Raw genomic sequence first — 144,179 nt, 5'->3', positions numbered from 1 at the left:
TTGCGTTTAATCGAAAAATGTTTGCGTATAAACGCAATATTAGCTTTGCGTTTATACGCAATAATTTTTTTGCGTTTTAACGCAAACCTTTTGCGTTAGAACGCAATGTTCTTTGCGTTTAATCGCAATACTGTTTGCGTTTTATCGCAAAATACATTGCGAATAAACGCAAAAGATTGCATTAAAACACGATTTAACGCAATATATTTACATTCTACTGTGTTTTCCCATTAAATTCTGTGATTTTCAAATGCCTCTAAATGCAACAAGTAGTCAAAGGTCAAATTGACGAGTTTAATTATGACGTCACAAACGCTGAACGCTGCAAACTGCAACGTCACAAGCGAAAATCAAAGTTCACGCTTGTGGCTGTTACTGTGGCTCTTCCATTAATATTAACTTACCCTTAGAATAAGATAGGAATTTTAAGGCATGAATCACATTTGCAGACAAGGCAAGAAGTTGAAAAAATGTAAATATAAGCATTAAATCATGATTTTTTGAAGTATACACTCTCATAACTGCCGCTGTGTGTGCATACAAATTTTCATAACGCGCTAACGCGCGTTACTCAATTTGTATGCACACACAGCGGCAGTTATGAGAGTGTATACTTCAAAAAATCATGATTCAATGCTATAATGAATTAATTTAATTAATCAACTGGTCTCAATAAGCTTCCGTGCATACTGCATGCTACATATATAACACTTCGGTTTTTTCTTCATATACTACATTATTGCTTGTCCTTGTCGTTCACTTTTTACAACATTTTGTTCTATACAGGAAAATTGGGCTGCTGGTTTTAAACAGGTTGGGACCAATTGCCCAAATGGGATATAACATCCCAAGTGGGATATAAACTTAAAGTGAAAAAAAAATTGATTTTGAAAATTTTGATATTATAAATCCGCATTTGAATAGATGAAATGTAACAACTTTTGGTAAACAACTTTTTCTGTAACCGTACTATTATGGAGATTGATCCCTTCAGTATATCTAAAACTTGTTGTGGGTCAATCTTACAAACTGTAGACATATAAAACAACTTCTAAACAAAATGTTATTGCAATTGATACACATTAATGCGGATTGATATAATACATGTGAATTTCAATATCAAAACCTTTTATTTTTGGCACTTAAAATTTATATCTCATTTGAGCTATTATATCCTGAATGTACTATCATATCTCACTTGGGCGATTGGTCCCAACCTGTTAAATACAAAAAACAACTTTTCATGCCAATGGTCCAGAGCCTCTAGAGCAAAGCATGGATAATTATAACTCGATTTTAAATGCTATCTGTGATGTCATTATTAAATACTCAGCAGGGATCTTAAAGATATCACCATGGCCTTGTACCCAGAAACTTGATTCAATGCTTAAGTCATTGACTATTCTTTATATCACCTTGACACACATACAGAGCAACTTGATTCAAAGCTTAAGTCATTGACTACTAGTATTCTTTGATAACAAAAATCTCTTTCAAATTGTAAGAAGTTTTAAGTACATGTATGTGCCAGCTCGGGCCAAAGTGAGAATTGATGTCAGAAGGACAGACAGGTGACTATGGGGAGTGTCAAACGCAATGCCCTAATAAAATTATACTTTAACAATAATAGGATGATAAGATTTATGGTCTAGGATGATAAGATTTATGGTCTACCTAAAATTTGCTTAACTGCACTCATCACTGTGTTAATCCACAATGTAACACTTATTTCATCAAACAGCCAATGCAAGATGGAAGAGAGGCAGTGATGATCACAATTACATAGTTTTGTTTTACTTTTTTAATAAATTGAACATACATAGAAAAATTTACATATAACAATTATTCCAAACACATCATTTTTTTTCACTTGTTAATAAGTCTAATGCATACTTATGCATGCTTTAAACAAATATTACGAATTAAAACATATCATTATAATAAAAAGTTCTGGCTATTTCAAACATCAGACATTGTTCATCTTTTACCGTGCTATGAGAACAATTTTAGAATGTAAAACATTTCATTTGAAAATAAAATATTTTTTCTCATTACTGACACAGAACTCGACTGTTCAGCAACATTAAAACTAGTGTTCTGAGCTTCTACTCTTGATAAGTTGATATGGATTCTTCCTCAAATGTAACAGAAAATGTCCTTGTAATTGATGAACATTGCACACAACTGCTGCACCACGACACTGATCCGGAAACTGTCCTTGTCCTTAACATTGTTCTTTGTGAAGTCTCCAATGTTATGTCACCTCATGAAAATGTCTGTGTTTCTGAAGCTTGAATTATCCCTGTAAAAGAAAGGAAGTTTTATGCATGTTACACATACATGTACACACTTAAAATCTTTTTCACTAAGAATTTCAAAATGATGCTGCAAACATTTTGTACGAGAAACAAACCTCAATGTTCTTTCTCAATAGCATCGATTTGATTAAAACTTTAAGCTTTTGTGATCATGAATTGTGACTAATTTATACCTTTGTTGTAAGTCCCCTCCCCACCCTCATTGTGATATCTGATACCATCACTGCGAGTGTCTAGTGGATCTAACATATAATTTTCATTTACATTAACTTACTCTAAGCACTATTAACATTGCATCTTTCTAACTCCATCTCCATCTTGCCAATTTCAGCTCTAATCTTTTGGTCTCAGCACCATAGGGTTTGCTTTTATTCTACATAAACACTCTTTAAATATTCTCCTACGATTCTTAATGTACCCCCCCCCCCCAAAAAAAAAAAATCCTACGTACTTGATACTGTCATTGTGTGTCTTGTATTCCATGATGGTGTTGGGTGGGAGATTAAGGACCCTCTTCAATGTGTCCCTGATTCTTGATGTGGTCTGTTGATCACTAGCTGTTCTGTTCCACAGAGACAAAATGTCCTCCTACAGGATAAAGTAATCACTAAGCAGACCCCCTTTATACAATGTCATACATAGTACATGTTACATTATAATCCGGTCCTGTTTATGTCATGTATGACAAAAAATCATCAATATGTTTACAATACACATTCAAAGTCTAATTTTAAAGTAGCTAAATTTACTAATTGATTTTAGATAGCTAAATTAGCTATCTAATTAAAATCAAATAGTAAAGCCAACAAAATAAATAAACTTCAAACCAAGTGCCAAAACTTTTCAAACAATAATGCAGCATTCATTTCAAGATTTGGAAAGGTGAATGGCCGACAGAACATGTAAAATTGAAAATTTAGTGATTCCCCCTGTTACCAATATTACAGGTATGTATGCCTCACCAGGTAGCGGATGGAGATTTAAATATACAATTACAAGTAAGTAAGACTAACCTTGTAGTGTATGGAAATTACAATATACCTGTGTTTCCTATTTTACAGGTAATTAAGGTCTCACCTGGTAGCGGATGGAGATGACCGCCCCACAGATCTCCTCCCCCACCATGAACTGTTCCCCCAGCATGGCCAGAATCAAGTTCTCCCAGCACCGCGAGGCCAGGCCCTTCTTCAGCCGCACTATCCATTTACCTCCCTTGTTGTTGGCTGAATCCTGACAGGAAATTTTATGCAAGTTATGATATAGTTTTACAATTTACTAACAGCAAACAGTGTCCTTCTGACATCAATTTTGTATATTAACTTTCTGTAGCTGTGATTTCTGTTAATCATTGTTTAAAAAGACATTTCATCTACATGCCTTTACATATCTTAATACTCCTACATGAAAACAATTGCCCTTTTTTAAACTAAATTTGGACTGCTACATGTAATAATAGTTAAGTCTTCTTAAAAAATGTCAGTCATTGGTAATTGACTAAGGACTTCTAAAGAGAACTGATCAGCGTACATTTGTAATAATTCAAATTTTTAGACTGTAATTCATACAATACAGCAAGTTTTGATATTTAATATCATTTTCATATGATGTATTGATGCATGTACCTGCACTAACTAGGAAGCTTACCTCCCACATGGGTCGAATTCCCTCCTTAAACAGATGATAATCACTGTGTCCAGTTAAATCACTCGGTCGTACTATGTGAGCATAATATTTCCAGAATTGTTCTACCTGGTCAATAGAAAATCAAACGTTATTTTTTTACAAACCATTTTTTTTAATTCAATGTCTTCTTTAATTAGTTTAAAATTTTTATGCATGTTTTACTAATTCTGTTTCATATTAGAAGGCCTTGAATGAAAGCCATTGAAACAAAATTTATTTTTACAATGACTGAAATTAGACATCATTTGTCACTTGTGCTCTCATTTAATGAGTTCATGCCCATGATGATAACCAAATTTAATTTACAAAGGTCTAGTGTTTATCTTTTTAACGGAAGATTTTCAAATTCTCCCATATTCACATGCAAAAATACAACCTCTGACTGAGTAACTAGTAACCCAGATGATTTGTCTATTTCAGCTAGTCTTCACTTTATGTGACTCTGGTCCAACCCGTTTGAGATTACTTACAGATCATGATGTGAATGTTCCGACCATTTTAGGATTACTTGTACTTACTGATGCAAATGTTCCAACCAGTTTAAGATTTTGATCGTAGCTGGTTGCTGTGGAGTGTTTCCCGGGGGATTTCCTGGAGAACCACAGAGAGTAGTTAAACTGTAGGGGGTGTTCCCCCGGACCAGGCTTCTGAAGTAGAAATTACTACATTATACACTGAAACTTTTCTAGAAAACTATTTTTTTGTGATGTACACTTTTCAGTTTAGTTTAAAAAATATGGTAGTGATAACATGTTGCAAAAGAGATAAATGCATGAAAATAATGAAAACAACTCTTATATTTTTAACCTTTCTTAGCACTGGCAACCACTAAGTCTAATTATGTTAAGCTTGATCATGTTAATAAAGAGTAATACCAAAAACCTAATTTCATTTAAACAATGTTTCATTAAGAAAAAAAAATCAACATAAATAGATGGGATGGCAGGCAATATGTAAAAGCTAGTCCTTTCCATAACTTGACTTGAATGACAAATCCCTTATCTAGGTTTGCTTCAACATAAGCAGCGAGTCCTGAGCAGTTGTTTACACTGACGTACCGGTGAAGGTCGCGGAGGGTCGTCAATTTCATTCCTTTGATCATTGTCCTCTTCTCCGCTGTCTTCTGTTTTTAACCTAAGTTAAAGTTTGGTTCATTCAATAATTTAAATCATACAATCATTATAATATAATACAATGAAGTTGTGTCAGTTTGATAAGTAATGCATGGTCATTAAAATGTTCTAAAAACTACGTCTGTTGATAGCCAACTATAAACATAAACACACCAGTTAATACTGGGTTTAGGTGAGGTCTTATCATATCAAATAAAACCATAATTATCTTGTTATATATGATAATCAATACTGATAACAAAATTGATATACAATCATGTAACATTGATATATATCGTGTACATATATTTATCTTATATTTACTAATCAAACTCCCGTAATATTTCTGGTTAGAATTGATGAGTCATCAAATACAATACCCCTAAAGAGCCAATTAAACGTCACACTGGCCTATGAAAAATTTCACATTTAGACATGGCATATGGAAATGAACGTATGCCTATGGTGAAAAACACACAATATTTGTCTCCCTCAACACAACAAATTCTTGCGAAACTAATTCTATAAGTAACACTTCGTACCCGTTTTCGTTTTCTTCATTCGTTGTTCTTAATACATCAAAAGATTTTATCTTTTGTGGCATAATTGTAATTATATCACACGTGTCTGTACTGGCGTAAACACTCGGACAATTCGGAATTCTGACGTCACAGACCTCAAAGCCTTGGGCTATATTTGACGATAAATCAGTGGCAAGCAATTGGTTGATTATTTCGCTATTTTGATGGAAAGAGCCAATAATAAATTCAATGCAAGTGTTCGATGGGGGTGATTGCATCGAATAAAAGTTAGAAACAAGAAAATACTTACGCATCAAATTTGTTGTTCATGGTTTCTATATTTATTCTTATACTTCCGGTTTCACTTTCACTTTTTTGTAAACTAATTTTTGATTCGTTGCATTGTGAAAGGCTTCTTTTTATTGGATGAAGATTGTAAATAGATGAAACATGGCCGATATTAGTACAAAGCAGAAACTATATTCACTCATAGAAGATGTTGAGCTCATATCCAAGTAATGACAATACAGATTTCTTCACAGAATGAATTTAACAGTTATGTTTCAACTCATCTTTTTTTTCTCTTCTCAAATCTGACTGAAATTTTTTTCTAATGTAATTTCCCCCAGAGAACTTTTTGAGGTGGCTGCTACACCTAAGAGTCAACAGAAGCCAGATGCTATGGATTCCATTACATTGGTTGAATTGGTGACAATGAAGGACAAAGAAATCAAAGAAACCTTAAAGTTAGGTATGCACATTTATGTATCTGTATGTAGGTCGGTGTCCGAAGAAATTTTTGTATCTGTATCTGGTACATCGCAGAACACAAGATTAGTTTTGATGCAACGGGGAGAGAGTCGTTCAGGTACTGGTACCGATAGTCAGCTAGAGCTACCTTTTGTTAGGATGGGTGAACGCGGGTCCTATTAGTACTGTATGATAGAAGAATATTTTTGTCACTGTAGCTCTCATGGTCATCCATCCATTTTTTTTCCAGATCAGCGAGCTTCATATATAATGCGCAGGTCTGCAGCTTTTATTGTAGATTCCTAATTAAACATGAGGAATTAATATCTGCATAAAATCACGAGAATCACATCTCCCAAATTTGAAGTATTAATTGCTTTTATTTTTCAGACAGATGCAAACTAAATGAAACTATGATGAAAATTTGGCATTCACGATTTTATGTTCTTGTTATTTGAGGCAAAACAGTTCAAACATGGAATTAAGTGATCACGTAGAACATGTTGTACATGTACATGTAGTACATGTATATATAAAGCTATATTTTATCTCATCACAAATAACCGTTCTCCCTGGGACATGTTCATTATGTATTTGAAAAGATTTTGTCTGTTGCAATTCTTTGATAATCAAATTGTCTAATTAAGGTTTAATATTTACTTTTCATGCAAGAACAAGTTAATGATGTAAGATTTTATTTATCTGGGTAAATTATTCACTCTACACATTAACAATTTTAAAATGTGTTTAAACCCAAGCTCTACAAATCCCATCGAATAAGATCAGGTACATACATGTATATAGAGCAGAGCAGTGTTTCTTTTTTTTACTACATGTATAAGACTGTTGCATGTCAGTAATGCTACATTAACTTTTATATTTGTAGCTGCCGAGCAAGCAGAAATACAGAAGACAATCGATGAATTAAGGACAGAAGTGGACAAAAGGGACGCAGAAATTAAACATTTACAGAAGAATCTCAAGGAGGCAGAAACAATACTGGTACGTTCAGCTCCTTCAGAGATTTAAAATTCACAATTTCTATATGTGTACGATAAATATAGACTAGAAGCCAAACACATTGTAACTTTTCAGATTGATCAAATTACGTAAAAACTAAATCAATTTCATTTGAATTACTTTGGACCATGTATTTGTAGTTTTATACCAAAGTATTAATGTTTTAACTTAAAGCATTGAAATTTTCAATGTTTTCAATGTTTTAGTCCACAGCAATGTTTCAAGCCAAAGCTTAAGAAATTTAAAATTGACAACTATTATACATGTACAATAAATATAGACTAGAAGGTAATGCCAAACACATTGTAACTTTTTAGATAGATCAAATTACATAAAAACTAAATTAAATTCATTTGAATTATTTACCATTATTTTGGATCATATATTTGCTGTTTTATACCAAAGTATTAATGTTTTAACTTAAAGTATTGAAATTTTAAAATTTTCAATGTTTTACATGTTTTAGTCTACAGCAATTTATCAAGCCAAACAAAAACTGACAGCTATCAATCAAGCCAACAACAGAAAGATCTCCTCAGAAGAACTCATTAAGTTTGCACACAGAATCAGCGCCAGTAACGCTGTGGCCTCACCCCCCACCTGGATGCCGGGTATTCCATCATGCATCTTATTTCTGTATCCCTTTTCTTATTTATTTACGGGTTGACAATCAATACTATTACTAGCTTTCTGTGAATAGAGTTATCACATTTTAATACCACTTACAACAGAACATTCTGCTTACTGTGAACCTTGGAATAGCAGAACCTTTACAGCAGTCGGATGAATGACATATGTTTAGTGAAAATGTTAACACAAATCAAAAAATCAATGCTTTATCACTTTTCAACAGAAAAGTATGTGTCTATGTCGAGCATGTAGAGGAAAAATAATTGTTTTCTATATTTTTTTTGTCTTAAAATTCATATTTCAACAGTTAGCATACAGATTTGATATCGGTACACTCATAGATAATATTTCTTTGAATGACTTATCTAACGTACATAATAGTTCATTGTACTACAACTTTTTGACATTCACATTTGGATGTGTTGTTTGTACGTGATCCTTTCATAGTTTTGATGAGATACCTGTTTGTCATTTTGCAGGTGATCCACGGAGACCGTACCCAACAGATTTTGAGATGAGGCTTGGATTCCTGGGTAAAGTCGGGGATCTTCCTTTGAACACCCCAGTATTACAATCACAAGGTTCATACGGGGAGCCCATGTCTAGTAACAGAAACACCGCTCAGACAGGTCAGTCCTTATTGTAATCACTTAAAACAGCAATGTAATCTTGTTATAGAGTATTGTAATCATGTTATAAAGCATTGTAATCCTGTTATAAAGCATTGTAATCATTTTATCATGTAATGTATCATGCAATATATCATGTTAAAGAGTAATGTAATAATGTTACAAAGCATTACAATTATTTTACAAAGCAATGTAATCATGTAACAGGAATTGTAAACATGTTCTTAAGCAATGTAATCATGTTACAAAATTAATCATTCTTACAGAAATTTATAGAAAAGACATTATAGCTCTTTTTTTTTGCTTTCAAATAAATAACCTTTGCAAGGAAAACTGATTTAAACTGTTCACCTCTGTTTCAGAAGGCACCCCAACTTCTTCTTCAGCGGGTTGGCACTCAGAATTAGGTCTCGGGGCTAGTGGTGGAAATAGTCAGATCCTGGCAGACTTCAAGGGACCCAAAACGGAAAGTGAGGATGTGGGATTCATGTCCAGTGACTCTTCTAGCAGCAGTTTATCTAGTGACGAATGATAATAAAATGTTCTACATGTATTCTCTCTCTTTCTTGTCTTTTCAGTTACATTGTACATTGTAAGCTATTTACAAATCCTAGCCATGCTATCATCTTTTTTTCACAAAAATGAGGTAATATGGGTCATTAGTGGTGCATGTGTTTTACCTAATGAATAAAATTTTAATCCTGGAATATTTTCCAATGTTGGATCTGCTGGAAATAATAGAATATAATTTATTGTGCCCTCGCTGTGCTGTGAATAAAATGTATGAGCTGGTCCTATGATATCGTGGTTAAATCATTTTGTCAAAAAATCTATGATCAATTCGGAAATATTTCCAGAAACTAATGTTATTGTGAGTTTTCTCTATTATATACCTCAGTGATGTTCAGCGTGTCTTTCTTTTCTATGTCTAAAAATATACCGACGTCAAATGTAAGAAAATTCAGAATAATGAACAGTAACATTGATTTTATTAAGAAGTAAACATAATATGTGAGTCATTAATTGCTTCAATCTAATTAAGATTAGAACATTGTACTGCTCTAGGGTTTTCTATACATCTTGGCAGATGGAAATTACATGTAGATTGTAATAGAGTGTATTGCAAATAAAATCCAGTATTGAAAACCCCTTAGATTTATGATACTAACTAAAATGAATAACTTGTAAATTAGAAATACATCGAGGAGTTCGTTTATTAGTAATGATTTAAATGCAAATACATGCGTTGCACCATCCGGAATCTTTAGTTCCGTTAATATTGTTTTATCTTTTATAACTTTCCGGAAATTTGCCTCATATAGGTTTGATTCCTAGAATCTCAAGGCCACTGACTGCTCAAGGTCAAGTCAATTCTACCGGTAAGGAAGCAAACGTTTGCAGACAGTTGTAGAATGGCTAAGTACACCTTAGTCTGTGTGCGTCACGGAGAGAGTGAATGGAACCAGAAAAATCTTTTCTGTGGCTGGCATGACGCCGATTTATCGACCACGGGAGTTGAAGAAGCCAAAAATGCCGGAAAGGTTCGAAGTTGACGTTTTTCACCAATCACGTAGATCCCATTATTCCAATTTTTCAAGAGATCTAGTGTCACTTGCCTCATGTAATGTATGGTTTGGTCAATACGTGAAAAACTTACTGTATTTACATGTATAACTTAGTAATATTTACCATTTGTAAAGCAAAGAATTAAGATCAGTTTTCATGTGTAATACACAATTTAATAAACATTTTCTCTGCTCAATATTTCAGATGTTGAAAGAAAAGGGTTACCAGTTTGATATTGCATACACCAGTTTGCTGAAGCGAGCCATCAAGACTCTGTACATGGTGCAAGAGGAACTAGACCTGCATTGGATTCCGGTCATTCGGCACTGGCGACTTAATGAGAGACATTACGGAGCCCTCCAGGGTTTAAACAAATCAGAGACCGCTGCTAAATATGGGGAGGCACAAGTCAAGGTATGGTCATTTTAACTACCTTTTCCTTTCTTAGACACTTAATTGATAACGATTCACATTTCAAGAAATTCTGGTATTATTTTGAATAGTGAGGATCATTTTAACTTGGTTCAAATAATAGATAAGCCAAATCATGTCCAAATGTGACCAGAATTATTTCCATGCATTTTTGTGTCATCGTATTGTAGATCTGGCGTCGATCCTATGACACGCCCCCACCAGCTCTGGAGCCCACAGATCCAAGATGGTCAGCAAACGACAGACGTTACGGTGTAAGTGAATATAACTGTGAAATCTTCAGATTTTTCAAATCTTACAATGTATTCATTCAACATGTTCAACTTTTATGAAATTAGAATTAGCATAACGACAACTGATGATTTGATAATATAATTTTAAAAAAATTGGATGACAAATTTAATTGCAATTGCTCTGATCATACTACATGTATAAAAACATTTAATGTCTTTGGGGGGGGGGGGGGGCTTTCCACTAATTTTTACTTGTTAGCTAATTTAATGTGCGTTTAGAATTCCATGTGTATTTGAAGATATCACAATTTTAGAACTATAACCCTCAGACTGATGTCAGTGTTTTCTGAACTTTATAGCAATTTGATGCCAGTGTGGTGCCAGCCTGTGAATGTTTGAAGGATACAGTAGCAAGGGTACTGCCATATTGGCATGACATCATTGTCCCAACAATCAAAGTAAGTCTTTATGTAATTCAAAGTCAATCTGATCAGTCTTCTTATCAAGTCAATCAATGAAATAAGATATCAGTGACTGTAGTTTTACAAGTTCATGGTTCAAAATATATGGAAATTTTTTGTAAAATATGCAGTCATTTACACTTTGTGGTAGTTATACCCTATTGATGTAAAATCGTGATATTGTAATATTTTTAAGTCCATACTTCATTAAATTTACTTCTTTCTTTGGTCTTTTTAGTTACTAATATACAAGTTAAATTGACTTAATTAACCTAATGATATTTTCAGCTAAGTTGAAGGTTAAATTCAAATCTTGGACAAGTGTTAATGTTATTCATTGAGTTCAAGGTTCAACAAATACACTGTTCTATTGTTATTTTATATTTCAGATTTTATTGATGAGAAATATTGCAGATTTTATTGATGAGAAATATTTCAGATTTTATCAATTAGAAATATTTCAGATTTTATTGATGAGAAATATTGCAGATTTTATTGATGAGAAATATTGCAGGTTTTATTGATGAGAAATATTGCAGATTTTATTGATGAGAAATATTGCAGGTTTTATTGATGAGAAATATTGCAGATTTTATTGATGAGAAATATTGCATGTACACGTAGCTGTGTGGTTTTGACAGCATTGTTTACTCTGTTATAGTCTGGCCAGAGAGTGCTGATTTCCGCCCACGGTAACAGTCTGAGGGCGCTCGTCAAGTACCTAAAGAACATCCCAGACGCTGAAATTCCCGAGCTTAATATTCCAACAGGTCAGTAGTGTCGAATAATCTATAACTTATTTATTCCCATTTACTGACAAATGTTTGATTTTGAGTTTCCGATGAGCCGAACAGGCCTTAGTAATGAGTGCAACATCTTTTATTTCATGTGAAACAATGCATCACAAAATATATTGGTTAGATATTTTTTTTGTTAGGTCAAGCTAAAAAAAATTTTCTCCAAAAAAATCAGGATAAAAAAATACATGTACTTGAAAATAAGAGTAACAAATTGAGAATAATGTAGAATATTAATGGGTCTAAAGTATTTAACCAGAGTTATTTAACCTTATCTAGAGAGCCTTGATTTGATTTTGTTTGGTTAGTTTTTCTTCTCCAATCATACGCACCACTTACAAAAAAGAAAGAAAGAAAAATAAGAAGTCTTCATATAGATTTTTTGGTATTCCTTTTCTTCTATTTTTGGGTATTCCTTTTCAGGCATCCCCTTGGTGATTGAAATGGATGAGAACATGAAGTACGTGAAAGACTATTACCTTGCCGATGAAGCAGAGGTCAAGGCTGCTATGGAGAGAGTAGCCAATCAGGGAAAAGCTAAATAAATACACAACACTCATCTCTGATAGCCCTACAGACACATGAGTGCTTGACTGACAGTGTAGATAATAGAATCCTGCTTGTTTTTTGGTTTTTTTTAATGTGCTATTTCACAAACTTTCAATTGCTGAAATAACATATTTATTATTAGAAAGTGCATAATGTTGTTATATTTATACCACATTTACCATCTGATTTTAATTCTTGTGTATGTGTCAACAGAATTTTAGTTATTTTTGAAAGTTCCCTGTGCCATAGTGCATACTAAAAGTTTACACGTATATTCAAGGTTCTGTTTGATGTACAGCCATTACAATTTCAGAAGTACTAACTACATGACTTGTAATAGATACAAAATGATATAAACTCGTTGTTAATGACTTGTTAGGTTTGTTTTTCCTGTGAGATGTTGAAGCTTATATTGAATAAACCTGAACAAAATGATGATGCTAATTTGTCTCTCAAAAGGCAAAGATCGACCCAAAACAATTAATCTTTCAATTTTGGTGACCAGAGACAACATCATTTAGAAACCAAGATAAAAAAGTCTAAAAAAAAAAACAAAAAAAAAAAAACAGGGTTCTAATGACATTTACTTCATATCAAAATTCTTATAGCGAGCCATACAGTGTGAACGGAATGTGTAATAACTGTGCAGCCGTGATACGGTTAAATTCACGTAACTAATGTATATAGCGCAACCTGAAAAATTGTAATGGGAAAGTCCACTACTGAGATTGATTTTCAACCACATTTTGTAGGTACGTGTTTAGAGACGGACTTATTATGAATAGTGGAATATTCAAGAAATTTTGAATGTTTCATTGCGATTAGGTAAACGTCTGCTGATGGTAGAAGTTCTCCCAAATAAGGCATTTATACGGTGAGTGTTTTTGCTGAAGACCTGTGTAGGCGGGAGAATACTAGTAGTAGTATATACTAGTAGATGAGTGTTTGCCCATGCAAGGGAATTCGGTTTACTGACCGATCATAAGTTGTGACATTTCCTGAAATAAGGGAATGGCAATGTCCGTAAATATTTGCGCGTAATTATTTGCGTGGGAAATAATTTACCTTAAAATACACCAAAACTTCTAATTAACTGGGTACATACCTCACTCAGTGTAAATAAATTATCAACTATATCTCACTGCATTTTGCTATTTTTCAGAATATTGCAGGGGTTATGCACTTGGTTTACAGTGTGCAGCAAAAGTACAAAAACAGTATTTTTTTACGGCTATGATTTTTTTTGCATCAAAGTGTAATAAAACTTTTAGTTGAAATTGTTTTCACTTAAGTAGAGTGCAGGAAACTGGTTAAAAAATCCCAGTTTAAGTTGACAGAGGCGCAACTTTGACATTTTCCAATCGGACGTTTAACGCGGGTTACAGTCGCGGTTGAGATATATTTGTTTGTAACAAAAACAAAACCTTCCCTACATACATGTACTTCGATCATGACCAGAAATGTTTTATGAAATTTCATGTTCCTTGTTGCCGTAGACAAAGATTATTTCTGCCCAATGCCTTAGAGGTTTTTTTTTTTGAAGATTTTTGAACTCAATTCTTATAAAAAATATTTTTAAAGAAGCGACGCATCATAAGCGGAATATGCCATGATATTTAAGTTTATAAACCTCAACCCTTTTTTCAATGTAAAAGCATTTAAAAAACATTTCTTCACTTGTTCGGCCACCTCTTACTTCTTGTAAGAGGTAGAGGCATTTACGCTTTGTTCAAATGCCTCATGTTCTAGCATTTCATTCAATGCTTCATTTCAACAACAGGGGTATATGTTTACCCCTATACTTTTTTTGGGTTTTTTTTATTGTTATGTTTATACTTCTCTCGAAAAGTGATGATTTATTTATGAGCATATATAAACTTATTTAACAATTTACTCCTTCTCCTAAAAATAGTACAGTTGTAATCTTTCTTTGATTTATCTTTATTTTTAATGAATGATGCTAAAAGCATACGGGAGAATTCCAAATTAGGCGCATTCATCTGATTGGATCTAAATTTGGCTATGATTATGTTTGTTTACCAAAAACATCAAGAAAACTATTTTGTTCAAGAAACACAAAGGCAAGGAATTCTCCCACAAAGAAAAATTAAAATGAAAAAGATAACATTACTAAGCCTGGAAGTTCGGAAAGTTATCTTCCGGAATAAATGAAAAATGTTCAGCAATTCCAACATAATATCAAAAACAATGAAAACACAAGAATCATTGCAATCAAAGAAAACAGTTGAACATTAATTTTGCCCATCGTTCTTAACGGCCATTAAGCGAAGCCAGAAACTCCTATTTGAGTAATTTGGGGACTTGGTACTTCCGGTATTTACCAAGTGTTAAGCTGTTAACACACGCAATGGCCACCCGATATTTATGAGTGCAAATGCGTAATCCCCAATTTGCCATCCTACGAAAACATTTTTGTTTTTTGTATTAAAATAATAATTTGTAATATTTTTGTGAATCAAACCCTTAATGTTTTTTTCCCCACAGATCGAGATGAAATAATAGCCCGAGAACACACTGAAATGGGAATGTTCTTATTGTGGGTGGCATCTATATATAAATTGACAGCGCACTGTAGTCGAGCTGTTACATTGATTTTATAAAATTTTAAACTGTGATTGAACATAACACTGAAATGACAACAATTGAACAAGTCTTTCATTGATGGATTTACTTGTACTGTTGTTCTCTACGTAATTTTTGTCGATTGGATTTATTTTTTTTTGTTTGTTTTAGGTTAAAAGTAGGGAACCAATTCATATAACTTCTCCAGAATATGACCTTCTAATCAATCGATTAAGAAATCAATGATTGGATCGATCTCTTATACGACGAAGGAAAAAAACAAATCGAAAGTTATGCCTATATGACTGGTGGTGTGTGTGTGTGTGTATATATTCTCTTTTGAGAAGTGGAGAGGCATAGCCTACATCCATGGATGTAGGCTATGCCTGTCCACTTCTCAAAAGAGAATATGTGTGTATACTGTGTTGCTGCATGCATGGATACCCAATCCCAGGTCTTTCGCTCATCAATAAGTACACGTATATAAACCTTGAATATGAAACCATCTCTCGAACAGTACACCACGAAGACAAGCGAATGAGTTTACTTTAACATATTCTAATTCAGCAATTACAGAAATGTAAATCCTAACTGTTCATTTCATCGCTATTCAAATATTAGTTACAAATTGTTCATTCATTGAAATATGTCAAACAGCCATTAGGTTTAGTAGCGGAAATAAAAAGTCCTATAACTATATGTCATAAAGAATCTTAACCTGCAATTTGTTTTACATAGCTGAGTGGCGATTTATTTTCATTAAATATGAAATGTTTTTTGCGTCATAAATGAGAATTTGGGATTTTCCCTTATATTTTCTAACGCCTATTTATTCACGCATGATAATGTGAATTATTAATCTCCCATGCTTAAAAAGCTGCATGTTTTCATAATTAGTCAGATAATTAGCAAATATCTCGCAATGTGGTCACTCCAAATAAGAAGAATGCAAAAGTCATGTTCCAATTAAGTACGGTACCACGAATTGAGAACGGTATGTAAATTATCACGGATCATCTATAAGATTGTTTGTATTTATGTAAAATTAAAGAATATTCACTATATAGCGATTAAATTATGTTCCTTTATGTGAGTTTTTTTTGGTATTCAGTTATACAACTGCAAATTCTATTAAATTTAAAGTAAACAAATTCTTCCTTTGTTTTTAAAGTGAAAGTTTTAATCTAAGTTGTAAACTTTTTTTTTTAGATAATAATTAGCTGCAGGTCTTTAGCTCCCGGTCTGAAAAAAAAATCGGATGGACGATCTGCATGAGAGCTTCCCAGTCGTCCATCCGATTTTTTTTTCACACCGGGAGCTACAGGTCTGAAGCTAGATAATAATATGACATCAGATTTTTTTTCCATCTGTACGTTCACCAGATTCATTTTAGACTAATGTTTATGTAAAACGGTTCGGTTTAATCTTTATAACTAATAAGACAAAATACATATTTCGACATGCATTTTCCACGTCTACTAAAATTCTTAGTCATTTTCAATGAAAAATGTGAAACTTATGTCAGATTTTCTATTGATCAAATATTTCAATAATATAATACATCTAAAAATAACCGTTGTATCATGGATAATTCATACTAAAGTCGTCGCGACTGTCTAAGATCAGGTACATGTATAATTAAACACATTAACATATCAAGAAAAAAATCATCTTGTTTTGTCAAAAATTACACACCGCAAACATGAATTAAGAAGGTAATAAATTGCCCGCTTATTGTGTATCAATTAATTTTGCACTTGGGAATTAATAAATGAAATACAGGTTTATATTTCAATTTTATTACCTCATTTCACCAAAACTCGCCTTACACCGATGAAACGAGCGAATTCAATTTGATTTTCGATGTGCATATATTAAAGCAAAAACATACTACTCACATTTCCAGATTGCAAAATACGCACTTTAAAACCCATACTACTTAAAACCACTACCCCACAAACAATATCAAAATCAAATGGTACCACGTGGCATGCGGTTGGTGGTTTCCAAACTTCTTCAAACTCTAAAAGACGTGACAATGTGCTTTTAAAGACAAATATTGTTATAAAGGTAATCGAATGTACCCAGTAAGGTTGTGAATGTTTTTTTGACATTTTGTAAATTAGCCGATCAGATACAACATGCACGTAGCATTAGGGGGGGGGGGGGGGCAAATTTAAACAGAAAAATTGAATTAACATGAAGTTGGCCCCCACGTTTATGGGACGCTGTAAAAAATTGGATTGAAAATAAGGAAATAAACAGTGAAATTGAAGTTAAATGAAAGGTATACTTGTCTCTCCCCCCCCCCCCCCCCCCCCCCCCCCCGGATTAGGATTTTCAGGATTTTGGAAAATAACCCCCCCCCCCTTTTTTTTTAACACGGGGTTAAATGAATGTATATAGCAAAATCATCGAAGACGAAGAATAAAAAAAAACCGAAAGTTAAAGAGAAGAAAGAAAACGGCAGAAAGATAGAGAATGTCCCAGAGACATACGATATGAACTGCAGCGCCATCAATCACCCGGTATAAATACTTAATGGGGAAATGAGAAGTGAATTGAGCTAATATCCGGGAAAAGTGGCTTCTACCAATCATCAGAGTGTTTTCCTATTATTTACATTTCGTTTTTTGAAAGGTTTTTAATCACAAATGATAAAGGAATAATTTATCTTCTAGTAAATTTGAGACAAGGGTATGTCACAACAGAATAAGCTGCCGAACAAAATATGATCTTTATATTAATCAATAGCTCCAAAGCTTTATACATCAAATATCTTCGAGTCCTGTGTACGTTCCCCTCTTCCTTTTTACCCAAGAATGAAATTAGAATGCTTTCCTTTGCCGCTTAACTGCGCATGTTTTGTAGACCGCTGAATAAGAATACACGCAAATCATTTCTTTCTTTTCACTGAATACAATATTGATATTTCTGTTTTCATTTATGCAACAGAATTAAAGAATAAAAAAATATATAACATAAACGTTTTGAATATTTTTAACAAAAAAAAAATACTAAGTCGAAAATTCGAAGTGGGTTTTTCTTCTCTCATATTTTATAGGAAAACAATTTATGTCTTTTAGAATCTCGCTTCAGAACATTACGGTTTTACCAACCCAACCGCGTGGAAGTACTAGAGTGTTGATGGAGTAAACCGATTCCTGTCAGGTGAAACCATAACACCTGGCTAATACAAGTACTCTAGTCACAGAGAGTTTTGTATATAGGACAAAGTACGCGAAATAGCCATATTGACTTGAAGGTCATGTTTTTTTTCAAATTAAAAGTAACACAGTACATTTAGATCGATACTAGTAGTTGTTCGATAGTTTTAACAGCAAAAAGGCCATGATGCACGCGTCCTCTGAAACTTTACATAATCAGACAATTTCTCTTGAATATTTGAATTTCTTTTTTAATTGCGTAATAAGAACATTTTTAACAAACCGGATCACAAAATAACAAGGTTTCCTAAACTTGTGCCTAAACACAATGTCACAAATTCAGACTATGAATTTAAAACCAAAAAACTCCGCTCTCAATTGCAAGCTTGCAAATATTAAAATGAAAACTTCTCTATTGCTTTGGGTTTTTATATCCAATATCAAAGTCCACGTATTAATTCAATCAATGCTAAATAAAGAATAATGAAAATCTTCAGAAACATATAAGAATTTATTCAGATTAAATAATAAACAACTCATCAAATATCATTGTAATGGATGAAAAAGGTTAAAGAAAATTCCTGACAAATATAAAATATTTTAGTAAAATACATTGTTTTAAAGACCAATACATTAAATAAATTTCTATATTTGTATATACATTTAGAAAGAAATTCTAAGCAAAACTTTAAAAATATTATAAACAATTAATTGAATTTATCCAAAGTGTTAAAACGTATTGGTAATAAAATCGGAAATTGGTTTCAGAATACATGTAGTTTTAAAAATACAAAAGAACCTTGTTTAGGTAAAAGGAATGAGCATGCTCTAACTGAATTGATGTGAATCGATGTACATTAATACGGTATAATAATTGTAAAATAAATTAAAGCAAATCAAATAGTCATATTCTACTCAATGGCAAAACAATCAGGATTCTTTAAATTTAATTTCGTTATACAAGATATAAGGCATCAAAACATATAAAACGTTCAGTGTTTTAAAGATAAACAGATATTTCTTTAACCAAACATTGCAGTTATCCATGTTAGTACCTAGTTTTCCATCACAAATGTGTCACTTCACGAAAGTTGACGATCCTAATACAATTACACCGAATGACGATGCAGTCGTGTTTTCTGTTAAATAATGTTTTCAAAGAGAAATGAGAAATAAACGTTCTTAAAAACATTATCATTATTTTTTAATATTCAAAACAAAAAACCAATGTGTATTAAACAAAAACTAAAAATGTCACGCCGTTCTAAGACTTAAATGTTTATGTCTGTTTACACAAATCTGTTACTGTAATATAAAAAGAATCTACAAAAGTAATAATTTTTAAACTATTGTGAAATCATTTAAATTCGTGGGGGTCAGTTTTCGTGGATTATGTATATTTTTATTTGTGGGTATGTAATCGTCGGTTTTCTGCATTAGTAAGCAAGAGTTAACTCTTTATAAATAATTATGCTTTCGTCGAGGATGGGTGAGGGCTACCCTGAAATACCACCACGAAAATTGAATTCCGTGAAGTCTAATGATTCCACGGTATGGATTAAAATCATTTTGTTAAAAGAGCGAGGAATTTTAAAGTTTATGTAGAAAATTCGAAGTATTCGCCACACGCATTAATGATTGTTCCACCTTCCTTAACACTCAGTCAAATTGCATAGAGGATATGACCCAGAAGTCCTCCAAATGTTAAAGATTTTGAGTCTGTAAAGAACAAAAAAAAAATGCATCAATCTAAAAATATACATATTTTGATGTTGCGTTTAGCAGATTAGAAATTCATATATTTTATTTCCTCTATAGTCTTGCATGCATATAAACTTTTGAAATGGTAACGATATTGAGAATTTCCATTTAATGTTCTGTTAGGCAGATTTAACTTAAAATCTAATGTTTACTTGAATTAGCAGTCATTGAGCAAATAAATATGAATTTTGATTAAAAAAAAGTCCACATATTTTGATATGAATAGTTAAAAATATATGAACGTCTTTATACTCGAGAATGTATAAAGTAGAATTGAATGCTTACCATATCCGATGCAAATCGTCGTTACTGTTTTGACAAGCAACAAGACGATCAACTTGTTTCTGAAAAAAAATTGATGATATCTATTTATACCAATTAAAAATTAATTAAAAAGAAAGAAAATTAGTCTGGTTTAAGGGGAAAACAAGATAGGAATTAAGAACTTAATTGTTCAATAAGGTTAAAAAATATGTAAATAGTAATTTCTCTTTACCTGGATCACCTGCATCAAGTCGTACAGTAGTTTGGCGTTTGATTTCGTCCAGCAGGCATCGTCAGCTTGAGGAGCTATGAATGAAGATGAAGAACGCTTTCCACTGCCCCAGTTTGTGGAAAAGCTAACTTGTCCAAGCGTCAACGAGAGAAGGCTTAGTGCTACTACAGCCAGAATACAGAATTTGCAGAGCATGGTCCTGAAAAAAAAATATCGAGGTACAAATTCAATTCGCAACAAGATTTACTTGTAAAAGTGGGTATCACATGGTCAAACACACATGGTATACCTTCCAGATTATTTCTGAAACTATATAGCAGCCGTTACCTGTTCTTAAAGGTCTTAAGCTACTAAACTTCAGCTTAAGTACTCGTAATATCACTCCATCAGCTTCATGTACTATAATGCACTGATGTTTATCGATGTGTTGCATGGTAATGAAAAGATATGCCATATATTATCGGTAAAAAAATTACCAATCTACAACGTAGCGTAAATCCGTACCATAAAAACGCGTACCTGTAAAAGAGCCTTAGAATATCTCTAAATTAACACCCGTTGTCGGCTCCTAAATAACAAAACAATTACAGGCTCTGAAAAGAGGGATTAATTTGGCTTAACACTTCCAGATAGTGTTGTAATGTCCGTATTTAGAGAAATTTATAGCCAAACCTCTCGGTTCGTTTACCATGAAAATGAAATACTAATAGATATGCATTGTCCGAAAAGTTTCGTGGGAATTGGAAAGAATGCATGGTGAAATAAAAATAATTTTCTTTTATGGACGGTCAAAAATATGACTGGCAGAATATTTTCTATATCTTTCTAAATATTTTCAATATTGCTGATGGTGATTGCAAGAACTTATTTTGGGAAAAAATGACCAAAGTAGCACAGAAAATGAAATTAACATTACTTGGTGATGCGTTAATATCGCTTGTCCATTACATGTGCCCGTACAGAAAAAACCCAAAACAAACCCACGAATGATTTTTTGAATAACTAAAAAGAATACAGAATTAATTCACGATTTTGAATAACTGAAGCAAAAGACCGAGTTGCGCATGAATACTAGTATTATGACCAATATATCTAAATTACAAATTTTTTTTAATATCTAGCACTTTTAGTCGAATGAATCTCTATATACGATGTCTGAAATGAAAACCTCATTTCTTTTCAAATACCATTGATATTCATATATCTGATCAAATTCGGATTCCTGTCCTTATTAGGCCTCAAATTATAATAGGAATTGGCAAGATTTCATAGAATAATCAGTAAAGAGTGTATTTCATCTGAATATTATCCTTTACTGAACCAACATTACATGTTATAATTGGATTTTCCTGAACAACATACAGATACTGGGACATTTTATGATGCTGTTACTTTATGGTACGAAAATTGGTGAAGTTGTTCGCCGTAGAATTCACGTCATTTCTATATAAAAGGAGCACATTTTTTCTAAGATTAAGACATTCAGTATAATAAAATAAATAGGACTTGTTTGGGAGTGTAACAGTTGAATTTGACATCCCTCGAAAACCATAATCAACCTCCGCTTCGCGTCGGTTGACAATGCTTTGGTGTCAATTTCAGCTATTACCCTCCAAAACAGGCATATATATATATAATGCTGAACAACGAAACCTTCACATTACTGCCAATAAAAGTGTTTCATTTCACAGGAAAGGAGGCATCAGTTAAAAATAGTTTGCAGTCAGAAAAGAACATTACTGTACAGGATTAATCTAATATTGCATTTGAGATTAGACAAATGGTACGTTAATCTATGTTTATCAAACCTGCATAGCGCATGACCAATTTACAACACGAGAATTGCATTGCAATGGTCTAATCTATTGTATCTGACCTGCTGTCATACTAATATCGACGGCAATTATTACAAATTACTATATACATTGCATGCCTTTGCGACTAATAGAAATTAATATTTGAATACACCCTCGCCCTATTGCTCATTTGCTAATTATCAAAATATACTCTAACAAAAGACTGATTTTTGGACTAACACCGAAGAGCAGTTTTTACATGATATGTTAACAAATTGTCACACGTATTTTATGAAAACGTTTTTAGATACGCGTTTTCAGTTATTATATGTTATCATATTTTAACCCTTTCATATCAAAATGAGATTTACATGTAGCTGAATATCTGTTTAAATATGTTTCATAAGAGGTTCAAACAATATCTAACAAGGTACTGAGCCACAATTCAAAGACTTATCTGTTCAATATCAACATATTCGCTCTCTAATTCATGTATATGGAATTAAAATAAACGGACACTATGCTTAGCAATACAAAGCTCAAATAATAAAACTAATTGCATCTCCTTTGTGAATGTCGATCATTTTTGCATTTATCTTATCCCCATTTCAACAATAGTAGTTAAACCAGTGTAAAAACCGCTTTTAAGGCTATCTAATTCAATTAATATCCATGGTGAAAAAAACCAGTAATCTACTTGCGTTGATCGATTACTAATGTGGAAAATTTTAGCGAACCCATTATTATCCAAAAACAATTTAGGAAAAATGAATGTTTAGATTCATGCTATTGCATTGTAAAAAGGTAACATCAAAATCAAATTTTTGACTTTTCTACTTTAAAAGTTTCGATGGAAGTAAGAATATAGTCTGAATACATTACATTAATTTCATTTCAAACGAGTAGCTTTGAAATATCAAAAATCTTATTAAATTACCTGAGAACGGAGAACTTATTTAATTTTGACGATGATATTCAGAAGCTGAAGTTTGCCTCAGATTTCAGATGGAACCTTTATACAGTTTTAACTCTTTAAAACAACTAGAACCAATATGCATTGTAATATATATGCATAACTGAAGTTAAATGTTAAAAAAAATAATATAAGATATATTTTCAGCATAATTGCACCTGGAATTAATCATTTCTAACATGAGACTGATAAAAAAGTTAATCATAATTTGTTCTATGATATTCAGCTTCATAGCTGTGATAAAATATGGGGGTAAAAAATTACCTACCTCTGTTGAAATTGTAAAATCTCTTCAGGTGGAACTAATAATTTGAAGTGACAGAGCAATAAAACCTAACCAGGTACTTATAAATATCCCAGGCGCAAAAAAGGCGTATAGAAGCTAGCAATCAATAATCAAAAAGAATGATTCAATGTGTTAGAAATTGGCCATTTAGTTGGTGTTGACAGCACGACATCGGTAGAGATGAGGAGTCGGGCGTAGGAATATGAAACTAATCACCAAACTTATACAATTAAAGAAACACTCTTGAAAGAAAACAGATCCCAGATTTTGTGAGCGTTACAGGCGTAATGACACATTTTCACTCTCTGCATTGTACTGATTACGTTATTAGATTGTAAGGACCTGTGAAAAAGTTTTTTTGTCATTCTAAAACAAAATCAGCAAAATAAAATTATTTTTTCTATGTGATTGTTTCTGAAAATTACACCAACATTTATTTAAGTTTAACTAAATTTTAAGGTGGTATAGGACACCTACATATTGTGAAGTTCTCTTCTTTGGAAATTTTACCCAGATCATCTGTCAGCTACTGCTCTGCACGTCATGAGTTCAAAACCGGCAAGAGCTTTTACATCGTTCCTCTTTGCAAAATAATTTTAAAATGATTTTATAGTCTAGTACTAGTAACAGTTAAAATGATGAATGTGCAGTAGTCTGAATATGATATAAATGCTGTATATGTAAATGATTTTTTTTTAGTTAAATTAAATTGGGTTGAAAATTCGACGTAGACATTGAAGTTCCATAGCGGTTGGTAAAAACAGAAGTCTAAAACAGTCTTTTCACTGTGGTTGTATCTCAAGTTATCTAAAACGGCTGCAATGGTCTTTCCGTCGATTTTCCCTGTCGTTCAATAGTTTTTGATTTGGAAGAAATTCAAAAGTGAAGCTTTGTAAGTAGAAGCCTAACAAATAATGTCCAAAAATAACAAGTTTCTACATTTTTTGCTCGTTATTCTTAAGTTTGAATAGATAGAATGGATAACAACAAAACTTTTTACATAAAACCCGATTCCCCCCCCCCCCATTTTACTGCACACTATATTTATACTGTATTAATCAAATGCTATTTACATGTAGTTTGAATCTTGTTTGATCAAATCAACTTTCTTAAAAATATTTTTTTTTCACTTATTATTACATAAATAAAAAACGCAGATTAAAATCAGTGTGGTTTTTAAATATTTTCATTGCCTTAATATATTGATCTGAAAGTTATATTCATATCCACATCATTGTTTTTATTAGTCATCCAAATGTATTTACCAAATGCATAACTTATTTCCATTTTATATCAAAAGGACCGAATTAGTTTTTAACTCAATGTGAATACTGCAATATCAACATTAATCTATTTGGACCTACCCCCAAACCCCAAAAGACAGACCAGTCAAGGATAATCCGATATAAGTGATAAATGTTTGCAATTGAGACTTCTGCCTCTGGTAAAGACCATTATTTCCAACATTTACCTTTCTGATCCATATTTTACGATGGCTCATGCTCTTTATGTGCGCTGGTCTTTTTGTATACCGATGGATAATATTTCTTTTTCAAATAGGAATAATATAAAGCCACTGTCAAAGACCCTATTAGTTTCGTCTTACGTAGATGTCTTAGAACCTTTCACGACGCTTATTATGGTGGCTTATTCAGGAGGGCGAGTTTAATATTTGCGTGTTCAGATGTTTGTTATATTTGTAATAACTTTTTTTCTTTATAAATAAAGATGTATAGTATTTCCAACGTATTTGAAAGGATGTTAATTCTTCTGGAACTGTAGCCCAATCTTTGAAAACATGATATTTATTGATCTTAATCAGAGAGTACCGTTTTATTGAATTCTTATCGGGATAAATAAAATGAATTATAAACCAACACAGTATTTCAGTTCTCCTCTCTTTTTATGGACCCTCTTGCTTTCTTTAATCAAATGTCATTTTACTGATATCTATTCTTAGAACATTTATGCAAAATTTATTAATGGAGATCGGACGCTATCAAATGGAATAAATGTTTTCCTATAAACTTTAATTAACAAATAGAAATTCACCATCAACTACCTTTAATATTTCATAAATGTAAAGTTTTGATAAAGCTATATGCATAATAAATGACACATTGAGGTCAAGTCATTTTTATTTTTTATATTAAGAGAAGCACTTTTAGATTACTTTTGATTTTTATTTTTCTTGCATAAAGGTAGTGAAAATAAAAATCTTTCACAGAAATGAGATTGTTATTAAGGTTAACTTATATACATCTACATTGTAATGCAGCAGTCTTTCAAAAAACTTTTGCCTCCCAAGGTGTATAAATGAAATTTTTATGAACAAATTTGAATAAACGGGGGTTTCAAGCGGTTTTCAACAGACAACCTAACATGTTACTTAACAGCTATTTTTTAACCACAAGACATTGAAATGATCCGCAATGATCCATAGCATGTGACATCATTGTTACATATTTAAATATATATCACTAATGAAAGCTTAAAAATGTCTTTTACTCTGTGCAAATGAATTCTATTGTTACAAAGTGAGTGGTCATCTGCAGGGTCGTGAAAAGGTAAGATTTAATGAAACTATGATACCATTTTATAAAGTGAATATCCTAAACACAAATAGAAATGTTATAATCAAGTTGATAAACATTTCATAGTTAACAAAAAATTCAACATCTGGTAATGCATTTATTGCTAACCTTATAATTAAACACTACAACGATATAATCACTCTTTATTCTGCAAAAAACTGTAATTTTATAATCTTCTTTTCTTAGGCCGTCTCTCTTTCATTTCACTTGTATAAAAAATAAAGGATGCTGTCATTATTCGGTAATAACGCATGCATATTTATATTCATCAGTTCAAATAAAATCTTTTAAAGTTTTACTTGGTACCTTGAATATTTTAAAACTCGCTGATTTTATTAAACTCGTCTACATAAACTGAATTTTTAACTTCTCATATTTGTTCATGGCCGTCATTCCTTCCTTCCTTCCGTCTTTTTATTTGTAAACCTTAAATATTTCAATTTCTCTTTTTTAGAACCGATTATAATCGAGCTTAGTACAAAGCTGAAGGGTTTAAATTTTGTCTAAAGCATGACTAGTCCCATTTCAAATGAAAAATATTAAAGAGAAAATGTAAATGGGATTGTTTTGAGTATCTTCATTAAATCAGATAACCTGTAACATGGAAACTCTAAAATATGCTTTGGAGTATGGGGTAGAAATTTGTTTTGTTAAAGGATAGAAATGCAACAGAACAGGAGAACAATTGCGATATAAAGCATCTTTTAACTGACACTAAGGCAGATGTCAAAAAACTGGTGCAATCTTTGATTTGATCTCCGGTATTGAATCCCTTACTGATATTCATTGTATGTGAGCAATGATTTAAGATGCATGGTATTAGACAAATGGATATATTAAAAAAAGGGACAGAACATCAGGCATTTTGTCCATGTAAGTTATCTTCCCTCCTAGTCATACAATCAATGTGTTTGACAGGAATGCAGTATACACATGTGTTATGAAATGTACATGTATTTCTAAAAGGTTTCAGTATATTTAGAAAAAGCGTTCCCAGAAACCCCGCCCGATTGACTTATAGTGCTTGATATCATTTTCAACACACTATATATTTTTTTTCATTTAATTATTGTTTAAGATATCATATAATGAAGAGTTCGAAGTGTATAATAAAATTCATACATAATGTAAGTTACGATCTGCAGAGCTCCACAGGGGTCCTTGATTTCAAGTTCACCGAAATGTAATGTCAAACACAGCTCTTGGCTATCGGTTTTCTCATTGTCTACCAATTTTGATAGCAATTAAAGAAAAAAAATTCTCAATTATCATTTATATGTTATTAAATCGCAATATCTTTGCGCAAAAGATTCTCATAAATTTTATTTGCAAGTAAATGGGAGAATTTGTAAGAATCTAGATTATGAAAATCTGAATTAAACATTCTGATTGAAAACACAAAATGCAGTATGAATATGTATGGTTTTCTAACATGTCAAGCAGAGGACATTCTCTGTCAAGCTCAAACAGAGAAACTTTAGATAATTGAAAGATGGTAAGGTAAAGATCGAATATTGTGTTTAAATTAACTCATCAATATCCAATAAAGATTTGTTAATTATGTGATTGCAGAAGTATGTATACATCAAAATCGAAACCACTAACAAGATGTTTTGACAGACCATACATCAATAAGTTTAAAAATATCTGAATTACTTAGCAAGGTCATTCATTATTTTAATTTTTTGATCAAGAAGATACCAAGCTTACCTTAGGAAAAAAAGAAAGATTAAAAAAAATATCATAATTTTACGTATTTCTTTTTTAAAAGTAGCATATATTCAACTGAGCAGTTTCTTGTAAGAAAATTAATACATGTATGCATTTAAAGTATTTGCCCCACGTTCCAATGTCATATGTTCCTCCTTATTTTGCTAAGGGGTTGAGGGGTCTTGCATTAAACATTAGGTTTCAATCATATAAATTGAGAAAATATCATTGTAGATAACAAATGCATGCAAGGTTTAAGTTGGTATATTTGTTCCAAAGTAATGTAGGACATTTATTGTATTGTAGAAGTTCAAATGACTCATATGATTTATAAGTTACTTACAAATTGGTCTTTGTTTCTCTATTTAGAAATTTATAATTATATTCATGCAGTTTTGTCAATATATGTATATAAAGTGATCATATAAAGTATGTTGTTTATGATTCAAAATTAAGAATTTGATAAAACTATTAAAATTCCGACCATTTAATCACATCATGTCCCACTGTAGAAGACACATCCGGAAACAAATTAACACACAATGACAATTTAAAAAATCATTCCCGGGTTATTTGATTTATTTCCATAGTAAGAGTGAAAAATTAATTATTAGCATAATGAACATGGCATTTCGGACACTGTTGATAGGGGCGGGTTCTACTTTCAGGTCCTGCTAAATGTTTCTGATTTGTGGTTAGCACGGAATACATAAAGACAACATTTGCATATTTTGACATTGACTGTTAATAATGGCCTATATCAAACGCACATGTTAATGTACAATCAAAGTGCGTTTGTTGTTTGCAAGATTTTGTGATGTATGTTTCAGGATGAAATGATAAATGAAAAAAAGTTACCTGAGGTAAACTTACTCTGCATCAATTTCATGAATATAAGTATAGCTGACACGATGCATGAACTCGACAATCCCATAATGGAAAGAATATGTCCATAACCTAACACTAAACAACAAAATGCATTCAGTTAACTAAGATGAAAATAAGAATAATAAACATTAATGAAGATGAATGTCGTAGTACCCACTCTTGAAAGGTAAAAGTCAAACAGGACATTAATGTGACATTGAAAACAAAGCTTACTCTATACACATACACAAAAACAAACGCAATAAATTATAATTCAAATGATCCTTAACTGTAGAGCTGTTCAAATAGAATTAAAGTGTTAGGGACATACAATGAGATATATAGACAAAATAATTTACAAATTTATTTGTCAATTTCATGCAATTTTCAAGTATCTGCGTATATCTTCCGAAGTGTAATTTCGGTTTTGTGGTTTTTTTTAATAAAAAAAATATATATTTCAAACAGCAAATATTAACAATGCTTACTTTTTTTTGTCAATCAGAAAAGATAATAAATATTATGATACGTCACAAATGCAAAATACATTAGAATTCTTATTCTGGTATTCAATGATATGCATGAACATTACCTTATCATGTTTCATTAATAATTTTAGTTGAAACACAATGAAGCCACAATTTGAAATTTTAAATGTAACATTCTCGCGTTCATTGACAGTCGGAACTCTTAGTTACTCATCAGCTCTCTCTGACATATTCAAATTAGTTAGTATATATGGATTGCTATTCGTGTGAGACAATGAAATCCTGAAACCTAATCCGTAAGTAACGGCATATAATATTTATATAAAAGATATGTCTTTTTGCTCTTGCTCTGTTGTAATTCACTTTCATCTACCAAGTACATATATATTTTAAATAAATGCGACTTTATAGATTATTGATTTGCAGGTATTTATTTCATAAATTCTGGTTTCACTTGACCTAAGGATGGACCAAATCAAGCATTTTAGTTTCCTTTTATGATAGTAACGAAGATTATTAAATTGTTCATTATTCATTTACTTTCAAGTCCGTTTGTTTACAATAATATGTATGTGCAATATAAAGAATTGCCAGCTTACTTTTGACTATACATTTTTATCATCTTTAAACTGAAATCGAGAATTGTGACACTTGGACAGAAAGCTAAAGAAATGTAAATAGAAACATCGTGCGTCAAGCCGTCAAAACTGGACCCGTTTCCACTAGCAACATACCTCTTTATTGTAACATTGTAGAAGGTGTTATGACATCAACTCCCTTACTTCGATTAATTGCTTTAAATTTTTTTTCGTGTCCTTCTTAACGATAAATTTGTTGCACTTTCTACATGAACTTTATACGTATAAACAGTGTTTTGAGTGATAAAGATGATAAAATTTAAGTGTTATTTTTTACAACCGAATGATTCTGTATAGTGCATCATTGGTTTCATCTTTCAGAGTCTTCGCCCTTCACCTTAATCATGATCTTTGGCTGCAAATGGAGGGCACTCCTCATCATCGTTTATTTTGTTCATCTATTAATTCCATCAGAATGTGTGAACATATCTACCATAGATGACATATATGACTCAATCAAAGGCTTGCCAGAGTATGAAAACTTAAGTAAGTCATTACACTTTCTCGATATATAATGTCATTTGACAATGAAAAACACACACACAAAAAATACAAAAAACCACAGGTATGATTCTCGCAGAAGAAATACGAATATCATCCATTAAGAACAAATGAAAAAATAAATTAAGTTGATTTTGCCTTATTTAATCAGATACTGATTAGAACCTAGTATACAATGTTTATTTCAGCTGCCTTTGAGATCAAGGATTTCTTTGACTTCCGATCGGAGAACCCACTGCCAAATGATCTCCAGAGGACGCTGCTTGAAGCACGGCAATACAACTTCGTACACGACGTGATCGAAGAAATTGCCTTTGTGTAAGTCGAGAATAAAAAAGAATGCAGATTGATTGATGTATTAATGGAGATATAAAAAAATGTTTAAAACGTTTTCTAAAATGTTAATAAGACGTTTTGCTTTCTTTAATCAATCTTTTTTCAGTCGTTTGCAATACAGTATATAAAAATATTTTACCAAATGCATTATTGTGTAATCTTTATAGTCATATTCCTTTTTTATCAAACGCACTTTCACTGGTGTTCAATAAGAATCTTAAGTAACATCGCAATCGAAGATGCAATTCAATATAAAGATTTTATTCCAAAAAAGATTTAGGAAACATCAGAATCTCTCTTTACATATATGTCAATATATGCAAGGTATGATATTGTGTGAATTGAAACAAACAGGACATATTCTTCATAAAGGATTCAAAATGTGACATTTAAAGATTGCATGACCAAAATAAATGTATCTTTGATTGTACATATTATGACACTAAGACAAATTCTATTAAAACGGTGTAAAAATATAGTCATAAACATATCCGTGTTAAATGCACTTTAGCAGCTGTTTTACGAAGTTGTATTCGATCGATTAATTATATACACATTTTTCTTTTGAATATTGTAAAACATGTTTTTAAATTCATTTATACGGATACATTTTTAAATTTAATTACTGACAACCAAGTTTTAGAATATTTAAGTATTTCAGATCATTGTTTTCAACAACATACATGTACACTTCAACTATTACATTGATCTGTATAAACAAGATCTAATTCATGTATATCTGTTTTACAGAGAAAATACCACTTCTTCGACCCTTATTGAGAGTGATGAATTCCTGATCCCCTTACACCTGAAGTTTACAGAGAGGGACTGTACGCTCGGACCGACACACGGACAGTGTGCTGACGACCAATACCGGTCTCTGGACGGCTCCTGTAATAATATGGTGTACCCCACGTGGGGGATGGCGGGACAGGTGCTGCGACGGTATCTCTCTCCAGGCTACCATGACGGTAAAACGTCAAACTTTACTTAGTGAAATGCTCTCTTTCATCTTTCCATAACGTAATATATCTTAACCATTCAGTCAACTGAATGTTCACGTAAAGCGTAAAGGTCTGTATGGTTGACTAAACGACTTTGCTTTGCCATTCTGTCTCCTGCGGGAGTTTAAACAATAAACCTTAAATTTACTGAATAGGCACATTTTAATTCTTTGTACAACTTTGAAAAAAAAGTCTTTTAATGTTTGTAAACATTGCTCATGATAATTATATTTTGGCTGGTGTTACCCCTAAAAAATGCAAAGTTATAAACTCCCACTAAATAACCAAGAAAACCCCTACCTATCATTATTCTATTTCGCAAACTAAACTTTATTCTTAAATTGATACATGTAATCTGCTACTTTGAAAATAAGTCAATTTTTGTCTCGTAATTATGCTGTATTTATGTTATATTTCTTTCGTAGGAATTGAGATGCCTATACAGCTGGACATTTCCGGAGCGCCCCTCCCTAGTGCCCGTGAGATCAGTAACCTGATACACAGACAGGGTGACGTCATGGACATGAACGCTGTGCTGACGGTGATGGTGATGCAGTGGGGACAGTTCCTTGAGCACGATATCCTATCCATTCCAGTGAACAGAGGTACGTGAACAGACTAATATACTGTAGACTCATCACAATGTGAAATATATATCCATACCAGTTAACACAGGTACTAGACACGAGTATACTTTAGATTCATCACAATATGAAATACATTATCCATACAAGTTATAACAGAGAACTTACAATTGTAGACTCATTATAATGCAAAATACATGTAGCTATTCATTCCAATGAACAAAGTTATTAAACCCATTCTACTGCAGTATCATCACACTATATAGGTTATTACATTACAGGCAACATCTAATTTATAGCAGCAAGCCAAGCCAAAGTTCTAAAGACTTTGGAAATATCACCCAAATTAGCGTAACATTATTGATACCAACTCACACATTCCTTTTTTAATTAATAGAATCGATATTAGATATTCTTTTTTTTTTAATTCGTCTGCAATGAATTAAAGTTTGCAAATACCGAAAACAACAAATGTTTATATAATATTTTCTTTATAACTTGTTAAGGTATAGACGGTGGAGTCTTGGATTGCTGTGGGAAAGACAAAAATAGGTAAAATGAATTACCAATTTTAAGACTCTTAGATGAAATACAAATTTATGAGCTGTTTTCCTCCCTATTTTCACATTTTTTATAGTCGAGAATGCTTTTCAATTGATGTTCCACCAAACGACCCGTTCTACAAATCCCGATGCATTCCAATGGCTCGTTCAACACCCGGTGTTGGACCAATGTGCTACACAAGTGAGTGCAACTGTACACATTGACCTCTAAAGATATAAAGGATCTTACACGAATTTTAAGATGGTAACCCATGATTCGAGCTTTAAATGTCATCAAACATGTCAGATGTATTTTATAGCAGCAAAGACTAACCTTGCCAAATGTTAGATCAGCAGCTGCCTATATATCTGAAGTCTCAATACAAATGTCGTATAAAGTGTCCAAACTATACAACCTCAGTGAACGGAATGACATTAAGCCATAAAGATACAGCTGATTATAATATGTACTCAATGATAGTTACTGTGATCAGGTTTAGTACTCAATCTCTTGAGCCAAATCAGCCATGGGCGATCTGAGTGTTGTAAAAGCTTCTCCGGTAAAGCACCATTTTATGGTCATACATTGAATTTTAGTTTCATATTGTGATAAAGATAATGTTAGTACAGTATCAGACTCTGACGAAAGATCGAGCACATTGATAATGACGATTATCTGCAAATGTTTCAGCAAAAAGAGAGCAACTGAACCTTGCCACGGCCTTCATAGATGGCTCGCATATTTATGGCAAAGATACAGACACTCTGAAACAGATAGTGGATCCACAAACGGGTAGGGGTGTCTTCAGGCAGTGATTGTGGTAAAAGGATATACAGTACTAAGACATTTAAGACCAATTGGTGAAAAAATGTAATAAATACTGCTAAATACTGGATGATGGCGTGACATATTTAAAGATATGTGTTCAAGTACTTTATTACATGCGCATGTGATTTGATTACATAATGTTTTAACAATACGCAATACTTTCTTTTTCTAAAAATGTGTACAACTGTTAGGGATTACTGTTACAAACTGTACATAGATTAGGAATGTAGGTGATGGTGCGAAGTATATATTCTACGTCCTTATTCTGGTATTCTAAAACCAACATGGAGCTTCAGTGTTTGAGGGAACAATTTGCATCAGATGTTAAGAACATCTGTTTTATTGTGAGTTGAAAGGCAAATGTATTCCCAACCTGAACAAGGAACCATTTGCTATATCGAATGTACATATGTACACCAATTATTGTTTTGTATGGAAAATGTAATAAGCACATGTTATCGACTTCGAAACAAGATTTAATACATTTGGACAGTTTTTTTCCCCAACTTAACAATTTCCGTGTCTCCTAAGTTAATGACATATTGATGAATGATATTGGTATTGATCTTCCTGGATTTCGTAATGAGACAAAATGACTGAAAGTTGAAGTGGAGGAGGAGAACTTTCCATGTGGATGATGCTTTGCATTAGAATAAAGGAAACCCTAATGCCCATTACGACAACACAGTGGCCATTTGTACGATTGGGGTTGCTTATCTATTCCAACTGTAATCACGCTCTTATCAAACTAATGATTGAATGAAAAAACATCCATAATCCATAACCCGCACTTTTTACAGCAGAAAGGGAAACAATAACCAGTTTAGTAGATATTTTTATCGTTTATGGTAGAATTGAATATAGATCGCGATTTAAAAGAGGAAATTCTGACTATTTACATTGCAGTACAACAGTACATAATTCATAGGGAGCGTTAGAATAAAATGTCAGCATGTCAGCACTTTTTACAGTTCTAATAAACGACTTGCCCCCTCAAATACACTTACGTGATCTATTTGTATTCAGAGCTACTCGAAAGCTTTTGCCTGTTTGGCTGCCAGTGTATCAGTTTGACGGACACCTGAATTTATGGCATTCAATATAAAACATTTTTAAACCTCTCTGATTTCTGTTTGTTGCAATGTTCAGTATTTGTTTCTCTTCGTACATTTTTAAAGATATACATTTTTTCTATTGTCCTTCACAGGACGTCTTAAGGTCGATGGCAACAACATGATCCCTGCAGCTGACCCCGTCATAGAAAACTGTATCCTTGAAAAGGGCTACGACTTCTGTCAAAAAACAGGTAAACGTTGCTTTTTTACTCATCAGTTGTGTTGTTTAATATATAGAACCAAATTTAGTACAGTCATAAAACATTTAAGACTAAAATCTCCAATTCAAAGGACAAGTTTCAATTCTTATACAAAAAACAGTCTTTTAAAAAATATACTGTTCCCTTATCTTAGAAATAAAGACAACTTTCATGCCAATAGCTCTTAAAATATATCTTGTAAATTGTGTTTTACGAACGTTAATTATAACAATTATACTGATTACATTGTGGATGGTTTATACTAAAGGTCAAATAAAGTAATTTTAAAGTCAGCTGCTCTTATTTATTATCTACATTAGAGTTGGTCTTCTCTTAGAAACCAAAAGTAATACCTTTTTACATTTTTATGCTTGTAGGCAATGATATAAAGCAAAGTTTTTACAATGATCACTAATGGGTTCTAAATCAAATAGTTTTTATCTAAATTGAAGGTAAAACACTAAGATCAATCAAAATTTTGTATTGTATAAGCATGAACTATAATAATTGTGATAAAAACAAAGAAATATATTTGACCTAGAAACTTATCTTGACTTTATTACAAGTTTGAAGCCAAAATTGGGTCAAAATAATTTTTGTAAGCATGCCTTATCAGAAAATCTTAACAATGTGTGCTAACTATGTCAAGCGTTTAACTCTGTTTCAAAAATTTTCAATTTAACTTTCTTAATCAAAATTAATGCTGTATATTAAATGTAAAGTTATATTGTACATTGATATTTGTATTTTAGGAAATATATGTAGGTTACTGATATACTTTTGTAAGAAAATGAACGAATTAAAAAGAATTAAACAATGTCAACTGTTCTTGTTTCTTTAATTTTTAATTTCTAAACTAGACATTTTTCATTTAAAAGTGATTAAGAATTGTGCAAAATGTTTGAGTTGAGAGCATTGAGTGGGTTCATTATTTTTTTTGGAATAATTATTGTGTAATTATTGTGTAATTATTGTAAAGAAATAACAGGTTAGAAGATAGATTTGATTATCCTTTTTTTTTTTTTTTTTTTTTTACATTTTAATGATTTTTCTATAGGTGACGATAGAGTGAATCTGAGTCCCGCTTTATCTGCAATGTACACATTATTCGTCAGAGAACACAACAGAATAGCCGACAAACTGCGGTGCGTAAATCCCCAATGGCTTCCGGAGTTCGTCTTCCAAGAGGCAAGAAAAATCATCGCGGCTTTGATCCAGCAGATTACATACACCGAGTACCTTCCGGTGATCCTCGGCAAGGAGGATATGTGGCGGTACGGTCTGACCATCAACAGTGATGGCTACGACTACTCGGTGTACAATCCCAACGTTAACGCTGGTATCGCAAACAGCTTCGCCTCAGCCGCCATCAAATTCATACACACTCAAATACCCAGCATGCTCGGCTTCTTCGATAACGAAACTGTTTACGTCAACTTAGAGGAAACGTTTCATAGGCCGTGGTATGCACAGCAAAATGGCGGCAGAGGAATGGAGGAGATAATGGAATGGCTGGTTAATGATGCTCAACCGGAAACTAATAGGTCATTTTCTTTTGTTATCTCGGCATTACAGTAATCCTTTACAACAATAACGCTCTTGAGAAACAATAGCTTCGGGAGAGGTCCTACCAACCAGCGATTCCAATAAGAAATCTTAGAGGACGCGCAATAAATCAAATGCTTGTTAAGGTTACCCATCAAAATATTTTTTTCGTGGCATCAGGAGTTTGTCCACACAGACATTAGCGCGTTAGTCATGGAAGCCTTTAGTAATTAAAGTACATTTAGAGGGCGATGCCGATTCTCTAATGTTTCCGTTTTAACCTTGTTCAGTGGTAAGGGTATATAAATCAGTGGCTTCGATAACTATCCTTCGGCTCCACAATGCTTTTAATGATATACTCTCACAGCCAAAGGGGTGCGCTGTTGCAAATGTAACCTCTTTGATTATGAAGTGAAACTTTTTTTGCTCTATCGCTAAACGTATAGAGTGATAACTCTATCCAAAATTTGGTAATCCAATTAAAAAATGTGTTGGAGATTTTTTTTTTAATTGGAGCAATTCAAGCTACAAGTTTGTCTTAAACTTAAACATACATTTCAAAACATCAAAATATTATGTAAAAGCAAACAGGTCATTAGAATACCAAAAACAAATTTGACATTTTTTTTTTAAAATTTTTAAAATTACATTTAGGGGAAATTTTTCAAATGTGCATTAACTTGAAATAAGCGATTAACTCTTTAAATACCATATGCAGTCATTATTGATACTTACAGCGATTATGTGGTCGTCATTTCCTACTTGTGTGTAACCTTTATATACTCAAACATAGAATTGATTTTTAAAAGCTCCAATTAAGGGCACTTGAAATATAATCCTCGACGTATTATTTTACAATCATTATTATTAAATCCACTTAAATAATTACACAATACTCTTGAACAACGTCAAACTACGAAGTTTCTTTAAGCTATACATGTATTTGGCATGCTTTGAAGAAAGGTTTTTAAAGGTTATTTCTGTGTTTTAACTATCTTTATATTTTTGGGGATAGATTTTATGTTCCCGCCGTCAGGGATTCCTACCTGAAGGTCAATGGAAGTGGCCTTGACCTAGCCGCCATAGACATCCAGAGAGGTCGTGACCACGGGCTGGCGGCCTACAACTCTTGGAGACGGTTCTGTTCTCTCCCGATCGCTGAGAAGTTCGAGGACCTGCTGGACCATGACCCGGAAATGATTCAAAAACTTCGAGATGTCTACAAGTATAACTCAAAGTTATTTCTTTCCTAGAAATGCTCCCTAGAATTAAGCTCTACCAGTCCGTCAGCTGCATGTCGACTAATTTGCCAGGAAGGGTGTTTAAAGGAAGGACTTTGCCTTTCACTCACCTTTTAGTCACATTTCAATTGACAGAATGGAAGAGCGGAGCTTCATCGTGTGCTTCACTACATGGTCATTCTTTGTAGATACATGTACACATTGAAGGTCATGTTGCATGGGCAAAGTTGTATATGATATATCAAAAATTATATAAAAACCAAAGAAAGTTTAGGTTCATTATAACCTGGTTCAATCTTCTTGTCTCAATTTTTTTAAGAATATAACCTCATCTTCAGCGCCTTGTGATTTTTCGTTGATTCTGTTTGGTTAAGGAGATAGCCTTTGGAATGAAATTCCCTTTTAATGTCCAAATAAAATCGTTAGGGTTGAATGGCTGTCATTTTTTGTTGATATCTGCATTTGAATAGCTAGTCAATTTGTTATGGAATCAATATACATGTTATTGAAGTATGGTGTATTCAATGCAATGTTAATCCATCAAAGTATGTCTACTTCTTCAAACTTTTACAGACATTGGTTGAACAGCGTGTTTACAAAATCAACAAAGTATGCAGTAAGCAATTAACCTTATTTTACTGTATCTTCCAACTGTTAATGTATTTTCCATGAACCATTGCAGATCCCCAATGGACATCGATCTTTTAACTGGAGCGTTGACGGAAAGAAAACGAAGTGGAATGGAAGTTGGGCCCACATTTGCTTGTATAGTTGGTTTACAGTTTAGCGAACTGAAGAAAGGAGACAGGTTCTGGTTTGAAAACCCCGATCCACGGACTGGGTTCACCATGAGTAAGTAGAGTTTCTGCGGGGTTTTTTTGGTACGCTTTATTTTTACGATTGCTTTGTTGTGGTGTTGCATTCTGGAACCAAGAAAGTTGAGTCGTAAATTAAAAATTGCAGAGACCAAATGAAAAATTGGAAAAGAACCATTCCTTATTTGAAACTTCTTTGCTTATTTCATCATGTCATGCAGTTGGCCTTTTGTGTCTACCAGGTCGAAGAAGTTCGAACCGGATTTATTTAGTACGACATATTTTGTTGTCGTTACATTGATTAGTGAATCCAATTGTAGGACGACCTATTTATCCAACCTCATGCAAGAATTTATTTATTGATAACGTCGACATGTAAGATGAATTCGTCGACAAGCAGCATACTTATGTCAACACGTAGTTAAGTTGTAACATAGTTATCATCAGTGTAAATGCATGTATAGTCTATAGAAAAATAAATTGTATGTTCGAGGCAGAACCATACCACTGGACATTCTTATGAAATAATCAGTGTTTGCGAATATTTAATATTATAGAGCAACTGAGCGCAATCCGGCGGATGTCCCTGGCTAAGATAATGTGTAATAACCTAAATATAGAGAGGATTCAACACCGAGTGATGTTCCTACCTTCCGAGTAAGTGTCCATCTTTCTTCACTTCATTGCTTGATTCTGCAAAAAGATCATGTATTTTGTTTTGCATTTCCCTTTATGCCATTTGAAACAAATATCCATGTTGAACTTTTTTCTACAATGGTAGGGAGTTCCACCCGCGGATAGAGTGTTCTGAAATCCCGGATCTGGATTTCCGGGCCTGGCAAGAGGACCCGACAGTGACCTCACAATGTTAAGGAGGACTTGTAGAACATTCGACGACAGTGTAGCGTAGTGTCATAAGATCTGGCTCCAGTAGTGTATGAATACCCGTGCCCCTTTATTGAGATCAGTATCGTAAGATAACTTGGTACCTAGTGTATATCACACAATGGTAAATGGTTTATCGCTAAAAGTAGCTAAAACAAGTTTTGTATTATTTGGTTGAACCTATTGTATAACCGCAGAAATTCAATCCCCGCATTTGTAGTCAAAATGAAAGCAGAAGTGTAAGCAAAATATAATGATTGATCCACTATCACAGATAATCGCAATAATACCAACCAATTCCCACGTCATTTGTTATACATTTGATTTTAGAATATATCTTTATAATGCGTTGAGAATTTTCATCTGTAACGGTGATGGTCTCTGCATATTTTGATATCATGCGCGAAAGTTTGGCTTTAACGATCATTTTAACAGTTTAAGTTACTCATTATGATATAACAAATTTGTTGGTTCAAGCGATAAGTTTCTGCATTGTACATCTGTTGCGTTTATCGATCAGATATCATAAATCTGCGCTTCATTGCGTTCAGCGATAAGTTTTTTAAAAATAATGCGCGTCAAATGCAAGTTATCAATCTGCGCATCTATTGCGTTTAGCTTCAGCGATAAGGTATGATTCTGCGCGTCAACAGCTTTTAGCATTGGTTCTCAATCTGCATATCAACTGCGATTAGCTTTAGTTATAAGGTATTATTCTGCGCGCCAATTGCTTTCAGTTATCAATATGCGCATCAATTGCGTTTAACGTTAGTAAATAGGTACTATTCTGCGCGTCAGTTGCTTTTGGTAATCAATCTGCACATCAATTGCGTTTAGCTTTAGCAATAAGTAATGATTTTGCCTTCTGCGGTTCTGATGGTATGATTCTGCGCATCAATTGCTTTTAGCGATCAGATATGATTTTGAGCATCAATGGCATTGAGCGATATGGAATGATTTTGTTCGGAAATTGCATTTTCTGATAAGGTGAAATTCTGCACGTCAGTTGCCTTATACCATAATTATGATTCTGAGCCTCATTTACCTTTAGCTGTAAGGTATGATTTTGCGCGTCCATTGCATTTAATTATAAGATATAATTCTGTGTATAAATTGCATTTAGCGATAAGGTATGATTATGCGCGTAAATTGCATTTAGTTATAAGGCATGATTATGCGCGTAAATTGCATTTGGTGATAAGGTGAAATTCTGCGCGTCAATTGCTTTTAGGTATGATTCTGTGCATCAATTGCATCTAGAAATAAGATATGATTGTGCGCGTTAAGAGCACTTAATGTCACAAGGTAAATTCTGCGCGTCAATTGCTTTTAGCCATAAGGAATTGTTCTGTGTATCAATTACATTTAGCGATAACGTATAACTCTTCGCGTCAGTTGCATTAAGCAAAAGAGAATGAGCATGCGCATCAATTGCTTTTAGTGATTTTGTATATTTATGAGAGCCAATTGCTAGTGATATTGTATAATTCTGCGCGTTACAGTTACTGCTTCTGTATACTTTTGCGCATCAATTGCATTTAATGATACGATATGATATTGGCCGTCAATTGCTTTGATCAATTAATGACATTTCTGCGCATCAATTGTTTTAACCGATCAATTTTCATTCATCTGCGCCTCATTTATTTCAGCGATCAGTTATGATTATACGAAACAATTGCCTTTAAAATCAACCATGGCCCTGCGCGAAAGTTTATGTCAGCGATTAAGTATTGTCCTTTCCGTAAGATGCTTTCTGTGACTATTATTTCTTAGTTTAAAGTTATTTCAAGCGCCAGTTACTTTTGATAATCAGCTTAGAGCTGAAATTGCTTTGAGCAGTTAGTTACGATACCCCAAGCGTGTGGATCTAGATCTTAAGTCCTTCATAATAACTCTAAATGTAGTTTTCTACGGCTTTCAAAATGCGTCCTTCGCAAACTGACGCCTTCAGTGTTGACTATGACATGTGCGTCAATTGCTTAAATTCCCATTTCTGCACGGCGTTTTCTTTCAACATTTCCTTCCTTTCCTAGTTCATATTGAATGCAAGTTGCGCCTTTCATTAGCGTTCATTATTGACCACATAGGTCAAATTACATAAGATTTTGAAGAAAAAAAATCTTGCGCGTCATGCAAATCCTGGGGTTTCTATTGCTAACATGTCGGTCAATTTATACAGGTTTGCTTAGCTTTGTGCGTTATTTTGATGACTTTGCGTCTAAACTGAAATATGCATTCATTTAAACTGATTTCCATTGGTTGTTCAAAGCATTTATTTGAGGCGTTTTAAAGCGTCCACTAATTGATCTTACCCCGCACATTAATTGTATATGTATTTTGCGTTTTCAGCGTCATATTTACTTGTTCCGCGCGTCATTTGAATCTTGCGTTTTGATTGTCATGTCAGCACCCAGGCCATACACTTGAAAATGTTTTATGGTCATTGCGATCTTAGAATATCTAGGGCAATGGTTGTTTCCAGAATTCACATTGTGTTCTTTGATTTTCCTTTTGCCAAGCATATCTTCATGAAACTAGTACATGTAGTTCTTTTTAAGTTTCTTAACTACTGAAGCATTTAGATTTTTTGCCGCAATAAAATGTGTGTGCATTACTGTAAACCAATTTTCATTTCGCGATTTATCTGAGATAAATTGGTTCTCGAGGACTAATTTTCGCGATGAAGGTGTAGATTATCTAAACAATTGTTTTCCAGAGACATTTAAAGGCAAATTCGCGGAGAGAAAAAATTTCGAACCTCGCGAATTTTTTTTTCTCGCACGCGAATGGAACTTGATTTACAGTATTTGCAGGATGTTTTATTCATATTTCCATAAGATAAATTTGATTATAATTTTTCATCTATTCTTGATCAAAAACCTAATCATCAATGTGTCCATCAAATAGTAATCATCGTTAGGGCGTATTTTAACATGTATACTTTGCTATTCATTGAACATATGTATCGGACAAAGGAGATATATACAATATTACTGATTTTATTATTAATAACACATGCAGTAACATGGAAGTATTTCAGCGGAATTATTTTTGTTGTTTTCCGTTGGTTTTTTGTGTATTTTGTGTGTGTGTGTTTTGTGTTTGTGTGTGTTTTTTTGTTTGTTTTTTTTGTTTTTGTTTTTTTTTATCATAATTATATGTACGTACATATTTATTTTTCCTTTTAATGTTGAATATACTTATACTTTCACTTGAATCTTGAGTGTTTCTTTCCGCATATTTGATTTTGTACGAGTGGATTGTTGAATAAATGATATCTCTTTCAACTGGTATATTTAAAAATTTTGCGTTCTACATTTGTGGAATAAAGCGCACTTGCTTTTACCAAGAATAACTAGAAAATGTGTCTACTATCGGATGTCAACGAGTATTCGAGTACTCGACTTTCGCTCGGTAACGCCGATAATTATCGACCAAACTTTCTTAGTTAATTACTCGTTAAAAATGGGATAAATTGGAAACATCTTACAGTTTTCTTAACGCAGCAGTTTTAAGGCTTTGAATAAAGACAAATACTTTCTTTTCTCTGCATTTTTATGTCCATTCTGTATCCACCCGTGTCCTAGATGCATATCTTAAGCGACTGAAATATTGGTGTCAAAGATTGCTTTTGATTTTGTAGATCAAATTTAAATAAAAGTACTTATGCGTATACGATCGTGTAACTGTTGAGACCAATTCGATGTTTCCGTTAGTGTTAAATATTAAAGGGGCATGGTGATGATTTTGGTCAAAAATTATTTTCCCGATTTAAATCTTTACAATGTTTCAGTTAGGCATTTTTAATAAGCAACCAAAATTTGAGTGTCATTTGTTGAGTAATAAGCGAGTTGCAGAGCTTACAATTCTTTATTACATAAACAAAGCTTTTGTTTACTTTTGAATTTTGAAGTGAAAATTACAGTTTTAGGCCAAACATGAATGGGATAAACATTAAGAACAGTTTACTTATGCTTTAAATGAATAAGATGATAGACAAATCAGCTACAAATATTAAATCTATGTAAACAACAAGAGGCCAATTGGCCTTAACGGTCACCTGAGTAGCATATAACTCATACACAAACTTGTCGAGGAGTCTCATATATGCATTTAATTAATTAGGTTTCATTCTGGAGTAGAAAATTTATAAATTTGTAATGACGACTACCTGCCTGAAATCTTTCAAAAAGAACTGTGAAACATATAATTTAGGTGAAAAACTTTCAGATCTGGTCTATAAATCATGAATTCAGTTTTCCTTCCAGGTGTGTGGGAGTAGATAATTTTATAACATTACCGGTATATGCATTAACACCTATACATCCATTGTGGCCCTGCCCTAGAATCAAAACCAATACTCCAGGGGACATGAAAATTAAAACTCCAGTAGAGGACTTCCTGGTAAACATAATTACAAGTCAGTTTTTTATACAGATGTGTGAGAATAGAGAAGAAAATTTTTAAACATTATTTGCATTAACACTACATTGTCATATTGCCCCCCCCCTCATGTCCTGACCCCCTGACCCAGGGGTCATGAATTTCACAATTTAGGTAGAGGAGTTAGCGAACATCATAATCATATATTAAGTTTTTTGCCCATATATGTGGGCGTAAAGAAGAAATTTTTTTTTAGATTTAAAACTTTTTTATTATATGACCATATTGGCCCCACCCTAGAGCCCGAACCCCTAACAAAGGGGTTATGAATATCACAATTTTGGTAGAGGGCTTCATGGACATTATAACCAGGCATCTATTTTTTAACAGATACATGTATGTATGGGAGTAGAGAAGAAGATTTTCTAAGATGTAATTCATTTTTACTATATGGCTATATTGGCCCCACCCTAGAGTCTGAACCCCTGATCCAGGGGTCATGAATTTCACAATTTTGGTAGAGGGCCTCATGGACATCATATCCAGGCATTTAGTTTTTAACAAATATTTAAGGGAGTAGAGAAGAAAAGTTTTTAAGATTTAATACATTTTAACTATATGGCCATATTGGCCCTACCCTAGAGCCTGAACCCCTGACTCAGGGGTCATAATTTTCACAGTTTAGGTAGAGGGCTTCATGGACATCATAATCATGCATTTAGTTTTTACCAAATGTATATGGTAGTAGACAAGAAGATTTTCTAAGATTTACTACATGTTTACTATATGGCCATGTTGGACCCACCCAAGAGCCTGAACCCCTGACCCAGGGGCCCTGAATTTCACAATTTTTGGTATAGAGCTTCATGGACATATTAACTATGCAACCAGTTTTTACCTCACATGTGTTGGACTAGAGAAGAAGATTTTTGAAAAATTGGCTTTTTTTTGCAGTGTGCATAAGCGTCACCAGAAAAAAGAAATTTCGGTAATAATTTCGGTGATAATTTCGGTAGGAGCTAGGTTAAATCTATCATAAAGCCCTTCGGGCTTTATTGGATTTATCCACGCCCCGACCGAAATTATCACCTCATAATATACTCGATTAAAGAATGATTCTTTATTCCTTAAATATATACCACAAAGGCAAAACTTCTCACAATTATTATCATAATTAACACAGTATAAGAAATTTTGTCTTTATAAAAAAAATCAATTACCGCAGATAAACAAATTTATTGATTATGTTTTCACTCGAACTCGAACGATACATCTCTCTCTCTCTCTCTCTCTCTCTCTCTCTCTCTCTCTCTCTCTCTCTCTCTCTCTCTCTCTCTCTCTCTCTCTGTGACGATAAGAAGAAAACACTTCATCAATTTTGAAGCATGACATTAAACACGTATGTATTCTTTATCTGAGGTTTTTTGTGCGACTTCCTGTTCGGCTTCTTCATAACTTTGTTTTAAGATTAAAATTGCTTGTATTCATATATAAAAGTACAAATATTTAATATACCAGACTGTACTAGCCAATAAGAAAACAATATTAATCGGAATAACCACGTAGTACCGAAATAACGGTGCGTGTTTCTCAGTTTCGTTCAAGGTGGGTTTAGTGAGGAAGGAAAGATGTGGGTAGTTAGTCAAACCACTTACACACACAAACTTACTTGTCATCTTGGTTGCACCGTCGGATATTTACGAAACAGTCATTTTGGATATTCCAAATCTGTTTATACATTTTGAGTGTATAAATTGTTTAGTCATAAGTTAATAACAAACAAAGAACTTAAGGGAGATAACTGATATACGTCATTCATATGGACTGACTCTGACGAGGTATTAGACACTGCTACTTTAAAATGCATTGCGGGTCACGTACAGATGTTTCGAATTTAAAATTTAAAGGAAAGACAACCCGGTACTTACTAGTACTACAAGTGGTTCATGGGCAACACCGCCCACCCGAGTTTAAGTTCCAAGGTCAAATTTTTAAGGTGGCTCGACAGACCACTGCATGGATCGACGAAAAGTCATTTTTGAGAAATGATTCAACAAAAGTGACACCGATATTGGTTTCTAATTATTTTATATGAATTTTTTGCATATATATATATTTTTTTTACAGAAATCGGAAATTTAACATCGTTTTTGCTGCGGACAGAATATCTTAGGGCAAAAAAATTGTTATCAATTAATGCACAATATAATTATCTATTAATCGAAAAATTTAAAATTTGAATCGATTGTAATTAATTTGATCCCGAATGAGATTACATGAAGTTAGAATGTATCACAATTTTACAAATAAAAAGAAATCAGCTTGTTTAGCTGTAAAATAGTTTGGTCATTTACTGATTTTATAATTCAAAATTGAGATATTTATTGTAATTTTTTGTTGTTGAAATTATTCGAATCGGGATCATTTTATTTCAATCGGGCTTGGTTTTAATTTGATAAATAGCAATTTTTCTAAATTTCGCATTTTTGTTTCAATTTTTGTGTAAGATATTTAAATCATTGTTTTGCAAGTAGCTAATGTGAATATATGTTATTCTTTATAGTTTATTAATAGAGTAAAAAGATGTAAAAGAATTTCAATTTCAATTTTCAGAATTTGAGTACCTTGTATATAAGTCGAGTACCAATATACCGGTATTATAGTACATGTATTTGCTTAATGAGTTTAAGAGTGTCGTAAGACAAATGTGACTTTTTGCTTTTTTACAATCTGCAATTCGTTTTAGTTACAAAATCCGTCGGGAAATTTATTTGCGTGTTGAGTTTAACACATTTCTTGTGTGGATTGAAAGTCCTTGCAATTGATCATATCATTTTTTCGTTTAACGAGGTAAAAATTTGCGCGAGTATAAAGTTAATAAAAAGTGCTTGCTAAATCTTAGATTTTGTCGTTTTTTGTAAGGTATTTGAGTATAGCCATGAGTTTTGATATATGGAGTATGGATTTAAGTTTTTATAACTAATATTACAAAAAAAGTTTTATAATTTCCCTGCCAGATTTCCTTCAAAACAGAGTAGAACAAATTGTTCATCAGAAAGAAATATGTATTCTATTTTTATCCTCTCTATTTTTGGAGGGGGAGGGGTGTCAATGTTGCTAACTTACTATCAAGCATGAATCTACCACTTTATCTCTATGAAAGGATGTAAGCATCATCTACCTTTGATCGCATCAAGATTAAGTTTGCGCAACTTATAAAATCGGTCAATGTGCGGCGCACTCAGTGAATGAAAAGTCTGAAGTCTATACATTTTCGGAATTGAAGAAAAATACATATTATATTTATTTCTCGTTTTGGGATTTTTTTTGTCGAGAAAAAAATTAACGAGATCTTTCTTTGATAAACATTTGAAAATGTTTAGTGTAACTTAGAACCTTATGTTTAGTTAACAAGAAACGAATATATAGAAGGATTTGTCCTGGGTTTTTTTTCCATAGAATACATAAATTGTTTTCACGAGCACCCAAGCTTGTTATCTTCTTCGCTGGTATTGTTATATTTACTAATTATAAATACTAGATATAAATACGCATGTTCAGAATCATGAGAAAATACTTGGAAATCTGGAAACCAAGTGAGATGATGATATTCTTAGCTTTATTGTTACAATTTAAGGTGTTAAACTCACAGACTGCGATAGATGTTAATTCACTATTAATATTTATACTCAGGTAAAGTTTTCCTTATGTTTAAATTGAAAATCTGAGACATTCTATTTTCAATAACACTCCAAACCTAATCACGGCGTATGAGCACAACGAAAGTAAACGTCACCACGCGCTCTGAATCGATTTATTATTGTAAAACTAAATGAAACGTTCAAATTTACATAACCAATTTGATATGTACTTGTAAAATATAATCTTTAAATCATACATATTCGTTAATAAAAAAAATATTTGTCGACAAAGTTTCTGGCACTAAATTTTTAGACGCGGAAGCGAACTATATAACATGTTTAATGACTGTCGGTCCTATAACATACAAGGCCGTGCAGACAAGTTGTCATACCATTCATAAATCCAATTTGTCTGAACGACCTGGTGTGTTATACGTCCGACGATATCCAAAAATAAGCATTCAATGCTCACGTAGTTTGTAAAAACCATTTGAACCTTAAGATACAACATGCCGAATTTAACACTCCTGTAAGTTCTTAAGTTTATTTTCCAACCAGGTCAACATTATTATTTTCAAAACTGTTAGGTAAGAAACACCATTGCCAAATGTTGATAAATTGTCACTACCTAGTATGTCTTAATTACATGAACAATACATTGTTTTTTTTAAGGAAAAAACGCCTTACGCGGGTGCAAAAATGTTATGCAGACACTGTTATTATTATTCGGCGAATATATATATATATATATATATATATATATATATATATATATATATATATATATATATATATATATATATATATATATATATATATATATATTTAGGTATATACGCTAGGTGTCTGAATGCTGATGTCATTCATTCAAAATACCAAAGTATACGAAGTTCTTTAAGCATGGCCCCAAAGTGACATATTTGTAAAATTCAACGCTCAAAAAAGTTTTGCTTTTCTAGTCAAATCAGTAACAATGAATTTCATGGATAGTTTATGTCGATGGCAATAATACACTCACATTGTGTCACATGATTGAACTAAGTAATTAAAGCATTATATAATATCTAACTGCCATCACTTAATTTCAATGGAATCGATACCTGTGTTTTTTAACCAGTAGAATAATATATATATATATATATATATATATATATATATATATATATATATATATATATATATATATATATATATATATATATATATATGAACAGATAGTGGAGTGGCCTTAACGCAAGCTTATTCAAATGGTGTATCAAAATATTTTATATCATATCTATTATATAAACTAATGAACATACAAAAAAAAAAATAAGTCAACTTAAGGTTCATAATATAATAAAGTGTATGCTCAGTGCTTTTTTTAGAGTCGTTAGACCAATTGGTTTAGATATGCGGAAGAATTCTTCAGTTTTAATATTCTACGGAAATATTTCATGCACACAATCCGTAATTTTAAAGGAACATTCAACTTTTAAACAACTTTTCGTGTCTGTATTGGACTTCCTGTCATGTTCTTTTCCTGTTTAGATTGTCCATATATTCACAGCATGTAATTCAGTTTCAAGTGAATTCACTTAATGCTACGTAAATCCAAGGGAAAAAAGCAACAATTGGAGTCTCACTTTTCTTACATATATTTGTAAAGGGGAGACTTAGATCAAAAGAGAGCCCGTCTGAGTCTTTTGGCCCCGGGGCCTGATTTTATATTCTAGTATCATACAGACATAGATAAATAATTTAAATATAAAACACTGTGCCACATAATTATGCAAGTGTCAGGGTGGTATTTTTTCACCCGCTTAAGAAGCAGTTTTGTAAAATTGCATGCATACCTAATGATAGACCATTGACTAGAGGGTAAACAACCACTTTTGTTTTTAAGTGTGTCTCACCTGGCAGGTGAGATTTGTAGTTAAAAATAAATATCCTTGAGAAAAATAATAAATTTCAAAGTACTTATACTTTTTTCTACAGAAAATTTTGAAACTCCAATAGAATTTTAAAAAAAATCTTACACGAAATATATTTCCTCTAGAGAAAAGAATTTCCTACAGGATATGATCCATACTTAATGTAAATGATCTGCTGATTATAACTGATGTTAAATTGAATATAATAACAGGGTCAATCTGACGCCAATTACAGTTCAAGTGTAATACTGATCATCTTATGACGCAATAAAATTCAAAATGCAACGATTGATTCTTTAATAACATGTTAAAATATTGTAAACCAAGTATTATTTAGATATTTTGCTAGAAATTTTCACACGGTTCGCGAAGTCATCATCGCGGATATCCTTGCCTTGAAAAAGTCCTCAAGTGTCTGTGGACCCCCCCCCCCCCCCCCCCCCCAGATAATCTACATCTTGCACGCGAATTAAGTCGCGACTATCCAGTTGATACCCGCGAAATAAATTCGCCGCGATACTCAGAGGTTACAAAAACTTAAGTCAGATTTGGCTCCAATGGGAAAGGGGGGCAGAGTTTAATCAAAGAAAATAAACCAGGAAACATTGATTTACCCGACAAGTGGCATCGGCGAGCAATGTAGCCCGTGGGCATTTGTTATGATTCGTTTGGTTTTTCAAATGAGGGTAATTTTTATCACTTTTCCTAAATAGTACATGATCTGCCTATCAGATACCGCATGAGGGAAGTATTAGTAAAGTACTTTTGTCCTTTGTAACATTGTTGGTTTACGTATGTACATGTATACAAAAAAATCTGTTTGTGGTTTGTGTTATCAACTAAGCAAACAAATCGCATTTAATACACACTTCCTTGTTGAAGCGTATAACTCACACTGAAGGATAAGGGCCAGCAAACAAGATGTCTTTCCTACAAACGTTAGAAAATGTCGAGCTGCCTAAAGTCCTGAGAGTCACAGAGGGATGTCTCCGCATACCTAGATGGCGGACGTTTAAGGCCGGTGAATGCATTGCTGTGTTTTCGTGTGAGAGGCAAATAATAGTAAAGGGATGTTTAAAGTCAACAGAGTCTCGCGATTTAAAACAAGAACTAGGGTTTATCCCGTTTGACACGTCGGAACTGTTTTACGATATTCATTGCATAGGAAAAAAGTACACAGCCATAGACGAACTTGTGAAGGACTTTCCAAGATTCCTGCTCCCGACTTCAGATGTATTTGCAATTGTTGAAAAGGAAAGTGACTGTGAGAGCATCCGGCTCGAAAAGAGAAGTTTACTGGAAGTGGAGGAAATTCGGGAATACAAAGGAAATTCTTGTTCCCAAGAGGACTATACAAACGCACAGGATCTGCATGGTGAGATGCTTTGCTGTACAGTGAAAGACGGACCAAACTCTGGACTTGACATCATTTTGCCAAACACATTACGATGTGAAATGGAGATTATTCAAGACACAGAAAAATATTCCATGCAAGACATTGTCGAACGATTCAATTTGCCGCGAAAACTGAAATTTTGTGACCCCAAAATTGACCAACACCTTATTGACACCAAAAAGCTAGAAAACGAGATTCTTGCGTCCTCTTTATCCAATAAAATGATTTTTCTAGCAGACCTGGGAAAGTGTAATTTGGAATGTATTGACGAATTCGTCCGCGAGTGTTCGAATGTTGTTTGCGACCTTGTCGAAAACCTAGACTTATCTCACGTCCATGTGGAAGTTCTCAAAAACACAATGGAAGAAATAGAAATATTCAGCCCTTTTTATGCCTTTCCAGAGACACCAACGTTTGATAATATCCAGACTTACACTCTTAAAGGAACCGACAAACAGCCCGGCTCCAGTGGCAAGTATTTACTCTGACATTTAATCATTGTTACGTTGCAACTGCATTTCTATTTTCTGCATATTTTAGAGCTTGTTTTGTCGTGCAATTGTTGATATGAACTTCTCTTTTCGTCGAAATCCCGTTTTGCATTTGTACCTTGAATTTTGAATTCATATGCTGCAGTGTTAAGGTAGTAAACCCTTCCCAGCAGCCATAGCATTCGGACGGGGGGGGGAGGGGGGGGGGGGGCTACCCAACGCTACGCTACATCCCCCCCCCCCCCCCCGGATAAGTATTTTTTTTGCTTGTCACAAGATTTTTTGGATGAGCCTGTCCCCCCCCCCCCCCCCCCCCCCCCGTTTCAAAAACGATGCTTTGTGTCTGCCCAAGTGTGTGTCGGTTAACCCAGACAGGTTCAACTCGATTACAGAAAGAGTGCACAAGTTTTACAAAGTCTGGACTATTGATCTCAATGTAACGGTGATAGTTTTTTAAAGTACATGTATACAATCTCTGTAATGTTATGATGCCATACCTGAACGTATTTGACACGCTAGGCATAACAATTGCGTAACATCCATTTCCATTAGGTTTTAAACAAACAAGACCCTGCAGACAATTTTGAAATGGAGGAAATAAATCATTTGAAACCAAAAAAAAAAATCTTATGCAAAAAAGTCTCAAATAGATTAAACAAACCCAATGACTGGTACACATACTGAAAAATCGCATACACAGACATATGTGTTATTCAAATAGATAAAAGAGTACTGTGGGAGCAAACACGCAGAAATATGTGTTATTCAAATACTTTGAAATCACACCCACACCCACACACACACACACACACAAATTATGGTTGCATGTATCCCTGTACCTATATAGAACTCTTTCATTTTTAGGGATGGAAGCGCGACTTTTTAATGGGAAATCGTGACCTTGGTCATGATATTAGTCACTAGTATTTGGTCATTAGATTTCTCACACTGTATTAGCTGTCAGTGCTATTACGGTAGTTAACATTTTTTAAATATTCTTTTAAAGTTACAATAAAAAAGGAAAGCAAAGACATTCCCCTTTAGAAGATATGATAATAATACGGCTTATATAAGACCATAATTTCATAACACAGTAAAGAAACCGACTTGAGAGCCCCAAACCATGAAACCACTAAGTAAGTCAAAGAACAGTTCGACCTCGGTCAGTTCTCTCTCACACAGGGAGGGGACGGGGTGCCGGTGGGAAAATATTACAAAAACTTTTGGAGAAAGGTGGAGTCCGTATGAAGTGCGAGATCCTTACTCATCACTGTCGTGGTCACTATGATATATTTAGCTATCCTTGTAACAGTTGTACAATTTTAACAAACAGTTTAAAACCATAATTGCCGTAATTATTTTGGTAACTACACCCAAAAATATACATGAACACTTTTGAATTTGGGAAACGCAGGGAAGTTGCTAGTTATGCATAATTTACATTACACCTTTTAAAAACTATAATTGCCGTATGTACATCCATGGCATATATATGTAACTAATAGTATATATATACACCCCCAAAATATACTTAAGCATTTTTGAACTTGGGGGAAATGCAAGGAAAATACTAATTTGCCATAATTAATTTTACACGCCCGATGTTGTTAAAAAAAAACATGTTCCGCATAACAAAGCAGGTTTTTTTAACCACCTCATCAAGTTTAGCTTCATTAAGCCATTGGCTCTTCTAGTATTGACTGGTTCCTCAGAATTTCCTCTTCCTTTTGCGAAGTTTGACACTTTAACTTATCAGCGACAGTCGTTCCGTTTTGGTTTTCCGGATCACATGTAAGCTACAATTTGGACGATTCAAATGTCCATTCTTGCTATTCCGTACTATTATCTAATAATCTCTGACGGCTTTCAACCAGTCAAGTGTCAAGGTTCATATTTTAAGGCTGTTCGTGAATCATTTTATGTAATCGACGGGGCGCCGGTAAGATACATTCATTATTTTTTTTCTTTCCATTTTTTGTGCAGATTTGACAAAGGGTGAATCTGTGACAGAGGAGCATCCACCACCACGCCGACGCGAGTTTGACGAGTATATACAGCTGTGGGACCCCACCAAATCTAACGACACAAACGTGACCGGAAGTAAGACGGGTAGCTATGACGCATTAATAGGATTGGGGACTCCTCCACAATTGTCTAGTCCAACCTGTGCAACACACATCACCCAGCCGCCGAACGGATCAAAGCCGGAGAGAGTGACCCCGCCTTCTGTTCTCAACATTTCTGACCCCGCCCCCGTAAAACCTAGAGTGAGTCCAACCACAGGACAAATGAATTACGATAGAGTGCCCAGTCCGACCCTTCCCCCGCGAGTCCGAGAGAAATCGCACACGATACCAATAACTCCGGTCAAGGTCAGCTGTATCAGCAAAAGGTCAGGGTCGTTACCAACGGATTCACTGGCTGTGTCCGCAGATTCCGATCATAGCAATTCTATTCATCATTTGGGAGTGGAACAGTTATGCGCTCTCCTGAAGGAGTACAAACTGGACAAGCTGGCGGAGGTGTGTGTCGACGAAAAGCTGGACGGGAATTTCTTGGCGTGCTTGAATGATGACGACCTTAAAGAGGAACCGTTCTGTCTCGGAAATTTCCAAATCAAGAAACTGAATAAGCTGAAGACAGGCTGGCGATCAAAATAGAACTTACTTTTACAATATGAATATAATCAAACTTCTCTACAATTCCAAGAGAGAGAGAGAGAGAGAGAGAGAGAGAGAGAGAGAGAGAGAGAGAGAGAGAGAGAGAGAGAGAGAGAGAGAGAATGTGTTAAAGTTACATCCAGTTTTGATTTGTTATCATCATTTGTGTTCATACTTGTATAATAATAGTCATTTTGATATTAAAAGAGATAAAATGGTTATGTTGTGTATTTTCGAAAACGCAATCAATGAACGATAACTTTTGCTCAGAATGGACAGAAGCGGGGTTTTTGTAAAAATTCCTGTATCAGGTATGTTTGAGACATCCAAAAGTCAACTTTCAGGCGGAGAAGGAGAAGATCAAAATTTTAGAAACTCACTTAGAAAAAAAGCTATATAGTAATGAAAATTATTTCAAAAAATCGTGTTATAATTGCAATCTCTCAGTAAAGTTAACTAGGATAAATTGTCATCTAAATCAGAGACATTTATGTCTCTGTCTAAATGTACAAGTGTACCTCGGTGATTAGCAACTTGAAAGAAAAAAGTTATGCAATGGAGAGAGAGAGAGAGAGAGAGAGAGAGAGAGAGAGAGAGAGAGAGAGAGAGGGGGGGGGGGAGAAAGAGAAAACTTCAAATACTTAGGAACAGAAAACATACACCTTACAGACTCTGCAGACTAAAACTGCTTTAAAATCCTGAGGCCTGGTATTTTTGTAAACGGGAATTCATTTCATCAGATTTTCCAGGGGGGGGGGGGGGGGGGGGGGAGACCTCAACTCCCACCTTCTATTTCTGTACATGCTAAACTCGGGGATACATGCATGTATTATATTATACAATTATTTAATGTTTGAGCAGTCAATAGACCAGAATATTTTTCCCGAGGTTCAGGGCAATGACAATGAACTTTATTCTCAATAAACTGTGTTTACAGTGTAGAGAAGATATATACAAAAATTACATTGTGAAGAAGGGAACAGCTCACAATGATCTATTGCCCGAGGCCAACTGTCGGGGGAATAAAATAGATCATACTGAGCTGTTCTCTGCACCAAGGGAAAACATTCTGGTCTATTGACTGCTCAAGCATTAAATAATTGTTTTATTACCTCATTCCTTTTTTAGTTTTCCGGGTTTACAATTTGCATATTGCGGATGGTTTTCGTGCCATTATGCAATATACTAAAATATTTTTTTCATCTTTTACATGCACCAAACCTGTTGCATTCATTACAACATCTCAATTTAATATTAGTTTACACAAAGAAGGAGGAGTCGTCAACCCATTAGATTTTTAAATACCGGTAGTCTTTTACCTTATATGAGGCTTTAAAACTGTTGATTATTTGATACTTCATTTTGATAACATTGAATTTGGTTTCACCAAGTACTAAAAACAGCGTCAATGTAAAGGAATATACATTCCCTGTGAAAGGATGTAACATTATAACATACACGGTACACGCGTTCTGATATACGTTGCCGGTCCAATAGATCACAATCTATTGACCGGCGGTCCAATACTTATAGATCGTAGTCTATTGACCGGTGGTCCAATAGATCACAGTCTATTGACCAGCGGTTCAATTGACCACAGTCTATTGACCGGCAGTTCAAAATAGACGCCAATATTTAATTTGTAATAAAACAACAAAATCCCTTTGATTAGGTAATAAATATATATATATTTTAAGGAGACTGGATGGTCAACAAACCAAACATCAGACCTGCATAAAACTTTGACATTTGATATTTTTGGCCATAAACTAACATTTAGTAGAGAAAAAACCAAAATATTTTAGCTTTAAAGTTGGATCATTTTCCTCGATCTTTATACAGATCTCTTCTCAAGGAGATAAAAATAGTCTAAAAATGGCCACGACCATCGAGTTCTCTTAATCAGTTTTCGAACACCTTCACTCTGTCTATTTTTTTCTTTTATCTGACAAATGAAAGAAAAAGCCATGTCAGTAATTCATTTTGCTTCAAAAAATTTATTTCTATAAACATCCTGGCACTTGGCACCATGTGATTTTTGTAAACACAAAGAAAAAGATGGCGAACACAAAAAAAAATATATAAACACAAAACACATTAAATACTTGTACACAGCCATGAGCAAAACGTCTTATATCGTATAATGCAATCATTCAATTAAAAACAGGTCCAACACAATGAAATAGTTGTTTGCTCATACACATATTTCTGGTACATCTATCATTTGCAAACAACAGACGTTTTAACTGACTATACTCAACTCACTGTCAAATGCTTAACACGATCATCATGCAATGCTCCTTTTATACATATGTGAAAAATATCTTTAAAAGCACGGGGTGTCCCAGAAATCAAACTAAAGTTGCAATAATTATTATACATATGTGAAATATCTTAAAAAGGATGGGGTGTCACAAATATCAAACTAATGTTGCAACTTCTTGAAACATTTGAAAAAAAATTAAATTACGGGTATATGGAAAAGTATTGTAAAACCGTCTCAATTTCATATTTTCTGAACACTTAGATTTTAAAGAGATTACCAATTCATTTTCCTTACAATCAAGATAAAAAATAATAATCAGCATGTACATGTACCTTATAATAAACACTTCCCCCTTGAAAGTTGATATAACAAAGAAAAATGGTCTGTGCCCTACTTGAATTGTGTCGAAGAAAAAAAAAGGAGGTAATATTTAGCACTTGATGATGTAAATGAAAAACTTAATGTGTTTAAAACACTTTCAAGTATACACAATCACACACTTATAAAACATCTCGAGCCCTATAACATATTCCTCATGCTGATGCACCATTAAACTAAAGCACTTTTAAAACAATGGGAGGAAAATATATTCATAATTGTGATAAACTAAAGTGAGCAGACACTGTCCTTCAAATGGAGAAATGTAAACATAAAAACATGTCATAGGAAATGTGCACAATACAAAAATCACCACTAGCTATCGCCATTCTCCCAAGTATACAAGAATGTTTGGAGTATTGTCATTTTTTTGTAAATTTTTTCTCTCCATGAAAGACAAGCAGGGCTCTATGCAGTTAAATGCGACCCAAGTTTGAATAATATAATAGTTCTACACGAGACTTGAGGGCTATGCTTTGCCTTTCTTGTGGGTAGTTGGGACGAATTCTGGTGCATCAGGATTCAACTTGCTGGAGAAAACCTGCAGGGGAAAAAGAAATTATTAAAAACTTAATGCATTAAATTAACAGTCAAACCTTTACCTTACAACATCAAAAAAAAAACTTTCAAGATACTTAACATCTAATATTCTTCTTAAGTTACATGCACCAAATCTGCGATTCCATAATTTTGTATCGAATTGCAAGAATAAAAAAACTTTTGTTGCGATTTCATGAAGTTGACGACAGTCGATCAACAATATGAGAATGAGATTTTGAAATTTGCAAGAAATGATCCTCACTGTGATCATTTGTAGCATTTAAATTTAAAAGGAATTTATAGTATCCAAACATTCAAATTTCCATGAGGTAAAAATATTTAAATAATAAGTGCATGGTTGGGACCTAATATTTATTTTAAAAACATGTTACCAAAAGTTTTGATGTGACAATTACAAAATGTACCCATTCAGGTTACTACTGATGGAGAGCCTGAACAAGATCTAGAGCTACAGATGTAGGTTATATGGACTTCCTCACTTAATGTTCATCCATCATAGTTTGGATCCAATTCAAAGTTTACAGGCAGACATCTATTTTGAACTTCAATAACCTTATTTTGGATTTTGAAATTGTTGCCTAGTGAACATAAAAGGAAGTAGACATCCCGGGTAATTATAATAATTATAGCAGAATGCATCCTGTATGTCCGGCTACATCAAGGGATAGGATTTCCTTCCCTCCCCCCTTCTCCGATTTACAAATAACTTAACACCAGTCATTTCTATAGTAACTACTGAACTTAAAAGGCTTTCTTGGTAGCAGTCTGAATTAAATAACGCTTTCACTAGCTTTCTTTTTTAATGTATGACAAAGGAACCTGTGTCAAGATTTGATTTTAATCATCAGGCTACAGTCTTCATTGTGTCATTTATGTAATTTGAAATATTATAATCACAAGATCAAGTGTCATCAAATTAAGCATTGTTCAAAAGTCAAACACATTTTTTGGTTTGATCATTTTTGAATTTATATAATTGTAGTTATCGTTAGATGGTGATGACAAATTGACACTGGATTATAATGAAGGATGGTGGATCGAGCCAATTCATTTTTACAATTCCTGTGATTTTCATGACAATTTTATACGAGTTGGAGTTACTATAGATATATATCAAAATCAACCAAATAATAACAGAATAATCAAATTACTGACTGATGTTCAGTAGGGACCATTTCAAAAATTGTTTGTATTATTTTTCTTTTTCAATTGAACATAATGGGGAAAAGTATTCTTGTGAGAAATAACATGATTTTTAAAAAATCTGCAATAGATTTCCTATCCAAACTGAAATATGATACTTTTATGATGATTTTGATTAATATAATTTAAAAAATGATCATGTTATCATTTTTTTTTTTAATGAATCACAAGACAAAGAGAGATGAGTCGTTATTTAGCTTCAATTTTTCATGAGAAGTACTGCACAATCTCAAAGAGAAAGCTGAATGTTTTTTTTATAATAAAAAACTTCAAAAAGTGGATTGGAATGTAAATTGTGATTTGTTTACTGGCCCAAACTCTAGATGCTGTTAATTAATTTATGTAGATGGTTAATTATTAAATACTTGAGCAAAAATAAAACTTATTATTAATAGATCGAACTTTGACATCCACGACATTAAATTGCGTACATATGTTAAGGAAGGTAGCGGGTTTAAAATTTTGCGCCCTCTGCGCAGGGTATTGCGCATTAACTGTTGTAAAACACAAGTTTAAAGTAAAATGTTCATTGATAAAGGTTATCATGTAACGTTTTTATTTCAGAAAAATTACTTATCAAAAAATTATTTTAAGTGAAATGAATCGTTAGAATAATGTCAGAAGTATTTTAATTTTTTCGCCGCTTCTTCAAAATCGACGTTATTGTCGTCGGAGTCAACGTCTTAGGATGACGGCAGTTGAGACTCTGACGTAACAATGGACAAAAATTAACGTCGTGCATCTTCTATTACAGCGTCAATAATTAAAATCAAAATTATAATTTGCAAAATAAAAACATATACATTCTGTGTGAGTGGAAATGTATTTTTTCTTCTAAATAATACAAATAAAATTAAATTTGATTTGTAAACATCCTTTTGTTTCATACAATTCTATAATGTAAAATGGCTGGCACGGCACGTTTATAGGATCAAACTATGAGGACGGATAGCCTAAAAACCATCCGGTCAATTTCGTTTTCATTTGGCAAAAAGTTTACTTAAATGTTAACCTTTCATTGCTGAAAATTTAAAGAAAATCGTATGTTTGTAATTTTTTAAATATGAAATTGAAAATGAAAACCCTCATTTTCCTGTATAATCCTATATAAAATGTTGGTGATGAATCGGACATACGACCAAAATTTGAGCGGGACAAACAGATAAACTATCTGGTCAATTTACTTTATATTTTGCACAAAGTTTACTCATAAGTAAAAAATTTAAAGGAAATCGTATGTTTGAAACATTCTCCCCCGAGACTCCTTAAATAAAGTTGAAAAGCCTATTTTAGCATGTTAATAGCAAGCTAAATAATACCAAGGTCAGCCACTTCTTTAATTACGCTATTTAAAGTGTGTATTGATGACATAGAGCAGCATGACATTGCATCATAACCAAGTTTTTATTGAGTTTTAGTGATTGTGACGTCATATTAAAATTTCTATGTTCTTGACAATCATTTTTAGATGAGCAGTATATATACATATATCTTCTTAAATGAATTAGGTCTGTTGTCCATAAGATGCATCTTTAGAAAAAAACCCTGAGTGTCATTTACAAACCTTGTTGTGACTATCCATTGTTGAATGGGGGTGGTCAGGATATGATGAGGAAAAGAATATCATTTCTCTCTCTTCTTCCTCTTGTAGCATCTCCTCAAAACACGCCTCAATGAACTCTCCCTCCCAGTATTCTTCCTCTACCTTAAAAATAAACAAATTAACTGTTATAAGTATTAGAACATAAAATGTTAATAAACAACTCGATAGTAATAAGCTCGATCGAAGGCGCTAGTATACCGAATTGTTGAAATTTTATCTCATATTTTTAAAAATAATGACATTGAAAATCTGACCTTCAAACTTAATTTGAAAAGGGGCCGTCTTTTATAATTTTTAGCCAAATAGTATATAGTGAACGTACACTTTGAAAAATCTAAAATGATGAAAGATTTTTTTAAATCAAAATGTACTTTAATCCACATTAATACTGACAGGTATCCAAAATATTATACCATGCACTCATGCAATCACAAATTTCATTATGTACTATATATACATGTACTATCATTCAAGTTCAAGTTGTATTTCATATATGATTGTTTCATTATTGAATGAACTTAAACTTGTCCTATTTGGGCATTGAGATGTAAATTGAGAAAAATGTAGTTTTTTTCACTTGAAATTTATGATGGTTGCGTACAACTTGTAATGTTGCTAATTTGGCAGGAAAATGCATCAGCTACACATTCCAGGTGTTGGCCAAAGGGGAATAACTTGAAGGGAAATTTATGTCTGATGATAAGGAAACTTTTTACTGAGTATATAGTTACTTACTATGTATACAGTATATGCAAACACATGATCATTAGAATACTCAAAACTGAATACAAGTACATGTACTAATATACATAATTATGGTATATATTATACTTATAGAAAATATTGGTCGCTGTATACCATCCCTAGCCTGACGGCTCTCGGGCTGACGGATATACAGCGACCTCAGGCTAATTATATGGGATGCAATATAAAAATTGCCATGTAATAATCTATATAAACAATAGTATATATCATTGAGATGTTGATAACCATCCCAAAAGGCCCTGTGTGCTTTAATTTAGTAAATATCGTTAGGATAAAAGGATTTAATTTGTGAAGGATGCTATTGACATTTACCGGTAAATATCTGTAACATTAGTTTTGTACAGAAACATTTCAGTGTGTTTTTTGACCTTCGATTATAAAATAAGTTCAAGGTCACGGCAATTAAAATTTTCGTGAATACAGAACAACTATTAATAAATGTAATACAGTATGTATACATTTTGCTATACATTTTATGCACCATATTTTGGCCTATTAATATGGCTTAATTAATTCTGCTGAAATGTATGTAAATTAATTAGTTTATCGCCAATTGTCAAACACTTAGAAATGCTCTGTATCAAATCTGCGCCAACATGTTGAAGAATTAAATTCTGCCAAATAATGTTCACACTAAATATATCATTCTGGATAAACTACATTGATGAAATCTGATGATTGGACAATGGACAGACTATAAACGTAAATCCGCATACTTAGTAGATAAATTACAGAGCAGGGCTTTCCTTGGTATTATAATTTTGCTATATTATATTAAATAGATCACTGCATTGATACACATGCATGTACATGTGTGCAGCTTAGCCATATACAAATGTCAGCTGGAAAATAAATCAACAGGGGCATGTTCAACATAGCGATCGAGCGCTCACCAAAATTCGTATTGCGGGTATAGGGAATTTTGGCGAGACGAGTATGTTGAACTCCCCTCAGATGGAACACCAAGACCTAGGATTTTGTCAAATCAATGTCCATATGTATGGCTTCCGGTCAGAAAAATTTGGATAGATGACCTGGGAGCTACAATTCCTTATGTGTAAAAAAAGTCGAATTAACTAGGCTATACCTGTCTATCAAACTCCTCCAGCTCTTGGTCAGCCATCCACTCAAACTCGGAAAAGTCCAAGTCCTCATTTCCGAATGGGACTAGGTTCTCAACCTCGTCTTGGAGGTAGGCAGGTAATTTCATATTCATTTTACTCCTTATACTTTATCTCTGAGAACAAAAAATAAAACACACACATGACGTATTTAATGATTACATTATATCAGCCTGCCAACAATTAATGTACTCTTAAATGTCTTTGCAAGCTACATCTTGCATGATGTACATTGTAGCTGAAGAAAATATGGGTAAATTGACATTAACTGTCAAATTGAGAGTATATGTCTATATGCATGCCAGTTAGTCAATATTAATTAACATATTCTTCTCATATAGCTACATTTCTGCAGCTAGTTGTCATTTTGTCATGGTCATACTGAAAATATATCACATTATTTCAATAATGTTCACACATCTTTGCTAGCCCTTAATTGGCTTTAACGAAGATGTGTTCACAATGTATTAATTTAAAGATAATTTTGAGACATGATCTTGAAACAGCCTGGTAAATTATTAATATGCTTCCAAATTAGTCATCCTTAATGCACACAATGCCTGATAGACTTGGTTTATGTCATATCTAAAAAATATTGCACAATAACTGAGACACACTGTCGATTTTCCCCACATGATCAGCGTTATATTTATCGGCCTAGAAGATACTATAGTTTTGCAGTTAAACTGATTAAGACCTAAATATTATGTGCCACTCTGAATTCATCTAATTTTTTGGACCCGTACCCACGTATTTATTATAGTTATACGTGTACATGATGTGATTCATATTTAGCCAAGTATTTTCAAAACAGTTACAATCAGTAACGATCTCCATCATCTTAATCTTTAGATTTACAAGAGTATTTATTTATTCATTTTATAAATGTTTATTTATAAACCATAAATAAACCCACAATAAAAAACTTCGTGTAATCAGTTGTAAAATAGATCTATGGTTGTTTACAAACACAGAGAAATTCAAAACTAGGTCACGGAGTATTTTGGATTTGACAATGATTCCAGCGATAACTTCGTAAATTATCAGGTATATATTTAGTTAATTTTCCCTTTGCTACGAATTGCGGTTATTATTAATCACTATCATGGATGCCTGAACCAAAAACTCACCCGTTCTCTTTGTCAACAAATTTCTTGATGGTCAATGTCAGCTGTGATGACAAAGAAAAAATAGTTCTTTCGTTCGGTAAATATAATGGCTTAAAGAGGTTAAGACGGTAAAAATAAAATGCTTCATATAACGATAGTTCGTAATCGAGTTGTATTATTAGTGAGAATTTTGTAATTTTTGCAAAATACTGCTATGTTGGTGCGCATTAATTTAGCCAGGGATTGTTTGTAAACAATGAGTCTCCGAAGGGGGGAATTCGGAAGGAAATCATAAATCAGCGGAATATCGAGCCCGACTTTATAGCAATACCTGTTGTCCGGATTTCCTAAGCGCTGTGGTGTCTGTACGGCTGTTCTTGAACAATTCAACTGAATTGAGAGTTATCAGCCTTTTTATCGAGGCAGGACATTCAGTTTAAACCAACCTCACGTTTTGATCGATTAACCCTCTAGTGCCCAAACACAATTATGTCAGTCAGAAAATTCTGACTTTTATAAATAAAACTTGCATCATCATTTTTAACAGGAAATCGGATAGTTTAACGCAATATCTCAATTTTTCTACATTTTACAGCCTGTAGCATATATGCTACATTTGGCATTACCACTTCATGTTGCATATATGATACAAATACTCGAATAATTCAAATTGAAAATACATTTAATTTGCTAAAATATTTTAATAACTGACAACAATTATAAAAAATAAACAAAAAACAGACTTAAAATTTTTAAGCATAACCAGCAAGGTCAAACTAGAATAACCAATTGTCAAATCTGAACAACTCATATATATGGCACTAATGGGGAAGCATTGTTGAATGTTTCATTTTCGTGAGAAAGCTGTAAAACAGTTTCTGTCTTTGTTAGACAAAGATGAGCACACAGGCACCTGACATTTTAAATTTTTGTCATAATAGAGATAATACCCTAATAATAGTAATACACAAGGTACCCATCGCCGCCATCTTGGATTTATTTCAAACTGTCACATCAGGTGAAATTTTTACTTAAAACTCATTGGTTAATTATTTTTTGACCTTCTTAATCTCCCGATCGGTCATTCAACATCTAAGCTTACAATTAATTAAACCAAAATGGTGCATTACACCTGACATTAATAAAAATCATCCTTCAACCTGCACCTACTGCTCTAGATATGAAACAAAAGGCTAAAGGGGGACGGAATTTTTCTGCATTGCGTCAGATATACTAGTATTTGAAATCGTATGGTCAGGAACCATGAGTTTGAAAATTGGAGTGGAGTAAGCAATCCATCAGGGGGAGCTTCCTCAGGTTTTCCTTTAAAATCAGTGTATGGGTCTTTGTACTGCTGGTTTGAGCAATTCCATTCCTGGTTTTGCAGCTGAGGTACATGTAGTACATCTAAATGGTCTGCATCTTCAGTTATTTCACATAAATTCAATTCCCTGAGAGGAGGATCACTATGATTTTTATACTATTTCTCTCCTTGATGTAAGCTGCTTCCAAGGGGGGGGGGGGGGGGGGGGTGTATATATTAGGAGTCAGAATCACAGTTATGAACAGAGGAAGGCTTTTGATTTTTTTAGTTGATATAAAGTCTCAAAATCATGAGTCAGATGATTCATATTCACTGATAAGAAAATAAATAAACATTAAAAATAAACATCCAAAGTAGAAATGAATGATTTATTTGCAAAATACAGAATTACTAATGCAAAACCTGTATATTGATATCAGGATAGTTTGTGTTTTATTTAACTGTAAAGCAAGTGTTTAATGCCCAGTGTTTCATATGTGATACATAGATTTACCTTAATATTATTCATTGATAAGCAAAAAATAAAAACAATCTTTCGAAATAAATTGTGTAGTATTTACTGTACATAACAATACACATCACAAACAACTGTTTATTTTTCAATATTCAAGTTATTTGCAATGTTTAAAGTGCCCAAAATTTAAATGAGCTGTATTTTCTGTAAATGCCCGGTGTATCATATAATATACAAAAAAATAAATTCCCGATGTATCACATATGCAACACATCATTTCAAATAAATTTTTGCATTCAGTTATGTATTATTTTAGGGATTTTTCATACTCCATTCAATTATTTGATCCTTTTGAAAGATATTTTTAAGTGTTCTTACAAATACTCACTATGTACTCTAGAAATTGACTGAGGAAACTCTGGCTCTGTACAGTGTTATGTTCTTCATGGAGGCAGCCATGTTTGATAGGGTAAACAAGTCATGTGACGTAGAGTTAGGTTAAAATCCAAAACTAAACTTTGCTAATATGATAGTGGAGAGTTCAAATCAAAGGGAGATAATTTATTATATACAATAATTATCATTAAGCATATTATCCAAGTCCATGTAGCATATATGCTACATGGGGCACTAGAGGGTTAATTGAGGTCACTGAAAACACTGGGCCTACTGAAAAGAAATCACACCATTACATTGTAGTACTACAAACAAGAAGTGTTCATGGAAGTTGACATGTGGTCAGCTTTGAACCTTAGATCCTTTATTCAATTGGTTCAACCAAGAAGGTGCCAAAAGTATCGACCAGTTATGTATAAACACTCAGGCATAATTGATCAGATTTGATTTTTTTTTCAGATTTGATTTTTTCCAAATCTAATTATAATGTCGGAAGTAAAGCTGGAAGTTCCTGTAAGAAGCAGAGCTCTTAAAGAAACAACAAGAGTAACTAAAATAAAAAGATGAAAAAATCGAATTATTCCTGGTACGACTTAACAAAATCTGAATGATTTTAAGTACGACTTAACAAAAACCTTTCCGATTTCAAGAACGACTTAACCAAAAAAATCCGAATGTGTTCAAGTACGACTTAACAATTATTTATGGTACAAGTTAATTTTACTTTGAACATTACGCTATTTTTTAAACCAAGGACGCGGAATCAAAATTTCCGGAAAAATCAATTTTTAGACCCCAATATCTCTGTAATGCATCGTCCGATTTTCAAAAGGATTTCAGTGTTAGATTCAACCTAATAAGCTCTACAAAACACATATTCATTTTTGATTTGATCAGAAAATTCATTTTTTCGAAAAATTTGTTTCACTTCCGGTTTTGACCGGAAGTGACAGATTTTCATTTCGAGCCTTATTACAGAGGTAAATCGACCAAATCATAAACATTGAAAATTTCAAGTCTCTATCTTAAAGCGTTTTTGAGAAACGCCGCGGACAAAATGACTTTTTGAAAATTTTAAAAATGACGTAACGTAAAAACGGAAGTGACGTTGTCAAGAAAACTTTAACATCTTTCAGGGATAATAGTTTCACATTATCTCTGAAAGTTTCATCAAAATCGGTTGGAAACTTTTTGAGTTATAAAGCCGAGAAGGAGTCAGAAAAAAAAAGAAAAAGTATAATAATAACTAGAGCAAAGCTCGTTGCAAAGCAACGAGTGGGTCTTCCGTTAATGTCGGAAGTAAAGCTGGAAGTTCCTGTAAGAAGCAGAGCTCTTAAACCAATAACAAGAGTACCTTAAATAAAAACATGAAAAAATCGAATTATTCCTGGTACGACTTAACAAAAACCGAATAATTTTACGTACGACTTAACAAAAACCTTTCCGATTTCAAGAACGACTTAACAAAAAAAATCCGAATGTGTTACAGTACGACTTAACAATTAATTTTTAGGTACAAGTTAATTTAACCAAGAACTTGATACTAGTTTCTTAACCAAAAACGCGGAATCAAAATTTCCGGAAAAATCATTTTTTGAACTCGTATATCTCTGTAATGCATAGTCCGATTTTCAAACGACTTTCACTGTTAGATTCAGCTTAATAAGCTCTATAAAACACATATTCATTTTTGATTTGATCAGAAAATATATTTTTTCGAAAAATTTGATTCCCTTCCGGTTTCGACCGGAAGTGACAGATTTTCATTTCCAGCCTTATTACAGAGGTAAATCGATTAAATCATAACCATTGAAAATTTCAAGCCTTTATCTTAAAGCATTTTTGAGAAACGCCGCGGACAAAATGACTTTTTGAAAATTTTAAAAATGACGTAACGTAAAAACGGAAGTGATGTTTTCAAAGAAACTTAATAAACTTTGAGGTATTATAGTTGCACACAACCTCTGAAAATTTCATCAAAATCGGTTGTAAACTTTTTGAGTTATAAAGCCGAAAAGGAGTCAGAAAAAAAAATAAAAAGAATAATAACTAGAGCAAAGCTCGTTGCAAAGCAACGAGTGGGTCTTCCGCTCATGTCGGAAGTAAAGCTGGAAGTTCCTGTAAGAAGCAGAGCTCTTAAACCAATAACAAAAGTAACTAAAATAAAAAGATGAAAAAATCGAATATTCCTGGTACGACTTAACATAATCCGAATGATTTTAAGTACGACTTAACAAAAACCTTTCCGATTTCAAGAACGACTTAACAAGAAAAATCCGAATGTGTTCAAGTACAACTTAGCAATTATTTTTGGTACGAGTTAATTTTACTTTGAACATTACACTATTATTTAAACCAAGGACGCGGAATCAAAATTTCCGGAAAAATCAATTTTTAAACCCCAATATCTCTGTAATGCATCGTCCGATTTTAAAACGGCTTTCAGTGTTAGATTCAGCTTATTAAGCTCTACAAAACACATATTCATTTTTGATTTGATCAGGAAATTCATTTTTTCGAAAAATTTGTTTCACTTCCGGTTTCGACCGGAAGTGACTGATTTTCATTTCGAGCCTTATTACAGAGGTAAATCGACCAAATCATAGCCTTTGAAAATTTCACGCCTCTATCTTTAAGCGTTTTTGAGAAACGCCGCGGACAAAATGACTTTTTGAAAATTTTAAAAATGACGTTACGTCAAAACGGAAGTGACGTTGTCAAGAAAACTTTAACATCTTTGAGGGATAATAGTTTCACATTATCTCTGAAAGTTTCATTAAAATCGGTTGGAAACTTTTTGAGTTATAAAGCCGAGAAGGAGTCAGAAAAAAAAAGAAAAAGTATAATAATAACTAGAGCAAAGCTCGTTGCAAAGCAACGAGTGGGTCTTCCGTTAATGTCGGAAGTAAAGCTGGAAGTTCCTGTAAGAAGCAGAGCTCTTAAACCAATAACAAGAGTAACTAAAATAAAAAGATGAAAAATCGAATTATTCCTGGTACGACTTAACAAAATACGAATGATTTTAAGTACGACTTAACAAAAACCTTTCTGATTTCAAGAACAACTTAACAAAAAAATCCGAATGTGTCCAAGTACGACTTAACAATTATTTTTGGTACGAGTTAATATTACTTTGAACATTACGCTATTTTTTAAACCAAGGACGCAGAATCAAAATTTCCGGAAAAATCAATTTTTAAACCCCGATATCTCTGCAAAGCATCGTCCGATTTTAAAACGGCTTTCAGTGTTAGATTCAGCTTAATAAGCTCTACAAAACACATATACATTTTTGATTAAATCAGAAAATTCATTTTTTCGAAAATTTTGTTTTACTTCCGGTTTCGACCGGAAGTGATAGATTTTCATTTCCAGCCTTATTACAGAGGTAAATCGATCAAATCATAACCATTCAAAATTTCAAGCCTCTATCTTAAAGCGTTTTTTAGAAAAGTCCGGGACAAAATGACTTTTTGAAATTTTTAAAAATGACGTCACGTCAAAACGGGAGTGACGTTCTCTTTAAAACTTTAATATTTTTGAGGGACGCCAACTTACAAAAATCTCTGAAAATTTCATCAAAATCGGTTAAACACTTTTTGAGTTATGAAGCAAAAAAGGAGTCAGAAGAAAAGAAAAAGAATAATAATAACTAGAGCAAAGCTCGTTGCAAAGCAACGAGTGGGTCTTCCGTTAATGTTCGAAGTAAAGCTGGAAGTTCCTGCAAGAAGCAAAGCTCTTAAACCAATAACAAAAGTAACTAAAATAAAAAGATGAAAAAAATCGAATATTCCTGGTACGACTTAACAAAATACGAATGATTTTAAGTACGACTTATCAAAAACCTTTCCGATTTTAAGAACGACTTAACAAAAAAAATCCGAATGTGTTACAGTACGACTTAAGAATTATTTATAGTACGAGTTAATTTTACTTTTAACATTACGCTATTTTTTAAACCAAGGACGCGGAATCAAAATTTCCGGAAAAATCAATTTTTAAACCCCAATATCTCTGTAATGCATCGTCCGATTTTAAAACGGCTTTCAGTGTTAGATTCAGCTAAGTAAGCTCTACAAAACACATATTCATTTTTGATTTGATCTGAAAATTCATTTTTTCGAAAAATTTGTTTCACTTCCGGTTTCGACCGGAAGTGACCGATTTTCATTTCGAGCCTTATTACAGAGGTAAATTGATCAAATCATAACCATTCAAAATTTCAAGCCTCTATCTTAAAGCGTTTTTGAGAAAAGTCCGGGACAAAATGACATTTTGAAATTTTTAAAAATGACGTCACGTCAAAACGGAAGTAACCTTCTCTTTAAAACTTTTACATTTTTGAGGGACGCTAACTTGCAAAAATCTCTGAAAATTTCATTAAAATCGGTTTAAAACCTTTTGAGTTATGAGGCAAAAAAGGAGTCAGAAGAAAAGAAAAAGAATAATAATAACTAGAGCAAAGCTCGTTGCAAAGCAACGAGTGGGTCTTCCGTTAATGTCGGAAGTAAAGCTTGAAGTTCATGTAAGAAGCAGAGCTCTTAAACCAATAACAAGAGTAACTAAAATAAAAAGATGAAAAAAATCGAATTATTCCTGGTACGACTTAACAAAATCCGAATGATTTTAAGTACGACTTAACAAAAACCTTACTAATTTCAAGTACGACTTAACAAGTTTTTTTTGTACAAGTTAATTTTACTTTGAACATTACGCTATTTTTTAAATCAAGGACGCGGAATCAAAATTTCTGGAAATATCAATTTTTAAACCCCAATATCTCTAATGCATCGTCCGATTTTAAAACGGCTTTCAGTGTTAGATTAAGCTGAATAAGCTCTACAAAACAGATATTCATTTTTGACTTGATCAAAAAATTCAATTTTTCGAAAAATTTGATTCACTTCCGGTTTTGACCGGAAGTGACAGATTTTCATTTTGAGCCTTATTACAGAGGTAAAACGACAAAATCATAACCATTGAAAATTTCAAGCCTCTATCTTAAAGCGTTTTTAGAAACGCTGCGGACAAAATGACTTTCTAAAATTTTTTGTTTAAATGACGTAACGTAAAAACGGAAAGGTCGTTTTCAAAGAAACTTTAGGATCTTAGAGGCATAATAGTTGCACATAATCTCTCAAAGTTTCATCTCAATCGGTTATAAACTTTTTGAGTTATAAAGCCGAAAAGGAGTCAGATTCAAAAGATGTCACCTTTGACCTTCCAAACTGTGCTTGTTGCACCATCAAATGTCAGAAACTTAGCAATGTAAAGTTTATTATATTTCTGTGAATATTTCCTATGTAAAATTACAATGAATAAACATGCTATTCCATCTAACTGTGAAATAGTTTCTATGCTATCTGTCCATAGTGAATAGTCAACGAAAGTATTCACCAGCAGCATACAATTTCCCTTTTTTAAACTCGGAACACCTCTGGTATAATCCGATCACAGCATTAAATTCAAAGTCCGATAATTCTAATTTGTTTATCATCAAGAAATTCTGCATCGCCAACAAATAAAGTTTTCTTCAGGATAATAATTAAGATATCTATAGCTATTTACTGACAGAAAGACAGACTAAGACTGTTGTGTTGTGTGAGGATGACAGACAGTTTATTGTCCCCCTCAACAGCAACTATTTCACTTGGCTTCGCCCCATGAAATAGTGGCTGTCTTGGAGGACAATAAACTTGCTATCATCCTCATACCCAGTGAATAGGTATATAATGTCCCATCCACATAAATTTCGAGTTATATAACCTCCCATTTGTAACCTGCAATTTCACAGTGTAAAGTCAACACAACAGTCTTAGCCGCAAGTTTCACCATTCAATTCGCATGTACGTATTAAACATTAGGGGTTTTCATATTGCATACCAATTCCAACAAGGGAGATCCCTCTAATGATGATCATTAAAATTCATTTTATGAATCTTAGCAACACTCATAAGCCTTCAATTGTGCAGCATCTCTTAAGGTGGCTCAAAACACCTTGAAATATTTTCTCAAATCAGCAGAAAATTACTTGATTATGATAGATATCATAATTGATAAGAAGTGTTTAAGTCAAATAGGCAAAAAATATGCAAATTTGGATGAACAATTACATTTTCAAAAATTTAATTCAATAAACAGTAACAAAAGCTCCAGGCGGACTAAAACTCAAATGCTTTAGAAACCCAATACTTTAACCATTAAGCTATGACGGTATACAACCCAATCAAACGATATTAAGAGTTCAACAAAACATTTAAATCGCCATCTTGTGAAGTAGTGTCTTAAAAAGTATAAGTCTAGGTGTAGTGATGTACCTTAATTTTACAAAAATATTAACGGGTACTTTATCCGAATGGTCCCTTGCTACCTTTAACTTAGTACATTTTATGAACAGATGTCTTTGTCTTAGAATAAGAAAGCTAATGCAATTCTGAGAAAAAAGTATACCACATATTGACAATTCCATTGAGGTTTAATAAACATATGGCCATTTAAGTGAACCCACCATTTCCAATTTCTTTTACTCAACACAGATTTACAGGGTTCTCCTTAGTAAAACATCTTTACCTGACCTTTTAGAGGTCAATTGTTGTTCAACCACCTTTAATAAGAAACCTTATTCAATACAACATACATCTACATGATATAATCTTGATAAAAGCATCACATAACTTAGAAATGCCCTTACATGTATACCCACCCCCTATCTTTTGATTTTCATAAAAAGTCATGGTTTGAAATCTTTTACCTAATTTTCTGAAACTTGTGGCAATTTCTATGAGTCATTTCTCACACATATTTGAAAACAATCATCAATGATACTAAAATTTGATCTTTTTATGTTTCTTGAATGATTTGTAGCATTTTAATAATTAAATAGACAAGTATTCCTGCATGTGATTTCTTTTTTCCATGAAAAAAAGTAAGTTAACAATCATATTTATTAAATATCTAATCTATTCTGGTTTCTAGTCTCTTTTTAACCATGATAAAACAGTAAGATCAACAAGTTCAACATCTGCCTTATATAAAATTAAATTCAAACACACCCGGGTAGCTGGAGCCGGCGGAGAATTCCATTAAAAATGTTCAAATTTGACATGTTTTTTTCTACTTTTTTTATGCATATATACCTTAAAGGGATGAAAATAGATTGTTTCTTGCTCATTTCAAAAGTAATTATCATTGCTGGTGTTATTCAAAAGTCAAATGTACATTTACATATCCTACATGTAATCTTATGGAGAAAATTGGAAAGAGTTTGGGTGATTTTTCAACTATGTAAACACATCTAAATATCTTTATAAAATAAAAAATGAAGGAAACATAATTGCATACTTTTATTGAAAAACAAATTTTCACAAGAATTATATTTCTTTAAACAGCCTTAATTTTGTTTTTCATAATTTCTTATCAAACATGAACAAACCACAATAGGACATGATGCTTTCTTAAAGTTCCATTATTGTTCATGCATTATCCGATTTAATTTGAATTACCGGTAGATAGTCTGTAGAACACAAGGAATATGCATGTGGGTAGAGGTGACAGGTTAACCTCAAGAGCTGAAACCACAAGAATCAACAGGTAAAAGCCATGTGGTAACAAGAGTCTGCTTTAAGCTGAAATAAAAAAAAAATAAATTAGCTGTGTTAACATACATGTACTTGTAATAGCTGTGTTTACATTAACATATACATAATATTTTTGGAAAAAATACACTGACCATGCAGTGTTATAAGTATGACATATCCAAATATATGACATTAACATTTAGCCAGTACAAAAACAAAAATGTGCATATCAAGTCATAATATCATAACATTAAAATAATTTCTTGGGTATAGACATATCAGATTGAGAGAGAGCGACAGCAGGAGTGAGCGAGAGAGTTTGTTTTACTTGAAAAGCGACAGCAATATTTCAATTCATAAACTACAAAGGAATATTACCAATCCAAACAGTGTCAAAGTATAAGCTTCTGCTACGTGTATACCATGTTTTGTCAATTCTACTGGGGTTTATTGCGAATAAATTTAGCGAGGGTTTTTTTTCTTACGAATTACATGTTTTAAAAACAATACTATGTATAATGCGCATAAAAATGAGGGATTAATAATACATGCTCATTTTAAAATTCAATGCACTTTGGATTTCTTTTACAAGATCGAGATATTTTTGTCATAAAATTAAGATGCCCTCTGACAGTTTCATGAGTCTTTGCCAAGATTAAAAGAGAGAGAGAGAGAGAGAGAGAGAGAGAGAGAGAGAGAGAGAGAGAGACAGAGAGAGATCTGAGGCACATGCAGTAAAAATTATTTACATACTATGTAGATGTGATATGCATGTAAAGCTTACCTAAAATGAATCAATATGTATAAAAGATAATCTAATCTCTCAAATTACAATGATTCTGTGAAATACTTATATCTTGAGAAGACTGTTTAATAGATATCATGGAACATTGACCTAAATTCTGAGCTTGATATAATATGAAATTTGAGACTTTTCATCTCGCACTCTGTTTTACATGCCTGTTACACAAGCAATAACCATATAGAGAGCGAGACAAAAGGTCTAATTTTAATTAGATTGAATATTTACTTTGTCAAATATATTTATTTAATTAAACACAAGCCTGAGTTTTTTAATTTATAAATTCAGTGAAGGCGATATTGTAAAGATCTGCTATATTTAAATATTTGGGTAAAGTTATCATCATGCATACATGCACTCTAATTACAACATTCTATTCTTGTGTACCTTAGGACTCCCACCGCTTTTAATTTTAAATTCTTCATGCAATTTACTACTGATATCCTTTCTTCACTTGCCTCGGATAGTCTTTTAAACACCATCACCAGTCCCGTAAATTCATGTGGTCCACTTTGTTTACATGTAAAAATGGCGACTCTCGATCTCGATGTAAATTCAACATACTTGATTTCCCGAGGTCGGTAGCGTGTTTCGGAGAAAGTCTGAGGCAAAGAAAGAGGCGATATCAGTAGTAAATTGCATGAAGAATTTAATGGTACTAATTGTTTTCACAGAATTTGCGTATAAATAAGGTAAATCAGTCCAAAACTAGCGCACGTTTTTCTGCGCAATAAATATACATGTACAATTTTTTCAATGGGTGGCCCTGTAGCTCTCCGGTCTGTCATTATTTTTTCCCGGAGAGCTACAGTTCTGCAGCTACCGTGAAAATACACTGGACAGATAATATTCCGAGATTCCGCTGACTCTAACGCCCGCTTTTATATTGTGACGTACTTCAAAAGCGGAGGTTAGAGTCAGAGGAATCTCGGATTAGATTGAAAAGACTAAGTGCAAATACTCTGAAAAGAAAAAGTAAATACGACATATCCTGTATTGAAACATACCTTTATAATCTGTCATACGTTAGTTGAGCTGAAATTTCCACTATCGACGTCTTGCAGGCCTTGCTTTTTTTTTAAATGTAGACACACCGCTATCAGCTGTTTGTTCGCAGTCAAAACATGGCGAGTTGAAATGGGGAATCGTACGATGATTATTTCGATTAAAACTAATAAGACTAATAAAAACTAACAACGTAATTATCGATCGAAATAACTAAATTGTATCGATAAACACTTTAATTAACTATTAAAACACAGAGTCCGGTTTTATGACCTGCACGAATTGTTTTCAGCAGGAGTTACTTTCAGTGTGAATTTTACACTATTTTTTAAACCAAGAACACGGAATCAAAATTTCCGGAAAAATCAATATTTAAACCCCGATATCTCTGCAATGCATCATCCGATTTGAAAAAGAATTTCAGTTTTGTATTAAGCTTTGCAAACTCTACAATATGCATATAATTTTGTGTTTTATATATAGTTTAATTATCAGTACGAATTGTTTTCAGTAGAAATTACTTTCAGTGTGAAATATGCACTATTTTTAAAACCAAAAACACGGAATCAAAATTTCCGGAAAGATCAATTTTTAAACCCCGATATCTCTGAAATGCATCATCCGATTTGAAAACGAATTTTAGTTTTGCATTTAGCTTTGCAAACTCTACAACATGCATATAATTTTATTATTCGCTCAAAAAAATGAAAATTCCGAAAAATTAGAATCACTTCCGGTTTCGACCGGAAGTTACAAAATATTTTTTTTTGTAAATTTGCCATAAGTAAATCCGCAGATTTACAATCACAGAGAATTTCAAGTCTTTATAAACAACCGTTTACGAGAAAAGTCCTGGACAAAATCACTTTTTGAAATTTTTAAAAATGACGTAACTAGAAAACGGAAGTGACTTAATGACTGAAAGTTAAAAATCTTCAAGGGACAACTATTTAACATAATCTCTGAAAATTTCTTGCAAATCGGTTGAATAGTTTTTGAGATATAAAGCAAAAAAGAAGTCAGAAGGAAAAACAAGAAGAATAATAATAATAAAAAAAAACAATAGAATAACAAGAGGGTCTTCCGTTGAAAACGGAAGACCCTAATAAAAAGATGAAAAATCGAATTATTCCTGGTACGACTTAACAAAATCCGAATGATTTTAAGAACGACTTAACAAAAACCTCTCTGATTTCAAGAACGACTTAACAAAAAAAATCCGAATGTGTCAAAGTACGACTTAACAATTATTTTTGGTACGAGTTAATATTACTTTGAACATTACGCTATTTTTTAAACCAAGGACGCAGAATCAAAATTTCCGGAAAAATCAATATTTAAACCCCGATATCTCTGCAATGCATCGTCCGATTTTAAAACGGCTTTCAGTGTTAGATTCAGCTTAATAAGCTCTACAAAACACATATACATTTTTGATTAAATCAGAAAATTCATTTTTTCGAAAATTTTGTTTTACTTCCGGTTTCGACCGGAAGTGATAGATTTTCATTTCCAGCCTTATTACAGAGGTAAATCGATCAAATCATAACCATTCAAAATTTCAAGCCTCTATCTTAAAGCGTTTTTGAGAAAAGTCCGGGACAAAATGACTTTTTGAAATTTTTAAAAATGACGTCACGTCAAAACAGGAGTGACGTTCTCTTTAAAACTTTTACATTTTTGAGGGACGCCAACTTGCAAAAATCTCTGAAAATTTCATCAAAATCGGTTGAAAACTTTTTGAGTTATGAAGCAAAAAAGGAGTCAGAAGAAAAGAAAAAGAATAATAATAATAATAAAAAGAAACCGAAGAATAACAAGAGGGTCTTCCGTTGGAAACAGAAGACCCTAATAATAAAAAGAAACAATAGAATAACAAGAGGGTCTTCCGTTGGAAACGGAAGACCCTAATAATAATAAAAAGAAACCGAAGAATAACAAGAGGGTCTTCCGTTGAAAACGGAAGACCCTAATAAAAAGAAACCGAAGAATAACAAGAGGGTCTTCCGTTGAAAACGGAAGACCCTAATAATAATAGAAAGAAACCGAAGAATAACAAGAGGGTCTTCCGTTGAAAACGGAAGACCCTAAAAAGAAACCGAAGAATAACAAGAGGGTCTTCCGTTGAAAACGGAAGACCCTAACAAGGCTGAATAACGTCATTTTAGTTTTAATAGGTGTAATATCTCACTCTGTATAAACGTTCAGTTCAAATTTTGATGTTATTGTTTATAAAGTTACTTACATGTTTAGACATTTCTAAGAGACAGCTAGTAGGACTATATTTTTTTTAAAGGTATAGTAATATCTTTACAGTACATTATTTTTACGTGAAAGAAGCATGACTCAAGCATTGTTTACAAAACAAATAACTTTATAGATCTATATGCGCTGTACCTAGCATGTAACACTTTATTTTTGACATTCAAATTTAAATTAAAAATGCTAAAATGAATTAACTATTCTAGCCATTAGAATTGAAAATTTAAAAAAGAAATGAAAATTTTGAGATCAAATCGATTATTGCTTTCAATTATATAATTACATATTAAAAAAAAAAACCAAAAAAAAAAAAAAACAAACAAACAAGAAAACAAAAAACAAAATAACAAAAACAAAAACGTTTATCTTGTAAGCCCTATAACAGGAATATTGTTGGTTTTTGTCCTATCAAGAATATTTACAAGACATAACCAATCCTATTGGTAACAAATGTAAACAAAGCTATGCTTTCACAGATTACCGATATCCATCTTTGTTTCAATTCAAAATAAACTTTCATTTTTAAATTAGTATTTGAAATAATACAGGGTGTATATTTTTGAAGACAGCGCAGAGTTTAAGCTGACATAATAATTTCGTTGAACGTTGAACCTTCAAAATTGCACATTAAATTGTATTTGTTATTTTTTTTAATAGTAGGCTAGAAAGAAATTTCAATTATATTTACCTGGTTCTTTACATTATAAAAACATAGTTTTAAAATAAGACACTATAATTAGTTTTTATTGCATTAAATTGGTCTGGACTAAATCTTTTTTTCACAGTCCTATGCAGTTAAAGAATACGGTAAAGTATGCTTATTTCACTTTTGCAATTTGTAATGTCAGTTTGTTCACAGCCTTGAATTCATTATTCATTTGTGTATCTAAATGTACGAACAGGAAATGAATAAAAACAACACGAATTACAATGTACCTTTTTCCTTATGAATAGTTCTCAATAGTTGAGACACAAGCTAGCTTCTGAGCGTTGATTGAACATTTTATATAAGATCTGATAATGATATCATATCAAATATTTAACATTTAGATCTACTTATGTGAATATACATGTACCAGTATAAATCTATAAATTTATAGCGTGACAAATGTACAGATATATCTTAGGGATGAAAATCAATCAAGATCTCTCAGTGTGAATTTCTTTTCAATATCTAATAATAGATATAGAAAATCTATATTTAGATCTGACGAGTATTTATAATGGTACATGTACATGTATATTTACATAAGTAGATCGTATACAGAAAATCATAATATATTACAATGATTTCCTTATTTATCATCATGGTTTATTTATTGCATCTCTAAATGTAACGACTTCAAGAAGTTCTATACTGGTATCAGAATTTCATGGATCACCCATTGACCCTATAGCTAGCTGTATCTGAAATATAGAACGTATGAAAAACTTTTTTCTTATTTGCCCTTGGTATATACACAAATAGAGGGTTTATCTGTATGACAAAAAGTATGTCATTTTTTACTGAGAGTCAAGCGTTTGATTGACCAAGATTACATGTACTACTATCTTATAAATTACTACATGTAATTTATTATCACTTGATTTTATACAGGTATTCAGTAAGGAATCGAAATGGTGGATTGAAGGGGCATGGTCACAATTTTGGTCAAAAATTATTTTTACGATTTGCTTCCGTAAGGCATTTTTAATAGGTAACGAAAATTATAGCGTGATTCGTTGAGTTATAAGCGAGTTACAGAGCTTGCAATTCTTTGCTATGTAAACAAAGCGTTTGTTACATTTTGAATGTTGAAGTGAAAATTTCATTTTAGACCTAAAATAAATGTGTTAAACGTTGGAAACTGTTTATTTATGCTTAAAATGAATAAGAAGATCTAGATAAATAAGCTAGAAAAAAGGTTTTACCGGTATATTAAACCTATGTAAACAAAAACATGGCACGAGCCTTGTTTACATGACAAAGACTTGTGAGTCCTGTATCTTTCTTATAACTCTATGACTGACTCTCAAATTTCATTTGATCATTAGAAATTCATTCCTAAAGCATTGTAAATAATAAAAACAGCAAAATAAAATTTGACCAAAATCGTGACCATGCCCCTTTAAGGTTTGTAGATTGTAGATTTTGATTTTACTGAAACTGTTTTAGGACCTTAATAAAAATGGAAAAATTAATTAACACAGTTTGACATAGCCATTTACGTTTCTCCAAATGTACTGCAAATAGTTACATGTATCATTTTTATCAGGATTTTATTTTTTGATTTAAAATACAGTATTAATCCTGAATGATTTTCTGAGCAAAGTGGCAAACACTCCCCAAAATTGGCATCGTTGTACTGTGTACTGTGTTGATGTCACATATTAAGTTACGGGGTATAGTATTTTAAAGATATTTCGTTTTGTATTTTAGCAAATCAATACGAAGATTATCATATGAACAACCCACCAACCTAAATAATTAAGTTCAGATACTGTAACTGAAAATAAATCGACCATCGATCTGCTAAATCGAAGAAATGAATTTTTAAGGTTTGCAAAAGTAACGATTGACATTTTGTATTCCACCGATTGTGTTGGGATATATAAACATGAATTTGTGTAAGAAATTTGATTTAACTTGAGGAGGTCGGCGTTAGTTTTCATTAATTGTGCATGTTTTGTACTTTCTAGTAAAATACAGTGTATTTATACTTTTTATGATTTTTTTTCCGATATCATTTATAACATTGAACTCAATAAAGAAGATAATGATCAAACTATTTAGATTTTTTAAAGGAAAATTTTATTTTTTAAACGATTTTTCCGTTGAACGGTATGTGAGCGTTGACATTGTTCTTATATATAAATTATGATTAAATGAAGCTTTGTAGGAGTGGGTTATAAAAAAAATAAAAAATAAATAAATCGTAAGCCGTTGAAATGTTATACGCAGAATAATGCTATCCTTGGGATATTTTCCTTATTTTTTGAATGAATCCATTACATCAATCTACATTGATAATACTCTAAATGCATGCGTGTACATTGCGTATTGCAAAATTTGATGCATTTTAATATTTTGAGATGGCCCCGACTTAGCCGGTAGAATTTAGTATTTTTACAAATAAGGTAGAAACTTATATTGCTAATCACATATTACATTTTGAGGAAAATGGCTATTGTGTTTAATTTTTTTTAAATCTGCTTCGAAGTGCGGAATTGAAAAGAAACAAGTTGGTCGATTTTCTTGACACGTCTCAAATAAACAAGAATTGGGTGTAATTTACACATAGTTATAAAATAAAGAGTTCTTTAAATTACAATATTTATAACCATCTCGTTTGTATAAATTTGCTTGTTCTTAATTAATTCTCTTGTGTCATCTTGGAGATTCTCTCGTAACACTAATAAAGAAAAATAAAATAAAAGCCTCAATTGCATGGACTCGAATCAAAATCTACATTTAAAAAATCTTAAATCAGGGAGAATTTATTATTTGGGTGACATGTCTACGCTTTTAAACTGTGGATTCTATAGCATTGAAAGATTTATTTTTGACGTCGTGGTGTCAATAACTGCCGTCAGGTGAGCAGACAAATTGAATAATGCGCGTTAGCGCGTTATGATTATTTGTCTGCTCAAATGACGGCAGTTATTGACATCACGACGTCAAAAATAAATCATCTTATGCTTATATTTACATCCCCTTACTGATGAAATCAATTATTTTCTTAAATAAATCGATACAAATTGCAGATCACGGAGGGAGTAAAATAGTAACAGCAAGAACAGCTGTTTTATAAAACCAGTTTAAACTGGTTACATGTACCATATAGACTGTGGAGCATGAAAATATAATTCATGAAAATAACCCTTGAGAGTTTTATTTAAACAATAAAATCAATAAAATCACCTTTATTGTTGAATAATGTAAATCATGGTGTTTGACAACAAGTACATGTATGAAATATATTTTTTAATCTAAAACATTGAAATCACTGTTTTGGAACTACTTATGTAAATTACATGTAAATCCATGTGCATTGATTAGGTTGTTGCATTCAGAGGCATTTAAAGATCACAGAATTTAATGAAAAAAAAAAACAAACAAACAACAAAACAGTAGAATGTAAATATATGTGTTTGCAATATCAAGTACTGATTGTCCTTTTTTTAAGTTCTAGAACACAAAAGAAAAAAAATATACCGTCTTTAGTCATGAAGCAATAAAAGAAATGAGATATACTGTAGTAAACTATAGCACTTATCGCCATTACGACACTTTTACCAAATGATGGTAACATCTAATATGATATCAATCACGGTTTTTATTTTTCCTGCGTAATATAAGCAATTATTTAAAAGTTACATTTTTTGTATCTCATTTAAGAACAAATTGTAATGTCATTTGTTATTCTTAATTTTTCGTTTACCTGATTCAAATAACATGAATCAGAATGGGAAACGTGATAACGCACATACGGTCGTGACACTACAGTGTTAAAAACTGTACCATAGGCTTTCAAAAACCACTTGATAACAAGGTCAAAGAAGTACACTGTGTATAAAAGTGCATGGGACGTGTGAAAGTCTTCCGTATCTTGTATTTTCTCACACACAATCTGTAGGGTTTGTTAATGTACATAAAAACAGCGTCAGTTCGTGTCATCGTCGTCGTTAGGTGATATAATGTGACATAAAAATAACAACTTGCATATGATTTTGTTGGATAAACAACACGTATTGTAAACTTGTTTCTTCATAAATGCAGGTACATGTAAATGTTAATACAGGATCTCTCATGATACTTGTTTGTGACAAGGCTAGCAACATACCGACATGTAACTCTTTGGATGCAAGGACATATTTCATCAATGATCATGTTATATTCTTTTATTACTTATTTTATGCACGTTTGTATCTTTAAACTAAACTTAATGAGATTTTTATGCAGTTAATCCAAACGATTAAAAACCATTTGCGACCTAATCACAAAGTTATATGATTTTGTTCCTTAATATGAATGATATTCATGACCATTTGATACACACCTGTGATAGAGGAAAGTATAATCAATAAGTTATCACTTGATTAAGACTTGCAAAGTTTCAAGAATAAAAAATCAGGATGTCATACAGTTGATAAGTTCAATTCATTGACCATGGATCACCACTATAGTGCCCAAGACAAGTAACTGTGTCATCTCTGTGAGACCCCGGCTTCCTCTCTGTACTGTAACAACGGCCACGTACATCTATGTACAACCTGTGTCGGAACACATCTCTTAGATGAGTCTAAAGAACACAAAATTGTTCCGTTTAAAAATCGAGTCTACCACTAAATGTCAAAAACATTTACCAAAAGTATGCGAGCTTTTTTGAGAGCAATGCGACATTCCTTTTTGTGCGCATTGTGTTTCCTCCAGGGAACACCAAAGTCATACTGTAGTAGACATTGCAAAAGGCTAAGAGAGCAAAAAATGTGTTGTACAGAAGGATTTGATAGAAATGGTAAAATCCAATTATCCTAAATATCATTGTTAAACTCTCCTTCGGTCAGAAATATTTTTATAAACGAATATGTTTATTACATTGACAACTATTTTCAAAGTAGATATATACGCTTTAATTTAGTATACCATAAACCGGTACATATATTTTGAATTGATACTTTCTCTCTTATTTGACAAACCCTTAATTTTGGAAAGAGAACGTGTAATAAGCGTTGAACTATTTCGTCTTAAAAATATGTCCTCCAATTCACAATAACGTTTACATCGGAACACCGAATAAAACATATGCAGCAGTAAAAATTGTTTTTATTTCTCTAGTGAACAAACAGCGCAGACAAATTCTCTACCCTCAACATAAGGTGGGCACTTCAGGGAGCCACATCTTGCCTCCACCATATAGAACAAGTAACCTTTATTGTCAGTATGGCCGCCTTGTAAGGTCTCTGGGTCACTATCGACACACTTATATGTTGTTCCCGCAATATGATTATGGTGTCCTGCCATTAGGTAGCCGTGGTATTGCAACTTCCATCCGTTATCACATGTGTTTCTACCAAAAATATTTAAAGTGGCACAAAAATGAACTTGCTCAAAAATTTTGCGTTTAACTTTACAGAAAATAAGATAACGTTTTCCTGATTTTTTTTAATGTTAAGACGACGTGTTATCAATTAATAAATAATACACTCTTGAGCGTACCTGGAAACATCATAACAACAGATCTGCTGCGAACCAAACATACAGCACAAGGTACGTCGTGTTCGTTTACACTATGCCACTTGCCGAACAATCCATGTGTTTCGTATTCCGCTCCATAGATGTGAGCTCCACTTCCATCTGTTCCATCTCTGTAGTTTCCCCATTCTGTGTTTCTCGGTAAACAAAGAGTATCAACTGCTGCCCCAGGATGGCTATAACGTGATTCTCCAACATATCCTATAAGACACTTATGTATAGATGTCTTTATACTTACTATTCTTTTAATCTGAATAAATGCAAAAAAAAAATTGTGGATGAAATAACTTGCAAAAAGAATTTTTAAATAATTTTTTTTTTTTTAACAAATACATGACTTGAGGATAGATTATGATAGAGAGATATTTCAAAGGACGGTTATATATAGATTTTTTGTATCGTATAAACCCCTGATCGTGCTGTTGTTTTTTACTTTAAGAAACTACATCAATGACAAATTTATAAGATAGTGTCTTTTGAATACTAGTATTTTATTTGTTTTTAAATGATTCTACACAATATTACTATTTAATTGGGATGTTTTTTATTTGTGAAAATATCCCTCATGCAAAACTCTGATTTAATGATATACAATTGATGTTAAAGAATGACATTGCAGCTAATTAAGAATGAATTTAGTTTCTACCTATGTTATACGATATAACATAACGCGGGACAGTTTACGCTTTATAAACCGCAAAGCGGTTTAAATAAAAACCTTAAACTGTTTCAAGTTATGTTATACTCGTATAACATTAGTAGAAGTTAAATTCATTCCTTATAATTTAATTTTCTACTATTTAAATCAGATAATAAGGCCAAATAATTAGTTAAAATATGTTAATTTGTACAAGATTTAAACGTAACGTCAAGCGGATTAATACGATATGCACGCACGACGGATTATGACATGGCAAGTTATGTTATACGATATATATGAATTTGTTTAGCCAATCAAATGAGATGTTACAGCCAGAATGAAATTAATTAGAAATAAAAAAAATAGGTTTTGACATTAAGCATAACGTTGAATTCAACCAATGTTAAATCATTTTAATTTTACGATAAATAAAATATAATATACAAGATGAACACGCTAAACCAATTGTACCTTTAATGTCAAATTTGTCACTTTTTTACCGCGATTAAAATCATACGATGTCAATGATGACAACTCTTATACATGCTGTTTGTTACTACTTTTTAGAATTTTTCAATTATTTAACATTGGTGATAATTTGCAAACTTAAAATGTCTTACAAAACAAAAGTAGTTACAAGTTTGTAAATATAATCATGTCAAACATATTGAAGTAAAAAGGGAAGCATTTAGCTAGAATACTCTTGTTTTGCCACATGTGATTTTTACTGAACCAAGATTTCTAATAATAGCAAAAATATTGAATATGATGTAAATATTATTTTTTTGATAGACATTAAGTGTGTTAGAAACAATGTTTAAGAAAATATTAAACTCTTTATTGATACTTAATAAAAATTTAGCTTAAAGACACAGATTAAAAATCACTAGTTTTTTGGTTTTGTTTTGATTTGTTTTATTAAAGTTGCTTGATTTATATACTATAATTGTTCAAACCAAATTACATACCAAACATCACCTGACAGAACCAGTTCCGCACTTTTAGGACAGCTCTTTTTACCCCACCTTGTGTAAACAGCGCTCCCATTTGATGTGCCTGGAAAAGAATTAAAGTTCAATGGGTATGAATTTACAATGTAAAAAGGACACTATGGTATTAATGTTAATTAGCATTCTTTGGACGTTTCTTAGCTTTGTCTCAACGTTTTTTTCAAACGCTCTCATGGATTTCTCGATGACGTCAGTAAAACTTTTGAACTCCCTCTTTAATGCCTCTACTCGGTACACTCCTAGAACAGACGAAAGTTGTCCTGTAAGATATCCCTGTAACATGTCCTTACAACTTCCATTTTTGTCCTCGGATTGTACGACAGCAAAGATCAACACAAACAACATGAAATTCATCATCTGTGATAAATAAACAAATTGTTAACAATTTAATTAAAAATATTGTTTATGAAACAATGACTAACATATTTTTAGGGTTACCAGATTTTTTGTTTTTACAAGAATGTTATCAATTATTTATTTCTAACAATAAGAACTATTCAACTAGACACGATCTCGTTGCGAGCAACGAGGAGGTCTTCCGTCTGATTTTAGAATTTGAGATATATGTTCGATCTTGATTTTGCTATTTAACAGCTAAACATGATTTATAATTGAAAAACGGGGTCTACATTCTAAGGGCCAGATACTATTTTGTTTCAGGGATAAGAGCTTTGTTCAACAAGTGTTTAGAAATTCGTCACCGTTCTTTAGATATCTGAGAAAAAAAAAGTTTTAGGGGCCAGTCCTTTATCTGCTTATTGGAGCCGCTGAACCCAATTTCGAAGGTTGCATTTTGTAAAGTGCAGCATTTTGAGCATCTTTTCTTCTACACTGCATTTCAAAATATTTTCCTTTTTGAGATATAGCTGGTCATAGTTTATGGACTCTTGACCCCTAAAAAATCCTTATTCCATAACACATGAATAAATAATTACATTTCTTGGATTCAGAAATGTAAGATAAACATATTTGCTTCTATAGCCTTTCATTAAATTTCCCTCAGTAAAGAGCTACAGATGAAAAATTTTAGAGCCCTTAAGTTCCCTAATTTTAGGGGCCAGTCACTTTTTGATATCAAATAAAAGGTCATTTAAATCCCAACACATTTTGTTCAACAACTGTTTAGAAATTCGTTACCGTTCTTGAGATATATGGGTAAGAACGTTTAAGGGACTGTACTTTAACTCCTTATAGGGACCGTTTAACAAAATTTTGAAAATTGCATATTATTTAGTACATCATTCTGAATATCTTTTCTTCTTTACTGCATTTCAAAATATTTGTCCTTTCTGAGATATTGGTGATTGGTGATTACATTGCTTGGATAAATAACTTTAAGATAAACATATTTGCTTCTATAACCGTTCACAAAATATCCCTCAGTAAAGGGCTACAGATAAAAGACTTTAGAGCCCTTTGGTCCCCTAATTTTAGGGGCCAGCCCCTTTTTCTTGATATCAAATAAAAGGTCATGTAAATCCTAACCCATTTTGTTCAACAAATGTCTAGAAATTCGTTACCGTTCATGAGATATATGGGAAAGAACATTTTAGGGGCCGATCCCTTAACTCCTTATAGGGGCCGTTTAACGAAATTTTGAAAATTGCATATGGTTTAATACATCATTCTGAGCATCTATTCTTCTATACTGCATTTCAAAATAGTTTTCCTTTCTGAGATATTGGTGATCAAAATTCTGGACTTTTGGCCCCTAAAAACCCCTAATTAAGTAACACATGATAAAATCATTACATTGCTTGGATACATAACTTTAAGATAAACATATTTGATTCTATAACTGTTCACAAAATATCCCTCAGTAAAGGGCTACAGATGAAAGACTTTAAAGCCCTTTGGTCCCCTAATTTTAGGGGCCAGCCCCTTTTTCTTGATATCAAATGAAAGGTCTTGTAAATATAAACTTTTTTTGCTTTACAAGTGTTAACAAAATATTTTTCAGAAAAGAGATAAACTAAGAAAACCAGGAGAAATTACGACGTTTTTTTAGTCTCAATTTTCGGGACCAGGCGAGCTTTAACGCCGTTTGAGCAAGACAAATATGAATGCCAAATAGCACATCTACAATCTCTTTTCTACAATCCCTGAAAATTTGAACTCAATATCTTTTACCGTTTGGGAGGAGATCCCTGGACAAGCCGACCCTCTGAAAATCGCTAAAATGTCATTATCTCAAGAACGGAAGTGACGTCATCAAAATAAAAAGATATGTATTTAGTGAAAATAAATATCTATCGGATCTGAAAGTTTCATGAAAATCGATTCAGCCATCTCCGATAAATCGCCTGCACAAAAATGCGTAAGAAAAAAAAAACAAGAATAACTAGAGCAAAGCTCGTTGCAAAGCAACGAGTGGGTCTTCCGGTGGTGTCGAGAGTAAAAATAGAAGTTCCTGTTAGAAGCAGAGTTCTAAAACCAACTACAAAGAAAATTAAAAAAAATATTTTTTTAAAAATCGAATAATTCTTTGTACGACTTAACAATGTCTGAATGATTTCAAGAACGAATTAACAAAAACCTTTACAATTTCTAGAACGACTTAATAAAAAAAGTCCCGAATGTTTTTAAGTACGAATTAACAATTTCCGAATTATTTTAGGTACGAGTTAATTTAACTTTTAACATAACATTATTTCCTTAACCAAGAACGTGGAATCAAAATTTCCGGAAAACTCAATTTTTAAATCCCAATATTTTTGTAATGCATCGTCCGATTTTAAAACGGATTTCAGTTTAAGATTAAACTTAATAAAAGCTCCTTTGTTGCTTTATGATTTATATCAAATTATTGGTCAGAAAAGAGTTATCATAAAAGACTAAATAGCTCTGGCCCCTAATTTGAGGGGTCAGCCCCTTTTTCTTGATATCAAATAAAAGGTATCGCTAATATAAACATTTTGTTCTACAAATGTTCACGAATGGTTAACCGTTATCGAGATATTTAAACAACTGTATTTTAGGGGCCAGCCCTTTAACTCTTTACCGGGGCCACTAACAACAAAATTTATGGTATCATATTGTTCAGAACATTATTTTGAACAACTTTTGTTCTACAATGCTTTTAAAAATATTTCTCCTTTTTCAGATATCAATGATCAAAGTTTTGAATTCTGGCCCCTTGAAACCCCTAATTACGTAACATATGACTTAAGTATGATACTGTATAGATAAACAGCCCAACAATGAACATTTTTGCTTATATAATTAATAACAAATTATTGTTCAGTAAAGAGTTATTGTAAGAAGATTTAAGACCCCTTTTGACCCCTAATTGGAGGGGCCAGCCCCTTTTTCTTGATATCAAATGAAAGGTCTTGCAAATATAAACATATTTTGTTCAACAAGTGTTCACGAAATGTTAACCGTTCTTATGATATCTTTACAAGTGTGATTTAGGGGCCGGCCCTTTATCTCCTAAATGGGGTCATGAACAAAAAAATTTTAGGTGGCATATTGTACAGAACATTATTTTGAACAACTTTTGTTCTGCAATGCTTTTCAAAATATTTCTCCTTTTTCATCAACATTTTGAATTTCTGGCCCCTTGAAACCCCTAATTTCGTAACATATGACTTAAGTATGGTACTGTATAGATAAACAGCCCAACAATGAACATTTTTGCTTATATAATTAATAACAAATTATTATTCAGTAAAGAGTTATTGTAAGAAGACTTTACAGCCCTCTTGGCCCCTAATTTGAGGGGCCAGCCCCTTTTTCTTGATATCAAACAAAAGCCCGTGTAATTTGAAACAACTTTTGCATTACATGTCTTAACAAAATATTTATACATCAAAAGATATCACAGAAAATGTGCAAAAATTTCGTTAAAAAATTTGGTGCCAATTTTTAGGTTCAGGCGAGCTTTTAGGCCTTTACAAATTTTCATCATTGAAAGCATGGGGGTACATCTACATACATTCATCTACAATCCCTGAAAATTTAATGCTTCTATCTTGATTAGTTTCGGAGGAGATGCGTGGACAAAATGACCCTTAAAAATTTATAAAATCGTCAATATCTGAAACCGGAAGTGACGTCATCATTTAAAATTTTTATTGTATGTAGCACCGATCATGCTTTATCCGTTCTGAAAATTTTGTGCAAATCGTTTGGATAGTTTTTGAGAAATAGCGCTCCAAAAAAGTCAGAAAAAGAAAAAAAAGAATAACTAGAGCAAAGCTCGTTGCAAAGCAACGAGTGGGTCTTCCTTTCATGTTGGAAGTAAAGCTGTAAGTTCCTGTAAGAAGCAGAGCTCTTATACCAATTGCAAGAAAAACTAAAATACAAAGATGAAAAAAATCGAATTAGTCCTGGTACGACTTAACAAAATACGAATTATTTTAAGTACGACTTAACAAAAACCTTTCCGATTTCAAGAACGACTTAACAAATAAAAATCGATTGTGTTTAAGTACGAATTAACAATTTCCGAATTATTTTAGGTACGAGTTAATTTATCTTTGAACACAACACTATTTCCTTAACCAAGAACGTGGAATCAAAATTTCCGGAAAACTCAATTTTTAAATCCAATATCTCTGTAATGCATCGTCCGATTTTAAAACAGATTTCAGTTTAAATTAAGCTTAATAAAAGCTCCTTTGTTGCTTTATGATTTATATCAAATTCTTGATCAGAAAAGAGTTATTATAAAAAGACTTAGTAGCCCTTCAGGCCCTTAATTTGAAGGGACAGCCCCTTTTTCTTGATATCAAATAAAAGGTCTCGCTAATATAAACATATTTTGTTCTAGAAGTGTTCATGAATTGTCAACCGTTTTCGAGATATCTAAACAACTGTATTTTAGGGGCCGACCCTTTAACCACTTACCGGGGCCACTAACAACAAAGTGTTTGGTATCATATTGTTAAAAACATTATTTTTAACCACTTTTGTTCTACATTGCTTTTCAAAATATTTATCCTTTTTCAGATATTAACGATCAAAATATTGAATTATGGCCCCTTGAAACCCCTAATTACATAATTTATGACTTAGGTATGGTACTGTTTAGATGAACAGATGTACAAACAACATTTTTGCTTCTATATTTAATAACAAATTATTGTTCAGTAAAGAGTTATTGTAAGAAGACATAAGAGCCCTCTTGGCCCCTAATTTGAGGGGCCAGCCCCTTTTTCTTGATATCAAATGAAAGGTCTTGCAAATACAAACATATTTTGTTCTACAAGTGTTATAGAAATGTTAACCGTTCTTGAGATATATGTACAAATATGTTTTAGGGGCCGACCCTTTAACTCCTAAATGGGGTCATAAACAAAAACATTTAAGGTAGCATACTGTACAAAACATTATTTTGAGCAACTTTTGTTCTACATTGCTTTTAAAAATATTTCTCTTTTTTCAGATATTAATGATCAAAGTTTTGAATTTCTGGCCCCTTGAAACCCCTAATTACGTAACATATGACTTAAGTATGGTACTGTATAAATAAACAGCCCAACAATGAACATTTTTGCTTCTATAATTAATAACAAATTATTATTCAGTAAAGAGTTATTGTAAGAAGACTTTACAGCCATTTTGGCCCCTAATTTGAGGGGCCAGCCCCTTTTTCTTGATATTAAACGAAAGCCCGTGTAATTTGAAACAACTTTTGCATGATATGTTTTAACTAAATATTTATACATCAAAAGATATCACAGAAAATGTGCAAAAATTTCGTGAAAAAATTTGGTGCCAATTTTCAGGTTCAGGCGAGCTTTGAGGCCTTTAGCAATTTTCATCATTGGACGCATGGGGGTACATCTACATACATTCGTTTACAATCCCTAAAAATTTCAAGCTTCTATCTTGATTAGTTTCGGAGGAGATGCGTGGACAAAATGACCCTTAAAAATTTACAAAATCGTCAATATCTGAAACCGGAAGTGACGTCATCATTTGAATATTTTATAATATGTAGCGCCGATCATGCTTTATCCTTCCTGAAAATTTTGTGCGAATCGGTTGGATAGTTTTTGAGAAATAGCGTTCCAAAAAAGTCAGAAAAAGAAAAAAAAGAATAATAAAGAAAAAGAAACCGTAGAATAACAAGAGGGTCTTCCGTTGGAAACGGAAGACCCTAATAAAGAAAAAGAAACCGTAGAATAACAAGAGGGTCTTCCGTTGGAAACGGAAGACCCTAATAATAGGGAAACAGAAACAAAGCAATAACAATAAGGTCTTCCGTTGGAAACGGAAGACCTTAATTATGGCATGCTTAACGTACAGTAGCAATGTTAAACCGTAAAGGGTAGTTCAAAATACCACTTGTTATAACACGAAAAGATAGACTCCTTTATATCCTTATATACACACCTCACATTGATTTATACACGTTATGTCGGATTGTCTTTCATGTAATGAACGTCATAATCACAATAAAATCGTATTTGATACTAGGATAAAATATTATAAATAAAATGTAATGAGTTGTTCTAAAAGTGTTTATTGATATTTTTCTTTTTAGAATAAATTGTACATTGTGAGTTGGGAATAAGTAAGTCGTTTTGTAAAGAAAGGAAAGATGAATGTCTGTTAATTGCATCACTGTTAACTTCAAGGTATCAATCCAAATAAGATTCACTTTACTTTGATGTTTTTTTTTAACTTTACGGACACTGTTCGATTCAAAGGAAGGTATATGTGACTTAATATATCTTAAATTCTCAGCTTTACATTTCTTGTTTTTCTTTTTTTGAAATCTTAATAAAGTTCATGTAATTTTTCAAGACCCATTTTATTAATGAAACAAGAACAATCAAAACAACTGAAAGTTTGTCGAGAAAAATGAAGCTACGTCAGAACAAAATTTGCTTCATGTGATGACTATTTAAACAGCTCAAATCTAAAATAAGTTACTACAAAAGAAAACTTAATTTATCAAAATTGAAATTGCTAAGATTGACAACAGCATAATTAGTTCATTGATCTGAATCAACATTATTCATGTTTACATATGTTTAATGCCATTTTAACCAAACAACAGCAAGCATCATTTTGAAGAAAAAAATTCAACTAAGTACTGTACTTGGGTATCTTTGTTATGCGTATGTTATAAATGTGTGATGTTTAAAAAAAAAGAAGTTTGTAAGTACAGTATATTTTTAAAAAATAATTTTATTAATTTAGTTACACTAATATCAAATAACTTCATGCACAAATCAATAACTCTAGAAAAACAAGTCAGCAATATTGGCAAATAATATTGATCGTATTCTTTATGAAAGGTTTGAAGGGGCATTGTCACGATTTGCAGTAAAAACGTCCGGTTTTTTTTATAACCAATGTAAGCTAAGCATGAATAAGTAATGTTTTAAGCACCAATGAATTGGAATATTATTTTTGAATTAGAAGCGAGTTAGAGAACCAACATTTCTTTTTTTGTTATTTTAGCCTTTGTAAGCCTCTGCTTAGTAATTAATAAGGTCTAGCATCTTGATTTAGATATATGTTTACACCTTTTAAGGTGGGTCGCGGGTTTACCCCCTAAACAATCTCACGAGAAAACATACCCTGAAAATTTGTCAATTCGTTTGTTAGCATTTAAACTTTATTATATAAAAAAATTATTAACTTTGCCTAAATTATTTTCATGCAAAGCCGCTTCAAACTTAGTATTGTTTTTTGTGCTGTTTTGACGCTTTTCTAATGAAATATATAGGAAAGTGAGCATTTTTTTCTTCATTTTCGAATTGAAGTTATTTAAAGATATTGTAAATAACTTTTTAACAACTTACACGAATCTAACAACATTTTCTGTACGTAAAGTAAAGGTGATTTACAAATTAATTATGTAAAAAAATTGATATGTGTTCTCGCTAGATTTTTTGCTATTTAATTTTATATTTCCGATTATTTACCGAAAATTGTCGCTTTTCCGTATTTGACGTCATGCTTGTAAGTACAACGTCAAAACTCGTTATTAATCTCTTTCATTAAATTTTCTTATAGGATTTACAAGAAAATCAATTTAGAATTGTTAAAACTGCAACTTTTTTTCAGAGTTATATTGAATGAATGTCTAGGATTTCTCTTTAACATTATATAGCACTATGTAGCACCCCCACCCCCCCCCCCCCCCAAAAAAAAAATTTAAAAAAATGTGGAAGTATAAGCACATTTTATCTGATATTTCGTACATGTACACATTCATACATTTATAACATTTGAGTAAAAGTGATTTTTTTTCAAAAGATAAAAAAGCTTATAATCATTAAACTAATTAAAAATACATAATATTTTTTGAAAAATGGTAATAATGAGTGTTTGGATAATTTGAAAGCACAAAAGAGATCATTTTGTCTGACAAGACAAGAAAAGAGAAGGCTTACTTGACCCCAATTATACAATCATGTATAACACGTTGTTTTTGTAAGATCACATGCATGCATTAACCATGATTCATTGTGCATTATTTGAACTGTAGAACTTGGAAAGTTTTTCACAAACAGAGTCAAGTTTTGTGATTTTCCCCCTCAGCATATTTTTTATCCCTTCCGTTCCTGCCCGTTTTCTAGCTAAAGATATGTGAAATTCGCCAACTCCCTGCGCGGCTAGATTGCTGCACTGTGTTTTAGAGAGTACCTGTTCATTTATTAAACCACTGAAACTTGACAAATACATTTTTTTGTTGATCAGTTTTTGATTGTTAACGAGAACACTTTCAGTTGAAAATGATATGTCTATCAGTTTTTCATGTACGTTTGACACTCTTTTCAATAGAGCTGTCAATATGTTGACGTCGACTTCGGCATTATGCATGTTTTCAAACTGCTGCTCCATTAGGTCGGTTGATAGACTTTCCAGTTTGTAGGAGCCTCTTCCTGGATATTCTTTTTTGAAAAGATGCATTGAATCACTAAATCCAGCGATGTCCTCAAGGTGGTCATCCATCTTAAGTCTGCACATGGTGGACACTAGGATGCGCGCATCGAACTTTGCATTGTGCGCAACAAGCAGCGGCGATTTGTATTTTTTCAGCCATGCCAGGAATTCATCAACTGCACGTTTGCATGATGTAAATTCTACCGGAACAAGGTTATAATACATGGTCAGTCCATGCACTTCGATGCCAGTCAGCTTTGATACGGCAGACGGGACAAAACCATTTTCTGGCATGATAAATCTCACATAATGATCAGATGGTTTTAAATCTCTTGCCGCAATTTGTATAATACTGCTTTCTGTAGCTGAAAATAAATACACAAAATGTCTTACATCTTTGAAACATATAATTACTTAGATTCTATATTTTCATCAATTCATAATATAAATGTATAGTAAACACTTACCAAATCATGTAGTTTCTAGATCAAGAACAATAATTGAACTAGAAGAAGACGGAGCAGGGGAGACCACAGTCCGTTTTTTGTCGGTTGCTGGTAAAGGGATTTCTTGTATCTCTTCTTCAAGCTGAGCCTCTTCTTTATTTATTAAAACACCCGACTCGTACGTTGTTCCTTCCTTAAGTTCCTCTAGTGCTTGTGCAGAATGCCTATTTTCCTTTGCCCTTAGCCTATCCCGCTTCGCCTGGACAGTGCCCTGTTTGGCTCTCTTTATGTTTCTCTTCACGTCCAACTTTTGAAGCCTTTCTGCTGTGTGTTTTCCAGGTGAAAGATTGCACGTTTTGTTGACCTAAGTAATTAGAAGAGACAATTATGTATAACAAGATTATAAAAAAACATTCTTACACAAAAATATACCGGTAATTCGGTCACCCATCACCCTGACACCCCCCCCCCCCCTAATTTACGAATAATAAACGTGTTTTTTTTTTTTATTTAGATACTTACCTCTAACATATATTTGTGTCCCTCATTTTTCTGTGCTACAGATGCAGATAGGCGATAGGCTAAACTCTCTGACCCAGAATAGTGTTGTGATTTTGGCGCCTTCTTTGCAATCATTTGGTTGAGATTCTCATTTGAATTTGAAGACTCCAAATCAGCAAGTTTGTCGGCATTAGCGGCATATTTAGCGAATACACAAGACAGTGACTTCTGCAAACCCTCGTCGTGTAGGTCTTTGCCGTGCGGTAGCGACTTGTGCTTGTACAAATTTGGGGCTTTCAAAAATCCGCACCAGTGTACATCACACTTGACATGCTCACCAAATGCATGGGGAACAATAGCCTCTAAATTTTTCTGCAGGGATGCTGGGCTACCTCGATTTTGCTGGACTGCGTATGAAAAACATTTCTTGAAATAGTTAATAATCTTCACACTCAAGTTTTTGTTTTCCTGTCGAAGTTTGTATAAATTGCTAGTAAGATTCTTGACGACATGATTTTTATCGCTAGATTTCGTTAACTCCGGGGAGATTGCTTTTTTAGCTCTGATGAATGTGGTTGTGTCATCATCCATGGTTAGCTTTTTGACATTAAAGCCTTTTTCTTTCAATGACTTGAGACATTTCACCGTTAAAAATGGTTCCATTCCCTTCGCGGATCCTGTCCAATTTCTCTTGCAGTTATGATTTTTAACTTGCGTTTTATTCCATCTGGCGTATGTACACTTCCGACATGATCTGCATGCTAAACCGAATCCGAGACATTTTCTGGTGTATTTGCCGACAACGGTTACGTGTCCTGAAAGGCTGTCATAATTCTGACCTGTCCCTCGCTTTTGCCATGCCCCATCACAGGAAACCTGTGGAACCTGGGTTCCGTCACCGCTAGAACAGATAAAAAAATTATTTGTAGATATCATTTGTTGTGTGTATAATTCATGAGATTAGCATTTCATATTTTACTCTTTGGATATGATTAAGAGCAAATTGAAAGTGGAGGGGGGGGGGGGGGGGGGCTAGACTAATCCTCAGAAATATTGAGGAAAAAAAACTACTTCCCAAAATCAAAATCATGGAAATCCTAATCCGGGGGGGGGGGGGGGGGGGGGTATGCCTATCCAACTTCTCAATCTTTCAAGGTAAATTTAGGAACAATTATCTTTGCTGCGAGAAAAAGTGGGGGGGGGGGGGCTGAACCCTCTATGATGCTATGTCCCTTATGGTTAGGTCTAACTTTGCCAAAAAAATGGGGGGGGGGGGGGCTTAACCCCCCCAAGCCCCCCCCCCCCCCCCCCCTTCCGACGCCTATGTCATGGTTTGGAAATGTGTGCGTGCGTGCCTTTGTAAGAACAGTTATATATACATTATTAATGTGAAGTGTTAGAGTTAATTTTACTTTGCATAACGAAATAGAAGTCATTTTCCATTGTGTGTTTTTTAAATACTGTATATAACTTTAATTGAAGTGATACCTGTTAGTACATATTATTTCATCCCGCAATGCATTATTGCATGATTTATCTGCAACTTCTTCGAATGCACGTCCAACTTCTCTCTCTCTCTTTCTTTTAGAGTTTTGTGGTGAATTGATGGAATATTTAATTCTGCTAAAATGTTGTTCATTTGTTGCTCCCCTATGCCAACATTAATCATTGCTGTAATTGTGAAAAATCCAATCTTAATATGCCAGCCAATCATATAATATTGCATAGAGAATGGGAAGTACATTTAAAACATATGTATATCTTTGTCATCATGTTAAATCTATGAATATTTTGTCATTCAAAATCTAAAAATATATTTTAATCATATTAATTGAATTAAAAACTTGATATGGAATGCATATACAACAAAAAGCATGCAAATTCCATGCGAGAAATGTTTTGTGTAAGCAATATAGCTTTTCATGTAAACTGAAACGTTTCGGACAATTCGTGCAAAGCGTGCAAGAGTGGCTTTTTTTCTAATCGTGTTAAACGTATATTTATTTTTATTCGGAATTCTTCTCAAATGTTGTCAATTATCTCAGATTGTTATACTTTCATGTTAAATACTGAAATCTGATTGGTTAAGACGCAGTTAATAATATTTACTATTACCCTCAGCGTTAGCAACGCACTTGGCAACGGGTAACATTAAAAAATGTTACATGCGCGAAAATTATGCGCGTACGGTTCGCTGTAGAATTCACGTTATTCCTATATAAAAGCAGTAAAATTTTCTTAAAAATTTTAAAAAAGACATTCAGTATAACAAAATAAATAGTGCCTGTTTGGGAGGATAACAGTTGAAATTGACACCCCTCGAAAACCATTGTCAACCTCCGCTTCGCGTCGGTTGACAATGGTTTTCTCGGGGTGTCAATTTCAACTGTTACCCTCCCAAACAGACACTATTTATATATTGGCGCCCACATTCTACACTTCCCCAAACGTTTGTGAACGACATGAAATTTATGTATACTCAGAAATTGATATACTTACAAATAAACATATTAACCTACTTAAATTTAATCATGAAATTATAGGTACATATTAACCTGTTATATTTTTATTATGTATTTGAATCTAATCATAAGGCCCGCTTACCTGCTGCGAGTTTTGTGTTTACGTCAAAACATTTAGCGGGACCAGACTTGTTTGCTGTGTTGTGCTTTTCCCCGTATATACTGGGCTGATGCCATTGCACTCCGAACACTTTATGTAAAAAATGGAGGCTAGACCATATTTCCTCTCACTGACACACCATTCTAGTCTCAAAGGATTGGAGCAATGGACACAGGATCGCAAACCCTCAATCAAAATGTCTAGTTCTATCACTCTCCTCTCCCCGTTCCATACATTGGCCTGACTGTCGAACTCTTCTGTTGTCTGATTTTCTTCAACACTTTCCTCTTCTTCTTTTTTGGTGAAACGTTTTAAATTGGATAACTTCTTACTAGTTTTTGCAGAAATGATCCTTCCTTTGTGTCGCATTTTCAGAATTCAAATATTGAATCCATGACAGGTAATGTTATTATGACGTAATTTTATATACATATATGACATAAAAAGTAAAGCCATTTCCCGCAAAAATGAAAATTTCTATAATAATAAGTCAGACGCAAATATCTAACTACAGAAAAAGAAAACAATTATAAGGATTTACAACTTGTCATAATATTGTTTAATTTTCTATTGTTACGTATATCTAAATTGTGAAGATGAATTTAAAGGGGGCACAACACCTTCTATCAATTTCTTTATATGTATTGTTAAAAAGACTGTTTAAAAAATGTATAAACTAATCTGTTTGATTAATATCAGTAAACAGAGTTCAATGCCTTACCACATCTCTCGTATTTAATATTGGAACGTGCATAATATTGTTTGTACATTACATGTCCTGTATAATATATACTGTAGAATAAAATAAATATTTCATGTTTATTATTAACAGGGAACGGAAGAAATTTTAGATTTGTAAAAATATGTGCGAGAGTAACCGTTTCCCCATCTAAATATTTCCATGTTCTGATTAGTAAACAGTCTCAAATATGGGTGATATTGAAAATTCACTTTCTACATGTACGTATCTTATGGACTTTTTATTGGCAAATTTATAAAATTACTTGACTACTTTCCTCTCTATTTCTGGGTCCGAATAGCCATACATAATATACTGAACTATAGTTCATGCTCATTTTAAAGTGTAGCAATGTTTCTTTGTTAAAGATTTAATCGTCGAATTATTTTACATACCCAAGTTTGTGACTACACTATTGACATTAATGAGTTTTGATGTATTCACTTATACTGAAACACAGTATCGCTAGCTCCAGTTTTTACTGATTATCAACGTAAATATGTTTTGTTCCTGCACTTCCTCCTTATAATTCATACATGAATTTTTAAAGCGATATCTTTATCTTTTTCTAATATAACCTGTGGAGTAAGGTTATATAATGTAAATAGTGTGAAATGTCTCCATTGTGACGTCATAAACAAATGTACACAAATCGGCCGCTCGAGTCGTCAAAGTTGCGTACAGAAATTGATGACGAAAGCAAACCCGCGACCCACCTTAAGCGATTTAGTAATATTCTGCATATATGAAATAGAACTAGAAAAACATTCATATAACAGTTTGAATGTATCTGCAATACAAGTTTCAATAAAATGAATAATGTGTAATTCAAAGATGGTTTTATTTCAATTGTAGAATTATATCTGGTGTGCTATGTAATGAATTAGAGAAAAGATAAATGCATAATTGAATATATTAACAAAAACAAATATGTTTTGTATATGATGATTTTTTTGTAATCATATCTATTGCTGTAGATGTACACAAGCTGAGCTTTTAATCAAAAGTTTAAAGGATGTAAAAGTAGTTTTCATCAAAATTGAAAATATGAAGTAAATAATGAGTCGTAAAAATGCTTACCTTGTCATTTGAAATCTAAAAAATAATTTTGTTAAAAACCATTCTATTCGGATGGCACACACACGTACTCTGAAATTGACAATACAAAGATGCTTGAGTTTCTGATGGACACCATATATTTAGTGTTTTGGAAATCAAGTCTTCCAACAATCTGTTGGAATTCCCAAGGGTACAAATTGTCTCCCATTGTTAGTAGACATATTTTTGTATTCTTCTAGAGCATAATTTATTCAAGAACTTGTACGTGAAAAAATAAATCACTCGCTGCTGCCTTTAACTCAACATTCAGGTATCTCGACTATGTATTATCAATAAACAATTGTTATTTCCATAATTACGTCGACTCAATATATTCCAGTAAACTAAAAATAAAAGATACCACAGAGTCTGTGTCATCTGTTTCATATTTCGATATTTTATTGGAAATGGACATTGATGATAACCTAACAACCTAACAACAAAACTTTATGATAAACACGATTACTTCAAATTTTTTTGTATAAACTTTCCTTACTTATGTAGCAATATACCTTCATCACCTGAATAATGTGTTTTTGTCTCTCAGTTAATTCGATACGCTAGGGCATGCACTTCGTATGAACAGTTTTTAAGGCGAGGCAAGCTGACAAAAAAGTTGATAAAGCAGGATTATCAACAGTCTCGTTTGAAGTCATCTTTTCGTAAGTTCTATGGTCAATACAACGAACTTGTCAGCAATGCAATCTTCCACTCAGTCGCATGCTGACTGACTTTTTTGTACTAATTTTTAGACCATAATTAACTACCTAATTGTCTACGGACTTTTCCGTTTTTTTTCCCGATTATGTCAAAAACGGCGGGTGAGACAGGTGAGCAGAGGATGCTCACTTCTGCTAGCCACCTGATCATATCTCCAATGTTATGAAGGTCCGTGCTGGCTCAAGGTTTGTATTTTGACTGTCACAAACAAACTAAATCATCAGCTTTTCGTTTTTTTCCTCCTATGACATTTTCCCGATTTTGACATTTAACTCGATTATGTCATGCCCAATTGTGATAAGGAGCACACGGTGGGTGTGACGGGTCAGCAGAGTATGTATACTCCTCCTACGCACCTGATGCTACCTCTATCTATTTGGAGGTCCGTGTTGCTCTGCTTTGAATTTGTATTTCGTTTTATGGATTTTTGAGTTGGTTGACACTTTTTTACCTTAACAAAAATCAAAAGTGTAACACAACCCCAAAGTTCATTTGTAAGTTTGCTACAATAATTCGATCGGCAATTAGTTCATGTTCATTAGTATTGCTGCTAGAATCTTATTGTTAATCGCATAAAATAAATATTATCAATATTTATCGGAAACCCTCTCAACTTCTTAAATTTCATTGAAAATACAAAGTGATTGTCACTTCCATCAACGAAGCACAGGATTCTAGCAGCATTTTTCAAGTAGTTAAGGTCATATATACTGTTGATTTTTACCAAAGTCATCTTTCATATTATCCGAATTGATCTTCTCTATTAAACATGCTTGTGACGTCATCAATGATAATTATAGGTAATACAGAGAAATCGAAGATACATTCAGTTAGAAGAGTTTCTAGTGATATTATACGCCTGTAGTTTTTATAATTTAAATCAGAGATAGAGTTCAAATAGACATGTTTCTGAGTAAAATATGACATCATGCTGCTTATTGTGACGTCATATCGAACAGAGGAATTTTTTCTCAATCGATCGCTGAGAGTTGCCTTATCATACCCACGTTCTGATATCTCAAATCCTAGTTGAAATCCCCCAAAGTTTAATGTACCGATATTTACCTAACGTAAGCATTTTCTTTGCTTCACGGAAGTGAAAAAAAAAAGAAAAAAAATACAGCAAGTTAATACAACCCGGGGTACTTCCCCGTATACCCTGTTTAGACCTGGATAACAATTTTATTTCCTATGTTATACAGATAATGAAATTATCTTGTTTTACTAGTGCTTTGCAACTTGAAAATTGGGTCAAAGATTACTCAGAATAAAGAGAAATAAATCATATAGCATTTTAATTAATGAATCATTATAAACAATGCATGTATTGTAATTCAGTCGTTTAACACAATTTTTTTTTTACCCATTTATAAAAGAGTTCTTTATTGTTCAAAAAGATTTGTAATATTTTTACAACTTGTAAATGATGTTAAAAATGGAACCAACAGCTAATTAATATAAATTAAGATTGTGCTGAAAATCAGATCTATAGGTGCACTTATGAACAAGAATTGCTTTTTACGTCAAATTTTTATTAACACCCGGCTTTAGCAGGTGGTACTGAAATTTACACCCGACTTGTTAACCAATCATATGTCGCGTTATAAACGATATAGAAAATAAGGATTTTTATAATTTTCCTCTCATTTTACAACCTCTTGAATGAGTTTATTTTTAAGGTAACGTAAGATTATACATTGAAATAATTTGTTTTGAAAAGTCCATCCACCAAATTAGAAGCACTTTATCAAACACTAAAAATAGCAAATGCAACACTATAAATTGTTTGTATTTATTTTTCTAGTGAACAAACAGCGCACACAAATTCTCTTCCCTCGACATAAGGTGGGCACTTTAGGGAGCCACATCTTGCCTCCACCATATAGAACAAGTAACCGTCGTTAGAAGTATGACCGCCTTGTAGGCTCCCTGGGTCACTATCGACACACTTATATGTTGTTCCCGCATTATGACCATGGTACCCTGCCATTAGGTAGCCGTGGTATTCCAACTTCCATCCGTCATCACAAGTTTTTCTACCTAAAATATTTTAAGTGGCACAAAAATAATCTTGCTCAAATTTTTTTTGAACAATACAATACAAAACCGTTTGCCCAAAAGTATATACGATTATTTATTGATGTATTGACGACGTATTATCAATTATTAAAATAATTCACTCTTAAGCGTACCTGGAAACATCTTAACAACAGATCTGCTACGAACCAAACATACAGCACAAGGAACATCGTGTTCATACACATTGTGCCACTTGCCAAAAAATCCACTTGTTTCATATTCTGTCCCAAAAATGTAAGCTTTGCCTCCATCAGTGCCGTCTCTGTAGTGTCCCCACTCTGGGTTTCTTGGTAAACAAAGAGCGTCAACTGCTGCACCAGTATGGGTATAATGTGATCCTCCAACATATCCTATAAGACACATGTTTTGACTTTCTTATACTTACTATCCTGTTGATCTGAATAAAATAGCAAACTTTTTGTGGGTGAGATAACTTGCAAAAGGATTAAACAAAACTATTTAATTGTTTTCAAGAAATACATGACTTAAGGATAGATTATGATAGAATTTGCGAGATATTTCAAAGAACGGTTATGAAAAAAACATTTTGTATCCTATAAACCTCTGATCCTGCTGCTATTTTTTACTTTAAGAAACTATATCAATGACATAATTCATAATATAATGTCTTTTGAATATAAGTATTCATTTGTTCTTTAAATGATTCTACAAAATATAACGTAATAATTGGGATGTTTTTATTTGTGAACACATCTTTCACGAATTAACTCTGATTTAATGATATAAAAGTAACGTTTAAAAAGGACAGTGCAGCTAATTAGAAAAAAAGTACGTTTTGACATTGCGGTGAATTCAATCAATGTTAAAACATTTAAATTTTACGATATATAAAATATAATATAAAAGAAGAAAACGCTAAACCAATGATACCTTCAATTTTAAATTAAATATTTTTTTACCGTGATTTAAACTATACAATGTCAATGATGACATTTCTGAGACATGCTGTTTGATACTACTTTTGAGTATTTTTCATTTATTTCACACTGCTGATAATTTGCAAATTTTTAATGACTTACTAAACAAAAGTAGTTACAAGTTTGTAAATATTAACATATCAAATATATTAAAGTAAAAAGGGAAACATTTAGCTGGAATTTTCTTGTTTCGCCACACGTGACTTTTTCTGAAGCATAGTTTCTTATAATTGCAAAAAGGTTAATATGATGTAAATTTAATTTTTAATAGACAATTTGTGTGTTAGAAACAATATCTTCTCATGCGCTTGTCAACTTAAACTATGAGTAAATATCATCAATAAAAATAGAAAAAAAGTCAATATGTTTATGAAAATATTAAATTCTACGTTTATACTAAATATGAAGTCAGCTTGAAGACACACATTAAAACGTTTTTTTTAAACAAATCTACATGTCAAACATTACCTGACAGAACTAGTTCCGCACCTCTAGGACAGCTCTTTTTACCCCACCTTGTATAAATAGCGCTTCCATTTGATGTGCCTGGAAAAGAATTAAAATTAAATGGATATGAATTTACAATTAAAAAACGACACTATGCTATTAATATTATACTGCATACTTTGGATATTTCTCAGCTTTGTCTCAACATTTCTTTCAAACGCCTTCATGGATTTCTCGATGACGTCAGTAAAACTTTTGAATTCGCGCCTTAGAGCCTCTACTTGGTACACTCCTAGAGCAGACGACAGTTGTCCTGTCATATAACCCTGTAACATGTCCTTACAACTTTCGTTTTTTTCCTCAGATTGTACGACAGCAAGGATCAACACAAACAACATAAAATTCATCATCTGTGATAAATAAACAAATTTTTAACAATTTAATTCTTAAAATGATTGATGGAATAATGACTTGTGCATTTTCAAAAATTAATAATTTTAAAGTATTTACTTTATCGTGCATTTGTAATAACCTGGATTATCCCCATATCTTATACTCACCGCACAGAAGCAATGTCCAACGTAGATAGTAGTTCAAAATATGATTTAAGATGTCACAAGAAGACTGGGCCCTTTACATCCCTATATACACACATCACATTGATTTTACACGTTATGTCAGATTGTCTTTCACACAATGCACGTCAAAATCACATTAACGTCATATTTGATACTGGGGTAAAATGTTATAAATACAAGTTAATTTGTCTTCGAGTATTTATTAATATTCTTCTTTTTTAAATAAAACGTCTACTCTGAGTAGGCAAAATGTACGTCATTAAAAGCATTGTTTTGTAAAGAAATGAAAGAGTAATGTCTATTACATGTAAGTGCATCAATATTAAGGTATAACGTCAAATAAGATTCATTATACTTAAATGTATATTAACTTTACGGAAGCTGAATGCGAAATTTTTCCCTACAAACTCTTCGTTGAGTCTAAATTTTTCAAATTGTGAAAATTGTTTTATAAATTAATATTGTCATACCCCTGTAAAACAGTTACTATATAACTCTATATGAAAAAGTACAGCCGTCGGCCCTTGGCAACAGTTCGGAGTCGTTACGACAGATCAACTGTTGTCCTCGACCCAAGTCAACAGTCGTATATTCTTAAACTATAATCATATACCTACATGTACAAATCATACACTCATCTGCTAGAAAATAAGGTCAGTGAAATTAATAAGCAAAATATGTTGATCGTATTCGTAATGACGGCTTCCAAAGAAGTGTCACGATGTGCGTTACAAATTTATTTTTTAAATCTTATAATTAAAAACCTGATATACTATAACTGACGCAGCAATAAAGAAAATATCAATTGTAGAAATTAAAGCGATTTTGATAGTCAAAATTACTTTCTTAAGCCCTAGAAAGCCTCTGTTGAGTAAATAACAATAACCGGCATCTTGATTTATCTCTTTTCTTATATTCACCTATTTTCATAACACTTAAAGCGACAAGAAGAGAACACATGACGGAATTAATCATGATCTAGAGCTTTTTAAACCTGTAGGAATATGGTACATTAATGAGAAGAAGTAGGCCTCATTTTACTTCATTTGGTAATATTTTATCCAAGACAAAATAAAACATCTCTTAAATTAGTAATTTAGTAAAATAAACTTTTGAAATTCATTTTAATTTTTGTATGTGTTTGTTTTACATTAAATTCAATGCTATTGTACCAAAAGGTTTTTGTCTTCCAAAGTTTATACTTCTTTTTGTTTAAATTGCAGGTTTAGAAGATCTCTGCTCTTCAAAAATGATGTTGAAGGCAAAGTTTATGTTGCATGCGAACTATTCTTAAATTGTTTCTCGTACACCGGATATAAATATTACAAGTTTAACTTATTTTGTCGATAATATTGCCCACAAAAGAATCATTATAATTATATCTAATAATGCTGACTTATAATGCTTAAAGGATGTGATTTATGTACCTGTCACAAACAGCAGTCAATTCTTATTTTTTCATACGTAAATTGAGCCGTTCACAATTTACTTATGTCATTAATTAGTTTTTTAACCAAATATCTTGACTTCATTCTGAACTATGTGCAGCAGTGCTGTATTGCAATGACAATTTCTAACCCCATGATGCATCTAAACAGCAAGGGGTCTCAAGATGCCGAATGAGCTAGACTATAAGCTAAATTTTTTTTTGAAGCCAGAAGAAGGCTTAAAACGTTAACCTAAGATGATTTATAGTATATAACTATTTATCAATCATTACACTGAAATTCTAGTGATGTTACAATTCATGTTTTTAATATAAATTAATACATGTTTTGCTTCTAAAATATTTTTAAAATATGTTGTTATCTTAAAGCATACTGATTGTTAAAGTTGGTTTTAAATGATGTAGATTTCATTAAAAAAACCAAACAAACAAAAAAACCCAAACGGATTGCCGAGGATAGCCACTACACTTCCAACATCAAAAGACGATGTCATTGCATATTTTGATATCTCTGGCTTTCTTGGGTGGCTGTTACCCTTTCCTCTTGCCTGATTGTTTTTTAGTTTCAAAACGATATAACCAGGTCTCATCTGTGGCGATTATTTAGTTAACCCTGTCATCAAATTTTCTATTTTCTTAAACACTCGATTGGCGCTGAAACATGCCTAAGTTTTTCATTCGCAGACAGCAGTCTCGGCAATAATTATGCACAAACCTCTTGAAAATCAAATTAAATTAACTATCTAATGTTTTGTAGGAACAGTGAAATAAAATTCTCAGCCATACCAGGTACAGTGACTCGTTTATTATTATTTAATTCCGTAGTTCCGGCAAGTTCAGCTATGGCATTCTTTTTCGCTCGTCATCAAAAATATCAGTCCTTCCATTTTTGAATCGCTGATGCTATTTGTAAACCATTGTCCTAGACACGTGTGGGTCACCTCCAGCAGTATCTAATTTTTTCCACCTTTAAACTTTAAAAAAAATGACTTTCAAATTAATGTTAAGTCATATGGATTATTGTACATCTTATGCAATTAAACAAAACATTTACTTATGATAAAGAAAAACGAGTACACAATTGAAATTTTTTTTTTAGAAAATACTCTTTAAAGCATATCATATCAAAATAATAAAGTTGTACCCTTTTTATGGTGCATGCAAAAAATCTAAATGTGTGCTAATTTATTAGAAAGTACATGTATGTTAAATTTAATCTGAAATGTTTCTCTTGAAATATGCAAAATGTCCGCTTACAATCGTTTGTCTGCTAACAAAAATGGGAACAACCCTTGTACATGTTCATTAATGGATTTTAACAAAAACCTTTACAGATGTATATCAATTCTCCTGCAAATTCACACTACTGGTGTGCGGTGTGTTATAACAACAACTATTGATCTGGTTGTAAATGATAGCTTAAATAAAAAATCAATGATAAAACATGTGTGACATTAACACGCAATATATTACCGTGGTCTTTATTTGAATGGACTGTCTAGTGGTAAACATGCTTAATACACTTTTTCACAGCAATGCATGGTAGATGATACTAAAATATTTTAGATCTGATGAAATTACTAAGATGAAATCAATTACAACCAACATAGAAACCTCTTTGTGCACCGTGCAATTAGTAATTCTAAATGCATTAGCCATTTGTGATAAAAGACACAATAAAATGACTCTGCTTTTTGACTCTTTAAAAAGTTTACCCCAAGCTGAGTAAAATATTAGTTATGTAATACGTTTGTTTCTAAAAGAGTGAAAAAATGCCACTGATGATAATGAAACACCATCTAAAGCACGCTATAGACCTTTAATTGTAGTGGTATTTTTTCACATTCCAAAAAGTAAGTCAATCAAATACTAGTAATTTTCTAGTTAATGTTTATTGAATATTTAAAAACAAAATAAGAGAAATTCTTTAAACTTTAACCGAAATTTTCTTATTTGTGAACATATTGGTAATAACTAAACTCTTAAAAAAATTAAATACATGCATGAATAGCTAAAAAAATACTATAGCATTGAATGATTTATTTTTGACGTCGTCTTGTCAATAACTGCCGTCAGGTGAGCAAACAAATTGAATAACGCGCGTTAGCGCGTTATGATAATTTGTTTGCTCACCTGACGGCAGTTATTGACAAGACGACGTCAAAAATAAATCATTTAATGCTTATATTTACATTCCCTTACTGAAGAAATCAATTGTTTACTTAAATAAATCGATATAAAGTGCAGATCACGGAGGGAGTGGGTAAGTAACAGCAAGAACAGCTGTTTTGCAAAACCGGTTCAAACTGGTTTTCACATAGACTGTTGAGATGTGATCGACGAGCATGAAAATATAATCCATGATAAATAACTCTTGAAATGTTGTTTTTAACAATAAAGTCAACTTTTTTGTTGAATAATTATAAAACATGGTGTTTTGACAACATTCATGCAATGTTTTTTTTAACAGATAACATAGGAATCACTGTTTGAGAACTACTTATGTAAATTACTCGTAAATTCATACGCAGTGAATAGGTGTTGCATTTAGAGGCATTTAAACATCACGGAATTTAATGGAAAAACACAGTAGAATGTAAATATAAAGCATTAATTGTTCAGTAACATTTTTTAAATATATATTTAAGTCGGAATTTCCTTGGTAAGTTTTAAAAACCCTACCTATTTTTGATTCATTTTAACCAAAAAAATCTGAATGATGATAACACTTAAACAAGTATAGCATTAAACTTATTATATTGACCTTATTCTGCTTAAAGAAATTATATCAATGATCAAAATTTTGAAGTACTAAGTCTTTAATCGTTTTTAAACATTGTTTTCCCATAATTGCATTGCGTATGAATGAGTAAAACTAAAAGAACAAATATAAAATTACATAGACATACAAATTAAGTGAAAAACAAAATCAACAAAATTTTCTCAAGTTCTCCTATAGGTCTCTTTTGTCTGAGCTTATTTGCTTTTTGCATAACAGGTAAAGTATTGAATGTTTAGCGTAAAATAATTAATGCAATAAATTATTTTTATGTTTAGATCAAATTTTACTCATAACATGGAACTGTGTAACCATTTGACAACTCAAAACCTGAGTAAACAACATTCTTCTGTGTTTTATTTTGTATATGCGTATATGATGATGGATTACAAATGAAGAGTGTTCAGGCTCTTTTTTTTTAACTATATTGATCTTTTAGAGAGGAAAAGTTCGGTATAAGAATTTTCAAATTATAAAGTTAAATAATTTGGAATTTTTCTTGTCTGAATATAATTTATAGCAAAATATATTTAAAGTGTAAGGATAGTTGGGCTGTTGAGTAATCAATATTGGTTGCCCATCAATCCTATTTTAAAAACCCACAGTACGTAACAGAAAACGAACAACTCAAGTCTATTTCAGGTGTAATTTGTAAAATGGCATCTATATCATATGTATGGAATTTTATTTTTTCGATTATTGCCTTCTTTTTAATGAATTGTAAAAAAAATTATACGTAAAGTATATTTTTATGCATTCGAAGATATAGTTACAGGTAAAATTGTAAAATGTGCATTTGACTGCCATATATCTAAAAGTTTCAGTTATGCAACAACAATCAATTTAACCAAAATAACATATTCATACACACTCCATATTCTTACTGACCGTATAGTGGATGTTTTTGCGTCTAAACATGTAGCAGATATAAGAGGTCATTGTTTGTCTTTTTCTAAAACACAGATACTATTTAGAATAATTCCACAAATATCTACGGTCTCTCTGATTATCACGTGACACTAAACTCAATATTAAGGAGGGTCAATGTTTATCATGATGACCACAAACGTGTCAACTGTAATAAGGGAAAAGATTAAACATTGGTAATAGTATGTATGCGCTGAAATTTATATATTTATATTATATTTAAAAACAAGTGTAAAATAAACATCGTTATAATTATATTAAATGTTAATCTTGTGGATTTACATATCAAATAAATATCATATCTTGCTAATCTAACAGTTTATCTAAAGACAAAGAAACTTAAAAGCTTGATATTTAAGTCTCAATCAGTTTGCTATTAACACATTCCCGGAACGTTTTCTTCTTGGTACGCATTTTAAAAATATTTCTCCAAGAACAAAATTAATGATCACTTTGACAACACACGAAAAAACAAGAGGCCCAATGGGCACATCGCTTACCTGAGCAACACTGGATTTATATGGTTGTTCAAAGGATATTGTGCCATGTAGCCCCTCGGTAGATTAACCGAAAAAGAATAATTGAATTCTACCCTTATTTTAGCATATACTTAATCTTTGACATATTTACCTTTATGGAACACCATTTTTACCAAAAATAAGATAATATGCAATATAAATAACTTAATTTTTAGTTGGTATTCGCGGTTAACTTCCAGTTCCTTTTATTTTAGCCCCCCCCCATCACTTTATAAAAAAGAGTTAAATACATGAGAGCATAATCCTATATGTGAAAGAAGAAATTGAACCTCAATGCACCAAAATAAATGCGCTCAATTCCTCAAAATAAAAACATTGAAAAATTTAATTGACCTTCTCCATTATAAACAAATGTCATATACTAGGCATGGATTCATTTCGTATGACGTTTCATATCCTTACTCACTTGATTGAAGAATAAACTTCACTGAAAAATGTTGTAACACATGTTAAAGAGCTATAATTCAAATCAATGTATTGGCAGGCATGTAGCTCTATTGAACCAAGGCCCACCCATTATTTTCATCTTTATAAAAAAACAACAAATGTATACAAACAAAGATGATTTTCCGTTGCAATATTTTTCTAAGAACAGCGATAATGCTTTTATTCTCATAATAATAATAAAGTGTCAGGACTATGGGAACTGTTTATAAGGCGTCGTTTTCATATACCTGTGTTCGAAAATTTATCAAAAAGAAGATGGGTTAATAAGATGGTACAACTGCCGATTTGGATAAGACGTAAAATACAACCTCAAATTTTACAATTTTTTAAATTAAATATATTTGATATGTTATAATACAGGTTTTAAAAAGGGTAATTTCTAATTATATTCAGTTTGAAATTTTTCAAAAAATGATAAGAAAAAAAAATCCTAAAGTTTTGGTGGTATCGAACCTACAACCTAAAAACATATGTCCTATAAATTTACCTAATGTCTGGTGCTCTAACCACTGAGCCATTTTATTCACAACAAAGTATGTTGTTTAAATGTTTTATGAGACGTTGGCCACAAAATAACGGACTTTTATTATTTTTCTAAAACGTTCAATTGTTGGGCTACAAAATGACATTTTAAAAGTATAGTGGGTCATCTCTCCACATTTTTGTTGATTAAAATCGGTTTAAATTCCATTAAACCGCATTTAGACTATACCAAAAATATGGAGTTCAGACCCATTCTATAACAGAAAAGGCATTGAAGTTATAAAAATGACATTATTTGGAGGTTTTGAGACACATAAGACAGTTTGAATAATTAGATTTAATGATATTTTAATTTTGCAGTATCTAAACATTCCTCATATAAGCATTTTGCACGCCTTATTCACCCATCTTCTTTGTGTAGATTTTATGCAATTCATCGTTGAAGAAGGTGCACCAGAAAGTAGTTACAGCATATCATCCTTTTGGCAAGACATTTCGATTGATCAATCAAAATTTCAGCGTCAATCGTAGAATTAAAGGCAAGCTACATTACTTGGTATTTCCTATCTAGAATGAACAAAAGCAGTTCTGTGAGCAAAGTTCTGTATCTTGATTATAATTCGAAACTTGGGACAGGTGAATATGGTTAGTAAAGAGAAAATTGTAAAGAATTAAAACAAAAGAAACATGCACTCAATTAAAAACAAAGAAACACACTTTATTTTTCATAATATATTTATACCTATATATTTCTAGCAGCAAAAACAATATCCGTTTAGACAGAAAATGCAGAGCATCTTAACAATACACGTTTCATAAAAATCAACCATAACGTAGAGATCGTACCGAATTATCAAAAGAATGTATAGCAATTATAATATAATATGTTGTTAGTGCATCAGATTTTGCTCATTTTGCGCCGGTAAACAATTAACTGTCTGATTTACCGTAGTCTACATTTGATTCGATACGTAAAAATTCCAAAATACGGGCGATATTTCCATAAAGCATACACAAAATACAAAACAATGTAAAAACACGGTCACGAGTGAAAAATGTCAATGCATTGAAAGATTTAACCTCAATTCACTTCACGAAATCGGCACAAATATGTTAGCATGTTTCAAGTTCCTCTTCGTAAGTAAACTGATGCACAACAGACAAATTTATCTTTGTCAGTTTGACCCATTTGTCATGAGTCAACATTCAAACATGGCTGCTTTGTACAAAGAACTTTCGTTTTCGATATGGAATACCGAAACCTTTATAAGTTATAAGTTATAGACTGATTGACCGCGATTATTTCTTTATTTTTATTTTCGTAAATTATCAACTTTGAAACAGAATTCGCCAATAATTTTTGCAATTTATATTTTCCTTTCAATAAGAATTATTTATGTAAAATTACGTTGAATTTGACTCAGTAGTTCTTGAGAAGAAGATTTCTTAAAATGCACCCCCTTTTTTCTACAGTTTCGATGTCTTCTCCGCTTTGAATAAAGATCAGTCGTTCATTTCTACAATTTTTATTTGCCTTCTCATAAGGATGCTTTGTGCCAAGTTTGGTTGAAATTGGCCCAGCGGTTTTAGAGAAGTTCAAAATGTAAAAAGTTTACAGACGGACAGACGAACAAACGGACAGACAGACGGACAGACAGACGACGGACAAAATGTGATCAGAATAGCTCACTTGAGCTTTCAGCTCAGGCGAGCTAAAAAAGAAAGAAAAAACATACAATTTGAAGGTATTTATTTTTCAAGGGAACAAACAGCACAAACAATTTCTCTTACCTCAACATAGGGTGGGCACTTTAAGGAGCCACACCTTCCCTCCATAAATAAGAACAAGTAACCGTTGTTGTTACTATGACCGCCTTGTAAGCTCTCTGGGTCTTTATCGACACATTTGTATGTAGTCCTTGCATTGTGATTATAGTATCCGGCCATAAGATAGCCATGATATTCTAGCTTCCAGCCCTCATCACACGTTTTCCTGGCTTCAATGATAAAACTTTTATATCTAATACATATATCAAAAAATATTGAAAAACCATTTATTTCTAAAATCAATAGAATGTAAGTTTTAACCATATACTTTTTAAGTTATATTATATTCAGAAAAGTACGACTAATTTCTTTAAAATCATATAAAAAACTATCGTTTGAGCACACTGTTTTATAAGGTAATATGTTCACATAAGAACCTTTTAAAGGCAGCTCATTTTTAAGACATACTTTTTAAGACATAACGTCCCGATTTGGCGATATAAATTTCTTGTATCAATTATGTTGAATGTAATAATAGCTTAGTGGTTAAAGTATCGACCTTGTGAACCGCAGATTGAATCCACCTGAGGTTATGGTTGATATTTATTTACTTACCTTTTTTAAAAATATATGTATAAAAAAATATAAAATGCATATTGTGTTTGTTTCTTCGTCTTTTAAAAATACTTCTTATGCATTTAACAATTTATCATGACCGATCAATTTTCTGATTTTTTGGGGAAGTGTGTAATTTGTTATAAGCCGCTTTAAAATTCTTGAACTGTTTTTGGGGTATTCTATGCAAAAAAAAAAAAAAAAAAAAAAACAAAACAAAACAAAAAAACTAGTAGGCTAATTGTTCGAGAACAATTAGAGGTCTTTCCACCTAATATTTTAATGAATTGCTAGATTGCTCTATAAGATTTACAAAACATTACTATACCTATGATATATGTTGTACTATAAAATGGGAAAACCACAAGGCCATTGATTGATAAATGGTTTTAAAAGAGATTTTTTATTTTTATTATTATCAAGCCATTTTTTTTAAATTCCATGTTGTATATATCGGTAAAGATTTATCTAATTACTTTTCTGAATTTTTTTCCACTTACTATGAACAAAACTGAGCCAAGTGAATATTCTTTACACAATCGTATAAACAGTAAAGCTAACAATAGAAGAGAGTGTTCTACAGGCTAGCTGTCTTTGTACAAAATGAATAACAAGTTCCACTTGAGTAGCCACAGGACTTGATGTGATACCTGGCTGACCCAATCGAATATCTTATTGCGCAATCCAGCAAGCTGTTGAAACCCTTACTATAATTCTGTATTTCAAATGATATGAAAATTCATTAATTAAAAAAATCTAAATGACGTTGACCTTTGACCTTTATGTCATTTTGTTTGGCCAAGGTAGACGCTTCTATTCCAAGTGGTCCGAAGTATGTACGACAAATTATAAAAAAGTTGGAAATGATTTTATAGAAAATTAAAAACTTTCAGGGGGAATAACTACTAGAAGAGGGCCTCAGATCCTTTTGGTATGAATAGATTGAAGAACCCTCCAAGTATACTGAATACATTGGTAAAAGTTCCAAGTCTTTATCTCTTATAGTTTCAGAGGAGTAGCGATAACAAGCATTTCGTACAATAGGGGCTATAACTCTGTAATTATTCAAAGGTATGAGCCAAGGGGCTATATTTTAAAATGTCTTAAGATATCCTACTACATCCATAAAAATGTTTTTCTCTACCACCCTAAACAAAAGAGATATAAAAACTCGTTAATTAACAGCTTCTCAAATGACCTTGACCTTTGACCTTTATGTCATTTTGTTCGGCCAAGGTGGACTCTTCCATCCCAAGTGGTCCGAAGTCTCTATGATAAATAATAAAAAAGTTGGAAGTGATTTTATGGAAATTTAAATACTTTACTACAAGGCGGCCTCAAATCCTTTTGGTATGAATAGATTGAAGAACCATCTAAGTGTAAGGAAGACATTGGTAAAAGTTCCAAATCCGTATCTCTTATGGCTTCAGAGGAGTAGCGATAACAAGCATTTTCTTCTCAAAGGGCAATAACTCTGTAAGTTCTGGGAGTTCTTTGACACAGGGTCAATTGGTACCATAACTTTTAATGAGCAATTACATAAAGTTTAAATTGTTTGGATAACTCTAATAATAAAAAAGTCACCCCGAGCTAAATAGAAAAAAAGAAGAAGAAGAAAAAACATAAATAAAACAAGAGGTCTTTCACCTGAAAGGTGGAAAGACCTAAAAAAAAAAAAAAACAACACCAGATAAGCCGATAAAAATCACTGATTAAAAAAAAGAGAAGTATTGATTAATGCGACTTATCTCCTTTTGCTTATTACATCAAAAAGATCCAGTCGCCATAAAAACCTATGTAATATTTGTCACCATTCATGTCATTTCACAGTAAATTTAAAAAGAAACCACTATTTGAAATGTATATGCATAAAATCTAAATTATTTAATAGCGTATATTGAGTTGACAGAAAACATGTTGTATTTATTATACATTTAAAAGATATAATATTTATAATATGTATCTTTTTCTTCTTAATATGTCTTGTAATAAAATCAATTCAAATGAATTTAAAGTTATCTAAATGCGTTTTAGTCTATCTCAAGATATACTTGATTCAACTCCTGCTTTAAAATTCAACATTCATTAAAAAACCACATAATGTTCATTCAAAAGTATAAACAATTTCAAAGATTTTTCCACAAAAACGACCCTTAATCTTATCAGGTTTTAATATCCGGCTAAAAATGCGATGTATACGGGGACTTGGTATTGCTGGATGATCATTTATATATAAACGGTGTTAAAACTGGTTCATTTGACACACACTCTTACCTGGAAACATCTTTACCACGGATCTGTTACGAACGAAACACACAGCACACGGGACGTCATGATTATAAAGTTTGAGCCACTTGCCACTTAGATCACTTGTTTCGTATTCTGCTCCGTAAATGTCAGCTTTGTGTCCATATTTGCCGTCCCTGTTGTGTCCCCATTCTGGGTTTCTTGGTAAACAAAGAGGATCAACTGCTGCCAGGTGTCAGAATAAAGTTATCCACCTGCATAGCCTGTCAAAAATACTGTTCATTTTTTTTTTATAAAGTTTTTCCTTTCGGAAAAATAAGAACAAGTATTTTGAGTTAAAACAAATCTCTAATTTTAACTTTCGCTTGTTCTTCATCTCAAGAAATAACGAAGAATGAATGGATTTAAAATCAATTAAAGAATAACCTTAAATCAAATTCGGCAGCTATTAAAACAAAACGCACTTAAAATTTCTTACATTATTTTCAAGTCTCTCTCGAAGTAAAGATTAGCTTTCAAATCTAAAATCAAAATTGAAAAGACAACCTGAGAGTACAACTTCTGCACTGCTAGGGCAGTTTTTTCTACCCCAACGTGTATAAACAGCACTACTGTTTGATGTATCTAAAAATAATGTCATACAAAATGAAAATTAAGTGAAACGATTTTGAGATAATCTTTCTTCAAGCTTTATTTACAACACTTTTAAGCTTATTTTTGATGTCTCCTAGCTTTGTCTCACCGTTTTCTTTAAACTCCTTTATGGATTTTTCGATGGCGTTAGTAAAACTTTTGAACTCCCGCCTCAAAGCTTCTACTTGGTATGCTCCTAAAGCTGACGACAGTTGTCCTGTCAGATAACCCAGTAACATATCTTTACAACTTCCGTTTTTTTCTGCGGCTTGTGCAGCAGCAAAGATCACCATAAACAATATGAACTCCATCACTTTTGGTACATACATGTAAACAAAACTCAATTTTCATCTAATAAATTTGCAAGTTAGAAGTTTTTAGGTTCGTGAGTTCAATGTTCTTTAACTTACCAAGTGTTTATCAGTGTAAAATATTACACTCATTTTCGTCAGATTTACTTCAGTGAAAACAAATTAAGCTGATACGTTAAAGAATCACACGAAAAGCGTGTCTTCTTCAGATACTTATGTGCACTTTTTTACTGTTATTGTATGATGAAATGTTGCGATATGGTATTTAAAATTAAAATGATATTTAATAGCAATGTATTACATTTCATTACTCATTTTTTTTTAAAATCCTCTTTCTTGAATGAATAGACATTCAGTAAGATAAGATTATATTGCATAAGCGAACAGTGTTAAAAATCATGTTGCATGACATTGCACAGAAAAGACACATTCAATTAGTTCAAGTTGTTAATTTAATATTATTAATTTTACCTTTTGTTTTTTATGACTGTGAGCATTTTAAGCTTGTCCCATGTAGACAAAAAGCTCTGTTTAAAGATATGTTCAAATTTTACAGTTCAAACGTGGAGTTTTCTTTACAAAATAAATGTTAACGACCAAAGCAGTGTAAGTTTAAGGCAGAGCTGATGGTTAATACTTGATCGTCCAGCGTCTATACACTGATTTAAAGTGAAGTTAATGTTTCTTATGAAACACTCTGAATTGTTAAATCCTAAACATATCTTCATAAAGATTGTTTTTATTCGGTGATTGTAAAAAAAGTATTCTACGTCCTATCCAATTTTTATATTCACTTGATACTTTTCATTTGAGATGCTTAACACTGTAAAGAGAATGTTAAATTTAGAAATTGAATTTTAAAAATTTAAACATATGCACATTAGATTAATTGATTATAAACTCCAAACACATTGCATCTAAAGGTCATCAACATATAAAGTTAAATGAGTTCATAAAAATGAAAAAAGGTATTTAGGTTGAATGCCATTTTACATACGGACGAATCAGGTAGGATGCTACAAAACAATTTAAGTATTTAAAAAGACAGTACAGCTGAAAACACACTTGTGAATTACTTCAGATTTACCCATTGTATCGGTAGAAAATAAGAAATAACGTTGATTGTAACAGTTGAAATGCATGGAAATCCCTTTCACCTACCTAATAAATGTAATAATGAGCTTCCGAAAATTTAAGGGTCATACAAACCGGAATTATCTTTTTTCGATTATTTGTACAACGATGATTTTGATTGACAGTAATTTTGACACGTGCTGCTGAAAACTACAAGATCTCGCCCGATAAATCATTAATGGTTTATCAGTTTTGGTTTATTTTAAGATGAGCAGACATAAATATGTCATTTAACCCCTCAAGGGGCCTCTCTTACAAAAATGAATTTAGGTTGTCGATTCTCTTATGGTAAACAGGCAAAATACATGCTTAAAAAGTAATAATTGTGGTTATTTTAAAGACTTTGAAATTTCTACCTCAGAGAAGCAGAAAAGACATATTTCTTTCAAGAACCATGTCTAGGAGAATCTTCGCGAGCCTTGCATGTGTTTTATTTACAGTAAAAAATCATGCCTAATAGAATAGAAGGCTGAACCCCATAACATGTTGTGATGTAAATATGTATGGGTTATACGTAATTATCAATTTTATTGAAATAATTAGATTTATATTATCGAGGAATTTGTAATTTTCTAAAAGTTTATACATTTATAAGTAGTACAAAAATACCAAATTCGACTTGACAATTATTAAGTCGGTTTTTGTTAAGATGCCTCTTTGCATTCGAATTTTCATCCTTATATCTTCGTGGAAAAGAACTTTATGGCCTTTTTTTTTAACCTATGAGAGACATATTTTAGTTATATTCACAAGCTTAAAAATACATGTATACAGTCAAAATCGTAACATGATCAACACTTACATTTGTTGCCTGTATAGAAAATATTTTATAATACTAGATAACCTATTACTGTCTTAACATACGTTTATTTCAATTTTTATTATCATATTGAAATTACATGTTTGGAAGGTCAACTACAGTGAGAAACTTTGCTATGGGTAAGATATTTTCAATCATTAATGATAAGAAGATATGTTCTTTTTAAATAGTACCCTTTTATTTTCTTTCTACGAGATGGCTAAATTAATCCGTTTAAACGATATCTGGACTATTAAATTATGATACCGATTACATCTATAGTACATTTTACATTGAAATTAAATTGACTCCTTAACTGAAGAATATTTTCAAAGAATAAACACAAGGACAATGAATTAGATACATATATTTTATCATCGCAAGAGGCAAAATGTTTGCTAATGAATTGAAAAAAAAACCCAACAACTTAATTTCAGCTCATTTCTTTATTAACACAATAGCACAAAATGATAACAGATACTGTGGTTTCATCAATATTCGTTGAATACCAACTTTCGTGGATTTCGTTGTCAAGTTGATCCAAGAAATTAAATGTTCATTAAAGCGCAATTTCTATTAATATTTTGTATTGATAGGCCGGTTGGCCAAGAATATACGTATCCTTGAAACTGTGATTTTTACTTTATGCACAAAAATTGATACCCTCGAATATTAATGAAACCACAGTAAATAAGGTATTTTAATAGTATTTTTTTAGAGAACGCAGAGCACAGAGAGACCGTTTCTTTTCCATTAACATTAGGTGGACACTGCATTGAGCCACATATGTTCACCTCAAGATAGACCAAGTATCCATATGGTTTTCAGTCTGACCTCCTTGTAATCTTTCTGGGTAACTATCGACACACTTGTATGTTGTTCCAGCATTATGATTATGGTGTCCTGCCATTATGTAGCCATGATATTCTAACTTCTATCCATTATCACATGTATTTTTCTTACTACCTTGTATTGTTAATTATTCACTCTTGCATGTACCTAGAAACATCTTTACATCAGATATGCTACAAATAAAAGACATAGATGCAAAACTGTAGTTCTGTGGAGAGTTCGGGTTGAATAACCTTAAAGCTACGTTCCAATCATATAAAAATCTGAGCATTTATTGCGGATAAAATGTTGCGAACGGTTTGGACTTATTAAAGTAATTCATGAATATATTTTGTAAAATTGTTCATGCACAAAATATTCTGAGATTATTTCACTCCTAACTTATACCTCCCATCAAATTTCTTTGAAACATCCTTTTTGATATTGGAAAGTGAAGTATGTTAAATTCATGTGAAGATAGAGAGTCGTCATTTTTCACCTGTAAACAAACCACACAATTTCATTTTACGGGGCTTGTGAGGGTGTTAGAAATATATCCAGCGGCAAGTAAAGCATTGGCTTCTAAAACATGTCTTCTGAATTTTTGAGCATTAAAACTTTTACCGAATATATTCGATAATTAGGTAAATAAGTCCGATCCCAATAAACTTTTTGTGTGCGATTATAAACAGTTTTTTACATGTCTGGAAATTAGCTCAACCCGAATTTCCTGTAGAGCTACATTTCTGCAGCTACCAATTGCGAACATAGAGCACAGGGAACATTGTGTTCATATACATTATGTCACCTGTCGAACAATCCACGTCTTCATTTTTGATCCGCAGATATCAGCTATATTACCATTGGTACAGTCTCTGTAGTGTCTAGTGGGTTTCTAGATATACAAAGAGGTTCAACTGCTGTCCCAGTATGAATGTAATGAGAACATCAACATATGTAAAACAATCTGATAAAAAATGAAAATGTGTGCTGATATATAATTTGAAAAATGATTTTCATTATCTATTTTTTTTTTACAAATACATATACATGCATTTAGGATGAATTAAGGTAAATATTTACAAGAGATTGAAAAGAAATTTTTTTCGTTGTAACTTGTAGACATATTTTTCGCTATTTTTACGTTCAGGAAACGACACCAATCACATAGTGTTCAAACTAGTGGCTTATCCTTGAATATTTACTGATAAATTTTCAAGAATTCCAATAGAATACGAATTATCATTGATGCTAAGTTAATTATGAAAATATAACTTGTGAAAATCAATTATTGAAGGGCAGTAAAGTACTCTATATCCAACGTATATGATTAAATTGAGTTATTTGTTCATTTTATTTATAATAATTAATCGGGAAATGTCCGAAGCAGTTGCTAGTATCAATATTGTTAAAGTATTTCCGGCTTTTTTTCAACTCTGTTTCATAGTATTTGTATTAATATTGATATTGTGTAGAAACTGATTGATACAAATAGATATTGTATTTCATTACATAATACTGTTTGCGCAAGCCGCTGTTATTTCTACATAACATCAGATCTGGGTCAAGAATTCAAAGTAGCGCATGGACAATCTATGTCACTATTTGTTTTTTTACTTTATGTACAGAAACTAAACCAACTTACGCTTGTAGGTTAAGGCAAATCCAAGTTTAATGACCGTCGATATTAAGACCAATTTAATTTTTTTTTATTTTTGCGATAATCAGTGCTGATTATAAATATCAAGTGAATATGTACGCCATGATATTATTTTTCTACTTCGGAATCGAGGTGATCTTTGAAGCTGCCGTGCCATGGTATCACGTGACAGTTAAAAATAGATAACTTTTTACCTTAACAAAAAATCAAAAAGTGTAACTACCCCGAAGTTCATTTGTATGTATGATACGATAATTTGATTGGCAATTAGTTCATGTTTATTAGTATTACTGCTAGAATCCTATTGTAAATCGCATATAATAAATATTGTCATTATTTATCGTAAACCCCCTCGACCTCTGCAATTTCATCGAAAATACTACGTATTTCTTTTTTCCAACGACAAAGCAAAGGATTCTAGCAGCACTTTTCAAGTAGTTTAAGTAATATACTTTTGATATTTGCCAAATTCAACCTTCATAATATTCGGAGTAGTGTTACACTTTTGCCTTTTTTGTACACACTGACAGAGGAAAGGCCGGTCAAGCCGCAGAAATGTCTATCTGCTTACCTTATAACACAGGCTAATAAAACAAAAGATCCATCCCCGTATTATCCTGATTATATCCAAACTGACATTCATATAAATCTTGTGTATTAGTATGAAATAAATCTTATTTCGGCATTGTTTACACTGCATTCCGATGATTTGTCTCCCGACATTGATTTTCTCTTTTAAACATGCATGTGACGTCATCAATGATAATTATACGCAATGCAGAGAAAAATAATAATTATGTTATAATTATATATAAACATAATGCAAAGATATATTCTGTTAGAAGTTTCTAGTGACATTTTACGCCTGTAGTTTGTATAATTAAAACCAGAAATAAAGTGAAAATTGACATGTTTCGGATTAAAATATGAAATAATGCTGCTTATATTGACGTCATATCGATCAGAGGATTTTTTGCTCATTCGATCGCTTAGAATTGCCTTATCCTACCAGCGTAGGGTGAAACACACCTGATATCGTAATAAAAACATACTTTAGGCATAGCTTAAAAAACAGCTCATCTGTGTTTTGTTATACGAAGCTTTATTCATTCATTTTTGTACAATATATATTATTACTGCGGGGATAAATGATCATGACTCAAGATTAACGTAAGGTAATGCTTATGTATCAATATTGTAGAGAAACATTCTTGAAAATTACAATCGCAGTTTGTCAAAGGAGTTAAAATCAGTTTTAATTCATTTCTGGCTCTTGTTACAAGCCTCGATCAAAATCGTAAACGCAACATCACAGACCTTTCGTGTTGAGTCAATTCACGAATCACGGTCAAATGTAAATTCTTTTGCTTCTCTGTCCGTTTGGTTCCATAAAAGAAGTAAGATATCTTCCCTCTAAAATGTTGGAGGAAAATCGTTGTGCACTTGAATCTGATTCTGCATTAGATTTTCCTCTGAAAATGCTTAAGTAGACAGATTTAGATTAACTTTCAATTTCTTTGTTCTCAAATTTCGAACCGCTCTGTGACTTCAACAAAAGTGGTACAATTTCGCCAAGCTTTGATCCTTGTTTTTTCGTCAATTGAAAAAGTAAATTTTATTTACTGTATATTATTACAAAAAAGTGTTTTCTTGTCAAAAGAAATTTCATATTTATTTACCATGAGAATCAAATACTTGCAACATTGTTAGACTATTTTTGTTACGTCTAGTTGATCGAGGTCATCAAGCAAAGTAAAGTATTGAACAATGCTATCGTCACAACTTGTAACAAATGTAAATTTAATAAATAAGGTATCAATTTTGAATGTATATTAAGATATGAATACCAGTTGGTAGGTAAACAAATCTTCCTTTGGGCTTTATTGGATTTGATTAGGTGATCAACCCCTATTTATTTCCCGATATACATAAAAAATGATACTGTGGTTTCATTAATATTCAAGGGTATCAATTTTCGTGGATAAAGTGAAAATTACAGTTTCAAGGATATGTAAATTCGTGGTCATTAACCCTATCAATACAAAATATAAGTAGAAATAGCAGTTCAATGAATATTTAATTTCAAGGATAAACTGAACAACGAAATCAACGAAAATTGGTATTCAACGAATATTGATGAAACCACAGTATCATATTTCTTAATTAAGCGGTATTATTATTATTCACAAATGCAATAACACTATTCGAGCTTCTATAAGTTTTTTGATTAATTCAGTTTTAAAATAACACAGATTCTTCAAGTTTTGTATAAAAATATTCAAATGTTGAAAATAACGTGAGAACTCTGAAGATATATACCGTACCAAAAATATCACCGAAATAGTTAAAAATTAGTTAACAATTGTTTTTAAACATGTCAATCACTTTCCGTTTTGCTGGTATTTTCTTTCCATTGAGTTTATCTAGCTTTATGCAAGCTGTACACATTGCTTCTTGAAATATTTGAAATGTATTTAGAGAAGTATATTTATCTTTTTCTTTCAAATATTGACTATATATTTTTTCATTTGATCCAATTTCTTTAAGTTTTTTTGCTAATGTTTCTGGAGAAGAATAATCTAGCGCGTTTATGAAAGTTCCCGTTGGTAAATAGTCACTTGCTTGAGGAGGACCGTTTACAACCGGAATGATGCTCATATTGTATTCATATAAGTTAAATACCTTTTCTGTTGAGTAATCCGTACAAATATTATTTTCTAGGGAGAAATAAAACTTATAATCCCTGGAGAAATTCTTCAAACACTCATTCATAGCAGGAGTTCGAACCCCACACTTCTTTTTTCCACATGGTCCAAACGTGTCAATATCAATGTACTTCTGCAATTTTTCAATGTATTCTTTACGTCTAGATGGAACAGGGCAGTGACCAGACATCCATACACCGAATTTTGTTTTTTGTCGAAAAACCTCAGAATAATTTTTGACTATTCTTCTTTCCAAACTTTTTATTTTACCGTATGGTCTTGAAATGTCAGCATCTCTACGATAAGACATCGTCCACTCAAACTGATTGTCCCAGACAGAACTTGGCCTTTGCGTAAAAGCCTTGTTTTCCATAGAGTTGAAAATCCATATTTGAGATGCAATCTTCATAGGAGGAGTTTTTGGCAAATTAAAATGTGTAAATACAACAGCACTACTTTTACCTAGATCAGAACTATTTGTTGATAATATACAGATGGATCCCAAATTACTACATTTGCTCGATCTAAAATGTTTTGCTGAGGACTTTAAATAAAATGGAATATTATACCATAGAATTATCAAGCTTTTGTTTTCAAAGGAATATATTTCACCAACCGATGCAGGGGTCTGTGTTTCATTAGCTGTTATTTTTTTGATTAATGGGTGAACGTAGAGGTGAATTGTTTCTTCAGACGATACAAAATATCCCAAAATAAATACACCAACCACACTGATGATACAGAAGAATGCCATGTTTATTGCCTTCATCTTCGAAGAACATCTGAATAAAACAGGAATGAATTGTTTTAATTAATATTAAAGAGGTTCGCTCGTCTCATTTTGGGTAACTATTTTATATCATCTCATATCTAAAAAAAAGTTGCATCATATATTAATTCTATTTGTATATTTATACTCAGAAATGCGAAAAAACATATTTAATATAAAATCGTTAATTTTTTTTTACATATTTAGTTTAGTAATGGACTATATTTTGAGGCGAAAGGTTTTCAAGAAGAAAATAAACAGTTTTCATAACTCAGTAGTTTTAGAGTACTGTTACTTTAGCTTCCTAATTTTCAACGCAGACTTAACTTCCAGATAGTTTGTGTATTACGATATATTCATGTTGGGCTGAAAAACATTTTTGAACAATATTTTGCTTAAAATTAGCTTATTGCGTGTCATATCTCAAATTTGTTTTAGGTGTGACCCCTACTTTTGTTTACTTTTAAATGAGACATTGTTTGTCTATTTGTATGCAAAAATTAGGAAAAATGACATTACCTTTATTTTTTTATTTGTGTTTGATTACTCCAAAATTTTGTAACAATCTGATTACTCCAAAATTTTGTAACAAGTGTTGTATTTATTACGAGCTGGCATTTGAAGCCATCAGTAAAGCAAGTTTTTTTTTTAACTCTGACTTTAAAAAAGAGTTTAAAATTTTTAAAATTATTACTTTAAAAGTCACTACATGTGTTCAATTCTATACCGTAATGAAATTATAACTTAATAATAGTTCAAACTATAAATATTTGTTTGATTTCTTCAATTAATCAGTTTCCATGCCAAATTTAAGCAATAATTTCAGGAAAATTATCATTTCTGTATTGGGCCCAACATTTCTATAAAATGGGAAGTAACATAGGTCACATTTAGAATAGATTAACATGTTAGGTCGTCATCTTTATATCCAAGATGTTTTTTGATGATTGACATTACTAGTATTTCAGGTGCCAACCTCCTTAACTTAAATCATCAACATGTATTTGTTTCAATGTATTCGTAACGTAGAGGGGCTATCATTTGATTGTTTTGATATTATCGGTAAAAAATGATCGTCCTGTAAGTAAATTTTTGCAGTGATGCAATACACACAACTACTTATTGTCTTTTTTTTTAAATCTACGAATTTTCAAAATATGTATTGTTTAAAAGAAAACAAAAATAGTTCTCAACCGTTCTATGGGCACTTACGTTAATTTTTTTTTCTTTTTTAGTTGGCATAACTAAATCAGAACGTCGGCTAGTGCCAAATATGATGAGTCATACAAAGACACATTGACACGCCAAATCCAAAGAAGGATGGGCAAACCGGTTAATGCCATGAGCTATTCATATAAATTTCCTATAGATTTGTAACAACATACCTGGCCAAAAGATATTTAAATTTGATAATTTTTAATTTAATTCAACTCGGGATGTGAACATGTTTACCCATGAATTATTTAAAAAACTATATGTGATTATGTATTTTCAAATGAAGTAATTGGGCTTATCTTTTTAAAGCAGAGTACTATAAAAACATAGTATGTCAAAATATACATTTAATATACGACTTTTGGTTTTACTTTAATAAGAGTACTCACATTTAATTGAAACTTGCTTTAGTATAACAATTGTGATATCATATTACATAAAAAGACGAACCTCAGTAGGAAACAAAGTCCAAATGTTCCATTTATTACGCCCAAAATCATGAGAATTACAGCCTTTTGATTTTGTGGTCGATTTTTGTTAGAATTTAATCTGCTTTTGTTAAAAAAAAACCCTGATCGTTTAACTGCGAATTTGAATATAGAATTTCAGATTAGTATCAATCGTTGACTATCACACATGTATTAAGTCAGATTAACACTTATGTGTTGTTTATGATGTAGTATTTTACCACTTCGTCACTCAAATACAATTGGAGTTAATCTGTGTCTGTGTAATGCCCCATGATATAATTATTTTCATTAACATTAAGAGGACCTTATTAATTGATTGAGCTGTATACGGAGATTGTAAAAAATGACATTTTTTTTTACAGCTAATGAATATATTTCATACATTAAAATAGTCAGTGGATACTTAAACTAAAACCTTAAAACAAATATAAGAAAATAGAATTTAATTTCTTATTATACTTACAATTAACAATTAATTACAAAATTTGAAATGTTCAGAGTAGTTTTGTAGACCAATAAATATTAAATCACAACAAATTATCGATTATAACATGTTATAAACATTTGCAAAGCAGATACGAGGGTCACTAATAAAAAAATACGAAGACTTTTGCCATAGCTAATTTTTAAAGGTCATCTTATTACTTAATTTCTTAGACACAATTTAGCAATTTAACACCTTAAAATAAAAAAAAATCATATATTCCTTTATTTCTCAGAACTATTTAGAATTTAATCCAGCAAAAATAAGGTCACAGCACACAGTCAAACTTGGTATTCTGTCAACAATCAACCATATTATGTAGAACATAATATCTCTATAAATTTTGCTTAAAACCAAACGATACTGAAACCTAAAATCAAAATTGTAATAGTATTATATGTATTGAATAATGACATGATATATAGATTTGTTGTACCAGTAGCTAGAGACATATAGTCCTCGTAAATAAATTGTGTCATTTGAAAGGGCAAACGTTGAACTTCAAATAAAATCAAATAAAAAATAACATAGATAGAAAATAGTGAAAAAGTTTCAAAAAGTTCACAAAAAGTCAAAATCATTAAAGATATCAGTATATTGTATTTAGAAATTGCAAATAATCTTTCAATTGTTAGTTTTATTCAGAAAATGCATACACGTATAACCACAAATCTCTTAATTTAGAAAAAGCCCTCTAGCAACTCTGATGAAATGTGCCAACTTGATATTCAAGGCTCCAAATAAAACCTTATATTTTCTGTTTGCTTGTCGTCATACTTAACATGATTTATTGAAAGATAACACAGAAACGAGCAATTTCTATTGAATAATAGAAATTACCAGACACACCATCATAATGATAATCCATTTTGTATAAAGTTCATACCCGTATTTTGCTTTAAGTTGGATTTCAAATTGCGAAGTTAAATTCTAAATGCTGAAATGATTATCCTCTACTTCATACGCAAGAAAAATACATTCTGTTAATTAAATACGTTAATGAACATGTATTTTAAAATGCATAAATAATATTAATTTATCTCAACCCTTTTATTTAAATTGTGCCTTTTTATTAAAAAGTCCATTTTATTAAGACGTTTTGATCGAGGTGGGGGGGGGGGTTACAAAGCGTTTCGTAGAATAATGGTTTGGTTGAATAGAATTAGTTTATGACAGCTGCTCAGAAACAAACTACTCAAACCTTGAACACCAAATACGATAGTCATTCCTGATTGCTGGTTATAAAATCCGATGTATATAGGGGTACTCAATTAAAAGTACGATATCCGGGGTAAAGTAAAGACTATTAGGTAGCATTTATGGCATAAAGGGCTCTGCTCATAAATTAGTCAGTTTTATGCCCTGATCATTTTAAATGGTTCTGTACATGGATTTGACACAACGAAAAAAAAAATATAAAAGATTGGTTGTTTGTTCGCGTAGTGTATGCATGGATTCATGTATGCATGGATGGATGGATGTACGGACGGACAGACATCGTATGTATGTATGTATGTATGTGTGTGTCTGTGTATGTGTGTCTGTCTGTCTGTCTGTCTGTCTGTATGTATCATGAAAATGTATGTTTGATGAGAAAATGTATTTCAAATGGTCTCATGCAAATATAATTTCTAATCAAAATCAGATGATAGCGATCAATAAAGCTTTCAACATTGTCAATTTACCCGAAGGAACAGATCTTTTGTCAGTTAACATTCCAAGTACATTTTAACACTTCACCCCCACTACCCCTTCTCCTGCGTTAAAAACGGTGTTTACTTAGGGTTTACGTTCTCAAATCGGATTGTATTTAAGTTCAATTTCATGGGTTAAATTTGTTCTAAACACAAAATGTATTTATGAAATGAATTATAAATGACATAACATCCGATACTTTTACAATATTATGGAATTAGGCTCAAACAAAGTTGGACTTTAAACAAATTAGAGGAGATTCAGACTAAATTTTCAGGTTTTGTTTTCTACTAGACTATTTTTGGTAAGACTATAATATTTAAAGTTATTATTTTATTTGTTAGTCAACATATTTTTGCACATTTTCTTTTAGTTTCATTTCACTTTTTCAGTTAGATAACTTTATTGCACACACTACAAAAATATTGAAAAATGCTTTTAAACCTATAAAAGAAACTATATCTTACTATTTTGATCTTTGACCTTATATAAAATTTATGCCAGCAGGGTAAGGTCAATATACTTAGTTTAATGCTATAACTGTTTAAGTATTATCATCATTAATTTTTTTTGTAATAAACTGAATAAAAAATGCCTAGGGATTGGAAAACTGATAGAGGAAATTTGGACTGGAATATTTATAAAAAAAGTGCGAATGAAGACTTCATGCTTTTTATCCATAAAAGGTCAATGCCAATCAAAAATTGTGTTTCATTTTAAAAGAGTTAAACAATTTGTATCTCAACCATAATGTAAAATTTTTATGGATTATTCTTAAATTTTCAAAAAATTTTAATGGCAATTTACTCAAAAAGTAGATCATTGACCTACTTTTATGAAGGTGAAAAATAACACTACCATGAAAAGTTTATAGCATACAATAGATGGATTTCAATTATTATCAGTGGAATTGTTTTTTCTCTCTGAGTAAACATAATCCTTAAATCATGTCTAATTTGGTATCTCATTTTTTTTTTATATAAGGCGTAATTAAACTCAGCAAATCAATAATTGGACGATATTGATTATGAAGAAAGATGATGCAACGCTACTATGTTTAAGTTTTCAATTAACAAAGTTAGTTTAGTTTTTTAAAGTAATTTTCTGAAAATTAAACTTATGGCAATCAAAATTGACCTATAAATGACAACTGCAATAGTTTTTTTTTTCTTTTCTATGTTTTAACAATGTCAACATTTTTGTACAAAGATATAGCAAGAAAAATACAACTGTTTTAATTTCTTTACATCTTTGATTTAAAAAAGGACGATAGCGCTTAATACTAAATCCTTCCTATTATTGTTGTGTTAAGACAACATTTTAACTTTGTGCAAGAATACAGATGCCGCCGCACGATCTTCACAATTTTCTCGTGGATTTTATCTGGATGCCATGCGGCTACTATGAATACGTAATGAAGTGGCAATGCACGTGCTATGCATTACATGACTTGAGTTGACTCCAGGATATACTATTCATATATAAAACTAATAATTAAATAAATCATATAAAGATCAACTGAAAAAGTCAAAATCGCACGGGAAAAATGGTCTATGTCAAAATTTAACTTTTTTTGAGTAGAACGCAAAATGCAATTTGAAGACAATGGCAACTACTTAATTAATGCATTCGGTAAGAAAGTAAAACAAGAGGCCCAGGGGACACATCGCTCACCTGAGCAACAATTGCCTTAATTCTGATCAAATTAGCATAACAGTATCAAAATATCTTGAGAACTAAGTACAGTAGATCTTGCTAAAAAAAATTGAAAATCTGCCAATTTTTATCCACCTCTTTATTTTTGGTAAATACCAAGCCCCTTTTGTTGTTGTACCTGTAAGAAGATTTTTCTCTATTCCTATATAACCCCCGCTCCCAATTTCGTGGCCCAACTTTTCGTTATGGAATCATGGTTTCATCAAACTTAAATCTGCATAACCTTGCTTTCACACTAAGCACTGTGTTTAGGGCCAAAAACTTTCCCAGAATATTTTTAAAGATTTTTTCTATATATACCTATGTAAAAATTCAAACTGCCATCACGACCCCGCCCTACCACTAGGGACTGTGATTTTGCAAACTTGAATTTACATACCCAAGGATGCCTCTACACAAGTTTAAGCTTTTCTGGCCAAATAGTCTTTAAAAAGAAGATTTTTTAAAGTTTTTTTTTATATATTCCTATGTAAAATTTCATCCCCCGTTGTGGCCTCACCTTACCCCTGGACTATTATTTAAGCAAACTTGAATCTATACGATCTAGGGGTGCTTACACCCAATTTGGGCTTTCCTGGCCTAATAGTTTTGAGAAAAAGATTTTCTCTATATATAAAAATTCATCCCCTATTGTAGCCCCACCCTACCCCCAAGGACCATGATTTAAACAAACTTGAATCTACACTACCTGAGGATGCTTCCATTTTAATTTGGGCTTTCCTGGCCTACTAGTTTTTAAGAAGAAGATTTAAAAAAAAATTCTCTATATATTCCTATGTAAAATATGATCCCCCTATTGTGGCCCCTCCCTACTCCCGGGGACCATGATTTGAAGAAACTTGAATCTACACTACCTGAGGCTGCCTCCACACAAGTTTAAGCTTTTCAGGCCTAATACTTTTTGAGAAGAAGATTTTTGAAAAATACCAACAAATTTTCAATAATTCTCAAAAATATTTCCCCTTTAAAGAGGGCGTGGCCCCTCATTTGTACAAACTTGAATCCCCTTCACCTAGTGGTGCTTTGTGCCAAATTTGGTTGAAATCTGCTCAGTGGTTCTTGAGAAGAAGATAAAAATGTAAAAAGTTTACAACGACGACGACGACAAGGTCGACAACGACGACAACGCCGACGACGAAAACAACGACAGACAACGGACAAATTGTGATCAGAAAAGCTCACTTGAGCCTTTGGCTCAGGTGAGCTAAAAAAGGGGTTTTAAGATTGGTCGTGAGTTTACCCAACAAAAAAAAAAAACTCACGGGAAAACATACCCTGAAAATTTGTCAAATCGTTCTGAAAGATTTACAGTTTGTTATATAAAATATTCATCAAATTTGCCTATGGTATTTTAATGCAATGCCGCCTTGAACTTGGTATTGTTGATGGTGCTGTTTTGACGCTTTTCTAATGAATAAATAGGAAAATGAGCATTATTCGAGATAAAGTTGTTTTGAGAAATTGCAAGTATCTTTTACACAATTTAGATAAATTTATCCACTGTTTTGTGCGTAAAGAAAAAGTGTTTTTAAAAAATGTAACTATGTAAAAAAAATAATATGTATTATCGATAGATTTTTTGCTATTATATCTTTTTGTTTGGTTAATTTTACCGAAAATTGCCCTATTTCCGTATTTGACGTCATGAGTACGACGTCATTTATTTTTAACCCGTTCCAGACCACTTATTAAGTGATAACAATCACTTAAAAATCAAATGTAGACTGCTTAAGCTTAACCTAGAAGCTTACATTTCTAAAAAAAGCAATTTTGGAAAGTATGAAAATTATACAGATATAAAAAAAGAAAATTTTATTATGAATTATGAAGTTAATTTTAATTAAAGCCTCCCGTGTACCCCCGGATAGCATTGGTCTGTAGAAAACAAAGTTTGCTTTTGTATTATAAAGACATGCTTTTTAAAAGATTAGAAAATATTTTTTTCATGTAGTTTAGTTACTTTTAAAAATATCAAATTTAAAAGCCCTCTTTTGCCCTTTTATTTAAAACCAGAAAATGTAGAGCATAATATTGGTACCAAATGTCTAGGTAGATTTCCCATTTCCACATTCTCTTTGTTGAAATGCTGTGGTTAATGTAAATATATACGAATAGTCTCAAATCTAGAAAACAGAAGATATTCGTAAGATATGTAGTTCTATTTTGCTTATCAAAATCTGCACAAATAATTTAGAAAATTTAATTCCCCGGCTTTACCCCCCCCCCCCCTTTCAAGGTCAAAATAGTTACGATATACTTACTACAGTTACTAAAGTTTCAAATATAGTGAAAAAGTAACACTTCAATTCTTGCTAATAATCTACGCAGTTATGATGTAATATTTACATTTGCAAATATGTTTTCTTAAAAAACTATCGAACAGACGTTCAAGTCTGTATGTACTTTTTCATGACGCCTTAGTGATCAAAGCACGCGCTCATCGCTTGTCGCTTGGATTATTGTAAAAATTAAAGCTCGGTAACTTAACCGTTTTGAACGATTTGTTTTTCTCAAACGTAAACATAAGTAATAAACAGCAATGTTAAAAAGTTCACTGGGATATGTAGTCGGTTGTCACGTGGTAAAGTCTACTGAGAAGCCGCCCTTTGGGCTTCACAGGATTCGATCAAGTAGCCTACCAATTTTTTTGTTTTCAATGTTTTATAACATTTTACTTACGATAAGACTATTGAACATATGCTTTAAATTGCACATAACATTTTTGCACTCATTGTGTAAGTCATAAATTGTAGATTAAATAATTGAAAACGATGTCACACAGATGATACTGGACAACTATTGTCGACAAAAAATATACTCATATTGATGATATAGATGAAAAATTTTTATGTGTAAAAATATTATTAAAGCAAGTATATATACGTACAAAGCATTAGAATTATTTCATAGTTATTGTTGTTAGATTAGAAAGATAAATATAATGTATTTTTCACATATATTTTATTGTTTAGTACATTCACGACTAGGAGATAAAATAAGGATGAAATGTTTTGAAATCGTAGAGTTGATGTTACAATGTGCACAGTGAATTCAACAGAAATTAAAGCAGAACTATATAATGCGAGATTTTTGGATCACTAGAATGTTTGTATGAATTTTAGCTATATTTTTGATGGTAACTTTATGACATTTATAAATTTACATGCATATACAGTTTCTTCAGTTACTTTAGATTATACATGAAGAAGGAATGTCCAGATATTTTTGATAATCAAAAGTAAAATTTCATTTATTTTCTCTAAATCTTTATTTAAAGAACATGAGGTTAACTGTTTTGGATATTCGAGGTCGCAATGTACATAAGCTCTAATGCTTATTCTTTTTGCAGAATGTTTCATTTAAAAAATAGGGTAATTAATATTTGAGTGGCAATTTATTTGTTGTTGAATGACGTGTATAAATCATTTCAAACAGCATATAAACACATGAAATTAATGAAATGACTCTCTCATTTACTTATATTTCATGATAAATTTTATTTTTTTTCCTAGATAGATGTCAATATTATGATCCGGAAAAAGATGAAATGAGTATAAGATAACACGTATTTTTTCAACGAGGCAATATTGTTTTTAAAATACGTAAATACTATATTGAGGAGTTCTAAAACCTTCTTATTTTTTCTATTCAGTCCATCTAATTAAATTTTCTACTCTGTGTACATGGATACGTAAAATTTTTACCACTATGTTTTTTAGACCTCATATCACTACTGAATTCAAAATCCACTGATATTCCCGAATATTGACTGACATTGTCTGACATCCACTGTACATTGACTGTACCTCACTGTACATTTCACTGACTTCCACTGTACCCCACTGTACCCCACTGTACATTTCTACTGAACAGCACTGTATCCCACTGTACACCACTGTACAGTCCTACTGACTTCCACTGTACCCCACTGTATGCCACTGTACAGGGCACTGACCAGCACTGTACATCACTGTACGCCACTGTACCAGGCACTGACCATCACTGTACCCCACTGTACGGCACTGTACTATTAATTTGAGAAAAAATCAGATTTTTAAATCTTCCGTATATTTTTTTTCTTCGATATTTATTTTTATTATGCTGTATATAGCATTATCATTATGTATACAGATAACTTGACAGAAGAATGTAACAGGTCGTTAAATCTATTAAATACGTTTTCTTTATTAATAAATGTCTATTGTTATTGAATGTTACGATCATGAAATTATGATAATTTCCCTAGTTATAAGGTGAAAGTATTGAATTTTACATGTTGAATCTGATTATTAAAAATGTACATATCATTAAGTTCATTCTGTCAGTCATTCGAAAATACCCCCCCCCCCCCCCCCCACCATCAAGGTTACATAATCATTTCTTATTGATTATATATGACACAAGCCCTCGTTTAATTGATCGAGTTGTTAATTCTCTGTGTCTCATAAGCTGTGTTTTAGCCACTAAAAACAGTCAATTAAACACAGAATCCACAAAATATATCAATGTTTTTTTTTGGTACACATGTCCAAATATCATGACTGTCCGCTTGACTACACAGGTACATTTTGTGCGAGTTAATAGCTCATTTGTTAATTGATTTCTTTTGATTAAAATATTTAAATATACATTGCAAATGTCGGGTTTTAATTTTACAAAATAACACCTACTGCAGAATACATTATAAATTTTCAACATAATCAGTGACATATTAAGCGGTAATTAACTGTATCATTAATTTCAGCAATAAATAAAAGGAAGGATTCAAATCAAGGAAGGTTGTAACATGTTGTAATATGCGTAGCTGTACAGTTTTCTTAATATATGATTTACTTTTAAATGTTTAAGAGATAAGATACATGTATATAAAATGCCCTACGCTACACACTATTTTGTATAATGAGAGAGAGAGAGAGAGAGAGAGAGAGAGAGAGAGAGAGAGAGAGAGAGAGAGATTACAGGTATATCACTTTCTGACAATATTGTATTGGTGTTATTTGCAGGCGTAGAGAAGTTCACAATAAAATCTATGTTGGAAGTGGCGGTTGTGATGCCGTAAGGGATTTTAACGTGCTTATACCTTTCTGACTCGGGGCCTCAAGTTTTAGCAATAGAAAATTCATGAGAGAGAGAGAGAGAGGAGAAAGAGAGAGAGAGAGAGTGTGAGAGAGAGATCCATTTATCAGAAATCGATTAGAATAATAAGAAATTGATTGTCTATTATAATGCTTCTTTTACATATCGATTATTTTTCTTTATGTCTTACGTTTATTTTTGCAAACCAACTCCGTGGTTTTAGAAAAATATCTACAAACTTTAAGTCGAAAAATGAAATGTAATTGTATGGATAATATCAGCCCCCCCCCCCCCCCCCCCCCCCCTGTTTCTTTCCGAATCCACTCGATACCCCTTGCAGTACTGTGTTATGTCGAAACGATTCATGTTAAGCAATCGGTTATAAAAAATGATGCATTTTTATTAAATTTTGACCTCGATGTGTAATCACTATTGAATAGATATAATAAATCCCACTTTTGTGCAAACATTACATGAAACTAGTCCTACATGTAAGTAAATTATAATAATCTTTTAAGACAGATTTAAAATGATTATGATCCTAATGCACCCAGCAACCATAATGATTTTTTTAAATCAAAAGTGAAAATTCAGATTTTTTTGTTTTAACAGTGTATTTCCCCGACATTTACATCTATTTATTCCTAGGCCCCAACACATATACACAGGTGGTCAGTTTCCACACCTTGACACAGTCACCCGGCCGTGTGTATAGTCTGAGTCTTTCTGTTAGTTCCGGGTTTTTCGTTGTTCCCATGCAGACAGAGCAATATACTAATATATATACTAAATTATTCGTACGTTAGCATGGAGAGAGAGAGAGAGAGAGAGAGAGAGAGAGAGAGATTTTATAGAAGATTTAAAATGTTGGCTATGATACAATATACTGGTTTCCGTCAATGAAGAAAAAAACAGAAGAAAGATCGTTTTAACGGCCGAACTTTTTTACCGGGTGGTAAATCTCAGGTGAGGGCGGGGCTTAATTTCTAGAGGTGTGAAAGCCTCCGGGGCTGGAAGTCTACCTGCGATCGTGAACGCTGCTAACCACTATACACAGGAAGCAAATATTACACAAGATATAAATAATTAGTCAGAATTCGTCATAGTTTGAATATCTTTTTGTTTTAATGACCATACGACGCGATTTTATACGGAAATGTCGTCCGAGCACGTGTGTAAAGCACAATTAAAAAAATTCAGTAAACTAATTCTGCTTTAAAGATTTAACTCAGTTCATCGTGTTTAGCACTTGACATTGTTTAAGATGTTAATTTTAACAAATATAATTGTATAAGAAAACCAGTCAGTAAAAATATTCACTTGAATGTAAAGGCAGCCATTATACGATGACAACTAATGGGCTTCGTTTTCCATGGAGTGACGTTTTCGTGCAACAAGTTCCAATTGAGTGTATAATCAGTAAATACAGCTTTAATAGCTCATAAGTGTGTTTTAAAAAAGAAAATTTTGTATGCATGTTTTGGGCTGCATGCGCATTCATCGTCGTGAAATTTATTAGGTCATATACATTCAACATGATTCAAAAATAAATTGCGTATTTTCAATTACTGAATAATAAAACTATTTTTCTCATTTATCCGACCCTTACACAATTCACTTATTACGGAAAGAGAAAATAAACATGTTTGCCTATTAATTAAGGTGTCGCTTGTGATGCAGCAGAAATTTTGCGGGGGGGGGGGGGGCTTATGTATGCCTTCCTGACTTTGGAGGAGAATAGTTACAACATGAGAGAGAGAGAGAGAGAGAGAGAGAGAGAGAGAGAGAGAGAGAGGGGAGGGATGGAGGGAAGGAGGGGGTGTATTTTTCTTTTTAAAACTATGTCACTACATGTATATCATGGGAACATTCTTAGCTGTGCAAGAGAAGATACATGTAGATGTATTACATGTGCTGAAAATGAACAGTGTTCAAATTCAAAAGTATATAAATAAAAGTACCGTAATAGGGTGAAATATTATTTGAACACTGTTCGTTATCACCATATTTCATTTTTAATTTAACACAATACTTATTTTGATATCAGCGACTGGTTGGGGGGGGGGGGGGGGGGGGGGTGAGGATTTATAAATGTTTAACATGTTTAATATCCGACTTGATTTAAATGATAAAAAAACGCATCTAAAATGATTAATATAAAGAGTATTTCGTTTATTCATACATGTTATGTTTTTAAAAAAATATATTTCAAATGGATTTAATCATCTAAAGACCACAAATACCCTTACAAGGGAATTACATAATATCTTGAACAAGGTGTCAGACTGACAATTTACAAGGTTGAATATTGGGACATTCACACCTTTTGATCTACTGAAAGTATGTATACTATACACAGATACTGACTCGCTGATCTTCCTGTGAAGTAAAACTTCAAAGACATTTTAAAGTCCAGACCAGTTATCTTCTCTCTTTTGAAAAAAAAAGTCAGTATATTGAGCAATATGGTGGAATTTTTTTTATCGTTAAAAAAGTTGTCCCTCCTCCACATATATGTTACATTAAAGTTTTAAAATTCAGATAATTTAAAACTATCTATAAATTGTAATTCATAGTTTTAAATTCTCTTAATTTTAAAACTTTAATGTAACATATATATTAATATTTATTTGACAATATTGATTAAATGAAATTCATTGTAAAAAAAATCAACTACTAGTAGATATTTAGTTACTAAAACATTGATTTTGAAATATATAAAAGTATTTTCCCCTTTTTACTGAATAAGTTGCTATATTTTGTATGATAATTGGATTCCGAGTCTTTAGATAAATACATGCGTGGATCGGAGGATTGGGGGGAGGGAGGGGGGGGGGGGGGGGTCAGAGGATAATTTAGTTTTTTTTTAAACTTACATAGTACAACTATCCAAAATATGTCTAAGCTAAGCTCCCCCAGAAAACAAGTATCCCTGCCCTTTCCCTGGAAAGAATTCTGACCGCGCATGTAATTATATATGAACTTAAAGAAATAGAAGCCCATTTTATCTCTTGTAAGCAATAGGAAAGAATCAAAACAAATCCAGATTTTGATCTCAAATAAAGTAAATATTCAATTCATTGTTTAAACATTATAACTTATAAAAACATACTAGGTACAGTGGGTTACAGTGGTGTACAGTATTTGTCAGTACCCTGTACAGTGGTGTACAGTGGGGTACAGTGCTGGTCAGTGCCCCGTACAGTGGTGTACAGTGAGGTACAGTGCTGGTCAGTGGGTAGGTACTGTGCTGTCCAGTGGAGTACAGTGGAGTACAGTGGCTCTGTACAGTGGGGTACAGTGGGATACAGTGTGGTACAGTAGCTCTGTGCAGTGGGTGTACAGTGGATTTACAGTAGGGTACAGTGGTTATACAGTAGATGTCAGGCAATGTCAGTCAATTTTTGGGAATATCAGTGGATTTTGAATTCAGTAGTGTATGTGCATGTATACTAAATCTAATATTGAAATGCATTTTAGGTTATTTTTGAATGTTGTTAACACTTCTCAATGTAAAGGAAATGAGTGGTAAAGACAATCTTTTGACTATATAGAAGAGTTGAAAATAAAAAAAAGATGCAGGAAACTATTTAAATTTTCAATGTTTAATATTTATAATGGTTTTTTTACTATATAATATTTTATGGCTTTCAAATATTAATTAACCTAAGCAAGATAATTTCAAACTATGCCATGATAAAAAAAAAACTTTCGTTGTAATCATAACTTGCTTTAATAAATCATACGTATGTTTTTGTTTTACAAGTAAGTAAAGTGAGAGATAATAGATAATAATATCATGTAAATGTTAGAAAAAGTTAAGATACTCGAGAAAGGTGATTCAACTTACCTGGTATATTATTGTTTGTACTAGGCCAAATTTGCGTTTAATGCCCACGTTTCTAATTTCCGAAACTATAAAGGTTTTATGCTGATTTAAAAAAAAAAGTTTTATTGATGTTGTTTCACTGTTTCAGAAGCCTATAAATTACGTTTTATTTGGGGTACTGTGTTTTTTATGTCAATATCTCGAGGTAACAAGTGAGGTTTTCATTGCAACATTAATCAATTAAGGTATAAAATATAGAATTTACTAAAAGAAATAATTTATGTTCTTATCGATTGATTGGTCAGTATACACTCAACAAAACTTCTAACTGTTCACCCTCATAAATATAATAATTTTGAATAAAGAAATAAAATGATGTGAAATTTTCATTAGTTCGTAGTTGATATGTCTTCACATCAATAGCAAAGATTATATAAAACAACACCGATTGAATTTATTTACCCATGACGAAACGTCAAAACATAAAATAGTGGTTTTTTCTGCGCATGCTTAAATGATTGTCATTATTTTTTGATTAATTTTAGTCTTTTGTGATAGTTTAAAAAGGAAGCCAATTAACATGGCGAAAATGATCACTGCAAACACAGCCAGATCTGTTGGAATATTGGTGTCTGCATTGTTTCCTCAAGAGATCGTATTCACTTTAAATTTGATGTTTGTTTTGACCTGGACATTGTTTAAACTATTAAGCAATCCTAAGGAAAAGCTATTTTGGTATAATTTTTCTATTTCGTTAGCGTAATATCATTTTCACCGGCAACTTTAAACAATCCAAATGCTCGAAGCAAAATTCAACCAAACCGGAAGTGTGATATTTAGCAAAGGTCAAAATATTGGGTCACATCTTAGGTCAAGACCAAGGTCAATGCAGCGGTCTTAACAATTTGAAAGTTAAGTGGTAATCAGTCATCCTGACTGCAAGACGAATATATGTGCTTATTTCATATACAAAATACATTAAACTGGGTGAACACTTAAAAGTTTTCTTGTGTGTATTGATGAACAGAAAAATAAAGAACGTGACAATTTGACCCAATCATCTTTTTATTATCAAGTACATTGTATTTGTTCTTTATCCCTTTCTAAAGAAACTAAATCCCGATGTTGATTGTATACTAAATATCAAATACAATGCTTTTTTTCATTTTATCTCTGTGACTATTTTCTATGTAAAATTACGACAAATAAACAATGATGCTATTCTATCTAACCGAATAATTAACGAAACTATTTACCGGCGGCATTTAATTTCCTAGGTTTTTTGAACGGGACACCTTTGTGTAATCCGAGCCGCTAAGCTGAATTCAAAGTCAGATAACTATAATTTGTTTATCTTCAACACAATCTGCATCGCCGACAAACCAAGTTTTCTTCGGTATAAAAGAATACCTATTTACTGGCTATTCGAACGATATCAAGTATATTGTCCCCCTCGATAGCAAATATTTCCCTCGGCCTCGCCTCGTAAAATAGTTGCTGTCTCCGGGGACAATAAACCTGCTATCTTCTCATAGCCAATAATAAGGTATACAATACATGTAGATATATATAAAATCACCCATTTGAAGGTGGTTTACGATGTAAGGGACAGTAACTTTACAAACCATTTTATTTTGATGAAATTTAGTGTAAAATCATAACTTTTTTTGTGGTATTATTATATACAACTGATGTATCCGGAACGTTTGTGGGTTGAAAATTGTGATTTAATGATATTAATAGGGAAAATACCTAAAAAGTGCATACAGTACCGATCAGACCCAACTTATCAGAAAGTAAACCCCAACTAAACCCTGTGTTTCCTTTCTGGTTTACTCTGGGTTTACTTTGGGTTTACTAGAGTGGACCCAGAGTAAACCTAGAATAAACCCAAAGTAAACCCAGAATGGACACAAAGAGTAAACCCGGTCGGAGGTATACCACTGAAAGCAGACACTACATGTGTATTCAGAATTTACAAGGGGCAGAAATTCCAGGCAGTAGGATGGTAAGATAAAAGGCCGGTCTGCTTCACACTTCAATGCGTACAGTTGAGTCAAAAGCAATTTCCAAGTAAACCCAAAGTAAACACCGAGTAAACCCAAAGTAAACCCTGAGTGGACCGAAATTTTCAAAGAGTAAAACCAGAGTAAACCTCATGTAAACCCCAACCAAACCTCAAAAGGAAACCTTGGGTTTGGTTAAGGTTTACTCTGGTGTTAGGTTGGGTTGGATCGGTACTGTACGATAGCATTGGTTCCCGGTATTTACAGTGGAAATAATTAGACTTGCTCTCCTTATGCTCTATCTTTTTTTTTAGTCTTTGGCTTTTGAAAGATTTACATCGGTTTCATTTTTTAAAACAGAGATTGATTCATTAAAATATTCGTGTTAATTTTTGTCAAGTCTGTGCGTGTAATTCCTTTTTTATAAATTGCCTTTAGTATTAAAACTGATCCATAATTCAATTTTATAACATTCAGAAAATTTTCTAACGGTGTCTATATCTTCAAGAAATTCAATAATTTGATCACGCTATCTTGATTTCAATATTCAGTTCTTCTGAGTTAAAGCCGTGTGAGCTAATGTGCAATGTCATATAGTTTTTAGGTGTGTCATATTCTAAGATTTATTAACCTATTTTTTATATAAACTGTCTATCTAAATTAAAGTTTTGATATGGCCCTAAACGAGAAGATATAATAAATAGAATTGGTTCCGTAGAATCTTCTTACAAACAATGTTGTCGATAATCACCAAACTCGCACATAAGGATAACAACAGGCTTGAGGCGAAGTACATTGTAAAGTGATGCATTACTTTACTATTACATGTACTTCATGAATTATTTCATTAAATTACCATTGTCATTATTGAGGTAATGCACGACATTGCTATCACACGAGTAAAATAATACACTGCCATTATCATTACTTTTTTGAAAAAAAAATTAAAAAAAGTAAAGATAACAAGAGTTGTTGCGAATGTTTAATATATAGTTATATATGAAACACACTTCAACAAATGTGCAGATTCATGCTTACTATCGGGTTCAGGTTGATGATTTATAAAGATTGTTGTTGCATATTATGATCATCAATGTTTCAGAGGTTTCATCTTTTAATTGCCCCCTATCAGGTTTAGATTCTCCCCAGCTAAACGAAATTTTAATCGGAAATAATCTCTAAGATGATTTGAAAGACTTGTTTTATCTACCTATACCGTAAGGTAAGAAAAGCGTGTGTAATCATAAATCATTTCTAAGATTTAAGTGTTGTTACAATTCTCTTTTTTAATTTAACATTTATTCAACATGTCTTAGCTTTATTTAAAACATCTACCGATTTGTTTTAAAAATATGTTCTTTAATCAAAATAGTTCAGATATCCGATACTGTCGAATCATCACTGCTCGTGGGGGACTAATGTTAGTGGCTTATGAAAAAAATAGTTAAACTTTTGTATAAAAGGCAATACGCCTTTACCAAGTAAAGGCAATGCAAAAACATTTTCATGTCATGTTTAAAGATCTAGGCAGTGAATTTGTTCACCAAGACAATGCCTATGCACACGCGGTAGCTTCTACCGATCCAATAGAATTCGATTTTCTTGATCATCAGCTATTCGGCCCAGATCTTGCTCAGGAGGTATTCGCCGTATTACATCTCATAAATCGCAGTAAAAAAAGTGAAATTTGATGGAAGATTTTGATGATTTGAAATATGCAATTTGCACAATCGTATAAATAGTTGTGGGTATGCCAGTGTGTTTGATGCATGACTAAAAAGATGTGAAAAGTGTATACAGTGAGGTGGGAATTGCGTTCAGAAACAGGAAAAATTTAAATCGCGACGTTACAGAAACGTCAGACTGTTGAGCTTTTGACTGACTTTTGCGACTTGGGTGTGAATGTGAACAACAATCTTAAAAAAAGTTGTGCTTTACGCTGATGCACAATCATTTTCTTTATTAAATTATTGTCGCACAGTTTTTGTCATTTAATCTTTTAAAACAAAAGATAGCATGCCCAGAAACATTATAATGACAACCCTCGTACATGTACATGAAAAAGGACCGGTATAAAAGATGACAATTCAAATTTATCAAAATACCATAGGTATGTGCAATGAATATGTGAATATAACGATGCATGAAGAATTCAAGAACGATTGCAATATCTAATAAGGTAATCAATCTGGTGTAAGTGATTAAGAAAAATATTTGCGTTGTTGATTTTTTTTTTGATAAAAAGAAGTTTTGTTTATAATATTGTGTTTTCGAGTGATGTGGTGTATGACACGTTTGAAAGAAAAGGCGGCTTATATAATTTTTATCACTAATAGCTTGTTTTCAAACAAAACAAAAGCAATTTAAATATGTTTTTTTAATCAAGTTTTTGCATATTATTAAATGGCACAAAATGACAAATTTAAAGACCGATGAGATTCTTAAAAAAAATAAACTTTATGATAAAATAATATTAATCTCTAGGTCATGCCAGAGGGTTGACATTTTAAAGTTTATTATTGGGCAACTTATAATACAACAGTTTTTATATATCTTTATGTACGAGGGTTGTCCAAAAAGTTCGTGGACAATCGCGTTTTTGTCATTTTAAAGGGGGTTATATATACATATTGTATATCTAACTCTTTGTCATAAGATTTCAAATCAAACTAAAGTGGTTTTGAATGTTTTTCATAGAAATAAACTAAAATTTTAATGTATCAAAGGGTCGCGGAAAGTACGCACGGCCCAGCGTAAAAATTGTTCGAACATTGTAATTGAGTTTCTAGATATGAGTACTTACAGTTTTTATATAACATTTTAAAACTTCATTATTTTCTTTTGTGATGTAGACCGTATGCTGTACGTCATTTTCATACGTCATTTGAAACTATTTTCAAACTAGCAGAGGAGTGTTAATAGATATTACGGTAAGAACATGTCTTTAAAAACGCATGAAAATGCGACGTCAGCTGACCGCACGGAACAGCGCGCAATCATAAAATTGTTTCGACTGAAGTAAATCACCGATAGAAACAAAACAGACGATGGTGGAAACAGGACAATCATCTAAATAGTTTGAGTTAAATTATCCACAAGTGGTAAAAGCAATATTTTGATAGAGTTTGCGATTGTATCCTCTGACCAAACGGTGAATGTGGCATATTACTCTCAGGTAAACCCAGGACTACGACGTAATAGAAACGTCGTTATAATTCAACGTCACACTGTGCCGTGCAGCCTGTATAGGCAATGTATATATAATTATAACTCCAATACAAAAATGTACATATCTCTGATTTTTATACACATACATTATTATACCCTCTATTAAGATATTATAATACATTCCTGTTAATAGCGCCGTTATTTTGAATAAAATTACATGTGTCTACGAACTTTTTGGACAACCCTCGTATTATTATTGATCTCTAATATACGATAGCCCATTGAGCTAATTTTCGTAGGTAAAAAAAAATCGCGAATAAACTCAAAACTTTCGCGAATGAACGCGAATTTTTTGCGAATAAACGCGAAACTTTCGCGATATAACGTGTTAGTTTCGCGAATAAAAGCGTAACTTTCGCGAGTAAACGCATAACTTTCGCGAATTAACTCGAAACCATGATATAAAAATTGTCATTTAATACAGAAGCCTTATGAAAAAACGATTGAAAACAAACACATTTTAAGTTTTATATCATAAAAAACTTAATATTCAT

At 32.3% G+C, this 144,179-nt stretch overlaps 7 protein-coding genes and 2 pseudogenes across 9 annotated transcripts; 4 read left to right on the top strand and 5 right to left on the bottom strand.

Annotated features, from left to right (window-relative positions):
- Positions 1-1,786: 1,786 nt before the first annotated feature.
- LOC128182029 (eukaryotic translation initiation factor 4E type 2-like) lies at positions 1,787-6,020 on the bottom strand. 2 transcript variants are annotated; one of them, XM_052850631.1, is made up of 7 exons: positions 5,945-6,020; positions 5,060-5,135; positions 4,520-4,648; positions 3,963-4,067; positions 3,396-3,548; positions 2,770-2,906; positions 1,787-2,302 (listed from the first exon to the last, which is right to left on the bottom strand). In XM_052850631.1, the coding sequence occupies exons 1-7, from the start codon at positions 5,962-5,964 to the stop codon at positions 2,260-2,262; spliced, it is 663 nt and encodes a 220-aa protein (XP_052706591.1). In that variant the 5' UTR covers positions 5,965-6,020; the 3' UTR covers positions 1,787-2,259. The 2 variants fall into 2 exon arrangements, with proteins under 2 accessions (XP_052706591.1, XP_052706590.1); XM_052850630.1 differs by lacking the exon at positions 5,945-6,020 and adding an exon at positions 5,656-5,798.
- Position 6,021: 1 nt separating this feature from the next.
- On the top strand, positions 6,022-9,216 carry LOC128182030 (mediator of RNA polymerase II transcription subunit 4-like). Its single transcript, XM_052850632.1, has 6 exons — positions 6,022-6,149; positions 6,264-6,385; positions 7,271-7,386; positions 7,871-8,015; positions 8,514-8,663; positions 9,026-9,216. The coding sequence occupies exons 1-6, from the start codon at positions 6,085-6,087 to the stop codon at positions 9,193-9,195; spliced, it is 768 nt and encodes a 255-aa protein (XP_052706592.1). The 5' UTR covers positions 6,022-6,084; the 3' UTR covers positions 9,196-9,216.
- Positions 9,217-9,998: 782 nt separating this feature from the next.
- LOC128180855 (probable phosphoglycerate mutase) lies at positions 9,999-13,137 on the top strand. Its single transcript, XM_052849018.1, has 6 exons — positions 9,999-10,204; positions 10,434-10,643; positions 10,832-10,915; positions 11,254-11,352; positions 12,017-12,125; positions 12,576-13,137. The coding sequence occupies exons 1-6, from the start codon at positions 10,076-10,078 to the stop codon at positions 12,695-12,697; spliced, it is 753 nt and encodes a 250-aa protein (XP_052704978.1). The 5' UTR covers positions 9,999-10,075; the 3' UTR covers positions 12,698-13,137.
- Positions 13,138-20,784: 7,647 nt separating this feature from the next.
- On the top strand, positions 20,785-42,939 carry LOC128182572 (peroxidase-like). Its single transcript, XM_052851288.1, has 14 exons — positions 20,785-20,926; positions 30,382-30,546; positions 30,750-30,879; positions 31,648-31,868; positions 32,327-32,506; positions 32,992-33,037; positions 33,123-33,229; positions 33,719-33,820; positions 35,064-35,162; positions 36,229-36,715; positions 37,732-37,941; positions 38,640-38,809; positions 39,330-39,429; positions 39,554-42,939. Exons 1-14 carry the CDS (start codon positions 20,785-20,787, stop codon positions 39,642-39,644), a joined length of 2,250 nt encoding a protein of 749 aa, XP_052707248.1. The 3' UTR covers positions 39,645-42,939.
- A 7,455-nt stretch (positions 42,940-50,394) lies between these two features.
- Positions 50,395-54,363, top strand: LOC128180880 (uncharacterized). The gene is made up of 2 exons (XM_052849053.1): positions 50,395-51,464; positions 53,468-54,363. The coding sequence occupies exons 1-2, from the start codon at positions 50,519-50,521 to the stop codon at positions 54,142-54,144; spliced, it is 1,623 nt and encodes a 540-aa protein (XP_052705013.1). The 5' UTR covers positions 50,395-50,518; the 3' UTR covers positions 54,145-54,363.
- A 1,758-nt stretch (positions 54,364-56,121) lies between these two features.
- On the bottom strand, positions 56,122-63,604 carry LOC128180881 (polyadenylate-binding protein-interacting protein 2-like). 2 transcript variants are annotated; one of them, XM_052849056.1, is made up of 4 exons: positions 63,482-63,604; positions 62,008-62,157; positions 60,117-60,257; positions 56,122-57,329 (listed from the first exon to the last, which is right to left on the bottom strand). In XM_052849056.1, the coding sequence occupies exons 2-4, from the start codon at positions 62,134-62,136 to the stop codon at positions 57,258-57,260; spliced, it is 342 nt and encodes a 113-aa protein (XP_052705016.1). In that variant the 5' UTR covers positions 62,137-62,157; positions 63,482-63,604; the 3' UTR covers positions 56,122-57,257. The 2 variants fall into 2 exon arrangements, with proteins under 2 accessions (XP_052705016.1, XP_052705014.1); XM_052849054.1 differs by lacking the exon at positions 63,482-63,604 and adding an exon at positions 63,172-63,351.
- A 19,172-nt stretch (positions 63,605-82,776) lies between these two features.
- LOC128180564 (uncharacterized) lies at positions 82,777-116,068 on the bottom strand (annotated as a pseudogene).
- Positions 94,190-96,396, bottom strand: LOC128182488 (uncharacterized; annotated as a pseudogene).
- A 6,779-nt stretch (positions 116,069-122,847) lies between the features above and the next one.
- LOC128179335 (4-galactosyl-N-acetylglucosaminide 3-alpha-L-fucosyltransferase 9-like) lies at positions 122,848-123,971 on the bottom strand. Its single transcript, XM_052846733.1, has one exon. The coding sequence runs from the start codon at positions 123,964-123,966 to the stop codon at positions 122,848-122,850; it is 1,119 nt and encodes a 372-aa protein (XP_052702693.1). The 5' UTR covers positions 123,967-123,971.
- Positions 123,972-144,179: the final 20,208 nt, after the last annotated feature.

The sequence above is a fragment of the Crassostrea angulata genome, chromosome 4 (genome assembly GCF_025612915.1).
Source record: "Crassostrea angulata isolate pt1a10 chromosome 4, ASM2561291v2, whole genome shotgun sequence".
NCBI lineage: Eukaryota > Metazoa > Mollusca > Bivalvia > Ostreida > Ostreidae > Magallana > Magallana angulata.
Note: the sequence above shows the minus strand (reverse complement) of the source record. Positions and strands in the feature narration are given on the sequence as shown.

Coding starts and splice junctions, on each gene's coding strand:
- LOC128180880 (XM_052849053.1), top strand. CDS start 50,519: ATGTCTTTCCTACAAACGTTAGAAAATGTCGAGCTGCCTAAAGTCCTG. Junction 51,465..53,467: donor CAAACAGCCCGGCTCCAGTG/GCAAGTATTTAC, acceptor TTTTTTGTGCAG/ATTTGACAAAGGGTGAATCT.
- LOC128180881 (XM_052849056.1), bottom strand. CDS start 62,136: ATGAATATGAAATTACCTGCCTACCTCCAAGACGAGGTTGAGAACCTA. Junction 60,258..62,007: donor TGGAGGAGTTTGATAGACAG/GTATAGCCTAGT, acceptor TTTATTTTTAAG/GTAGAGGAAGAATACTGGGA. Junction 57,330..60,116: donor CAATGGATAGTCACAACAAG/GTTTGTAAATGA, acceptor TTTCCCCTGCAG/GTTTTCTCCAGCAAGTTGAA.
- LOC128182572 (XM_052851288.1), top strand. CDS start 20,785: ATGAATGAAGATGAAGAACGCTTTCCACTGCCCCAGTTTGTGGAAAAG. Junction 35,163..36,228: donor CGACTTCTGTCAAAAAACAG/GTAAACGTTGCT, acceptor ATTTTTCTATAG/GTGACGATAGAGTGAATCTG. Junction 37,942..38,639: donor AAACTTCGAGATGTCTACAA/GTATAACTCAAA, acceptor GAACCATTGCAG/ATCCCCAATGGACATCGATC.
- LOC128182029 (XM_052850630.1), bottom strand. CDS start 5,717: ATGCCACAAAAGATAAAATCTTTTGATGTATTAAGAACAACGAATGAA. Junction 5,136..5,655: donor AATGAAGAAAACGAAAACGG/GTACGAAGTGTT, acceptor ACTTTAACTTAG/GTTAAAAACAGAAGACAGCG. Junction 3,549..3,962: donor GAATTCGACCCATGTGGGAG/GTAAGCTTCCTA, acceptor ATTTCCTGTCAG/GATTCAGCCAACAACAAGGG.
- LOC128179335 (XM_052846733.1), bottom strand. CDS start 123,966: ATGAAGGCAATAAACATGGCATTCTTCTGTATCATCAGTGTGGTTGGT.
- LOC128182030 (XM_052850632.1), top strand. CDS start 6,085: ATGGCCGATATTAGTACAAAGCAGAAACTATATTCACTCATAGAAGAT. Junction 8,016..8,513: donor ACCCCCCACCTGGATGCCGG/GTATTCCATCAT, acceptor GTCATTTTGCAG/GTGATCCACGGAGACCGTAC. Junction 8,664..9,025: donor CAGAAACACCGCTCAGACAG/GTCAGTCCTTAT, acceptor CCTCTGTTTCAG/AAGGCACCCCAACTTCTTCT.
- LOC128180855 (XM_052849018.1), top strand. CDS start 10,076: ATGGCTAAGTACACCTTAGTCTGTGTGCGTCACGGAGAGAGTGAATGG. Junction 10,205..10,433: donor AAGCCAAAAATGCCGGAAAG/GTTCGAAGTTGA, acceptor TCAATATTTCAG/ATGTTGAAAGAAAAGGGTTA. Junction 11,353..12,016: donor TCATTGTCCCAACAATCAAA/GTAAGTCTTTAT, acceptor ACTCTGTTATAG/TCTGGCCAGAGAGTGCTGAT.